The 132797-nt window shown below is 41.7% G+C and overlaps 3 protein-coding genes across 3 annotated transcripts; all 3 read right to left on the bottom strand.

The window, feature by feature from the left end:
- Positions 1–40857: 40857 nt before the first annotated feature.
- Positions 40858–85543, bottom strand: TENT4B (terminal nucleotidyltransferase 4B; the record flags this gene model as incomplete). Its single annotated transcript, XM_084270109.1, has 12 exons — positions 40858–43785; positions 45070–45234; positions 45785–45972; positions 47690–47793; positions 47895–48021; positions 49298–49511; positions 50691–50819; positions 53871–53978; positions 54964–55084; positions 57284–57330; positions 63365–63488; positions 85005–85543. 12 exons carry the CDS (start codon positions 85541–85543, stop codon positions 43606–43608), a joined length of 2046 nt encoding a protein of 681 aa, XP_084126235.1. The 3' UTR covers positions 40858–43605.
- Positions 85544–92229: 6686 nt separating this feature from the next.
- HEATR3 (HEAT repeat containing 3) lies at positions 92230–110714 on the bottom strand. Its single transcript, XM_084270138.1, has 15 exons — positions 110588–110714; positions 109103–109275; positions 108264–108351; positions 107241–107353; positions 105430–105539; positions 104661–104801; positions 103623–103906; positions 102957–103047; positions 100060–100217; positions 98962–99044; positions 98572–98708; positions 96013–96101; positions 95022–95165; positions 94743–94919; positions 92230–93826 (listed from the first exon to the last, which is right to left on the bottom strand). Exons 1-15 carry the CDS (start codon positions 110705–110707, stop codon positions 93707–93709), a joined length of 2028 nt encoding a protein of 675 aa, XP_084126264.1. The 5' UTR covers positions 110708–110714; the 3' UTR covers positions 92230–93706.
- Positions 110715–111254: 540 nt separating this feature from the next.
- On the bottom strand, positions 111255–116900 carry CNEP1R1 (CTD nuclear envelope phosphatase 1 regulatory subunit 1). Its single transcript, XM_084270139.1, has 6 exons — positions 116809–116900; positions 114493–114564; positions 113417–113490; positions 112976–113085; positions 112784–112838; positions 111255–112538 (listed from the first exon to the last, which is right to left on the bottom strand). Exons 1-6 carry the CDS (start codon positions 116831–116833, stop codon positions 112497–112499), a joined length of 378 nt encoding a protein of 125 aa, XP_084126265.1. The 5' UTR covers positions 116834–116900; the 3' UTR covers positions 111255–112496.
- Positions 116901–132797: the final 15897 nt, after the last annotated feature.

The following is a 132797-nucleotide window of genomic DNA, read 5'->3' as shown; positions in this document are numbered from 1 at the left end:
GTATATATATAATCTTTCACCACAATACACATTGTATTATTTTTCAAACATGCTTCTTAATGTTCAAAAAAACATTTTTTAATTCCTTTCACACTTTAAAAGGCATAGAAAATTGGAAAAGAATACAGCTGTCCAAGCCAAATTCTTTTTTTTTAAAGACACTTAACATCTAGTTCTATATATTTCATTCAACTCTAATTAATAGTGTTTCCAGGGCAATAGGTGTGCTCTGTTAACAATGAACATTAAGGGATGAACTGTATTGTAAACTACTAATGACCAATGTTTTTCAAATAGATTCACGAATATAGGTGACTCAGTGCCAAGAGACATAAACCAAAAAAACCCCAGGGGGATGGGATGGAGAGAAGCATGAAAAAGAGGGTTTGAGAAGAAGTCTCATTAAAACTTGATAACAGGACAACAGCTTCTTTGCCACTTGACTGCCGTCACCATGGTGTCCAAGGCCATTGCTCTGGGGAGAAAGAACCCACTAAAAGACTTGTAGAAAAGCCAAATGTCTCAAAAGGCAAAATGCTTAACCACACACATATTCAGACCGCATTCACACGACAACTAGAAATGGTGCTCAGGAAAAACTTTCAGAAACCATACCAAGTGATTTAGCCTTTGTAAATAAGACCAAACACTACCATCCTACCCAACAATTAATGGCCAAGCAGGTAAAAGCAATATATCAATACTAAGATTGGACACCACCACCCCCCATGCCCCACCCCCCAAAAAAAAGAATTAAAAATCAATAAACCTGGATTAATCACAAGAAGAGAAAAGACCATACTGCATCACTTTTATTCAGAGACAGCAAGAATAAATTCATATAGGTCTTAATAACGGAAATAAAATTTAAGACATCTTTCAATACATCTTTCCCATGCACGGGTAAACTCATAGCTCTGCTCGTTATTGCTGAGCTCTTCTTCATACCAAAAGCCCTTCCATTTTTCACCTGAAAAAATCCTTGCTGTACTCATACCATCTGCATGCACATAACAGTGCTCTCGCAAAGGTTTGTGGATGCATCTTAGAAATCACTGACACACAACAAAGGAGATGCCAAGAAGAAATTGAAACATTTCTAATCCATGTTCCAAGTCATACAGGTGACTGCAGAATTACTGTGCATGTGTAAGTCAGATTTTTCTGAAGAGGAAGCAATCAGAAGGTCTGCACAGGGGCAAATATTTTAATCTGAACTGGTTTTCAGTAACAAAGGCAACAGTAGGAAGGTTACGACTGTGACACACCAGAGAGGAAGACAACTCCTGAACAGCCTAAAGAATCCCTTTACCGTGAGGGGGAGGGTGCAGGAACACACTGCCTGATGTGATGCACAATACAGGAGATGACAGACTAAATGTGTAAATTCAGAATAAAACCAATTAAAAAGTTACTTTATATATACTTGAAGAAACATGATGCTGGGAGTAATTTTTATGATAATAGGTATTTTGTGAGGTAGCTTTATTTTTCCAGTTAGAAGAATGCAATTCATTTTCTTAAAATAGCTAATAATTTCTAAGCAGTAATATATTCACAATTATAAGAGACAAATAAACCAGTTTTAGGTGAATACAAACTGAAATCCAAGAAAAGTTACTTCACCACTTGCTTTCTGTAATTTCTTATTTTGACTATATCAATTAAAAAAAACAATACCAGGGACAATCTCTATTCTACAGAACTATACTAGGCCCCTGTGGTTCAGTTATTTTGTGTTCAAAGCATGAATAAGCAGCCAGAAGTCAGCTTGGAATTATCACTGAATATTATTCATGAGCTTTACAGGATACAAAGTTGAAGAGATGTGTTTCTTCAATGGTATAATTGAATTTAATATAAGAGATTGCTACCTTATCCATGTCTTTACTCTTCCACTGATCTTCACCGATATACATCACAAGTAATCATGAATAACTCCTGGTTCATATAATTTTCTTCTCAAAACTCTATTAGGCAAAAACACCTGAGAGACTTTACTGATTTACCAAGAATCACTGCATCAATGCTACTTTAAAAATAACAATTCAACCCTAAACTAGTTTCGATTTGCAGGCCACATCTCACTGCCACTAGCAGTCCCCTTTTCAGAAAGTCCCACAGAACAACTGGTGCTCACATCACCACAAGTTAAATATTTTTTTTAATTGCATATTACTTGCAACACACAAAATGAGCTATTTAAGAATCACGCAATTATGCTGAATAAACACATTTTCACCAGGGGCTTTGGACAGCCTGGTGTAGTGAAGATGTCCTGGCCCATGTCAGGGGGTTGGAACTAGATGATCTTTGAGGTCCCTTCCAACCCAAACAATTCTATGGTTCTATGATACATGTGACAAACCTGCCAACCATCATCTTACAACTGAAAACAGAAATATGCACAACGCATATATTATTTTAACAATTGAGTTTCAGCTCCAAAACCACCTACAAACAGCTTTTTACTCCCCCACACACCTTTTTAACATCACTGCCATTCTCTCTTTCCATTGACATACAAGATAATCTTTTGCTCATGAAACTTCAATAGGCTTAGCTGAAAATCACCACTTATTCTGCCCTTTCCCCTTCTCTTTTTTTCCAGAAACCTTCTAAAAATGTAGACAGACTTGAAAAAGAAAAAAAGATTGTGTCTCACAGACAGTATCACACACTAGTAAAATTAATTCTCCACGCTCCAGTTTATATATTTAAGGATCACATGAGCTCAGTGAACCATAGCATTCCTTTTGCTTTTTCTGGGCATTGTTTCTTGAAGATTTGATGTTCTGACACCACAAGAGAGGTGTAACCCTAACACAACAACAGGCCACAAAAAACAGCACTCCCAGAAGTACCAGTGGCAAACACATGGAGCAAATGGGGACTGGATTTGGGCTGCTGCCATAAAACCATGGAGCTCTGATCATCAGCATATCAAGAAGCAGCCTCACTTTTTATAAGCCTTCACTGTATTCTGAAAAATTAGAAAGGAGAAGGAACAATTTGTATAGATAAGAAACAACTGCAGCAGCATGGGTTGGAAACTGCACCCAAAACCTACAAGAAGGTCTACCAAATGAATAGTATTTAGTCAGATCTGTGTGACTTCCACAGCCATCTGCATGCCAATTACCATCAAAAGCATTTGGTCCGATAAAGAAATTTGCCCAGTGAATATGTAAGAACAAACACTGGACCTGTGATAAGCGTTAAAAAATTGGACAATAGGATTCCTTCCAGAACATGAATCATGAACAGCTACAGCCTTCCAAACAGAACTCTGTTTCAAGCCACTGGGAATAAGGTTATGTTCAGGCTGAGCAAGAGAAACTTAGCAAGGTAAGTACTGGGCAAGACCTGGTGCACACACACAGTCACCTTTTACTTGCAAGCAAAAAAGACATTTCTATCATTCACAAATCCTGGTAATTCTGACTGATCTAGGCTATCCACCCCACAGGGAGAAATTTTCAAGTATCACTAAACTCGCTGGTCTTGTACTGACAAAGCCATAGGATTTTGTTATAAAAAATATGAAAACAAACATTTCATTAGGCTACTAGGCTTGGACTGAAGCTCTTTTGTTCTCTTGGGCAGATTTAAACTGTCCAAAGTGCTCTGTGTCAGTACACTACAGTTTCTCAAGAATTGGCCTGGAGTCAACAGTTGCTGCATTGATGTGACTGTACTGCAGAGCCTATAGAGACCACGTGTTTTACAGAGAACTGACACACGGTGTCATGGGCTACACTAACAAGTCATACTACAAGCGTCAGAGAAGCCTCTTTCTTCTGCAGTTTGCAGAATAAAGATAAGTGGCTAGAAAAAAGAAAATCTCTTCACCAGGAAAACTGATCTGGGAACATGCATCACACAGACCAAACCTTCAGGGAGGAAAAGCAGAAAGTTCAGGGCAGACAAGGTAAATCAACTGATGGGGTGAGAACACAAGTCCTTGTGCCTCCAAAGCAGCATGGACTCACCTTCTCCCACCTCCAGCCCTGTCATAAACAACATGCGATGTATCACTAGGGAACAGCCTTCCCCCACACGTTTGCACTGACAGCATATTTTCATAGAATCACAGAACAGTTTGGGTTGGAAGGGACCTTAAAGCCCATCTAGTCCCACCCCCCTGCCATGGGCAGGGATACCCTTCACCAGACCAGGGTGCCCAAAGCCCCATCCAACCTGGCCTTGACTGGGAGGGGGTAGCCACAGCTTCTCTGGGCAGCCTGTGCCAGGGCTGCATCACCCTGGCAAGGAAGAATTTCTTCCTTTAATGCAAGTCTCCCCTCTTTTATTTTAAACCCATTGCCTCTTGCCCTGTCACTAAATTCCCTGATGAAGTGTCCCTCGCCATCATTTTTATGCCCCTTTAGATACTAGAAGGGCAACAGTGTTTCTGAAATTACATTAGCAATTTCCATGACAAGAATGATTGCTGACCATAATTACCCATTAGCAGATATTAAAAAGGCATCAGGAATCCATAAATAATCCAGTAAAACAACTGAAGATTAGTAGAGGAATTCTCAATCTCAGGCAAAAAATAATCTCCAGTCTAGTGGACGTAACTAATTCAGTCTAGGAAATGACTGTTAGCAACCCTAACGTAACCCACAGGAAATACCATTCACATTAAAGACAACACTTCTTCCTTTCAGACATTGCTTCCAAATGCTATCCTGCAGTCACCTTAGCTTTTTCTACTCATACAAAAATACTAAACGGAGAACAGATGTGTTTTTAATGATCTATCTGCTAGCAGTGGTAAATATTATTCATACAGGTAAGTTTCTTTACAAAGACAAACTTCTCTTACATTTTTAACATTTTCATGTGAAATTCTTCCTTCCTTAAATATGTTTAATTTCTGAAAAGCTTCTTCTACAATACAGAAAAATCTTACTTCCATTCACCTATTTCTTACAAAAAGCAAGCATACCCACTTAACACATTATCATTCAAAACTCTGTTTACATAAAAAAGCCAAATCAACACAACAAAGTACTCTGCCATTTGGGGAAAAAAAAAAAAAAATCAAGAGGCAGACAAAATCCCACCACGTGTCAGAATAATTAGGGTAAAATACAACACTACATCACCTAGACTCTGCCCTTGATCATTAAGAGTATTTCAGGAGTACGTTATCTAAGAAGACTGCTTCTTCTCATAAAATTTGTCTTTAAAAGAGGAGTAACAAGTTGTGTAATTTCAAAAGTTTTCCAGTCACTAGTACACACAGAAGACGTAAAGTGACAGAGGCTGTAGTTTCAGAAATATCTGAGCCCAACAGCCAGCTCAGGATAGCAGGAAGTCTCACCCATTCGGATTCCCGTCCTGCATCAGCTGCATTGCCTGCACTCACCAGGCTCTTTTTGGAGCTTATTCTCCAAATCCAGCAACAGAAAGCTGTTTTGGATAGGTCTCTGTCAGAGTTGTGGAGTGCAGCAGCTAGCAGAGGCATTGATGAGCTCCAGAGCTGACCCAGTGTTTGGAAAGGAAAGACAAACAAACCAAAAGCTTTCCAGGAAAGCAAGGGCAGCAGTGAGTTGTTAAATTGACTCATCAGTTCTCCAGGGTCCACAGCCTAAGCAGAAGAGTACCAAGATATCACTACTAGAACTGAGAGGTTTGTTGCTCCTTTTTAAATACCACTTTATTACAGAATGTGCTCTGAGGAAAGAGATGACATCCACGGAACAAAATCTCAATGCTACTGATTCAGGTAGGACAGAGAAGTGGTGACAGAAGATGTCTCAGGAAGTGAAGGTCTGTAATTACAGACTGGCTCACGAGCTTAGTTAGTAAAAAAGAAAGAAGAAACCACATAACGAGACTGGTGCAATTGAATTACAAATGCAGTTTATGTGCAAACACACAATGGTTCAACCAACAAATGTATTAAGCCTTATAATTAACTGCTGGGTCTGGCTCAGCAGGCAGTAGTGGGGATGGGGGTGGGGGTGTATTTTATAATACTGGTTTTCATAAGCAACAAACTCCAGGGTGTAAAAACATATATCACACCAGAAAAGAATTGAGTTGTGTTTTGCATCTTTCAAAGTCCAAGATGTGTGATTATTTCATGATTCCCAGACTCCCTGTCACATCTTACAGATAGATTTTTCTGACTGTAGCTGGTTTAAAATTGAACTTACCACTACAAAAGTCAATATTGCACTTACACTAAGTTTTCAGTGACCTACTTAAAATTCACATCTTTCAACACAGGAGCCTCAGAAGTCAGAATACCTTTTCATTGTGTGATTTCAATTTAATTATATTAATGAATTATATCAATATGAATGCCTTTACAGTTATTTATAGTAATCAACATACTATTATATGTAATAAATATTATATGAAGCCCACAATATTAAGCTACATAAAGTTCGGAGAAAAAATTTCCTGAAACACAGCCTATTTAATTTTAAAACTATAGAGAAAAAATAGACTTTTCAACTGAGATAGACATAGGGATGAAGAGTGTGTATAAGCCTTAATACTTTCTACCAGAACACTCCTGATTTTTACAGAAATTAAAATCCCTTAAGGAAAAAAAATATTACACTAGGCAATAGCCTATGTAGAAATTATCAATAAGAGAAAATCACTTTAAGAAGGATATGTTTAAACTGTCAAGAGTTTTTCAGACATTATCATTTAAAATGCAGAATTAATGGCAAATAAAAGTTCACAGACTGACAAACTTCTTAAACTCAATATTACTTGATTACACTGAGTATGAAATCTCTCATTTGTACAGCAATATATTAAATATGCCTCAACTCTTCTCTCTCTCAAGTGATCAAGTAGCACAGACTACTGATGTAGAGCCTCAGTACAAGGATGTAACTTCACCTCTCTAACTACTGGCTTGATATGCCAACAGATCTTCAAAAAGAAAAAAAGTTGAAAAAAAATGACTGTGAACAGGAGTGTATAGGGCATCACAGATTACTCTCACTTTTTCCCTGTCTCACTTAGTTATTTAGGGGGAGTGTTAACAGTTCAATACAGAAAAGCATCTTTCCCACCTCTAGGGTAAATAATGTATTTGCACAGAACAGGCACAATCACAATATGGGAAGGGATAAGGGCTGCACTAGGGCGGGAAGAAGATAAAACCTGTCCTGAGCCAGATAAGAAATTACTTGCTATTTAGGTTCAGTGCAACCAAAATGAGTAAAACACAGTGGAAGGCTCCAAGATAAACACATGCACACACACCCCCACTCCTATCTACAATACTTCCATGCTACTGAAGTGAGTAGAAACATGTGGGCAGCTGAAATTCAACTAATGCACTGATGTCAACAACTTTGGTTTCTTCCAATTTTTGTTTTCCCCCAGTATCTGTTTTTTCAGATGAGCTAACATTGGCATGTACACTAAAAATGTGTCATTGACTAGTAGGCAAGGGACCTTTAAGGCTGCTCAAATAATAAATCAGCACCACATTCCTATTGCACTCTGTTATCAGTGCAAAGTTCTATTACAGAACCAAACATTTCTTATTTGGTTCATCATAACTAAAATGCAAGAGTATACCATAATCTAAGACCAACATCACTTGCACCTGTTGCAAAAGGCCAAAATGGTTGTTTCTATCTGAATTTCTCCTTACTCAACAGTATCATCTGTATTGTTCTTCAGATTCATATTCCTCCTGAAGCAATCAGACCCACTGGCAATCTCACTTAGGAAATAAACCTCAGCCAAAGGCAAAGACAAACAGAAAGAAAATGATTGTTCTTCAACACCTGGAGCAGTCTGTTGCTGTGTGATATTACAGGACAAACATTTTTGGTTTTGGAGGTTGGTGTCCCTGCCTGTGGCAGGGGGGTTGGAGCTCTATGATCCTTGGGGTCCCTTCCAACCCAGACCATTCTATCATTCTATAAAATGCCCTTTAAGTTTAAGGCAGTAAAGCCTTCACATGGTTTATGAAACAAGGGAGAAGGAGGCAGATTAAAATCTATCCCCCCTTTACTTCATGATTAGTACTTCAAGAGTAAGTCCTATGAAGTACATGATTTGAAAATCTTATTTCTATAAACTATTTATTACAGGGAAATGTTAATGTTCCTCAAACCTCTCTGTATGTCAATCATGCAGCATTTGTTACAACACCACATCCGTCTTGACAGCCAAAAAAAACCCCTGACACTTGCAATAAGGAAGTTCCCTCCCTTGGAGGTTGAGTATCAAAACCACCACTAAGGATGTATACCTACACTTAATTGAAACACTTTTTCTATAGCCATACCCTACCTTAAGACACAACAGCAATCACACTCACACAATTCTTTTTAAAAAGTTAAATAACTTTTAAAAAGTTTTCAAAATATAACATTAGGTAGAATCATTCTGGAATAAAACATTGATAATGGGATGCAAACCTCTGAAATCTTGTTATTTTCAGTCCCACTTGGTAGCAACACACACTGCAAAACTGTTAGGAGCTGTGTACATATTTTTTCCTGATTCGGATGACATGCCACATGAGCCAAGCACTCATGAGTGCCTGGGTAAGTTCTATTGGGTCACACGCAGAAGCAAGGAGAGCTTTCCACAAACAACCAACCTGCCACATGGGATTATTTTTTTTCCCACTCTAGGTTCTGATTGTTTACTAAGATAATGGAAAGTCTGAACACAGTCCTAATTGCTATCATTCTTCTTGTTTCATCTTATCAATTTCAAAGCTTTGCGTGACAGCCAGCCCTACTGTTCCCAACTCCAATAGGCTACTGGAGACCTGCACCATGTAAAGGACTGACTCGTCAGTCATGGGTATCTCACCTGGCAACAGCCAAAACAAAGCAGGCACTTTCATATTAAACTCTCCTTAAGCAGCTTTATTTTTTGGATTTGTCAAAAACCTGAAATACTACAGTAAGTGACAGTAAAGCTTCAGGACATGACAAAAGTCATTCTTCTAAAACCCTGTGCAGTTACAGCCTCGGAGCAACACTAAGTCCACAGAGGAACTTTCTGAAATAGCAAAGTAAGCAGCCACGACCCTAGTGAAGGTTACCACTGATCAGTATCAAAGCAATCTCCAGGGCTGTGTGCAGCCATTGAGAAAGCACTTTTTGCCTGGACTGTAATGCTGAATTGTGCATAACACATTGCTCTGGGGTTTTATGGTCCTAAATCTTACTGAGCGTACCGATTAAAAAAGCCCTACCTGTGTGCTGGTTGCTTACCATTACAGGCCACGGGATTCACCAGCAAAAGGCATGATTTCTCCACACCACTATGGTCTGTTCAATCATTTTGAAGTTCCTGAAGTACAATGAGCGCAACCCACTCAGGTGTGATCCTTGACATAAAATCTCTTGATGTTTCAGACACACCAACCTGCAACAAGACAGAGAACCTTTACTCCAAGGGCCAGTGTAAGTATTAACGATGCTTCTATTTCTTCCCCTCGTAGTTCAAGGAAGAAAAAAACCTACCCAATCTCCATCTCCGCATTATGCACATTTTACCCAGACAATCAATAGAAAAAAAAGTACTTAACCATACTGCTACAAGCTGCAACAGGAAGGTAACTTGCCTGAAATATTTAATGATAAACAGAAACATCTGAGAAGACAGCTGAAGACTGATGAGAGGTATCATCTGTACACTAACTGATCCCAGTGGTTTCCAAGCAAGGCCTGTGTGATAGCAAACTATATTCTGCTAAAAACTGGAGAAGAATATTTTACTAACTTTTACAGCATTTTTGATAATGAAAACCCTAAAATCTTCAGTAAGGTTTATTGCACACAAGGTCAAATATCAGCAACTAAAAAAACAACACCACAAGAAGAAAAACCTTAATAAAATAATGTGCAACTCAAAACAGCATAAAATATTGTTTAGGACTTTGGATCACAGATTAGTGAATATGAAAATATGGGAGGAAAATGAGCTAAAAAAAAATGTTGCCCCCTTGGACCTTGCAGCTTCAGATAAAGGGTTTTATCTACTATGGGTGTGGGAAATGAAAAGATTGTGCCCACTAGATTTGCTTGTCTTGGAGCACAAGGGCAGAAAGGCACATTGTCATGAACAGAAAACTTTATCTCCAGGTAGAGAGATGAACAGGAGATATAGTCAGGTTCTCATCCTTGAACTTAGTGCACCAGCTATCTAGTAGGGGAATTCACATCATGCATAACAGCTCTTGGGTTTGTCTTCCTCTCTTCCTACTTTATTGTCTTCACATGCATTAGGGGAACAACTGTTTAGATGTGACAAGATGCCAAAGAAGTTCAATACCTCAGCAAAGTACCAGACACCAGTAGCAGAGCTGGTTGCTCCCTATTCATTGTTGGAATCCTGCACACGCTCGCCATGACGGGAACCAAGAAGGGGAGTAAATGGTTATACAGCAGTGCTGAAATGACCCACAGCAGGAGACTGAAATTAAGATGTCAGTGGGAAACCTAATACAAGTTAAATAGCTGTGCTGGGAGGGAACATACCAACACCTACTTTGTTGTTGACCCCAAAGCTCTGTCGCTAGAGACCCACTTTGGAAACTGAAAGGCAAGCTAAATTGTCAATCCAGTGCAAAATTGGAGTAGATGCAAGACACTTTACTACAGAAAAGAATTAAAATAAACCTATAGTAGTTTTCTGTTAAAATTTTGCTAGGACATAAAAATTACTTCAATTTTTATAGGTACTCCATTCTGTCACAGTGGATTAAATACCCAGTTCATACCTAAGCCCTGGGACAGTTGTGACCAAGTCCTACAACCTTTTGGTCAGGAGTTAGTTCCACGAGTCAACCCCAACAGTCATCAATATTTATAAAAATTAGGTGGAAACTGGAGATGATGCTTAAGAAAAAGTCTTCCAGCAGCCTTGGAGACATGAGAGGAAGAAAAAAACACCATGAACCCTGCAAAGTTCATCTGAAAAGGCAGATACCAATCTGCTGTGGCTGTATATGTGTAAAAGCTGATAAAATGAAGACAACTTTGTTTATCCTCTGTTACATGTTCAGCCTGGAATGCCCAAATAAGGTTATTCTTCACTTTCATCTTATTATACATCCCGTATTAAGAAATGAGTCCCATGTAATCAGTGGAGAGATGCCTCACGTGCCTTTGAAACAGACCAGTGCTGTCTGCAGAGCAATGCTGGACAGCAGCTTATTGGTACAGAGTTCAGAAAATGAAGACAGCTAAATAGTTAAGGTGTCCCAGAAATTTCATAATATCTTTTAGAGAAGCATACTAAAGCAATTTTTAAAAAAATCATCTCAGAAACAATACTCCTCAGAGATTAGAGAAGGGGTGCTAAAGAAATCTGCAACGTTTATGAAGGTGCCTAAGTGCAGCACTTCATACTTAAAATGCACCTAGTTAACTTTTAGAAAATTAATTTAAGGATTGCATCAAATTCACACAGTCTCACCCATTTAAAAAAAAATCTTTTATTTTTTTAAGATGTGCCTGAAAGCACAACTTTTACCAGAGACCCTGATATGCAAGATTCACTTTAGCTGTAGAAGGACCAAGCTGCTGCTCCCCTACAGGTATTCTCATGATCAGATCCTGAGGACAGGATATCTCCTATCAACCACAGACATTATAAACAAAGATAACAAGTGAGAGAAATATTTTATATCAAAATGTGGAGGGGAGAAAAACCAAAAAAAGATTCTCTCTGCATTTGTAAGAGAAGCTCCTCAGAGGCACAGAGACCAGCCTCCTGATAAGCAGCAAGTTTACGGAAGTAAAGTGATCCGCAGACTACGGTTCTTTGAGCCATTTTTGATCTGCAAGACAGACAAACCTCTCTGCACTCACGCTAGCCACAGGCACATATTTCCCTAGCAACAACTTGCAGTGCATTTTCATTCTGACTGCAGAACACGTAACCGGTTATATTATGAGCACTGCACTTGCTGCTGTTAACAGCAGTTGCTTTTCACACCTACAAAGTTGTTATTTGCATAGTATTGAGCTGGTGGATCAATGCTGCACCTGCAGCACATATCTACTTTGTGTGCTTGGGTTTTTTAAAGTATCTTATCTTTATCAGGCTAAAACAAAAGGTAAAAACCCCAAAAAACCTACAACACTAAAAATAAAGTCTCCCTTTTGCTCCTTAGAAACATCTTTCTGTTACTTTTTTTTTTTTTTCAAGATTTCTCCTTTGCTTTGGAGTTTGGAGTATTACAGCACAAAGAAGAAAAGCATGTGACAATAGTTCTTGGTTAATTTTAGAGGAACTTCATTAGCTTCTAGAAGTAAGAAATTCCTCGTGATGGAAACTTCAGAAGAGAAGGATGGATTATTTTTGTATTATCAAATCCCAGATTTATCACACTTCACCAAACCTAACACTCATTTAGAGTAAAAACTTCCAAAATTGTTTGATTCTTGTCAGGTTTTTTCAAGACATCTGTTCACTGATCATTTACCAACATATTAAACAAACTGTGGAAATCGAGATTTCACTGTGGTTATAGAAATTATACGGAAGTTAACAAACCACCTGTTTGGTTTGACTCCTTTTTCTTTTTCAAAAAAGCATCCCCTATTGACTTTTTTCTTCTGATCCATTTGAGATATACTTTGTATTCTGACCAGTAGCTTCAATTTTTAAACATCAGTAGAAATTATTAATGACAACAGCACTGCTATTTTCAAAAGCGTTCACACTACCCTTTACTCAAGGCTTTCTGACTGGTTCAGCAGACACCTCCTCAAACTGCCAGAAAGAAACATTGCAGTGCACTGAGGTTTTCTGGTCATCTGCACAGTTTATATATTAACTTAAAAGTGTAAAGTTGCCATGAGTCTCAAGGGTTTACCCTGATAGTAGTCATAACAGCAACTCCAGTACTGCTGGAGTCCTAATTTGAGTGCTCATCCTGAATACCCACAACTGTAGAAATACCTTAGTACAAATTAGTCACATTTAGACTGAGAAGTGAAATATTTTACAGGAAATCTCTTGTATCATGTTTGAATGACTTCACTAATAAATACTCTGAACTGAAATACTTACATTCATTTCAGGTACTTTTTGGGCTGAACAAAAGTATTTCAAAACAAGTGTGACTTGTATTATTAAAATAGCATGATATACTTCAACTGTATCTTTATGGGAGATCATTCAGACACAGTTTTATAACACTTCTAAAGTTATTTCCCCATCAGCTACATATAGTCCATATCTAAGAACTCTAAATATGTTTCAGGAATTTAAAAATTACATTTCATATTGTCTTTTTGTTTACAAGTAATTATTTATCAATCAAACTAAAACTACTACAAATACTAAGACGATGCTTGTTTCTAGTTCACTGCCGGGCTAACACAGAACTCTTCTAAAAATAATACCTTGTTATCCTAAATCACTGAATAAGGAAATATCAACTGAAATGAAGCTTACCTTAAAGTTTGCTTTATTCAGAAACATCCAAGACAGGTTAGTGTAAAAGCAACATAAACATTCAAGAATGGAAAGTACTTCCTCTCCTACACCACCTTCAAAATCACATTGATGACCACAGGAAGTGTCAAGAGCATATCAATTTCTCCCATAAAAGGGAAGCCAGAGCCCTGAAATCTGACTAGCTGATACTTTCCTCAAAGATAATTCAGGATTCAAAGACCACATTCTCCAGAGTTACACACATGGAAAGCGCACAACCAAACCCCACACTATGATGCGCCTCAGGAGCGGATCTGGGACGAGAACCCAGGCTGAATAGGTCACTGGCCAAATCTCATCCGATAGAGGATGAAGCTTCTGTGGAAGCACAAATTACTCATTTGTTAGTATCACAGCCATTTCCCACTTTCCAAAATTCTGATTACTTTTAACTTTTGCTGAAGTTGTTCAGCACAGTTCCAGAGCAGGCCTAAAATCAAAATATCACCAAAACCCCAAGAACATTACTCCAAAAACCACATCCTCTGGTTAAAGCATAATAAATTCCAGAAGTATTTTCCTCTCCTGTAATCCAGTCTTTCTATCCTGTGAAATTACAAATTTTAAAAATTTTTAGGAAGCCCTTATGCAAAGGGTGACCACTGGGGTTAAAGCAAAGAATGCAAAACCCATTTTCTAATCTTTGTCTCTCCCACAGATTTCCTGCTGGATGGTTCTGACTGTGTGATACCCCTTTTTGTCTCCCAAAGGAACTGTCCTAATACTATCATCCACCCACAAAAGGTGACAGGAAAATAAACAGTCGCATTTTAGGAATACAGTAGTCACAAGGTTATAAAACACAAATAATTTTGGACTATATCAACGCATTACAGAGAACATCTTTGTTGGCACTTAAATCTTTTGTTGGACTTCAATCTCATACTTCCAGAAACTGATATAATCCCTGGAGGAGAATATCTGTTCAGCTGTGGCAGGAAGCACAATGCTGAGTTTTAAATATCACGTACGATAATAATTATGTTATTGCATAATATAATTATATTTTTTAAATAAATATATAATTAAATAAGAATGCACGATGTTAAGGAAAGCAGAATGTCAGTCCTTCAACTCCCACTGACAGAGAGGGTGGTTACAAAAACAATACACCAAATCAGTGCTGTAAATTCAGTTATGGAAAGGGAGAATCTTTCATTTAATGCCAGTTTTTTCAGTCGCAAATGAAATCAGTGTCTCTGAGAAATGGCAAGAGAGAACAATGGATGAAATCATTAAGTTCCTTTCATTCCTTCCAGACATTTGTAACATGACCACTACTTTTTTACGTAGGGTTCAAGCTGACACATGTATCATTATCATCACTTCCTTATTTCTAAATTACAACTCACTGCTCAAGCAAACCAACCCTAATATAACGGGGGATGGGCCCACAAGTGAAGCAAAAGGTGTCACTACCAGCCATGTATTCAAATACAAATACCTACTACAGCAAATACATGTTTATTCACAAATCACCACCCTTCTTTCTCCACACACAGAGTTTAAATCAGGTAATGAACAGAAATCTAGAGAGGAATCTTTTGCTGCTCATTTTAAATAACTAAACCCACAGGTCTTCACTATGGCTCTGCAACAAGTAATATCTGATGAAGCTTCTCCATTCTTTCATTACGTGCATGTCACAGTTCCTAGGCCCACACACAGTCAGATCAGCTCAAAAAGAGTAATTTTTATCTAGTTTTTGTTTCTTTTTGCCTAAAAGCCAAGACCAGGTGAGTGATCATGGGCAGCTGCAACAAAGAGGCGAGGGGCAGGAGGGCAGGAAGGAGCTCCTTACCCTGAAAACACTGCTACAGCCATCATGGGAAGGAAACATGCTCTCACAAGCACCCAGAGATGGTGGACAGGCCACAGAGATGCTAGACAAGAGCCAGCAACAAAAAAGATCAACTTCTTACATGAAACCAGACCACTCAGTGCCTTCGCTAAAGTTGTCAGAGTGGTCTGTAATTCTCTGTTTTAACACCTGACAAAAGTCATTAGCAGTTTAGTTATAGCCAGTCCATAATCTTCAGGAAATATTCAAGAATTTAAAGAACAGGGACTGCTAAATATACGCAAGCAGGAAAGACTCACCCCAGGCAGACTGGCTCATCCCAGCTCTGAAAACTGGAGCTGTGAACCAGGAGATCCAAGACGCTTTCCCAGACTAGGGAGGAGAGTCATAATTGCATCATTTCTCTAGATGAGCAGTGTCAACGATTTTGGCTCTGAGTCAGTACTGAGCCAGTCAATGCCCTGCAGCCGTCCCTGGGGCACTGAGCTATTAGAAGTGATGACTTTCACAACAGGCTGCCGGGCAGGATCCAAGCCGACTTAACGCTTACTGAAAAAAACAGAACTGCTACTTTATTTTTCAGTAAGAGCAAGAACGTACTGCCAGTAGTTTGGGCAACTTCCAGCAGCCAAATTATTGTTAATGTCCAGAACACTTTCCACTTCTGTCTAGGGGCCTTCAAAATGAGTAAATAAAACCTCATGTGCTCTTATTTCTACCAACATTTTGCAGAAAGCAAGCGGCAGAAAAAACTCCTACTTGCTAGAATCGCCCTACAAACACTATTCACATCTTTTGACTGCCAAGTTTATACTTTCACCACTAAATCACACTTCAAGTTTGCTGTCTAAAAAACCCAGTAATTTCATGCAGGGGAAAATAAAGTCCTCTTTAAATTTACAACTGTTGCATGGAAAGACATACACCAAAAGTACCTGTATTCAAGTGCAGGAAAGTGGGAAGGGGGAGGAATAATCAAAAGAGTTTCAAGATAAAAGAACTATTTAAGCACTTAGCTCACTCCTTTTGTCCAAAAGGAGTGAAGTGCACAAACTGAAAAAAATCCAGTAATAACTTTGTGACCACTTTGAAGTTTATAATACATATTTTATATATCTCACACACCTTCCTTCAGCAAATCTCAGAACCAACTATTTTTTATTTGATTACCACTCTAGGAAAACATATAAGCTTCCAACAAGAAAGAAAACATTAGTATTTACGTGTGTAGCATTTCTGAACATACTGCCCAAATAGTTACAAATCCAAACCCCAACTTTATCCTAACACTTCCCTCAAATTAAAACCAACGGATATGTCTAAGTCATGTAACTGACTCACAAACTTTCACTATGAAAGACCACGATGCCTGCAAGAGAAAGTATCTCAAAGGCAAAAACTCAACAAATCGAGCAGAAACCACTCAGATACAATACGACAAATCCCATATTCATATCAATCACCAAGTCAGCCCGCTTCATCCAGGAGCTAACAGCTAAGTGTTTCAGGGTAAGGAAAAACACAAGCCATATGCAACCTTTCAATGACCTAACTCATGCAGAAACAGGCACATCTACATTTTTAGCTACTCTATGTATTACGCACAGACATAAAAATGCTGTAACATTTATTTAAATCATAAAACGCTAGTTTACACCCAGACTTTTAAGACATTATCACCATATTAAGCCTAGGCATGCAGACAAGTCAGAAATGAGGAAGGGAAAGGACAAAATGTAACTGAAAATGTCTGGTATGAATTTTCGTAAAAAATTCTAATCAACTTCTTAAAATGACTGTAAGCAATGACTGTTTGATGATATGTGTATTCAGGCACATATATTGTAGACTATACCAATAATTTCATCAACATCTTTGTTAAGTATACATGTAAGTACATACAAGCATAAAAACCAGATAAGAAAGTAAGCAGTCAAAATTAAAATTTAAAAACATTGTAGCTGCTCTACAGTGTCTTTACAAAAAGATACAACAGCTTGAATATGTTCAGTGGCAAGCAGAGAAAAAGACTTTCACACAAACTGTCAGCTTTAGATGGAGTTTTTATAAAGAAAGTGTGTGGAGGAGACAGCAAATTTGCAAGAAAGGTACTAACAGTTCAAGCGATGTTCCAAAAATCAAAAGCATTCCCACCAGGAAACAAGTTGTACACTGTCAGTAGCAGGTATCAGGGCACAAATTAAGAAAGTAGTAAGAAAGTTTTGTATTTAGACAATGAACACAGAAACTTACATTCACTCAACTCTCTACCCAAAACACTGATTTCTGAAATACCTATTCTTAGACAGTACGACACACAAAAGAAGTACAATAGAATCAGAGCTGCAAATCAAGCATCGCGAGTACAACAAAACTATGAGTAAGTACTACAAACACTACGTCTGCTTTATCAATGTCACAGCTGGAAATAAATCTCTCCTATGAGCATAAAGCAAGAATTCAAGTCACCCACAATAAACTAATATTGAGATCAACAGAAAATTATATTCGTGACAGCAAATATAATAATTAATACATCTATTCTTTAAAGTGTTGTTTGATGATAAATTTCTCCTGAAGCTTCCCTCCCTCGGCTGAGAGGAAGCCTGGAAGCTAGCACAAAAATGTGTTTAGAAACTGATTGTTAAAACAAAATGCAGTTTGTAAGAGTCATAACTGTGAGAAAAAATGCTGAATTAAGTACCCCTACAAGTGTGTGTACTGTTAACGCTCTTCCCTGCGGTGTATACTGTGAGGGCAGATTGCAGTATAGGGGTGGAGCCCTTCCCACTCCCAAGGAACTCTGACCCTGCCATGCACGGCCTCCCCAGAGCCAATGCAGACCAGACCAGAGGGCTGATCCTTCCCCCTTGCAGACAGGGAGCAGCCCTTTGCTTGATGACCAGTACTCCTACAAGCATTTCAGCGGCTGTCCCTGTTTGCCCTTCTTTTATGACCCTACAGAAACTATCAGCAGGAGGTCAGTCTAAGGAATAGAGAGGATTCAGTGAGCAATACATCAAGGAAATCAGCCTGCACAGTAAATCCAAGTCAAGAAATCCCAAATCAGAAAAAGTATCCTCATTATGGCAGAAGTCAAACAAAAGAAAAGCCAGGAAGCTCATCAATAAAAGCAGATGTGTGTGTCAGTACTCCTACCCTGAAAAGGCTGTACCTCTAGTTCTTGGTCTGAAATTAGTCACTTGCACAGAGAAGCTACACTAAAGTACAAAACTAAGGTAATGGCATCAATACAAAACCATATGGCATATTCCATGAGCATAACAAATAGTGTTAGCTATATATTTCTTCATTTACCATGCTTGAAATTAATACATTATTATAGAGAAATATATTTTAAAACGTGTATCACAGGCCCAAGGAAAATGCTTAAAACTTTGCTGACTTCCCTATTAAGACAGGAAGGAAGTTATAAGAATGATTTAGCCCACTGGCTCACAAGGTTAGAGCTTTATCAGAATGTTAATGAGCACAGGCATTTTTAGCAGACACTGTATCACAAAACCGTGTTTTAAATAAGACTTTTAGCACTTGGCCACAGAGAAAAAAACCTCAACTTAGACCAAAAATAGATCGAAACTCATAAGGTATGTGAGAGATGAGCCTTACAGTTTTGAAGTGCTTTTTTTTTTTCCTTGAACAACTCATAACCAAAACCTCTGTTTGGCAATATTGCAGGGAGGGTGGCTCACCCCAAGTTACTATCTTGCAAAAAAAAAAAAAGGTTGGTGGTTTGGTTTTGGGGTTTTTTTCAAACAGAGAAAGGGCAGGTGGGTAAGAATCACTGTTGCCTACCTTTGCACCCTGTTAGCTATGTACCAAAAAAGAAAAGAATTAAGAATAATGAATAGCTTATGGGAATGTAGGCAAGCATCGCAAGCAGGTTAGAACTACATAAAACTACACCTTGGGATCATTCTAACACAGGTATTATTTCCAATCAAAATTCATACCATACAGGTTCTGTTCTACAGACTGTCCAAATTACCACATTATCCAACTTTTTTTAAAAGGCTATCATGGCAAAGAAAACCAAACTAACTAGTTATACAAATAAATTATCACTAGATTGACTCAAACATGAGGATTAATAGCATGCAAAATCTTCCATAGTAACTGTCAATGTACAAACTCCTAGCCTCCTCTAAAGGAAAGTAGAATAACCTATCTCATATTTTACCTTGTGTAGGATAGCATTATACACAGGTATATTAAGGCATTTTAGCTTGTTTCCTGGCAACATTTTCTCTAGTCATCCTCTCAGGTTAGAATGCAGACCTGTTACCTGTCCAGTTATTGTCTAAAACCTAGCATGGCCATAATTACCAAGTTGCTCTCCTGATGTGAGAATACATGTTTATGTTAGAAGATACACAGGCAGCCTGACTGCATAGACTCCTGGAGTGGGTGAGGAAACAATGCTATCAAAGCGGCTCTGCCCTGTAATCGCCAATTCCTTATGACTATCACAGGAACATACATAGGTATTCTGAAGTTCAGCTGGTCATGACTAACACTCTTTAAACATAACATTTATTTTTTCAAGCAAGGGAACATAGTTAGGGTATAGCATTGCACAGAGGGAGGAGCAGCGCTCAGCCTTCACTGCTGAACAAGACATCATTAAAGACCATCCACAATTATCCGGGCCTTTCCCTAGCAGAACAGGTGGTTAGTGCCTATAAAAACCAGTTTTTCAGGTCTGAACTCAAATTGTGTGGTAACCACGCAACAGACCACCCAAGGGTTTGTGACTGACCAGAGAGTCACACAGCAGCAGAGGGAATGGCAAGAGAATTGAAATCTGCTCAGATCCTTCTCAGGAAGCAAAGAAAAGCCTACACTGAGGGCATCAAGTACAAGAATGGGGACATGGGAACCCTGGAGAGCATTGACAAAATCCCAAAGAACTCAACAAAGGAAGGAGATTCAGGGCACAGTGTGCAATATGCTGTCCAGCACAAAACATTTCCAACATTACCTGGAAAATTACTTCCAAAATTCCCCCCATAACTAGCCATGTCTCTTTGTGACTGTAGCAAATGGGACTCCAGAAAAGTTTCCTTCAAACAGATGCAGAGATTTTAAGGTCCAGCTCAGTTTTTCTGGAGGTCCAAGCTCAGTGCGTGAGCCCAGAGAGGCAGCACCCCAAACCCCATTGGTGCTTAAAGCACTCACATCCAGGGTAGATACAAATAGAGCTAGCTGGTGTCTTCCAGAGAAGGCACACATCAGAGTGCTACCACCACTAACTAGCACATGAGAAGGGAACTTACTAAAATTCGACTATGATATTGAAAAAAGGGACGGAGTTGTTCCCACCCAGAGTCTGCACACTTCCCCTGTCCACTGCTAGGCCCCCACTCAGAGCAGGATTCGGGTCACAGCAGCTAAAGAGTATTTCTGGACAATGTGATCTCCAGTTCATTTGCACTGCATGTAAAAGTGTGCTTTTAAAACATACCAGGTTTTGAAACATATGCTGCCTTCCCCCTTTTGGTACCTCCAGAGTCCCCACCTCAACGTTATCACTAACTTAGCCTGACTCTGGAGAGGGGCAAGTTTTCCCCAGGTCCACTGCAGTATTGTTATACAGCATAATTATGTCTTCTCTGCCTGCGACTTACAGTACCTCATTTCTGTGAGGGCAGTGGCACACTGAAATCCTTCCTCATCACCCACACCTCAATTTTTTCCACTCTTGAAAGCCCCTCTATTTCTAGTAAGAATGTTTTTATAGCACATAAGAACTGCAACCCTCTTCCCAACTGCTCCAGCTAAACACTTTGTTTTTCAGTGTGCTGAAAGCTACGCTGGATACTGCACCGGAGAAGTGCCATCTCACTCCCTGCCTTGGTTTAAACATTTTAACTGATTCCCACCTTACTGATTCCCAGAATTCCCATACTTTCTCCCACAAGCACTCCTCAGACTTAAGAGAAAGTCCTAAGTTTCGCTGGGTTGGGTTTTTTTTTTGTTTGTTTGTTTTGTATTTGATTTTCTGGCAAATGCTTCTTAAAACATGGGTTATCCTCCTAGAAATGTACAAGCCCAAAGGATGATGGCTGGGATACTGATGTACAGGATGTGTAAGAAGCCTTCCAGAACGGTAAAAAGAAACAAGCATAGTATCTTTTTTATTCTATAACTAAATTGTCATTTCTGGAGGCTAGTTTTCTTTATCTATACATATACATGCATCTTCATATTTACATTTCTTTATTGCCAGCAGAGACAACACCAATCCATCACCAATTAAGGATTTATGTTTCCATTCAAAATAAGTACAGCAGAATAAATTTCCAGATACAAAGCCTGCATAAACATAGGACAAAAACTAATTCAACATGTAAAACAAGGTTTTAATGCTACTGTGGTAAACCAGTTTAGCTACAGTTACATCCAAATTCCCTGTGCAAACATGCTTGATAAACAGTTATGGAACACACAGCCAATAAGAGAGAGGAACAATTCTCAGTTCTTGCATAAATTTGCCCAGAATTTTGAAAAACAAATTTTCCCCCTTTAGTCTTCAAATACAACATTAATTAATTACAACTTAATCTCCTTTATCTAGCAGCATTGTTAATTTATTGGTCTGCACCTGACCAGAAGCAATTAACACCCACAAGCAGTTTTGCTCACACTGAGAACCTGTGTCACTAAATTGTGTTCTACAACTCTGCAAGTGAGGTCTGAACATGCAAGTGATCAACACGCCGGCTCGACAGCGAAAATAAAACTGCCTGGGTGGAATTTTGCCTACTGTGTCACTGTAAGATCTGCATCAAATAACTTTTACAAAGTAACAATATTAATTTCTTTCCTATTTCTTTGAAAGCTAAGCATGGTGTTTATATTGTTATCAAATTAAATTCTCACTTTCTCAGAGCAACTCCTAACTTTGACAACCTCCCAAGAGCTGTGAACACTGAGTTATGTGATGTGCAATAAACACTGCACTTCAGCTGGATCGCAGTATATGCCAACACAACCACCACCATAGCACTGCAATGCATCTTCTGCCTCTTTTTTCCTCATTCTGCCTTCAGCATCCTGAGGAAAAAGGGAGTGGGAGGGAGCTCATAACTGTTATTGTATTACAATTAGGAGACTAAAAAGTAAAAACTACTAAATCCAAAACAGGATACCTCTCAGGAACTTTAAAAAAAATATAGGTGACTTGTAAGAAGTACTACAGTGAAATATTTTCACATTCATTTCCTGCTGTACAAGGAGAACAGAGGAGCAGAGCTCTTAGAAAGTACTGAAACTGGGCTATAACAATTCAATTGGCAATACCTCAAATCCAGACTGAGTCCAGGTCACTTTTCCAGCATGTCTGCAGAAGTATACCTTACCACTTGGATAACTAGGAGCACAGTTTTACAGTGCAGCCATCACTGAAGAGGAGGGAACCCTCCCCGCCTGTCTCTCCAGAAGTTCAACAATATGTTCTTGCCACTTCCTCTAGCCTAGCTGCTCTGTTCCTACAGAGGAAAGAAAAATAAAAAATCAGACTTAAAAAAATGCTTACTCTATTAAAAAAATAACTTTTTGTCCATTTAGTTCCATGAATCAGCTCAGCAGCAGGTCAGATGAGCACCAGTCCTGACTTCGGGGAGGGCTGGGAGCACAGGGGGAGGAAGCAAGCAGTGCTGCCCACTTTTAGTGACATCTACTCGTTGAGCCAGCTTAGCTACACCATAAAAAACACACCCTTCCTTGCATTTACTCCTGAATTTATATTCAAAGCTATATAAAAATATTTCTAGAATAAAATAATACTTTATGCAACCACCGTTAGTCATTTTTACATAACTAGCAAGCAATAGGGAATTTGAAGTTCCCAGGACATTCCCAAAAGTTACTGCCCTCCTGCACATACACACCCTTGCTGAGAAAAAAAAAAAGTTAAATTCACAACAGGGCAAAATCTAGCCCAAAAACTCTGAACAGCTCATGAAACTGAAGTGACCAGCTGATTGTGTCAATTTTAGAGGGGGAAAAAAAGATTTTAGGTGTTAAAAGTCCACTACCAGAAGACTGACACCAAATGAGAGACCTTTCAAGGCTCTTCTTACACCCAGCCCACCAGAGCTCCAGACATACAGTTATCTGTACAGCCAAACCAAAGGCACAGATTTACCCCCATCTGCCTGTTGCTGACCATTGCCCAGTGTGAAGACAGGGTCCACCTCAGGATCACAGCTTTAGCCTGTGAGATGCACCTGCTTGCTTTCCCCCCTTGTGAGCAGAACTGCAGATGCTCCTCTTATCCAACACAAAAGAGAGGGCTCACACACCCCACAACATATAGCCTCCCTCCTGATGGCTACCTGAAAAAAATCAGACCAACAACCTACAAATTATAAATCCAAAGTAGTATTTGTTGCCTGTATTTCATCATCTTCTAACAAACTGCAAAGGTTCTACACACACTAGTGTATGTGCTACACATAGAATAAGCAGGACAGTAAGAACTTGCACAATGATCAGAATTTTTAAAGTATTTTCACTTCAAAACCCAGTTCCTGATTAAAATGTACTAGTAATGACTACATACATTTCTCATGCCTTCTGTTATTTATCTTACTCTATGCCAATAAAAGCATATCTCACTATGCCACTGAGGCTGGCACCTCCAGCCATGGAGGAGCAGAAGGTCAGGCAGAAAGTGTCAGGAAGTGAGAAGATAGCCATACCCCAACTTCCTCTCAAATGAGGAAATTGAAACTGAAATACTGTTCTCTACTGGAATTTATTTTTTGATTTAGCCCCGCATAAGCTCAGTAGCAATAACAGAGACAGAGACATCAACACACAGAGAAGTCCAGTGCAAAGTCCACCCTCTCTCAACTTGACCTTATCTGTTTTTTCCCCATAGCTCAACTAAGTGTGAGCTTATTTCAGCAAGCAGGCCTCGCCTGAAATACTGTAACAGATGGACTCAGGTTGACATGAGCCAGGTGCTAAGAATATCTGGCATTTAAATGATCAGAGTTTTATAGCCCCTTTCCATTAATTTCAACTGACTTTGAATAAACCTCAGTGAGCTCAGCCTGCTTGAATCTACCTTTGATGGCTCCTTCCCAGCCACACTCAGACAGCCCTTCCATGTTCTTTGTCATTTTACTGGCATCCTTGTTTCCTCACCATTTTGGTTACTTGGATGGAAAACTGTATCTGAGTAAGAATTAGTCAGTACTAGGTGGTTTTAAAGAACTAGTTCTTTAAAAGAAACCCCTAGTAGGAAGGTATTATACTTTTTTATAGAGCAGAAAACTTAACATCATGGCTTGGACGTTAAGTAAATTATTACTAAAAGCCTGGTTGTATTGCAAATTAAGATCATCTTACTGAAATATTTTATTCTACTCACTGAAATGTTAGCTCCTGTTTATTACTAATAACAAACATTCATAAAGTGAAAAGTAACAAATTAAAAACAAAGTTATATAGTCATATGTAGACTATTTCTACATTTACCTATCTATAAAACACTTAGGATACATCTCCTTCCTTGGAATAAAACATGCACTCTGAAGACCTTAAAACTTAAAGTCCTTTTAAAACATTTTCATATCGATTCTAAAAGCCACAAGCACACACTGGTAATATAATCAGCCATTTACAAGGCAGTGTTATTTAAAAAGCATTTATTGTTATACTTGCTGAGGATCTCAGAGAAACACTCCTGTTGTGTGGGCTGACTGACAGCTCGCAGGTCAAACAGCACTTGTTTGGCATCACACAGAAGAGGGTACAAAGCTCTTTCTTTTGATACTGTTAAGCAAACTGCAATGCAAGACACGGGAGCACAAGTCTGAAAATGATCTTGTTCGGTTATACTTAGGAAAAAGCCCTGCAGCCTACCTAAGGAAACACTGCAGTCAGCACTGGGGCACTTCAGGGAGAAGTTACCAGAAACATCTGACTTATACCATTAGCTACAGCCTTGGTAATCTTTGTTATTCCTGGTTTTAACTAGAAAGCAATACTTACTCAGTTGTATGTCCAGAAACAGAAATTAAACACACCCTGTTTGTTCATTCTCTCTAATTACAGACCAGAAACTACTTTTAACGCTGAAAAGAGGATTGCAGAACAGCTGTTAGAGATGAACATCTTGGCCATTAGCTGTGAAGGAAGCTCTTAGGAAAAGTGGTATGTGCAGCCCCGCATCACGAGAGCCAGCTTTGACTTTGTTTCATCTGCAAAGCGCCAGCAGACCTGAAGCCAATGAATTGCAGAGGATGGGCTATAAAAAAAATCAGAACAGCAGCCTGGTTGCCACAGAAGAGGTTTATTTATTGTTGTAAAAACGCTGTGGAAAACAAGCTACACTAAACAAATAAATTTGAAGGATACCTTTTGAAACAAGCTCATGTCATAACTCCAAGCTACTGACATACAGCAATGGCTTGATTAGAAAAGGAACAGCAGCCCCACATTCTACTTGAATTTTGCTGTTTCAGTAACCTAGACAAAATTATTTCATGTTTTACACCTTAGTTTTCCTAACTCCGAAGAGATAACACTCAGCAGTAGCAACCGACACATGATGTGCAGGAAATATTACAGCATATTTATGCTATTGTTATTATTCAAAGAAAAATATTTCCAAAAGAAAGATCAAGTGTATTGCTGACTCCACTCCCTGCATATATGGACTAGCTGCTGCTTGGCACTGCAAGGCAGCCTGGCTCCTGCTCAAGGTGGCTCAGGAAGATGGGATAGCCTAAGAGGCAAAAGGCAAGTAACAGCAACAGTTGAAGTGATTTGCAAATCTCTGGAGATACCAATGATAATGATATTTATTATTATGAAATAAAAGTGTTATAAAACTTTTTTTTAGGACTGTATTTTTCCAGGTGAAGATGGACTTTTTTTTAAAGAAGAGTATAAGAAAATCCCAGATCAGTCTTACTATTTTCAAAATATAAAATGTTTTTCAGCACACATAAGACATAGATTGTCATGGTATACTTACGAATAGTCAAAGGAAGAAGTTGCACTTCCTTATTTTAATACAACACGAGCTTACCACGCAGTGGTTACAAACTGTTTCACGCTGTAACATCCTGTCAGCTTAGCAAAGAATAATCTTGAAACTTTACAGATGCTAGCTGAATAGAGTATCTCCCTATTTATGCAGTATTCAGTCTTTGAAAGAACAGGTTAGGTCCTGAAATGGTGCTTTACCATTTACATGCTGACTGGGCTCTAATTAGGGCGATCTTTGGCTTAGCCAGGTCCCAGTTTTCATCTTAAAAACCTTTTTGGTTTAAGTAAGGTCTGTAACTCCAGAGTATATCTAAATCTTTGGAACTGCTTGTGAACACAGATGCTTCTCACACAGGGCATCAAATCCAGCCCAGAAGAACAGCAGAAATGAATTAAGTAGTGCAGACAGCGGCCGGTGCACGCTCACTACTAGGGGAATACAGGTCCTCACACCCTGAGGACACCAATTCCATTGGTTATTTGCTCTGACATGCCTCATTTCTCAAGTTGATTTCTTGGGATAGTAAAAAAAAAAATCTCTGACTTACACAAAAAAACCTGAAACCTAGATAGAGAAAGTCACAAATGACACTTGCAATGCTATAGCCTCGCAGAAGCTTAGTGTGGTTAGTGTTGTATTTTATTAATCTCAGACCAAGTCCAGGCAGACTGGATCCTTTTCCAGAAATATAAAAATGTAACTTCAGCACAAACCATGAGACTGAGGGAGCAATCCCTGGGTGAAGTATTTTAGCTGATGTTTTACATACATTAAAATCAGAATGAGTCACTTCGATAAATTCTGTAACGTTAAATCCAAGTCAAAAACGTAGCCAAGAATAAATCTAAGAATTCGATTTAGAGGTTTTTTTATAATTCCATAGTGGATTTATTTATTTTTTTAAATCTCAGAGCAACTGGCAATTACACAAAGACCCACATTAACAGAAGACAATGATGGTCTGTCTCTGGGCTAACACCTAAACTAATTAGCTCTCTACCAGCACCTGCTCTTTCACTTAGCACAAACCATGAGAACATAAATATCCACATACATTAGGGAATTAAGTATCTTCCCTGCTTACTCTTAATGGTGTTGACATTAGCTTCATTAAGAAAAAAATTAAGAAGTTTAATGGCTGCTTTACAAGAACCCCCAATGACCCTAATTGCAGTTAGTAATGGCTTCTGGAAGCATAAATAACATGCTATAACAGCCATTAGAAATCAGTATTGGCTTACTGTTTTCAGAGTGGTATTCCACACACACCACAGAAATCTTCCATTCTGCATTTCTGGATAGGGGAGAACTGTCAGCGTGACAGTGACTTTAGCAAATAGTGGTTTTAATGTCAACCACTGCACCAAATATATATATATTTTTTTAATAGTTAGTTCAGTACATGTGCAAACATACCCTGAGTACACTGTATCACGGGTCGTAACACAGACCTGCAATACATTCTTCTTCCACTTACAGGGGAGCACAGAAAAACTTCCAGATCTCAGTACTTGAAAGTTCAGAATACAAAACCAACCAACCCACCCCCTCTAACAGAAACATAGAACTACACTGTCTATTTCTGAGCTAGACACAATCTTTATACCCTCCTAGGAAGTTCCTCTTTCTCTCATAGAATCCTACTTGCTTAAAAATAATTTTCCAAATGACAACGCCTTGTTATTCTTATTTATCCTCAAAATATGTCATATATATACAGAATTTCTTTGCAGCACTTTTCCTTTTTAGACATCAACTTAACAAGTTAAGATCTCATTTTTAAAAAGAAGAGTTCGTTTTTAAAGTTCCCAGTTTCTTTAAAAAAACCCAAACAAATGCAAACCAAAACCAAAACCCAAACCCCACATTAGGACTCTTACCACTGAGCAGTAAGGTCACCAATGTAGGTAGTTACATCCTGTTTCCTACTACACAGACACTTTCATATAGCAGTGTCCAGCACAGGCCACTTTATGTCCTGTCACCAATTACAACCACCTCAGAAGCTAGACCACCGTTTTTACATGCATTTGCATAGATTTCCCCCCTCCTTTTATGTTTTCACAGCACCAAGCATGCACAGTCTTGGGCCACAACCAAGTGTGTCAGGCGCACCGCAATACACACACAGCATAAGCATCCAAGAGGAGACAGGCAGGCTTCTGTGCTGTAACAAACTCAAACGTTACACTACTTTTTTTTAAGTTTTGCTTGTCCAAAAGCGCCTTTGCCAGGTGTCAGCACTCCTGCTGACCACATCCTCACTGGTCACAAACGTCTTGGGTTCAACAGGCTTTATCGTTTAGCCCCCGCTAAAGGACAGACTTCATCTGCCACCCACAGACACAAGGTCCTAGCAGTAACAATCAATTACTGCACCGCCTGCATTGAAGCATTTAATCCCTTTACTCACACAGAGCCATCGCTTGCTGCAGAAATACCTTCCCACATCCCACCGAAATGAGAAACTATTCACCTATGCCTAACCAAGAAGAAAGGACACCACCCGACCTCCCGCAACGCTTGCGAGCTTTCCCTAGACACTCAGGCACCGCTTTTAGCAGTTTACAACTTGATTATGCTAAAAAAGTACAAGTGAAAGAGTACCCCACGCCAGCGCCTGGGTTTCAGGTGCGTGCCGGGGCAGCAGCCGCCCCGAGGATAACTTCTGCATCCGGCCCGCAGCACCCGCAAGCGCTCAGGCCTCGCAGTTTACCAAACCTGACTTTTCTAGCCCCAATAAACTTGCAGAAAGGTTTACGGCCCGGAAAACCCGTCCGCTGTTCCCAAGCTCATTAAGTGGCGTAATAAGGGGTATTAAATAACCATTACAGGGGAAACCTAACGAGTCTTCGACGCTTTCAATTCCCTGCTCCACGGAGCGGGGCTGCGGCCACCCACAGCCCCGCTCCGCGGGAGCGGGCTGCGACCCCCAATCCCTCACCCTCCCGGGACACCTCCCGTCGCAGTCTCTCACCTGCGGCTGGCGGAAGAGGAGCAGGCAGCGGCGGGGCAGCGGCCGGGGCTGGGCGCTCCGCCTCCTCCTCCCCCGCCGCCGCCGCCTGAGGTGTCTCCGGGGCCCGCGGAGCCTCCCCGCGCGGCGAGGGCGGGACGCGGGCGGCGGCAGCGCCCCTCCTGCCCCCTGGCGGGTTGGCGAGGCCGTCGCCGGCCCCTCAGTGGGGGACTGTGGGGGACGCGAGACCCTCCCCGCGCGTAGAACGGCGGCTCCTCGTTAGGCACCGGGCGGGATCCCCTCAGCCCCGGTCACTGGCTGAGAACAGCCCGGTATGGGGTGGGGGGAACTCTCAACTGTGCTCCCCCTCAGGCCAGGGGTGGTCCGGGCAGGGGTCTCCTGTTCCTCCATTACTCACTCCTTGAGCCCGCTGTGTTTTGGATGAGCGTCCCCTGCCTGGCACCGACTCCTCGGCGTATCAAGCCCTGAACATCTGGCCACTAAATCACACCAAGCCTAGCTCCACCACACATAAATTCAATCCAAAGCTCATTACAGGTAATAGAAAGAAATGCTGATTTCCCTGGATTTCTGGATTAAGGTTATCTGGGCAGGGGTTAGTCACAGGTGACCACACACAGCCTGTGGCAGGCAGGCTTGTGGCCAGGTACCTGCAGCCACAACCCCACCTTAGCTGCACCATTACTGCAATTCTACGTGAGTAACAAAATACAGCCATTTTTATTTGTGTACTGCTGGCCAGCTGGTGTTTTCAATACTCTGAAGACCTGAGTTACGTGCTTGAGGTGACCACCTCGGAGGCAGCAGGCAGTTCAGCCACACGCCATGAGCAGGGTGGCCTCACATGACTCCCTAAGCTCGAGTATCCGGCAGGCAAACAGCAAATGTATTTTCTGAGACTGAGCCAATAGGATGCTTTTGGGCTTCTAGGGCTGGGAATAAAGATAAATCCAGTTTTGTCAATTTGGGACAAGTATACGAGGAATACAGGCAGAGCTGAAACAATTACATACCTGGGGCACAGGACTGGGCAGCGAGAAAGCTGGACTCTGCTCCTCTGTTCCCTCCTCTGTGACACTTTCATGCACAGTCTTGAGCAAGTTACTTAATCTTACCTAGTTCTCCCTGTTCCTGTTTTGGACATGGTGTATCTGAAAAGCACTAGGAAATTATCGAGGCATTCAGATGGAAGCAACGCATAGGATATTCACAATGTTTCTTAAACGAGAGGAGAAAAAGGATCTTCCAGTAAAATGATTCTTTAAAAGAATTCCTTGCCTTCACTGACAGTTGGATTAGATAACAAGATTTAAAAACTTCAGGAAATGGAAAATACATTGTGCTGCTGAGATCATAAATGGAGTCGTTTCAGAACAGATGGACTCCATTTACCACTTCATCAAAATTTTGTGGACCTTCTGAGTACACAGATTGCTTAACATCATTTCTGTATACCCACAAATATTTGCTATCCTAGAGCGAGATCTGAAATTCTGGTGTGATTCAATGCAATCAACATTGTAATTTTTTTATATTTTTTTTAACAGCAGGAGTTCCAAAACACCCCTAAGTAAGTATGTACATTGCTGTGCAGATTATTCTTAAGCTATAGGTAATTACCACAGCACATTTTTAGCAAAATGGATGTAAAGAAAAAAAAAAGTAACATAAGGAAATAAGTGTCCAGTTAATTATCTGCTGTATAGGCTTAACACAGACTTCCCTTTTCTTTTTCTGCTGCTCATTTTTAGAATGCAGATGCTATCACCCCTTACTGGAGAGCACCCGACATTGCTGGGAGCCCTGCTCAAAGTGACTACCCAAGAATACGGTTCTGTCCATAGCACCTAACCTGATGTTTGAATGTTTTATCTTCTTGCACCTACAGACTGGTCTAAAATAAATTTCCTATGTGCATATGATAACTGCAAATTCTTGATATTATGAAAATGTAGCCTTTAATTGAAGGTCCACCTGAAACAGTATTGTCCAAATCAGAATTAAGCAATTTCGAGGTTTTTATTTGCTTCTTTGAAAGTGTTTCTCATAGATAACCAAACATTAAACATGCAAAAATCATCTTTCCAAGGATGGAACTGCATAACTATAATCTATCATAACTAATTTCAGATTTTTAGTTAAAATAAAATGCAACAAGCTAATAAAATCTAGTATAGAAAGCTGAAAAAATAGTTTGAATTTTGTTATTCATAGCCAGTGCTTTTATACCAAATTTACTTGCAGTGTAATTTATAAACTTGAGTCTTACAGCATGGTTTGTACAACTCAGATATGTGCTTTAATGTAAATTGCCATACCACCCAGTGCTGTGAATCATTATGAAACAGGCAAAGATCACTATCTCTAAAAGAAGCAGAAACAGAAAAACATAGCAATCTTCAAGTTTCATTGTCTTGGTGGGGGGGCTGACATCTTCCACTGAGTAAGCCATTGTGGCTTGAACCTGCCTGTGTATCTGCATGCTTATACTATTCACAGCAGTAAAATGCACGACAGCATTTTGTCCCAGAAAATTACTTCTATATCATTTTATTTGTATTTCAACATTCAGATTTTAGTAGCATCTGAAAACACGTCAGTAGGACTCAGGGGATGGTTGCTGACCAAATAAACAGGTGACAGAAATGTAGTTATAACCTCAGAAAATATTATTTTAAATCCTTAGGAATAATTTGAAAGTTAAGATTATTTGGTGGGTTAAACATACTATAATGTTAAATAGCACCATATGATAAGTAGCAGACTGGAAATTAGCAGGTAGACTTTGAAATGTATTCACTGCTTTAAAATATTCCTTTGACATCCTGCAATACCACAGCAGATTGCATTTAGGAAAGCATGCTTTACCATGCTGTCCCTCTGCAGCTCTTCAAATACCCAGAAACAGTGACCAAGACAACCTTAATTTCTGCTTTTCTTCAATAGTTTCATGATTCTGATTCAGACAGCTGAGAGTGAACGTTGTCTTTAATGGATGCTACAGTAGGAAGTATTTATTAGAACTTTTTTTGTGCTGTTTTGGATGCAATTTAGCATCTATTTACCAGTGTGCACACACACACAATTGTTTAGTGGCCACTAAACAATTCAGAGAATGAGACAAGTAACTTGAGTAAATTATTTGCTGTTTTCTGTAATTTTATGAGTTCAAAGGTATCTAATAATAGAACAAGCCTAGAGTGCCGGGCAGTATGTGCTTAGGAAGAATGCAATAAAATATTTTGAGCTGCTGCATTGCAATCACTCTCATTTACAGGACAATATTAGACTCAATTGCTGAATACCATTAAGTTTATGCTATTAAATGCAGATGTATCTTAGTGCCTCAAACAGGCTAAAGAGAAGGTAGCGTTTCACCGCTGCCATACAGCTTGTGTTTCTAGGCCCTTGCATCAATTGAATGTACTTCTGGGAATCATTTGCTGCTTTTCCATAAATAAAGCCAGAAATGCCATACATGAAAAGCTATTCAGGCCTCTTGAGCTAATTGAAATTTCTTTTGAAGTTATTTCTTTTACAGCGATTAACTGATTGGAACCACAGTCATGTTTTGTAGTACTCTAGATTTCATGAAAGGTGGTGGGACTTAATTCTATAACAGTAACTTCTCCAAAGAAAACTTAAAGCCTAATGCAAACAAACCCACAGCACTGTGAAATGATAGAATAAATTTGGAAAAGTTCCAACAATCACAAAAAAAAAAAAAAGGTTATGTGACTGAGGAGGTAATATGCTGTTTTCTAGAGGAACAGAAGGATTTGGGAATTAACACCACCACCCCACCCCACCCCCTCCACCCCCGCTTCCAGCTCCAGGGCCTGGGCAAGGAGGTTTTGCTTGACTTCTTGGATTAAGAATCAGAAAAATATCTCCCTCCCCTCTCCTGCTGCCCTGGTTTCAGCTGGTACAGAGTTATCCTTTTTCCCCAGTAGCTGAGCTGGTACAGTACTGTGGTTTGGATGTAGGATGAGAATGATGTTGGTAACACACTGATGTTTCGGTTGTTACTAGGCAATGGCTGCACCACATCAAGGACTTCTTGGCCTCTCTTGCCACCAAGGGCTGGGGGTGCACAAGAAGCTGGGAGGGGGCATGGCCAGAACAGCTGATCCACACTGACCAGAGGGTTATTCCATACTATATGATGTCATACTCCGGATATAACAGGAGTGTGCCAGGGAGGGGGCAGCTGCTGCTTAGGGACTGGATGGACACCATTTAGCAGGTGGGGAGCAATTGCATCACCTGTTTTTCTTTCTCTCTTTTTTTTATTGTTTTCTTTTTAATTACAGATTATTGTTATTGTATTTTTTATATATTTCAATTATTAAACTGTTTTTATCTTAACCTACGAGCTTTCTCACTTTTACCTTTCCAATTCTCTCCCCATCCCAGTGGAGTGAGCAAGTGGCTGTGTGGTGCTTCGGTGTCAGCTGGGGTTAAATGATGACAAATTTCTTTCTCCAGAGCAAGAACATGAATTGTACCTTGAAAATACAGTGCCTGGCTAATTGCTTAAGTTTTTTGCCTGCATTTGCAGGTCTTATTTGGAATGCACTAAGGCCTATAGATCAGACTTGTTTTAAAATCTTTCTGTATATTCAAGTTTACCTGTATTTAAATGGAACAGTTTCTTCTAGAAACCGAATTACTCCCCACAACACTGAGTGACAGATGGTCTGGTCCATGACTTCCTACAAAACTGTTAGATGGTCTTATTGAGGGGTCACTCTTTTCATTAATTGGTAAGTTACACAAGGGAAGAAAATAAACCTCAGGAAGGCCGTTGCTCTGCTGGATACCATAGCCCCACAGGGGGAGTTTATAACAAAGTGGAAGATGTTATTGATTTAAAGGCCACAGAAAAGAACAGATAATTCTTTCTTCACAGTGAATGCTGAAATTATTTAGCTAACTGCTTTCAATTTGCACTTCCAGTATCTTTGCATTAGGAGCCAGGAGGGCATATTGAAAAGAAGAATACTTTGGAAAAATAAGGAGCAAAGGGACCATGTATGTTATTAGGGAAAAATGCTTTTACATAAATTGGAGTACAATTTTAGAACAGAAAGTTCCTAAAGTATACACCAGGAAACATGGATTTTCCACCACACAAAAAGGTTTAAAAAATGTGAGAACAAACTTTATCTGGTTAAATCAATATAGCCCTATTATATTGAAGCCATTAGAATAAAATTTAGTTATTTCACCTGAGTATCTAGCCTTTTATATTAACTTACTAAGCTTAAGGAAGTAGACGACTTCTTGAAAATCAGATCATTTAGATGGCAAGAGACAACACAGAGCAAGTATATAGCCTTCACTTTATTTTACCTTATGCTGAGAAATGGAGCCTGTTTTCCTTTAAGTAATTGAAATTTTCAGACAAACTGATATAACAACTACCCTAAAGCTGAGAGGGACTAGATTCTTACTATTCTGAAATCACTGAGTTATGCTGCAGCAGTGATGGATAGTGTCATTTGCTCACAAGACCAACCTTTCCTGGTACCACTAGATATCAGGATGCTGTTAAATGTGGAGCAAGAAGGTTTTAAGAGTCTGTCTCGCCTCAGTACATTGAGCAGTGAGCAAATAATTAATCTAGCTTGTGAAGGCAAACAAAGTCAAGTCCCTGGGACCCCATCCCTGGTGGGATCTGTGGTACTGGAAGTCCTTCCCCATTCACCAGGACCTGGAGCTGATTCATCTACCCCTCCCGGGAGAGCCACAACCTGTGCAGTTACTCTGCTGATTGACACAGTTTCTGGCTGTGTTTAACTGTTGCCTTCTACATAAACTCTGACTGAAGACCAGTCACCAAGTATTGATGGGTGGTCTAGAACTGAGCAAAGTGTCTCTGCAGTTCTTATCACTCAACTGATGTACATGCATTTGGTTTTGCCTAAAAAAAGTGAAGAGTCTTTGAAGCTCTGAAATCAAGAGATTGAAAAATCAGAGAAAAAACACGACAAATTTGGTCTCACTGAAATCAGTAAGAAACCTCCCCTTAAATTTTCAGACCAGGCTTTTAGTGGTAATTCTCAGAGTAAGGCAAATAAGTAACCTCAAATTAGCAACAGCAAAAGCTTCTCTCCTTTGCAATAAAAATCTAAGACTTTAAAATTGTGTTCATACTGCTTCTTTACTATTCCTGTACGACATGGTATTAACTGAAATCAGATAGGAAGTGATTCATTTCAGGATAAGGATTGTCTAGTGCTTTAACGTGCACATGATGGTGATTTGTACTGGTATTGTTATGATAAATTTTTCCATGCAGATAGACTACTGAACAGGGGAGAAACCTAGCTAGCTTCTAACACAATTCTGTAAAATATGGCTACTTGCCATATTGGCTGCAGTGATCCAGACAGCTCAGAAAATCTTAACTGATGTGAGCAGTCAGTTAGGACACAGGACAGCTGTGATTTCCCATAGGCCAGATGTGGCACAGAGGTAGGAGGAGCGTATAAAACTGGAGATGTTGATGAGGATACAAAACAAGAAATCCAAATAACTAACTTTCTAATACTGACATCAGAAGTCAACATCAGTTCTAATTTATGTCTTTTTAGTATTGCACCAGCTCATCACAATTGTTAATTGTAGTTTTCCCTTATAAGCTGCACTGGATCATTCAGGCTTTCCCAAGTGTACAAATACAGTAGAGTTCACAGCTGCAGTTTTTCATGGACAGATTTTTATGTCTGTTAATAACTAGAAGAAAAGCATGTAATACAGAAACTATTGAATTAGCATTATTTCATGACTTGTTATTTTTTTCTGTTAATATTACATCAAGAATACTCCTCCAAAATCACCCTGTAATGTAAAACATTACTTTATTTGATAGAAATAAAGTGCAACAATGACATTTGAAGATCATGGGGTTGTTTTTGTTTGTTTGATTTTTTATATCAGACTATCCATGCATGATAAAGTTACCAGAGCAGTGTTCTCCTTAACTGCAAAAACTAGATTCCTTCCCTTTTATGTTAATGCTTCAGCTTCCAGATTCCCAACTTCTGTATTTGCCTATACTCTCTGAGAAGCTTGTTCTCGTTTTGATAGACCATCATGTGACTCTGTTCTGAAGAATTTAGAAGTACTTAGCTATTAAATGCACATATAAGGCCCTTGGTGTAGGAAAGGAGGTCCAGGTCAGCGAGCAGGCCATGGTGGTCTCTGACCCATTTTGCTGGAGGAGGTTAAGCTGCCTGTCTGCACAGAGGTGCCAGGGCAACCCACCATACCCACTCCTGCTTGTAGTAGGAGGTACCACTCTTACCCCCTTGGCCTTTCACCCTGCTAATACTGTTTGAACTGGGTTTGTTAGGCAACAACATTCCATTTTCTCAGCTAGACCCTTAGAATAGTGGGAATCTGGGGAAATTTAGAATGCAGTAGCTCAGTCACACCAGATTAGGTCACTACTACCTGAAGGTGCTAGTTTCTGTGTACAAATAACATTATCAGAAACCTCCAAACTACCATTTGTAGCTGAAGCATATTACTGAGACACTGCTCAAAGGTGATTCACTAGATGGAACACACTCCAGCTCAGACGTACGTGAAGCTTTCAGCAATTAGATTGCTTTATTATGTTGTCTCGATGCATAAAAGTTGGTATCATAACATAGGTTTAGTAAGAGACTCTTTGGTGAATAAATATCTGATAGAAAAAGATTATTTCATGAATTATTCCTCCCTTCCACCATCAAAAATCTGAAAATGAAAAGGAAACAAGCTAGCACGGAAGGAGGACAATATATGAGATTTCTACCTGCTGTTGGGTTGGCCATTGATTTTTCTGACAGAGAATGGGCTTTTCATAGTTACTGATTACCAGGCAACCACAAATGAGTTTGATTCAAGATCCACTTTAGTCAAGAGGAAAAAAAAAAAAGTCCAACCCCGACTTAATCAGTTCCCTGCTTATTGTGAGAATGAACAGCAAGTCTTGTTTGGAAATAGGCCACAGAAGGAGGGTCATGCAAACAGCAACCATCAACGCATATTTCACTGAAACCACATAATGTTATTGTTGTAAGAACTGTATTTCTTCATACCCCTGGTACAACAATCTGTTGTATACAGACCAGCGAAGTGGATTTGCTTTGGTTTTTTGTGTTTTTTTTTTTTTTTTAAATGGGAGCCTTAAGTTCAGGAAAGTACTTGTTGTGTTACATTGCCAGGCAGCATAAACAAGCAATCTGAACCAGGTTTATTTTCAGATTTCACTGTCACCGAATCTGGTACAGTAAATTCGCTTTAGAGCTGAGAAAATGCAGCTGAGAGCACAGATTACTTTCTTTAATAGCTATTCAGAAGCATTTGATTGCTTAACGATCTTTTAGCTCAAGAGTCAAACATTGCTTCATACATAAGTGAAAGTAGTTTTATACACCTCTACAAGAGCTTTTTTTTCTTAAATTTTAAACACGCAAAACACTCACCAAATCTGCACCCAGGGTTCCTCAGCCTTCCTCCACCACCACACAAATGCATTCTTTACAAGCCAGCTCTTGAATACAGCCCAGTGGTTTCTTCCTCGGGTGATTTGTACTATGGGAAATTAGGACTTCATTATACAGAAGGATTTAAAGAAAAATATCAAGAAAACCTCAACACGCTAACATCTGAGCATTAGATTCTTGAATCATTTGCATCGAAACTAGCTTCAAATACGGATGTATGAGGGCTAGGGGGACATATTCCTACTTCAGCCTGCTCAGCTAATGAGGTTTGTGGGGTTTATTTTGTCTTTTAAAAACAGTTTTAGCAGCAGGAAACATTCTTTTTAAAGCACTATATCAGTCTCCATCCCCTTCCAGCTTCACTATGCCTGTTGGACAGCATTTGATAAATGCCACATACACCTCCAAATCCCTGGGTCACAAAGAAACAAAGGGCAGGCTCGGTGTTAAAATAAGGATTAGGAGACTCGATTCAGAAAGTTTTAAATACCAAGAGATTACAATACCAAGGATTAAAAAGACACGTTCTGAAGGACTCCTAGCAGGAGAGAGCAAACCCAAGTCACCATCACTTGAACTGCCAATAAACACCTTTGCAGCTATTTAAACCTGCTGCAGAATTTACCTTCAAGGCAACTTGCTGGTGAGCAGACACTGCTCAGGTCATTCGGTACCTGAATAGCTGTAGTGTCCAAGCAAACTGACTCACCACAACGTTCGCAGCACCTCGTCCTTCGTGCATCTTGGAAGGCAGAAGGATGGCATTCTTTGTGGCAGACCTCCAAGATTTCTTGTTCATCTTCCCTCACCTACTTGTGTACATAAGCAATTTTCAATATCCCATCAGTTTTTATTGATTCACAGCACACTAAAGATCCGCATTCCTTTTTCTCCAAGCTTCATAAATACCAAGCTGACTGCTGGTTGCACTGCCATAGGAAGGAGCAAATGGGAGCAGGCCATTTTGAAGCTAGCTGCTGCCAACAGAGAGGCACACTGAACTGTACCCAGTAAAGGGGTCGGCCTCGGGTCAACGTGTCTAACAAAGGTTCCAAACTTCTCGTAAAAGTTTTTGGAGTCCACAAATCAATAAAATGGTCATGGTGAGGAAGTCACTAATCTATGAAGTTAAAATAAAACCTGTTCAAAATCAACTGATCTTGAGAGTCATCTAAAATGTAGATTAATTTGATAGAGTCCTACCATGCTAAAGTGCACAGGTAACACGAACTTTCTGGCTCTTATTTCTATTTCCTTTTCAAGTAGATACTTGACACAAACTTTGGGCTTGTAAAGACCCAGTAAGGACACCTGGGTTTTAATTCTTCTATTGCTCAGGATATTGTTCATTATGTAACTTGCAAAGGATCCTTGGTGTTGGGTCATTTCTCTGGGATCATCTCAACTATCCTGACAACCAGCCTCTGGAGATTAGTTAACTAGGCTCCGAGCAAATGACTACAAGTGTGAGCCCTGTAACTGGCATAGAAAAATCTACAACTGTGAGATACTTAAGCATCACAAGAACTGCAAGGCTGGTTTCAACTTCTTCATGAAGACACGAATATGTATCTGGCAGAACTGCTAGTAAATGGGTCACAGAAACGCAGTCAAGACACATATTTAGGTCACTGCAACTGGAAAACATTTTAGAAGGAAAGCTTCTGGAGATACAAATTAGCTAGAAAATAACACTCTCAAAATTCTGCACTTTCAAGACATGAAGAACTTGGTTCTTAGAAAATTAGCTTCCATTGGTAAGCAAAAGAATCAAGTTCTAGGAATCAGCAGAATAAATAATCATACTTTTTGCACTTCAACAGTAGCTGGAATAATTAAATGCATTTTTTGTTACAGTCCCTAACAGTAAACATACTTCCTTCTTAAGTAATTATGCACTTTGTAATCTCCTACAGCTTTTACACTTCAAGAAATAAAGCTGGATTCACACATTCAGTTTTAACACCTAGCATGAAATTTAATAGCCATCGAGATGTCAAATGGCAGGCTGCTTTTATTTACAATACATTTTCAATATGAAACTATTTTCTAATTGCTTGCTCATGTCATGTTTAGGATGCACACGTGATGACTGTAGATATGGAAAAGATCCTTTTTGAAAGTACATTAAATAAAGTTGCCACCAGCCATTGGACTACTGATTATTTTCTAAAGATTAAATTCTATGCAAACAAGTTTATTACAATCATTTAACCCCCTGCAAGTTTTGAGGAAGCTGCACAGTGCATGGAGGTCAGTAAACAGTATCACATTACGTCTCACAAACACGAAGATTTACTTACATTTCAGCTCCTTTTCTGCCACAAAATAGGAAACTGACAATTAAAAAAAATGTATTAATAATGAATACAAAGCTTATAACTATAAACACCATTTCAACTATTCTTTAAACAATGCACAAAACCCCTTAACAAATCAATTTCATGTCAAACAGGAAGATACATAAACACTGCAGCTCATTAATGTCGTTTCAGGTGGTGTTTGGTTAGACCACCAGCAGAAAGGCCCCAAGAACTTCCAGTACGCCTCCCTCTGGCTTTATGCAAGGGAGATACCCACAGTTAAGAACACCAGTTGTGCTCCAGGAGCCGTGCTACAGAGGCCTTCTAGCTGAGGGTAACTCAGATCAAGGTTTGGGTATTTCTACAACGCCCTCCTGTCCATGGCAGCTTTGAAGAGCCGCTGTCCTGCAGTGGGAACCCAACACCTAGGCCCAAGGCAGGAAGGCAGAGCAAGGGAACTCAGGCAAGGGTCCCTTAAGTATAGCACAGAGGAAGTTAAACAAAAACAATACTCCAAACGCCCTTTACACATGTATATTCACTCTTCCACTTATTCTCAGGCATACAGCCCCTACTGCAGCTCTCCTGGAGGGAACATGGCACAGCAGGCCCAACTTGAGCAAAATAAGCTTCCAAATTCCAGGGCCCAGCGCTCAGCTGCAGAAGCACCCAGATACTACAAAAACGTTACAAGGCACTTGAGGAGACTGCTCTTCCCACAGTACTGCAAAGGGAAAAACAGGGTAAGTGTCAAGAATGGTGATAAACTGCAGGAGTTAGATTAAACATTTATTTTTCATATATTCACAAAATCTTCACAAAAGTATTGAAACTCAAAAAGGAATTAGACTTGAGTCAAATACAGAGATGAAATGTACAAGACAAATGAGCAGGCAAACTAAAAGGTCTTGAAAGTATTTTACTTCAGATTGAAAAACGAACAGTTCAACTGTTCTGTTTAAATAAAGATTTGCAAGATATACAGTATTTTATGAATACAATGCTGGTCATTTGAGGCAAAGTAAAATACCTCAATTTTTCCTTCATGCTTTTTTTTTTTTCTTTCTTTTTTTTTTTCTTTTTTTTTTCTTTTAGAAAGATACTGTTTACCAAAAAGAAACTTGAGCAGTCCAGGAAAAGCTATTTTCCATTAAATTTATGAAAACCATAAATTGAGGCAAACCTAAGATTCCCAATGGAATCAAGATTATCTTCCCGCTACCACCACCTTAAATTATCACATGCTTATTGGAACACTAATATCTGCACCCTAAGAGTACATTTGCTTTCAACGATGAGGGTGTTTCTTTTACACTTCAGTGTGGTAAATGCGATACAGATCTTTGCAGGTATTAAGATTTGGAACAGTTTTGCTAATAGCAGCTAACAATACTGGATTAATATAATTTATAAATAATTGTTCCCTAAGCGGTGAACATAAGTCTACACATTCACAATAATCTAAAACAAAATAAATACTATTATGCATAATGTGATACAACTTTTACTAGTTTCTATGAACAAAACCTCAACATCTTGCTGATAAAATTATCAAATTAAAATATGAATCTAAAATTTTAAAAAAACATTGTCAAATTAACATCACTTAAGCTTAGTGTTTTGAGTAAGTGTTGTAACTTTCCATACTTTTTGGAATATATGTAGTTTCCTTTTTGAAGTAAAACACTTTGACACATTGAAAACGTTTATTAATTTAAGTGATGACATCAGTTCTGGTCTTATTTTAGCATTACGTTACTTTAAAAATCATTGCACTCGTTAGTGCCCATTAAAGGTCAGGTTGGTCTGTAGTATTCTGTAAATGTACATTAAAAAAAAAGTTCCTAGAAGCTAATAGTACTTTTTATAAAAGCATCATTTCCAGAACAGCTGCATTAAATACAGCCACATATGCCGAGTGTGGACTTTCCTCTTCAAAGAAATATGTGAAAGTAAATGCCGCTTAACTTTCTACCACTGAAGTGTCCCAACTCCTGTTCCAAGCTATGCCTGTGAGTGTAATTACACATTCAACTTGCATCCACAGCATCACAGTTACTGCAACCTAGGCTTGTAATGCAACTGAACCAGACACATGCGGAGTTTAAATTAAATGGTAACTAGGTCAACGAAGAAACACCGTGAGATATGAAAGGTTTGGGTCTTTAAGGCAATACAAAATATATTTCATTATTTGAAGTTGGTTTGTGGTTGTTTTTTTTAAAATAATCAAGTGTAAATATAAAAATGCCTAAGAGGGGAGTGAGAAAAAAATACTTTAATTGTAAAATTTACTTAAAGCTTCAACAGTTATCATCTCCTACAGGAGTTAGCAAAAATATAAAAGACAAAAAAACCCAGACCTGGAAGGGGGAGGGAAGGCACAAACAAAGAGGCACGGGATTAAAGCAGCCCAGGAATGCAAACGTCTGAGTTTCCTTGTTTTTTTAAAACCGGAAAAAGAAAAAAAGAAAACAAATCACCACCAACAACCAAACAAAAAACCCGAAGTGGCTTTACATTTCTTTAAAAAAAGAAAGGGTTGGGAAGAGGCCACTAAGGGGAGGAAGAGAAGGATGCAGCTATAAAACCCCATTGCCTGAAATGATGGCACTCTAGAAAACAAGGTGAAGGTTACTTCTCCGAGATGACAAGCTCAGCGTCTACACAAAGTACACGTACACTTTATACAAATGAAGGACTTCATTTGCCACCATAAACCTTTCTTTCAGAGGAACAGCTTTTGCAGATCAAATGTTCTATTAAGTCTTTTAAATGCCAAGAAAAGAAATTCTGAGCAATATAACTAGTAATGTTTCTTTATATGGATGTTAAGATGACAAGTCAGATTATTTTCCAAACTAATCCTGAGAAAAATTCATGTTTACAATTTAAACAGTAATGTTATGTAAAAAGTATTAACAAATCCACTATTACAAATGTCAGTTTTCCTATATGGTCATCTATATATACACAATAAAATGGTAAGTATATGCAAAAATAATAAAAAAAATCATGCACAAATTACTTTCACCTTTAAAGGCTGGGTTTCCCTCAAAATACAATTTTTTGCTTTTTTCCTATTTTTTTTTTTTGTGTTTTGTTACCACCCCCTAGACACACTGAGTACTACCTCTACAGGTCAGCATGAGCTGATGGGAAATACATTTATTTTACATTCAAGCTTTATATCCTAAATGACCCTGTTGTAGCATATGACTTATCAAATGAGCAGCCTTTTTCCTCTTTTTAAAAATTTTTTTCTTTTTTCCTTTTTATTTTCTTTTTTCTTTATTTTCTTTTTTTTTCCTTTTTTTTTTCCTTTTTTGTTTGTTTTTTGGTTTTTTGTTTGTTTTTTTGCAGTGATCAATCTTCATGATCCGTTCCGTGGCGAGCTGGGAAAAAAAAAATGCAGTTGCTAATCAATGTCTGAACAGTCTGAAGCTCCGGAAGAGATCCAAGGAGTCACTATCAAACTATCCTGTCGCATGAGATCATTGCACACAGAAGAACAGTCATAAAATAGGCAATTATCTACAAAGGTCGGACAGGGCTGCATCCCTCTTGTGTTTCCTCTTTTTGCCGTGGAAAAACTGATGGTGGGATTTGCTGCCTTGGTGTTGTTTGTTTGTGACTGAGGTACCGTGGCTTGAGTTTGTTGGACCTTGGAAGCCTTTGTTAGAAGAGCGAAATAACCGTGCAGATCCATGCTGGAAAAGAAAGAGAACACAGCAAATCAGTGCTAAAAAAGAAAAGAAACGTGAGCTACAGAACCCTATTTCTGGGCAAGGAGGATGGTAACTCTGATATCAAAGCGTCACACTTGATATGGCAAAAGAAGCTAGGCCACTGCTTGGACAGCAGCACAGCACCATGGGTCTTTCACTGCAGTGGTTGCAACCACGACTCAAACCACACCAGTCAAGAGAGAAGAGCAGACCACTGTGAATTTTGAAAAGGACACAACTGTCCTATTGCTCCCACTTCACAACCATCAGAAGAGTGTTTCACAGAAACACGATGGCCATACCCCAGAGCGACAGATGAAGACTGCTCAAATCTCATCTTCTGTGCAAATGACAGACAGTATTCTTTTAAAACCAGGACTAATTTTATACCACATCTTTTTACAGACATAGAGTATCTCAGATCATGCGTATTCCTGTTCCAGCACCAGAATTAGCGCTGCATAATAGCACAAACACACACTCGTAGTGTATCCAAGGCCTAGCTTGTCAACTGCCTCGTCACTAGCTAGAGATATATTGCCAGCAAGTAGGAGGCAGCAAGTTTTCAGAATTACTTTTCAGGAATAGTTTTCCTAAATTTGGAGAAGTTATAAAAATTTAAACTGCATATATTTGAAGTCTACTGCATATAGAGGCATATAATGCTTCCAGAGTACTGAGTTGTCACAGAACTATTCTTCAACACGAGGAATCCCCTAAATGTGTGAAGCACTGGCAGGGCTCCTCATAAAGGTACTGGGCTTGAGGGGAAAACGGGAGGGGAAGTCACATGTGAGCAAGGTCTCTTATCTCCCTTAATGAAAGGCACTTCAACAAGTATCAACAGCTAACAGATCTGCCAGTCATGTTTCCAACATATGTTCTTGCTAACTCTTTTGTGCTGAAGGGTAGGCAGGGCTCATCAGGCCTCAGGTTCCACAGCAAGGACTGGACTGACGGGCTGTTTTGCAAAAAGGGAAATGGGTGCAACACAACTCTGCACTGCTGGCAAATCTACATTTCCCAAAATAAAGTCAATCCAGTTTCATCTGGTTTAAGGCTGGGAGAGCCACTGTTGTGAACTCGACTCTGTAAGCTAAACAGAACCAAATGATTTAAAGTACAATCAGCACTCAAAGTTTTTTAGGGGGGGGGGGAAGAGAAAAAAAGCAGCGTTTCCTTTCCAGAACAAGCTGCCCTGCCCTGGAGGACCTGTGTAATATTCAAATAATCTATACAGTTGTTGTTTCCAAACATTCCACAAACCTGAGATTTGTTCGTGTTGCTGGATGTATTGGCTGTTTGGCTATTTTGTGTTTTCCCACTTGACTGGGAAGATTCCAGTGACACTTCTTGTGACCCCACTCTGTTTGTGGTAGACTGACGACAACTCAATTGTTTAGAGGTTTTGCAAGGTGTTCCATCAGAATCCTTCAGGAAAATTTAAAGTATTAGTGAGTTTTTTCTTATGAATGAGTTTTTCTAAAACGTGAGATTTCCCTTCAAAATAAAGCTAGAGTGGACAAAACTTAAAACGTGTTTCTTCTGTTAGGTATGAAAACTCTTTCAATCCAGAATTCTTACCAGTAAACAGACAGATTAAAAGATGTATTTATACACAGTGGTGATTTTGGGATTTGTTTCTTAAATAGATTTCCTGAACAGGGTTTTTTCCCAATATGCTTGCTTTTTTTAAAGCATATGGCTTAGAACTACCAGTCTTTTTTTGGAAATACAGTTTTCCCAAAGAAAAGGGCACGTAACTGTATCTACTGTATTCACTTTCTACATGTGTTGTGTTCAAACACACTGTAACTTACATGTGTAGAAATTGCATAAGAGAGAACATCTTATGCAAGTTAGGATTCTGGATGAAATAATTAATTAGGATTCCGAGCTTTCCCAATGTATTCTGTGGCAATACAAACCAGGAAAAACACCCAAACTGACAAAGTATCATCAGAAACCCCTCAGTACTTACTACATCACTAGAGCTGGACAGTGTAGACGATGATGATGATAAAGGACCTGATGAAGAATTTGAAGAATGTTTACTAAGTGTTTCTGAAGCTTTATTTCTAGGTTTTCCCAGAGCTTCGTTCTCTTCTGCAAGATTGTTGTTGCATTTGTCTAGCTGCTGACTATCTACTATCAAGGTTACTCCATTACCTATTAAAAACAACACAGAAGCACACGTTAACTGCTAAAATACATTCCCTTTTTAATACACTCATGCATTAAATATGTGCTACATCCAGCAGGACATGTACAGGCATCTGCGCACGTACGCGCTTCGGGACCTGTGGGCGCCTGTGTGCGTGTGTGCACAGCAGGCAGCAGGCCAGCACCTCGCAGAGGGCGTGGGGGTTCCTGACAAGGCCCATTAATGTACACTAGGAAAACCACAGCTCAGCATGAGGCTCAGAGAGGCAAGGTGTGGAAGAAGGTAGTACCAGTGCTCAGATGTGCTGCTTACTAACACAACACACACCAGTAGCATGCAAATACCTAGGTCTAAATTCTGTTCCTGAATGTCCAATACCCAGCAACTAAGATTTTTCTCCTGCTGGAGCTGCTAGGCTCCTAAGAGCTGCAAGTCAGTCTGGCTGCTTTGTGTGACACCCTACACTGAAAACATGAGACACAGAACTCTTGTATCTCACTAACTGCTACCTTAATAAAAAAAAAAAATTAAGAGAAGAATCAGAACTTATCTCTAAACTATATCTACAAGACGACCACTGTAACTGTCACCTCCATCTTGCTGTGACAGAGGTGTTTTTATTTTTTAATTAGTGTTTTATCTCATGTAAAACACCTAGGAGTTACCTGTAGATTTATATAATATATATTTGCTGCCCCTCTCTTGCTGCATTCACAGGGAGTTTAATACATTCACCACAATAGGTGGCTATACATTAATCTGGAGCTTGCAGGACTGAGCTGTGGTTCTCGGCCATTGCCGGGGTACGTATGGCAGCTCCAAAATGGTCCACAGACCAACAAACTGCCCATGACCAAGAAGCACATTCAGTTCACGAGGACAGAGGGGGAACTCACCCACAAAAGCTTTAAAGCAAACAAACAGAATCCCAACCTAGCCTAAAGCCCTAGAAGTTTTGTCATCTTCTCTGATTAATCCCTAACAAGAGGAGACTTCAGAGAGCTCACACTCTAAAATTGCAGAATACTGAAATTCATTTCAATTGGAAAACTTCCAGGCAGCGGGCACACCTGCACCGAGAGGGTGGCAGCTGGCTGGTGAAGTCAGACGATGGACAATGAATATAAAGATGAAGGACACCTTCAGCCAAGTTCTCTGACTGGGTTTTGTGCGTTTCCCTTTGTTAGTAACAAGAATTATGATTGGTATTTTAGCATGTTTCTGTTTAAAATACTTATTCCACATAGAAAGTTAATCCTGGTTGAAATATTGTGTCCATACACGTACAATGCAGTAAACTTTAAAATGAAAAATAAAAGAACAAAGGGTAAGGATTTAGATTTAAACTAGCACTCCCAGTAACTCTTCTTAAAACTTCATCCCCATTTAAAGGGCAGAAGGGGTGACAGTAACAACATGTGTGATTTATACTGTAAGTTTTTCAGAAGCCTCCTTCTGCAAGCCAGCAGCACCCTTCACAGGCCTTTATGCTGACCAAATCTATTACAGTAGGATAAAGCTGTGGCCTGGTCTTTTACTCTTGTGCAAGTCTAAATTGTATAGACGAGAACATGAGAAAAAACCCATCACAACTGAGCAAGAGAGGAAATCCCTCTTCAGATGCACACACTGCCTAATGCGTGGCAAAAGCAGCAACAACATCTACTGGATCAAAACACGCAGGAAGATTCTCACTACCAGCCATGCTTAGCCAAAACTTACCATTACACGAGGACTCCGTCCTGCTTTGCATCCCCCACTGCTTTGATATCCAGTCTCTGTACGTGGCCACTTCTTGCGTTACTCTGATTATTCTACCCAATATACTGGAAACCAGAAAGAAAACCAAAATAGTCATGACAATTAATTTTTAGACAGACCAAAGTATGAGATATTAACGTCCGGGATTTAGACTCACAAACTTTACCTTTCCGTTTCGTTGTTAGGGTAATATTTAGCTATTGGGGAAACTGCATGGCTCAAAACAACATAGGCATAATCAAAAGCCTGTTTCACTTGCATGGCACCGTATGAACTCCTCCCGACATCGTTGCCTGAAAATAAGAACAGAATTAAAGAAAGAAGACTGAAACCGCGGTTACCTCATCTCAGACAGGAGATGGTAATACAACACACTGCAGCTACCTCCTAGGGAATAGGATTAGTGAAGCATAAAGATCTGAAAGAGCTGAAGAGACATGTGGATATCCACAGGCACTGAAGCCCAAAATGGCAGTTCTCTGGGGAAAAGGGCAATACAAAAGGAAAAAAATATAGCATCATTCCTGTACTGGAGCAGCACCATCCCAGCCGGGATTGTTCTAGATGAGAAATATGCTCTCTCACAGACTGTTCTTCTCACTGCCTCAGAAGCTGGCCATTCCAGGCAACAATCACCCTCACTGTAAAGGTAACAGCACAGAACAAAACCACTAGGACTGCACGTTGCTGCACAGAAGCAAACAGGACAGAGTGCCCAAGAGCCCTCGCATGCTGTAAAGCGGAGCTGTGACAGAGGCAAGCACAAGCTTGAAAGGGACCAGGCGTACACACAGGCCCTCGCTGCGGTGGCGCTACTGCTGCAGTCCGCGCGCCTTCCCACATCCTCCCCCACCAGCAGCACCGGCATGCTCCTGGGCGACACAGCCACTTTTGCTAGGAACACGTCTTACAGAACATCACTGTGTTCTGAGTGAAGTGCTTCTGTCTGGGTTTTGGTGGTCGTTCTATGCTATTCTTCAATTTAACTCCTCCTGGTTTCAGCTGAGATAGAGTTCATTTTCTTCCCAGTACAGGGCATGGTGCTGTGCTTTGCATTTTGGATGAGAATACCATTGATTTTGGCTGTTACTGGGCAATGCTTACCCCAAGTCAAGGACTTTTCAGCTTCTCAGGCTGCCCCGCCAGCAAGGAGGCTGGGGGTGCGCAGGGAGCTGTGAGGAGGCACAGCCAGGACAGCTGACCCAAACCGGCCAAAGGAATGTTCCATACCATATGACATCGTGCTCAGCAGACAGCTCCTGAGCCACAGTCCCAGCTCAGTTTATCTGGACACTTCTGGGCTGCGGGTGGTGAGGATTGTGCTGTGCATCACTTGCTTTGTCTATTCATCTACTGCTACTACTCTTCCTTTTCTGCCACATTAACCTCCCTTTATCTCAACCCATGATTTTAAATTCTTTTTTTTTTCCTTCTCAGTTCTCCCTGGGGGAAAGGCCACGGGGTTGTTTTAGCTGCCTGCTGAGCTAAACCACAACAGTCCTCCGGATTCAGCACGCCCCTAACTTCTTCTTAGTCACTATGTTAAACAGCCTTGGTTTATGGGGATACCTGGCTGTAATGGATCTTCAATGTACAGCATTGATGGTCTGTAGCCATCCAGCATGCTTTTTTGCACTTCGTCCTTGGCAACATAAGAGCCACCATCCTTTATTCGGATTCCAGTCTTCAGATAATTGAAGTGACGTCCATATAATTCAAAAAACTCTATTAAAAGAACACCATAGTTGGCATTGGGCATACAGGCATCTTCCCTGGGATGTAGCTATTAAGGAAAGAAAAAAAATATTCTTAATAACTCGTTTCAAGTCCCTTTTTAGTGCCGTTTTCACAGCAAACGTGTAAATACAATAAGTAATAATAAAACATCATACATAAAGCAAACATGCCTATAGTATTTTTTCCTTGATAAAGCAGTTTTGCATCTTTAAAACACAATGCTATCAAACCTTTTCTAAAGTAATTAACCTCTTAAAAATAGATCTGACAAGTATTAATATTTGTGTGTTTGAACCTTGGTACAGTAAGTGACCTTCCAGCCCTAATGGCGGGCTTCTTGTAAAAAAGCCAAGGTACCTGCAACTTACAGACCTGGGTTTGCAACACAATACAATGGCCCTGGCTCAGTGATCCCCTGGGCTGTTAAGAATGCAGCCCGAGAGGCGGCTTCTATTTGGCAGGAGCAAATGGCAAGGCTATCAGTCAAAGCAACAGGGATTGACTGGGGTTGGGAGAGACTTCGGTTTCTTTCAAGACACTATGCCTGCTGCCTTCATTTCTTTCATGCTCAGCAGGAAACTGCAATGGCACTTGGCAAACACCAGCTCCAGTGCAAGGCTCTGGTTCTAAAAGTAGCTACGAGCTGGGAAAGTAGAGACATACACATAGACACAGAGTAACATTCAGTGCAAGGAGAAGGCTGACAGAGCTAGGACTTGACTACTTCCTATTTCTATAATATTTTTCTCCCCTCAGGCACAACAATACAGATTTAGCTCATGCATTTTATTCTCCTGGATTTAAAAGAACACTGTAGGACACCTTTACCTGATACCAGCTTAAAAAACCAAGACAAACAAGCAAAATTCTGTTGCATTCCTTAAAGCAGGTACAGGTGCAACACCTGGAAAACCAGTGTTGTAAAGGACAGCTGCCTCTAACACCAACCTGTGCAGCTCCTTCCAAATAGGTTACACACCAGCCAAACAATTATGCCAGGACTGACACACATGCCTGGCACTGACACAACAGAGGATGTTCCAAGCACCTCTAACACCAAAAGGACCAATATGGGAGAGAGAGCAGAAGACAAGTGGGATGAGTCTATTTTTAAATGAAAAGGGGGTACAAACCCACAAACCAGGGAGCTTAAATGATTATATTTAAGGACAGATTCAATCCCTTCATAATGCAATGTGGCATCCACAGATTTCATTACACGTACCTGAAGGAAACTGACAGCCATTAAAAAAAGACTATAAGAACCGATCCCGCCTGTAAATACTTCATTAAGGTCCCTCTGCAACAGGAACTGTTTCAATACTAAAACTAGATACGGTAACACAGGGTATTTCTGAAAGAGAAAAACAAAGCTGTTAGGATACTGTGATGCCAATATACAAATGAAAGCATACTGAGGCTAGCTGTTATATTAAGTTTCAAAGCTAAGTATAATTCTAAGTTACTACTTTTAGTAACAGGGAAAAAGCCAAGTGCTCTGCCTGAGATCCAGACAGTTATTTTACCTCTTCAACTCCAGCAGCAAATATTAATAGAAAAAATTATTACCTCACAAAAGCAGAATGATTTTGTTTGAATATATAAATACACTTGCTTTTCTCATGTAAGCAAAAAGGAAAGTGAAAGAAGAACTTTGGAGATACCCACATCCGTAACAAAACCCAACCAAGGGGTATCCCAAAGGGGACTGAGACTTCTGTCCTGCAGGCACTTCAGGTGGTCAGTTCAAAACAGTTCTTCGCAATGACTACACCCAGAGCACACTTTTCCAATACTTACCTCTGGGCAACTGGTCCTTCAATAGGTTTGTCCGTACAGACTCCCTTAGAGGCGTGTGTCTGCCACACGTGCGGAGAACACAGACCTTTTGGAGAGCAGTGGAGGCTGGGGCTACACCTGCACTCACTGGGGAGGGGGCAAGAGAGGCTCGGTAGTATTGTTTCTTCTACCAACACAGAGCTACAGAGTTCCTTAGTGTCTCAGATGTGGATCATGGCAACTGCAAGTGCAAAGGATTAAAAGGAAGGAAGAATTTCTCCAAGAACTCCTCTGCCCGAGTCTTACGGTGAGTGTCAGGAGCCCTGTTTAACCCCAGGTCGTTATTAGGAACTTAAAGTCACAAGCTGAAGTGCTGACTACCAGCACACACCAAAACTCAAAGGCAGGATTTTTCTCAGGAAACTGCAAACCTGTCATTAAGGCTTCATCCACCTCAGACTTCCTAAACAAACCCGCTGAAGAGAAACAGGCCTTTGCGAGGGTAGCACTGTACACGATACCTCAGTTACGTGTCCGAAGTTACTGAAGAACAAATGAAGATCCAAGAGAGTGCCCTGTAAGTGCTTTACTGAGGTCCTCGAGGACACCAGTGGTGTTACCTGGCATGTACACATCACATTTTCTCCAAATTAAACAAATGACCCTGCTCAGCAGCACCACCATTATCTGCTGCGTGTCAGGGCCGAGGGCCACCTCCAAGCGCCACGCCAGGCCCGTGCTCAAGGCCAGCTCTGGTGCAGCAGCTGCACGGCCTTGGCTGGGGCCGGTGGGAAAGCACCATGTGGGATGCTTTGTTGGGAGCCCCCTCGCTTCGCTTAAAGCTGTTTTTCATCTCAGTCACACCCCTTGGTGTGTGCCTGGGCCGTGCTGATGCTGCCCCCAACTGTAACCACTGGCTCAGCTCCCACAGCCTCAGCTCCTCACCAGGGACTTGGCCACTGGCCAGGCTGTGAGCCAAGCCGTGCTGCTGCCACCAGAGCTGCTCTGCTCCTTGGGCCGCAGTACGTCAGGGCTGACCCCTGCCCCGAGCCTGCCTGGCTGCCACACACAGCTCCCGCTCTCGACGTGCCCTGAGCCAAGGCCAGAGCAGCCTCTGCGCAGGGATACAAACAGCCTGGGCAGTGGGAACACGCTAACACTTCCTTCTTTTAAGCACACAGAAATGCCTTCAGGCTCTCCAGAGAAGACTACCTCCTCTCTTTACATTAAGTGCACAGGCAATTTTGGGCAAGCATGCAGGGCTTTACGGGCTTACCTACAGATAAATTTGCACACAGAGCACAACAGAAATACAGCCCCAGTGTTGCGTCAGAAAACTAAATACGGGCTGTCCATCCACCACAAGGCACAGTGACAGTGCACAGGACATAAAAAACAAAGTTAGCGACCCAATTCCAGGCAGGACCTTATGACAGAGGATCTGGGCATCTTCTTTCCCCAGAAAGCTGCCCCACTAGCACCAAACTACTGGCCGTGGTTTAGCCAACACAACTGAGTTCTGTTCATCAGAGGCCAAGGGAGGAAAGGTGTCTGGACCCACTTATTCTACCCCTGGACTCCAAAGGCACATGCAAGAGGCCTCACCAGCATGAGATTTAAGTAGCAGGTTTCCACAGCCACCCAGGTGAGACCATGTAGACAAGCATTCACAGCATCCTACTGAACCCAAACTAAGTGTGGAGATTTTGTTCTCCTATGCCCTTCTACAGGTTAAAGAAACAGACAGTGTTGAAGCTAACTGAGCTACTTTGGTACTTGTCATTAAACATACGTAAAGAACTGAGGATGTAGAAGGCCATACATTCAACCCATCAGCAACTGAAAATCGTCCCAACTCAATAACATTATTACAGCAGAGACCTGTGTGATTTCTAACCCTTATGATTGAAAGTACATGCTTTATTCCCATTTAGGGAGCTTTCTGAAGGAGTTTTACTTCCAGCTACTGAAAGATTTTAATTTGTCTGTCTGTTTTGTTAAAAAAACAAAGCTGTTAAGTACCTAGGTGTTACTGTTGTCCTAAGTGAGACTGAACTGCACTTCATCTCCCTACACAGAACATGAAAATCCAACAAAAATTCTCTACTTCATGAGACATGTATTATGAGTGTCCAATGCACTGAACAGGGGAAGGGAAGGGAAGGGAAGGAAGAAAGTGTAATGATACTTCCAAACTTTAAATACAAAAGCTCATTAATCCTAACAAAACGATCCTGCATCTTAAACTAAAATAACTGTGATGTATCCAAAATCTATTGTGAATCCCTGTACAATAATTTACTAAAATTTAACTTAATCTACTTAACAGCTGTAACAACATTCAATGTCGAACAAGATCATTCCTATTTTGTGCAGTAATCTGTGGTTATTACCAGTCTTAAGCTCAAGGAACTGCAGTTGGAGGAGCAGAACACTGAAGACTGCTTTTTTTGCATGTTTTACTATCTTCAAGCCTTTTAGTGCAACGGAACTAAAACCTAAGAATGTCACACTGAATGTCAGGCAGAAAAAAAAACCAGAGAAAAAGACTATGTATCTCAAAGCAGAAAATCAAAAGAAGTCATCAAATACTCAGCTCTGTAGTTCTATTATAGTGTTGCCTAACCTTGATAAAATCTTTGATGAGCTGGGCTGCTTTAACCCCGTTCTGTACATTAAAGCTTATGTCTACTTTTACTTCGGTGAAGGAATCTGTCAGTTTAATAATAGGTACCTGCAAAAGAAAGACACAGTAAGTCAGTACACATTTGCTTTCATTCACACTTACACACACCAGTAAAACCCAAACACTTTATGAATTGGTAGAGAGGAGGTAGACGGAGAAGACAGGACTCCTGTCCAGTTAGGAGCCCACTCTCCTTGCCTGTCTGGTCACAGGAACTTAGCTTTTCTAATTCATAAATGCTTTTTTCCATTTACGGTTCTGTTTAACAGAACTTAACGCTTCATCTTTAAAGTGATTCACTAGTCTCAGTCAGTTCCCAGTGCAGAAGCATAGTTCTACCGGGAAAACCAAACACCAGAGGGAGACAAATGCTTAGGAAATAGAGATAAACGGTGATAGATACTCTTAGGGAAAGACACTCGTGTCATTGTGGGTCATGGATTCCTCATCAAAATTATCTTCAAACAAGCAGCACAAGATACTGACAGCACTTGGACATACTTCCACCTGAGTGGCTTCCAAAGGAGGGCTCTCTACTAATAACAGCCATCAGTTAGACACCTGTGTAAACTCCAACACTTCCAAACTCTCACAATTAGCAAAAGCTAGGAAGTTATAATGGAAGTAATCCTATCCTGCACAAGACATACCATTTCATACCTACACAAGGCTGTACTCACCACTTCTCTGTGGAAAGGCATTGTGCCTGCTTACTTGCACTAAGAAAAAAATGAATCATTTGCTTATGTGCAAACTCAGTCCAGAACTGCCCAAGCCTGGTCACATTCACTCACAAGAAGGACTAGTACAACCTTGCTTAAGAGCAAGTGTAGGCCATGCAGTGAAATGCTTCTGTCAGAGTACTATTCATTATTTTTGTCAGCAATAAAACCCACACTAAATAAAAAGCTTCAATTTCAAATTTATATATGAAAGGGTTTCTGCTAATGAAAATTCAGCCCTTTAGCCAAGATCTTCCTTTGTTGCAAAATTTAGCTTAGAGCAAGGAAACACCCTCTTCCCCCAAACTTACAGTTGCTTTATCTAAAACCTTCACCGAGTTTTCATCTGCTACATTGTGCTTTCTAAGAGCTTCTTCCAAGGTCCAAAGAGGTAACGTCTCCCATTTTCCAAACACAACTAAGTCAATATCACTGAAATGGAAAGAAAATACACATTTATTCAAATCAGAAGACCAATACACTTAAAAGAGAAACAACTGACATCCACATGTAACTTCAATAAAGCTGACAACGCAGCTTAGACAAATAATGTATTTTTCATTTTCTGTGCAAAGGGGTGGGTGGGGATGAACCCTGACACCTGGGGAATACAGCACACTGCCAGTCACCAGAGGAGGGGACAGACAGATGTACTGTTAGTTGGGCTGCAAAGCCAGAGACTGGTCTCAAGGCACATTGCCAGCAGAGAGGAAAATGTGGCAAGTTTGACATTAGGAAGCAACAAGCTGTTAAATGAGATCAAGCCATCTAATTAACTTCACTCATTAACTTAGCTCCCTGAAGAGGTGTACCCATCCCGCTACACTTCCCCTCTATGTTCATCCATATCCATCTGACTACATAGGGAGCTTGCGCCCTAAGCCAACACCTGAACTCAAATTCAAAAGGTGACCAGTGTCCAAAATCAACACAGAGAAGGCTACTGTGAGATCCTGAGCCTTTTCCCTCTTCGCTCCTCAGTTTCTCCTTTGATTTCCCCTGCTTGCTTGGGAGAGGTGAGGATATAACCCCAGTTACACTGGCAGTCCACACAATTAACATGGAACACCGCATAACCACAAAATTTAGGAACACTTTTCCCCCATAGATTCCACAGGTCTGCTGACTAACACACACCACCAGTTTCACAATCTCAAAGCAACTCCCCGAGCATCAGATGAAGTCTCTCTGCCGACAAGCAGTGTCGGCAGCAGGCAAGTTCAGCAGCAGTTCAGCTGCATACCATTCAGCTGACAAGGACAGCCAGCACTCAGCCAGTTTCAGAAAACTATGTCCAAACCTGCTTGGAGAGCAGGAAATGCTGCTGGACACTTCTCTTCTAAACTAAGTGAGTGGTAAACCCACTGCTGATGCTGACAGTTAACAACAGGAGACATGTTTCACACCAAGGGAGAAAAAAGCAGCTCTGCTTTTGCCTGCAAAGTCACAGAGATCCAGAAGAACAAAACCACTGTGTGGCCAAACCTTCAGTACCAGCTGAAGTAAAAGGATATCAGGCAAGTCCTAACAGAGAGTATCACACTTTAAAACACACTGTAAGTCTTTCTGAACCCCAGACCCTGAAATCTGTATTAACTACACAGTTGCTGATGGGTGGCCAAAACCTAGGGAAGCTGCGATGGAAGGCAACAGTGAATTAACTCCTGACACAAACACTGGCTACTCTAAGAGCTTCCAACTACTGCCACAGGATGGTTTGTGTGGGTTTAGGTCCTGGTTTTACAGTTAAAGCAATGATTCTCCCCAACAACTCAGCTGAAACAAATACAGAAGGAAAGGCAATACATGGAAACAGACAGACATCAGCAAGGTGGTTTTGTTACAAGTTTCAAAACAATCAAGCAAATATAGTAAAGACACTCAAGTATCTGTCAGATACATCCCTTTTCAAAACGGGATGGAATGACGACTGAGGGGTCCATCGCTTGCAGTCAGTACTAGCAACTAACACCTCACGTTCCCAAAGTACGAACTCAACTCAAGTGTTAACCTCAGGCTTACGCTATTTAAATGTGTTTATTCCCCGCAGCCATCCAAGCTCTTCATTCTATTTCTATTTCACTGTCAAAATTCCTTGCAACTTCTACACAGAAGATGCCAGTGTCACTGAGTAATGATTTGTCTTCATGAAACCGAGTAACACAGTTGAATAAGGTAGAGATTGACTATTGTACAGATGTCACAAGAGAGAAGCACAGTTCTGCATGCCATCTTCTCTCTTCAGCGCTAACATCAGCACTAACAAGGTGACATTAAGAGTTTCAATTGGACTGTCTGTGGAGACAAAATTTAGCTTTTCTTTTAAGGCCAACTTCTTACTTCATTTTGGTCATGTAATGAAGCCAGATCACAAAACAAGCCTTTTTTTGACAAGGTAATTCAGATCTCTTACTGATCCATGCGAAATCTATACAGACACATGTCTTATAGCTGATAGTCTCAATCACTACATTTCTGTATGCTTTGCAGAGCACTAGCAGCTTCACACTTAACATAACAAGCATACACACAAGTAACATAGATATTGGGAAATCAGACAGGTCACTACAGGGGTACAGGTTCCACAGGCTAGCTTTTCTCTGGTACACAATGTATATTGACGTTACTAACCTTGTAGGTAAATATAAACCAGTTTTAAAACTTCCAAATATCTGCACCTGAAAAACAAGAACAGGATATGTGAAAACAAATTTTCAGGCTTCAGGAGACAAACAAGTTCTATCAAGTCACTTGCAAAGGCTGGTTATTGCTACCCTCCATCGGTAGGTTTTGGTATTGCCAACAGAAACACTTTGTGAAAGCATTTACATTTTCAGTGTGCTATAAATGGCTAATCCTCGTTGTTCTTACCCACAAAACATTAACAACTTTGACTTTTCTATTACAAAACCTTCTTTGTAATGTAAAAATTTTCAGTGTGACCAAATCTAGCAAAACCCACAAGCCAGAACACTTTAAATCACTTATGAATGACAGAACATAAAGCGCCCCAGTATCAGTTCAATTTATTTTCTGCTTTCCTATCTCAAAGCATACCTTTGAGCTTGTACACACGGTTTCCAAGTTTAATATATTTCCATTGCTTCGCATTAAATCACAATCCTTTTCTCCCTCCCTGAATTACACACTAAATAGCACAACTCTTCTGCTTAAACAACAAAAAAACTTTCAGAAAGTTTCACATCCCATAGATTTCTTTTATTGTGCTGGGCTTTTACTAGTGCTGGAGTTCTCAGTGATCAGGTTTCCATGGTAAGCTGTCCCAAACCACGTTCTCCTTAACTTAGCCAAGCCTCGCGGAGAGGTCGGACTCCTGCGCTCTCCGAGGGGGATTGGTGAGACTTCAAAGTAAAGATATCTACACTTTTGGACTCATGTCCAACCAGACAGCCTTCCGATGTGTTTCCTGGAGCCACCTTACAGACTTGGATCTTCTGCTTTGATGAGCCTCACACACTCGCTTGATTGCCACCTGTTTGCGTGTCAAGTGACCCGCTTTTTACTAGTGTCCCCTACAGGCTGAGAAAAAGGGGGAGAAGGAAAAGACCATGTTTTACAACCACGTGCCTCGATACTTTAGCAAACTAGGCAGCAGTATGAGTGTTTCCTCTTGATTATTTTGTATCACTTCACTCTTTTTACCCTCTCACCCCCACCAAAAAGCACACACTGGCAGCAAATTTAATGCTGAACGATCCAAGCTTCTTGAAGTAGAAAAGACTGCAAGAGATGCCACAGAACTAGCATTAATACTGTACTTGATATTGACAAAAGAAAAAAGGCATCACAAAGCTAAGAATGTAATTATTATTATTATTATTATTTTTAAATACCGGATAGTAGTAAAGCATCCTCTGTGGAACTGGGTTCAGTCAAACGTGGATTTATTTGGCCACCAAAAACATCTGAGAAGTGCTTTTGCACAATAAAACATCCATTGATGGGCTCAGGAAAAAAATAAATGTGCTTTCACATTATCAAAATAGTGTGTTCAGCTGAAGAGCAAAGAGTGCCTTTATTGAATAAACAACCCTGAAAGTATTCATAAACTTACTGATAGAACATATATGACCTTTACCGAAAGGAATGAGACAGCATCTGCTATTGTACAATAATTTGAAGCACGAAAAACACTGAATTATTACAAAAGAAACCCACACCCACACTTCAATCACTCTCATCAAATATGGAAAGATGGAGGAGGAAGAGCAGGGAAATCAGAACTGAAATTTTAAAGGATTTTTATGTATTATCACATAGGGATTTCAAACATTGGAGCTTCATAGCCACATACATCTTTAAAGCATCCCAAATACAGGACAATATAATGACTTGAGAGATACAGGCATTAGTTTTTGTGGTGTGCCAACACTGGCAGTTATGGTTTTGGTCTACGTGGACAGAAATATGTGTTTGCACTCGTAAGCTAACCTGAGACTTCACAGGACTGCAGTGGAGTCCTCCTACTCCTGTCTGTTACATTACAATTTCTCCTGCATTTCTGCAGCTTGTTCATATTAAGTTCCCAGGTTCCTGAAGGAGCTGTAACACCAGTATGCATCCAAGTATGTCCTCACTATGCACAGCACAACCTGCAAGTCCACAAAAGCTGGGGAATTCCTTACTACAAAAGTCCCTCCATCAAAACAAATGAAGCCAAAAAAAAAAAATCTATCCACAGCCAATCTGTTTCTTTTCTTCTACGTCATTAGGTAGAATTTTCTGAAGTCTGTCAAACTAAATAGAGTTCATCTTTCTATTTCCATTCCAACCATAGCACTTCCATAACTGAACTGTGTGAAGTACCAACATTACCTCTCTTCAGACCTGCAAGGCCACATAATAGTCCGAGATGAAGCTGAGACACTATCACAAACACATCCTCAGTTCCGCTGCCCCAGTACTTATTTGCTCAACAGACAAACTTTCATATTCCACCAGTCAAAAAACTTTGTCTTCAAATGGTTTCCTTCAATGTTTTGGGTTGTTCACTTTCAGTGTAATTAAAGCCTTTCTTATGGTCAGAGCCTTGCTCATGCCAAGAACAGTTCTCACTTACTAGGAATGTTTCCTTCTAAGCACATTCCCTTGAGTAAGAGAGCAAATGACACAATTGCTAACTTCTATAAATAAAGTAACAGTTTAGGTTACCTAGTTTTACCCCCCCTCCATCTGCTTTTTCAGCTTTTTCCTAAGTGGAACAGGAAAAAAACCCAACCTATATGCAGCACAGACACATTCCACATGCTCTCTACACATTCAGATTCCTGAAGCCTGATCTTCCTTTTCTCGGTATCTGATTTTTATAGAGTAGGTCTTACCTACACGTTCAGTGAGAAACTACAAACTAAATGTGTATGTTTAACTTCACAAGTGCATTTTAGCTGGATTCACTGCTTCTATGACTCAAGATGAACAGCTTAAACATTAACTGCGTGCTTTACACTACAGCTAAAACTGAGGACATTGGACCAGATAACATTCCACCTTCTCTGAGCATGTACTCCAAACTTAAATCTTACAAGTAGCTAAACCAACACAGATTTCCAAAAGGTTAGTGATTAACTCAAACAACAAAAAAAATTACACTGAAATACTCTCCAAGCCGAACACAGTTGAGTTCAGCAGTTCAGTTCCCAAGCAGACCTGTAAAGCAAGTATTAGAAAAAGGACATTACAGTGATTTCCAGGTTATAACTGGGTGTGCTGCACCCAGTTCCCTTCCAGCCTCCAGAAAACGAAAGGGCATGCAACAGGAGAATTCTTCCCCGACGTAACAGCAGACAAAACGCAGAGTGAGGCTTTAAAGAGCAGTTACTGAGAGCATGCTCTTGCTCTCTAACATTTTCAAGAAAAGATGGCCAAACCCATTTTAACCAGCACTAATTGAAAAGTGAACTTCAGTTTTCAACTGCACAGTGTGTGCTGCTTCTCAGTCACATTACCACTAAGCCCAGCCATCAGCTGTCGCTGTGCAGCATGGCTTGGAATTTACTTCCCCTTCTTTAACAGATTCTGGCTACAGAAAGCAGTTACAGTAGCTTTAAGAAAGCCTATTTTCTCAAGACCCCAAAGTCAAATATATATATATATGTATATGTATATATATACACATATATACACACACACATATATAAGCATCTAAAATAGAAAAAAATATTTCACAGAATTTTCACAGAATTGTAGGGTTGGAAGGGACCTCCAGAGATGATCAAGTCCAACCCCCCTGCCAGAGCAGGTTCCCTAGGACAGGTTGCACAGGTAGGCATCCAGACAGGTCTTGAATATCTCCAGAGAAGGAGACTCCACAACCCCCCTGGGTAGCCTGTCCCAGGGCTCCCTCACCTGCACTGTGTAAAAGCTCTTCTGCATGTTGGTGTGGAACTTCTTATGCTCTAACTTGTGGCCACTGCCCCTTGTCCTGTCCCCACAGACCACTGAAAAGAGGTTGGCCATTTCCCTCTGTGTCCCACACTTCAGATATTTATAAACATTGATCAGATCCCCTCTCAGTCTTCTTTTCTCAAGGTTGAACAGCCCCAGTTCATTCAGCCTTTCCTCACATATAGTTTTCATATCAACTATTTCATATATCAAATCTGTATCAAATATTACATATATACATACATGTATATAACACTATTTTTAATATAAAAGACATAGCTTTTACAGATCAAGTCTGTCCTACAAACAGAGTACCTCTGGAAGCACTGAGTTCTTTACCCCATCCAAGGCATTAGCGGTAACACAGACAGACCCCCGGCAATAAGCCCACTCATCCCATTACACTAGTGAAGCCTGCAGCATGCAAACTCCTCCAGAACACAGCTGCATCTTCTCCAGGCTGAAGCAATCAGTTATAGTGGTGAAATCCTCTACTACAAGCCTTCGGCAGGGTGTACAGCAGTTAAGAACTGTTTCATACCTGCACTGTTTGCTATACCATTGCCCAGGAGGCTGGCAGCCCACTGCTGCTGCTCTCAATGAGGGCTTACAACACGCTTTCACTGGGTTAGAGGAGAGCTGTACAACACCCACGAGAGATGCCGAGTCTCTTACACAGCTCCCTTGGAAAGGTTATTGGTTTTCCTCAAAGCGAAAATTACCGTCCATGTGTAGTACTGACTCTATCAACTCCTCCTAACTGTGCAAAGGCAGCTCTCACCGAGGGGAGCAGCTCTTTCCATTCTATACAGCACCAGTACAGTGTCCATAACAGCATGGACCACCTCAAAAAACTGAATATATTTTGCACACAAAACCACACAGGACATACATATAGCTCATCCAGAACCCATATTCTGTCATATTCTGCCAGTTTCTAACAACACATCCCAAAAAACAGGTTAGGAAGATCTGAAATGACAAGTGGGTTTAAGTCACTCATGTCAGAACACTATCTTTTATTGTGGCAGGATCAAAGAGCATTACTTATAGCAGAGATTCTGCTGTCTGAATTTCATTTGCTATTCTGGAGGATAGCAAACCTTATCTTCAGCTACTTCTATCTGCAGTTAGATGGCTACAAATCTGCACTCTGGAAGTGAACACCAGGTTAGTAGAGGGATACAATTAAACTAGATTCAGTTACACTAAAAATCCAACTGTATCCCCATAAAACCATATTGAGTTGTAGAAGCAACTTCTCTAGCTTTAAGATCACTGAGTCCAACCATAGCCTAACCCTGCCTAGTCCACCTCTAGACCAGGTTACCAAGCACAATACCCACACACCTTTTAAACCCCTCCAGAGATGGTCCCTGGGAGCCTGTTCCAATACTTCATTCCCCTTTCAGCAAAGAAATTCTTCCTGATGTCTAACCTAGATCTCTCTGGGTGCAATTTGAAACCATTTTCTCTAGTCCTATCGCTTGTTACCTGAGAGAAGAGACGGATGGACCCCCATCTCTCTACACCCTCCTTGCAGGTAGTTGTAGAGAGCGATGTGGTCTCCCCTCAGCCTCCTTTTCTTAAGACTAAAAAGCCCCAGCTCTCTCAGCCATTCCTCACAGGACTTGTGATCTAAACCCTTCAGCAGCTTCGTTGCCCTTCTCTGGACATGCTCTAGCATCTCAACATCCTTCCTGTAGCAAGGGGCACAAAACTGGACACAGTACTCGAGGTGTGGCCTCATCAGAGCTGAGTATAATGGAACAGTCATTTCCCTACTCCTGATGGTCACAGTATTCCTGATACAGGCCAGGATGCTGTTGGCCTTGTTGGCCACCTGAGCACACTGCCGGCTCATGTTCAGCCAGCCGTCCACTCACACTCCCAGGTCCTTCTCCTCCAGGGAGCTCTCCAGCCGCTCTGCCCCAAGCTTCATTAAAAAACCTTTTTTCAACCTCTATTTTAAAAAAAGCATAGCTCTGCATGACAGAAACTTGTATTTTTCAAGCACACATGCAGGTCTGATACATTCCCATTTATCTTGTTAAATAAATACTAATGAGACTAAATATTGCCAATTCTCATGCTCTTGCTTTGACTACAGTAGGTCTAGCTTGTCTTTGTTCCTAAGCAAGACAGAAAAGGCTGACCTGCACCATTCTAGAAATATCAGAAATGCTTTTGGGGTTTTTTTTTAATATGGAAAAATAAACAGTATTTTCATCATTCAGTACTTCACAAAGCAAACAGGCACAGAATGTTGCTTTTACACATTAACAAATAGAACAGTGTCCTACTCACATCTGCATTAGGCCAGAGCTCTTTTATAACGTTTTCTATCCTGTTCACTACTTCCATCCGCATTCTTTCTTCTTCAGGTCTGGGAGACATATACTTATAAAAGTCAATGATTTCTTCATGAAGACTAAAAAAAGAGAACAAAAGAGAACAGAAAGTCAGGAGAACAAATACCAACCGCTCCCACCAAGCATGCTTTTTAAACTCCCAACTACCTAAGCAGTTATGGGGTAGTTTAAGAGTAGCGTGTAATTTAGACATCCAGATTCACAACACATAGTAACGTTTTGTTTCACATTAGTTTCCTTTGCCACAGCTCAATATTGAGCCACATCTGTAAGAGTGTGGAAGCAAATTCCATCCAAGCACCTTCAATTCACAGGGAAAGTCACGCTCTGTGTTTAATGCCAGCACAGGCACGGTTCAGGCTTTGACTACAAACACAGCCCGAAGCTCCAAGGACGCGCTTTGCCAAATAAACCGAAAGAGGAGGTTTCCAGCCCAGGATTGCCCAGTCAGTCCCCGGCAGCTTCAGGCACCAGGCTGTATCAGCACCATGCTGGTAACACGTTGATAGGAATGGTGCCAGCACCCGAGCTTGGAAAACGGCTTCTTTTACTGCTTAGAAAAGAGACATAAACTACATGTGCAATCTCTCCCCAGAACAAGACAATAAGTAGTACACACGCAGCAGTGGCGGCTCAGAAGAACAAGGGATTGACAGGCAGTTAACCCATATATTTGACAGCTCACCGCATTACATGTGCTTCTCACAGGCACTAAGTTATGTTTAGATTGCCTAGGATTAGAGCTGAAATAAAAATGTCTTCATACGGTGCAGCAAATTTCTATGCTGCTGTAGTACCATAAACACATCACATCCTGACTAACAATGTATTTAAAAAACAACAGACACAACCCTTTAATTCCAGCAAAATTCAGAGGAACTCTGGCACAGAGTAGCTAGATTAATCTCATTTGCTTCCTGCAATGACCATTACAGTAATAGCTAGTTATTTTTTTTTTTAATGTCTTGTTTCTAGAGACCAAGTACAACTGCCTCTCCCCTTAAAGCTCTAAGGGACCATCAGAAGAGGGCAATTTATTAGATGAGATGTGGAATCTAACAATTCCCCACTGCACGCACACTTAAATAAATCAAATGTTAATAACTGGAAGTTGTACGCAGGCATCAAAAAAGCAGATTACAGTATCTGAAGTTGTACTTAACAGAGTCAGGGCAGGGACAGAACTCAAACTGCCTGCCTTGGCATCTTCAACACTGCAGCATTATCAGCAACACAACCTGCTTCCTCAGAGACTGAGGAATAAAATATTTAAGTTACTTTTCAGTGAGCATTTATGGGAATTTCCCACAGACGTGGTATGGGGAAGTCATAAAAACCTAGCAATGTGTGGTGGCCATCACCACAGGCTCTCTATAGCTAATGCAAGGAGAAAAACTGCTCTGATGTTACTCCAAAGGGAGATAAGAGACAGACAGACCAACCTCTGAAGAGGCTACTCCTCCTCTGATGCCTATGGAGGGAGCCCTAAAAACCCCTGAACTAAAATAAAACAAATCTCCCCAAAAGAGCTCCTTCAAAATGCAAGGTGCCATCTCCTTCCTCCCTCCCGCTACTGACACGATGGCACCAAGCCCTGTTCACATACACCTCGGGTACCACAAGGATGCTCCGAACGACGCAGCTCTGATACTCACAGCAATGAACACTGTTGTCAGCATTTATTTTGATGTTGCTAGGAAATTTCTTACCTCCTCCTACAGTTGCTTTCTTACTTTTCCTTGGCAGTTTACAACCTGTGCACATTCCAAACCACCAAGCTATCCCTACACAGGCACCAACTTCTCCACCTCTGGCTTTTCAGCCGTCTCCTGTTCTTCTATTCGTCCCTGCTATTCATCGTGCTGGCACCTAAACCCTCTTCAGCTACCCTTCTGTTGCAGAAACTGAATTCAGATGAGAAGTATGCAATAAAGAACAAGTTGATCACTCCGACAAGCAAGTCCACTCTCTGCCCCCATTACCAATCATACACACTGAACTGCTAATTTGGTCTCCATATGCTTGGCCATTAAGGCAGCATTCAAAAACAGCAACAAGGAAAACAGGACAAAAAAACCCCAAACCCCAACAAAAACTAATCAGACTCTAGAAAACACCAATAATTTTTCCACTGTAATTTGGTGAACCAGCTTAAAGGAAGACCTGGGGACTCAGCCCAAGGGTTCCTATCATGGCTGGCAAAACCTTTACTTTCTTTGCGGTGACAGTGGGGAGAATTATCAGGCAACACAGCCCCGTTTCTGCCTCTGCTCCTCCGGAATGGCTGGAACAGACTGGGTACAGCTGCACCGTACAAGACCTGCCCCAGAGCAATGGATGTTTTTAGGACCCTAAGATGGGGTGCACGCACACACGGTGTGCCATGAGGAGCGGCACCGTGTTGTCTGAGGGCACTTAATGGCACAGGACCTGCTGGGTTAATGCCGAGGGACTGTCCCTGGGGAGAAATTCACCAATGGCACAGCACAAATCCATACTGCCCATCATTAGTGGACCCAGCTGCTCCTGGGCTTCCACTTTATGGGAGTTAATTGTTCCCTTGCCCCATAAGGGAACTTTCAAAGAACAAGGCAATCAGAAATGAGGTCCCCAAAGTGCACCAAGGGCCAAGCCACAAAGACACTGCAGTTCTCAGGGCTCTTCTCTTTATGAACTCCACTGACACTCTTAAACGAGATAATTGTTATCAATTGGGGCATTCTTTAGAAGCACATAAAATAATGACATCCTGTCAGAACCAGATGTATTTCTTTTTCTCAACCTAAATAACACGTCTGCATCTCTTTCAGTGGGATCCTTCTTGTCATGTAAAGCTTTATGGCAAAACAAAAAAGTAACTGGCATGCAAGCACACAGAAACTTACACTGCACAGGCACTGCACGCTGCCCAACCATCCAGATGCTGGAAAAGCAAAAGGGCTTCTGGAGACCACTAGAGAAAGTCCCCAGCAGCATTCCAGTTGGTAATACTACAGATGTCTGTGTGCATTTCATCTGGTCCCACCCACCACGCTGCTCAGGCCACTCGTGCTGCAGAGCCCCGCATGGCCCAAGACTACACCTGGAATTGTATTTCCCTGCCTGATAACAGCTCCTGCCAAGCAAGAAGAGAATGACTGATTAAAGCCAAGACAAACAGAAGTAGCCCCACGCAGATTTCAGAGCAGTACAACATGATTTAGAGGTGTGACTCCAATTAATGTGGAGTTAACTCAAGCTGTATTGAAAATTAAAACCCAAGGTTATTCACTGTCTTAATCAACATCTATTATAGCCGCTGCTTTTCAAAACAATTTGTTTGGATTAATGGAGTCTGTTTACAAGAGTCTCTAGTGGAATTTTATATCTTTAGCCGAAATGAAGATCAAAGAGACCGAGAAATTATTTTTGGCATCATCACAGTATTTTATTATTTAATGCTATTACATTCATCAGTTATTTTAGATAAAAGTCCTTAAAAGGAGACTTGTTTTTAGAAGAGAATTACACTGTAATAAACCTGATTTCATTATGGATAGATGTTTCATTTGGCTTTATAGTCGTACTGAAGCACCAACACTCAAATCCTACTTGGGACATGCGGGGAGAGGTCTCTGCAATGCCCAAGAGCTTCACTTTACTGTGTTTATTACAGCAAATAGCTCTACAGGTCTTTGGCCTGTACTGAAGGAAGTCATAATGTGGGGAAAAGAAAAATAAAATAGTCTCTTCCACCTTCTCTGAATATGTTTTAAAACAGTACTAGCTGCATCATGTCCCATTTCCAAGCTTGGTTAGCTGATTCCATCAGAACTTCACCTACAGAACAGAATTACAGAGCAGAGCAGCCACTACATTTAGAGGATTATGGTGTCAGTTATGTTTATCTGACAGATAGCAACGTGTCATTAAAAAAGAAATTACAGCCACAAAAGTTGTAATTGTGAGCAGGACTTCCCAGTGTAACATCACTGGGCTGCACTATGAGGAATGCAAATCTCAAGCCCTTTAGGTGAAAAGCCACAGCTTTTCCAGAGACACAAGCACTGTGTAACACAGTGCCTTACACCTCTCTGAGCACACCTTACCTTATTTTTAGCACAACTTGTGAGCTCCACACGTGCAACTCATGATTCCCACACTAGTTTACATATATTCAAGATGATGTTATTCTGGAGTATGAAGCTTACCTCACCCCTGCAATCAATTAAAAAATAATCACGAACAAACAAAGTGTTATTTCTGTTCTACACACACAGCACAGGCAGATGCACAGACAAGCACACAGACCTGACCGTACATGTCGGTTACCTGGCACATAAAGCAGCACAACTCGCTGCTGCTCTGAAGTCCAGCACTGGCAGCAGAGTGATACTGGGAGGCACATCGCTTTGTGAAACTGCAAGTTTTACTCCTCTGCACTAGAATCCTGATGCAAACGAAAGGACCAGCCCACTGCACTCAGGGATTTCGGCAGCCTGGAGGAGCCAGCCCAACAAGCAGTGCCCAGTGTTTGCCAGCCACACCAGCGGCTGCCCCGAGCGGGGCCAGACCCTGGACCTTCCCAGCCCACCCTGAGCAGCTGAGCAGCCAGAGCCAGGCACAGGTAACTGTGCCCGGTGTTGCTTCATCACAGGACAGCAGTTAAGTGCTGCCTTAGCGTGCCAGTGTGCAGTGTTACGCTGCCCAGAGTAGTAAGTTTTATTGGAAAAGTTTCTTGCTTTTGTCATCTGGAATTGTGCTAGACTTCCACTCTCCTCTGGCTCTTCTTCACTCTTCATTTCACAGGAGAAATTATGCAGGCACGCATGGTCTAATTCTTCTCACCAGGGTGTTACCCAGAGCTTCTGCTCCAACTGCTACAAAGTGACTGGGATAAAAATTCTACTCATCTGTCCCAAAGAGCTTCCTCTGCCTTGGGCACATATATCCCTTTGCACAGGAAATGTTATTTGCAACATCATTGAAGAGAATTTAAAACTATGGATACTAACCTATGCAAAAAACAGTATAGTGCTTGTGCACTAAAATTCATTCTTTGGCAGGAATTTCTGAGGAAGCTCCATTTCCAGAATTATGAAAACCTAAATTATTATACTCTGCAGACAACAGGCAGAGGTAAGCAATAAACATACAGATGAGACTTGCCTTCCTGAACTCTATGCTTTAAAATGAATCTCTTCTGATTTAAGTTTATTGATTTTATATCCACACTTGGATGGGATATTTGGTATGCACCCTTGTAGCACCAAATAAACCTTTTGTATCTGAATTTCCTTTGGATGAGGAATTTCTAATTCCTATAGGACAGTGTTTGGCTGCCCCTAACATTTTTAAGTTTCCTCAGGGCTGGGAAACTTTGTAGAATTTCAGGTTTAAAGTTGTCTTTTGGGGAGGAATGCAAAGGAGTAACCTGAGGTATTTTAGCTTCTTGAAAGCATCAGCACTTAACAGTCCTAACTCCATCCATCCATCCATCCATCCATCCATCCATCCATCCATCCATCCATCCATCCATCCATCCATCCATCCATCCATCCCCTCCTGACAGGAAAGCTGGCACTGCACAGGAGGGGAGAGAACTTCAGTTTGAAGCTTCCCAAGGTGTTTTATGAAGAAAAAGATAGCCTTCTGCAACAAAACAAAACAAAACAAACAAACAAACAAAAAAAAACCCCCCCACACAAAAAAAGGCAGGAAATTCTGATCCTTCAGAAATTTCATGAACTAAACAAAGCTTTTTCCTCTCCCATCTCCAACCTGCTAGGACCTGAAGAGGTTTTGAACTGAACTGTAAGTAAGGCAAGACACAGAGAGCCCAATCCTCCCTTTCCTCCTCACAGTTTTATTTATCTTACAAATGTATTGTTTAAAGCAGCACTGACACTCACCGAGATTCCTGGGAAATCCAACAGCTTCCTAAATTAAAGTTCAATTTTAACACCAAGAGAATACTTTCTAGATTACTATTATGACCTATGTGTGTTGAATAATGATCTGGAACACCAGCAGACATTGCAAAGTCCACGAATTCTTTTTCCCACCTACAAACTTGAGCAAAACCAAACATTAGAGTAGCACATGGAACCACAGACAGGAAACATCTGCTGAGGTTCTCTCCCTGCCACCCCAGCCTCTGTAGCAGACAAATTCTTTTAATATTTGCTAGGTTTTAAGCTACTGAAAAGAACTACCTACACCCACAGGTAATTTCATCAGCAGTTCAGTTTCACGGTGACGATACGTCAGTCCTCACAAGAAATTAAAACTGTGTGTAATAAAGCAATGAATTTTCAAAAGCCTCAGAGACTCTGACATCACTTTTTACATCCCCAGTTAGTGAACCATATCAGTACATCACAGGTCACAGGGTAACCATGTTTTGAGCCATACATGCCCTACAGGAACTTTACAATGGAACATTCCAAGGGTGTCTGTCCTGGTAACCTAACACAACCGGGAAAGCTTAGGGAGCTGGGGGTTTGACCACACACGTTTTTCTTCAGTTCACCTGTTTGAAATACAGCTCAGAAATAACAGGTATTCCACTGCCACATGACACTAATCACCACCAAAAAAATCAGGATATCTACTGTATAAAGCAGTCTCCTGAGATGCAGCTGGAGCAAAGAGCTAGGCAAATGAGGTTTATTTCTGGCCCCTTCCATTACAGGTGCTTGTTACATCTCCAGCAACAAGGTCTGTTTATAACAGGATTACATGAGCCTCCCTAATCCACCTAAACTGAAATTAGCCAAGTTAAATCCCACCACCTTTGTCGGTTGAGCTAAAGCAGCCACCTTGTCCAAAGCACAGCAGGGAGCCCGAAGGGGAGCCCTTGAGGACAGCAGCCAAGGCCGCTTCCACCCGAACAGCAAGAGGCAAAAGGTGGAAGAAGCCCTTTCAAGTGACATCCCTACATCCAGAAGACCACCTCTGGCAACCAAGTGGTATTTGAGTAATGTTCAATGTTTACTCAAGAACAGCTTGACCTTTCTGACTAGCATTTGCCATCAGCTGCGTAATTCAAAGAACTGCTCTCAGGACCAAGGGAGGGCAAAATATTCACAAACATGTAAATGATTCGGGAGCCCAGATTCTGCTTTCAGAACTAATGTCTTTTGGGAGTAATCTAATCACTCTGATACAGAGTTTGAAAACATTTTTCTGAATGAAGTTAATTTGTTCACATCAACGTTTACAGTGGGCTGATTACATGTGTTTCTTCAAATGCTGCAGAGCAGAAAAAAAAAAGATGCCACAAAAATGTGTATTGCAAAGCCTAGAATTTCCACCCCGTGTCAATATTTATAAATATACAGTATACCACCCCCTTTCTTCCTCCCAATCAACACACGTTCACCCAAGCCCCTCAAATTAACACAGCTTCTTATTTATCTTCTGCATTTAACAGTAACTTACTGGTTTCAGTGTATCCTGAAATCCATCACCCTAGCACTGCCTAAAGGAAACTGCCAAAGGGTAGCAGAGACACCTTAAAACACAGCAGAAAGCAACAATGTAGGCAGCTCCTTTTCAGTTACTTCAACTGTTATGTCTATCTTTTCAGGTTTTTTTAATTTCACAGATCCTTTGCTTCACTCAGGATGACTGCTATCTAGTTATTTCTCATTAGAACTCCCAAGCACATGCTTTACTCAAGAAGTAAAGCAAGAGGCTCTTTTCCTGACAATGTAGTATTGAGCATTTTTTGTCTGTTTATAAACTGCAATGGGTGCTGTGTCTTCTAAAATACACTGAGAAGCACTGGAATGTTTCCTACAGAAAAGTGTCGTTTAAGAGGAAAGAAGTCCTACTGAACTTTAATTATAAATCAGAAGCTTAACTCAGTCCTACCAACAAGCAATCTGAAGTAAACTCTGCAACTGACCCACTGGCTTTTAAGCCCTTGCCATATGCATACACAGTCTTGTGCTCTATTTTACAGCATTTCCAGCAAGAACATCAAATGCCAACTCACAGGAGCACTTTGAGAAGTACCCTTACTTTCCATCACTTCCCTCCCAGCCCCTCAATCATACTGTACACAAAAACAATCTATCTGAACCACTACATGTGTGGGGATCGCTTTCTATTTCTTCCCTGGAAATTATCTATGTCTCACCTCTCCTTCCCACTTCTGCAAGCAAGTGCTCTGAGAGTGTGCTGCTTCTCTTCTCCCAGGCACTGGGTTGCCAAAGGCAGGCATGCATTTTGCTAACAGGAATGGGGGGGAAAAGTATCAAGAGAATCTGCTACCTCAACTGAGCTGAAAGAACAAGTACTAACAAAAGAACAAGATGAAGCAGGAGGGAAAGGTTTTATGCAGGACAAAGTGGGAAAAGCAGAGATGGGAAATAGTTGTCTTATTTCATAATGAAAAATACCTGTAACTCCAGTAATACCTAATTACCTTGGAACACACCAGTGTAATTCCAGTATCTCCTATAAAATACTACTCTTTAACTCACTTGTAGAAAAGCGTTATTCTGTTGGAACAGTCACATAACCAGAGCAGCTACACAGTTTGCAGCCTCATCATTTAACATACAAATACATATTCTCAAAAGCCTTTAAGTTTAAAGTGCAGCTGTTAGCATGCACTTCATAGATTCTGTAATTACAATCTGTGGTAATTTTCCTAACAGCTAAAACCGCAGAGAAGTTAAAGATATCTATTTCCTATAATGGGGAATTAGTAATTCCTCAGCCTGCCAATTCCTCTTGCTTAAAACCTCTCACTCAAAAAGACCAAACAACAGTTTCCAAGTTTTTTCAAACAAGAGCTTAACAAGAAGTAAAAGTAACTATCAGTAGTAGCTCAGTTTAGATTAGCTGAACTTTCCCAATAACACAGTAAGGTCAGGGTTTGGGTTGGAAAAGCTGCAGCCAGCAAATCCCCGGCCAGCAGCTAAACCAGCCCCAGGGCCATCCGCTGTTTCTCAGAAGGGGGGAACAATCAAAAAGAAGAGGTAAAACTTCTGGTCTGAGATGAAGACAGGTTTATGACTAATAACAGAACATACATACCAAGTGATGCACAGCACAAGTGCTCACCACCTGCAGCCCAGCAGTGCCTAGATAGTTCCCAAGCCATGATCCCAGCTCAGTTTGTCTGCTGAGCATGATGTCATATGGCCCCTTTGGCCAGTTTGGGTCAGCTGTCCCGCCTGTGTCCCCTCCCAGCTCCCTGTGCACCCCCAGTCTCCTTGCTGGCCAGGCAGAATGAGAAGCTGAGAAGTCTGACTTGGAGTAAGCATTGCCCAGTAACAACAAAACCATGTGCCATCAGCATTATTCTCATCTTAAATCCAAACCACAGCACTGAACCGGGTGCTAGGAAGAATATGACCCCCACCAACACAGACCACTTTGCAAACACCATGGTGCTGTTACAGTAAGGCCAGAATGAGGGACGCAGCAGGCCAGCTGATACACCTTTCTGTCAGTCCTCATAAGGCCAGGCTATCAGGATGGTTCTTTACACACCACTGGTGTATTGCTACTATTCCGTTAGTGTAGTAAATATTATCACATAAACAAACACTCTGTGCCCTGCCAGTAAGCAACACCACATGCTATCTGGGCAGAGGTAAGACTAACACACTGCCTGCAGGCTGGTGAGCACTTCTGAGGGATAACATGCTTGGAAAAAGGTATCTCCATCTGAAGACTCTCACTGGAGTTAAAGACTCACATCACACACTGTCACCGTGCAAATGGCTGTGAGTGCAGTGCATCTCCCAACACAAGCCAGGCAAGCCTCATGCTAGGCTCAAAGCAGGGTTTCTCCCACAGAAGAGAGCAGAGAAAAGTCCTTTACTTTCACACACGCAGTCATTCTGCCTGGCAAATATACTTCTTGCTTACAACTTGATAAATTATTTGACCTGAAAGATTAATAAAGTGAAAGGAGGGAAAGCAATATAATGATTAACTCCTGTCTCCTTCCACCAGAGTTGATTTAACTTTCAGATGTCCACCCTAGTGAAGCCTGCACCAGTCCCAAAGAGGATGACTGACCCTACCACAACCCCAGGCTTACACTGGTCACCTCAAAGCTGAGTCCAAGTTCCTACCCAGACAGTACTGCACACGGACTCGTCCCTGCAAATCAGTGCTGCACAGCTCAGAGCGCCCTGTGCCAACCCCAGAAAGCCACCCCGCGTCTGTCCGTCTGTCCATCCGTCTGGCCAGCCGGCTGCCAAGTAGCCAGAACCAAGAACAGAATAAAACTCTAAATACCTCCGCTTCAGCAGTGCAATAGATCAAATTTAAAATAATTTAATAAGAAATGTTAAGTCCAATAACTAGCCACAGTTGTGCTTTGTTAACACCTTTGCAGTTCCAGCATAAGAACATTTTCAAATTAAATCTGAAGTGCCAACAATGCCACCTGGGAAGTCAATGTGCAGATTCCCAAAGCTTTGCAACATCTTCTACCATGCACAGTTTTGGGTGGCTTTTTTTTTTTTCTTTCTTTGAGGAGGTGATTTTGCATAGCATTTTGGAATATTCAAGGAATATAAATCTGAGCTGTGAGTCACTTTGATTGCATCTCCTATACTAGAAGTATTCAAAAATCCTTATGAAAAGATTCAAAGTTAGCATTTATTACTAAAACCATAAATCTTTAGGTTTGTTTGTTAAACTTAAACTCTTCAAGCAAAACGGACAGTGACCCCAACTTATCTGTTCAGAACCAGCTTATCACCTGTTTATTACTTCTTACTGCACTTTGGTGACACTCTGCTACAATATTAGTACAAGTTTTGATGTGTTGCTGTCACATCCAGGCAAACCTCAAATCCCAGAGGCTCTCCTCTCACTTCCAAATGCTCAGAAGTCACTGGAGTGGATGTGTTTTGCAGGAGGAGGAACAACCATATATACAAGGTACAAGGAACATTTCAGGTAACTGTTGAGGATTTGTTATCTTTACAGTGAGGGTGTGCACAGTGAACTATGCCCAGATTAAGCAATGCAGTAGGGGACTTACGATGCAGTAATGTGCTCCCTTACAGGTATATATTGGAACCTATTTGTTCATATTCGGGTTTGTTCTCTTGTGCTCAGATACCCCCACCTGCAAAGCAGATTGCATGGGTTCTAGAAAAACCATGAGCAGTAGCACTCAACCCACAAAGTGTTTAGGAGAGTCACAAGCCTCCTTTTGCCCTGCTTATCACTCAAGGCCAGAAAGCTACCAACAATAACCATCAAAAAAGGACAATGCATAAGCAGATCACAGAAGAATTGTTTCCTGAGATCACCTCTATTAGCCCAGTGATGAAGAGATACACTCAAGAGCTTTGATGTCAGGGGCTGGAAGAAATGCTTCCTCCTGGCATGTAGCTGACTGGTCCTGTCCTTCAAAGTATTTGGAGAAGCTGGTCTCTGACTAACCTTGTGGATCAAATCATGGGTTTTAGCATCTTCTTTCCACTGAATCTTCAGCTAGGATACCTCCCAGAAAACTACCAATATAAGCCCAGAAAATACCTCAGTGAAATACTTTCCAGAAGTCCAAAATCTTAAAATTCAGAGACACCAAAGATGACTGAAAGATGACTCCTATATAGAAGATTTCATGCAACCACCTCGATTGCTGTTTTCTGCTCGGACATAAGAACAAATAACTCAGCACACAGTGAAAAACGGGACTTGTAATGGTTTGAGAGTTACATCCTTACAACTGACCCAATATCACACAAGCAAATGCTGGAACTCACCCTAGAACAGGGACACCCCAGCATGGCACACCTCCTCATGCCATCCAGGTTTGTGCATGAACACGCCTGTGTGCAGTCCTCTGACAAGAGGAGCAAACAGCGAGTGAGAGGCTGTGCAGAGCTCTCAGGAACCCAAGAGTCCTCCAACTCACCTACCAACTCCACTCTCTCAAAGTAATTTCAGTAATAATTTGAAGATTAAGCAAATGTATCTAATGTACCAAAAAAGTGAGTAGAAGATGCAGCAGTGGAGACCAGCTCTCAGAAAAAGAGGGGTCACTGTGAGCTCTACTAGCTGCTGAATCAATAGCAACGAGGAGCATGTTCCAGCGTGCCCGAAGCAGGTACGCTTCAGAGGAGCGAAGGCTGAGAGAACCACTCCAGCAGCCAGTGTTCAGTGACTTAATGCCTACAGACAAATACCACATTACACAAGAAAGGAGAGAGGAAGTTTGCTATCCGAGTTATTCTCTTCAGTTGCTCCAAGGTGCTGCTATGCTGGGAGCTGCCGCTGCTTCTCACTGCCACTGCAACATCACCTGTCACTGCCTGAATACGCCCTGTCCCGTCAGGCCAAGCTGCAGCACAAGCAGCTTTGGAAGAGGACAGGTTAATTCAAACCCAGAGAGATGTTAGCTAACAAACAGTTGGAGCTGATGTATAATATAACTACAAGACAGCAACACAAGCAGGACAGTACCTGTCCCACAAGAGGAAATCTAACAGCTCAATGAGACAGACCTTTCTTCCACCTGATGTTGCAAGCAGAGGTACACGTAAAGCAGCCGCTTACCTCAGATAACAAACTAGCTCTTCAAGGCAAATACCAACATGAAAATCCTCTCTTGTGAGGACCTGCCAAGTATGACTACGACAAAGAAAAATCCCCTTGGATGAATGGGAGTAAGGCAGTGAGTCCAAAACACAACCAGAAGCCTAAGGAAGAAGAAGATCCTCAAGCACATGAGTTAAATAAAATAATCAGGACCACAGCATTTCAGCCCAGCTCAATACCGACCCAAGACTGTGTGATTTGCCATGATGACCATTATTCAGATCAAGATAGTTCCTTCACTAGCCTGTGGTTAACTCAGTACTTTAACTGATGGTTGTGGAAAGCTTGCTGACCAGGAGTACCTCTGCATATGTAAGAGATAAAAGCATTGTGCAAGGTGCAAGTGCTGTGTAAAACTTGACACAATTTTCAAAAGTTATACACATACATATTTTAGATTAAAGCCAAAATCTCACTGAGGGAGAAGGGGAAGCAATGGGAATGCATATATAAAGGAATATGCTTTTTGTAACAATCCCCTGGAAATGAAACAAACAGAAGAACCCAAAACCAGAACAAAAACCCCCTTTCCTTGTTGTAACGTGTGAAAAGATCAGCTGTTCCTAAAGTAACAGAGGAAGTGAACAGCTTTAAAATTAAGACAGTGAGACAAAAACAGAAGAAAAGGAAGTTATGTTATCACACTTCCTTGGTCTAGATCAATCACAACATCAAGAGGTCAGGCAAGGTCAACAAGCTTTGATTAAGGACTTGCTATCTTGACTGCACACTCACACAAGATCAACACCTTATTCAACAGCTATCACAAGATACTCCTGCATGGTATATTGTAGCGGTATTCTTACTGTAATTACAGTATGTCATTACACCAAGGGCTTATCTGTACCCGGTGCTTGTCACAGGTTAATGGTTAATGCAAGTTCTTTCAGATTTTATTTGGTATACAAAGTAATTGCACAGAAGCATGCAAGGCTTCAAATGGGTGTACTTAAAACTACCTGTAAGTAAATCTGCACTGAGTGAAGATAAACCAGGATTTCTCCTCACCTACATGCTTTCATTTCCCTGATTTGCAGGTTTCCAGAGGACTTCAATGCTTGCCTTTGACCGCTGTCGTATCCCATACTGGCATTACCACAATACTATTCTGTCCACGCCGCCTAAGGCCACTTTCAATACAGCGTTGGCTATCTCCCCCCTAATAAATCACACCAACAAGATGGAAGAGTGGAGACACAGAGACTCTTACTTTGATCCTAAGCCTCTGCTACCATTGTTCTCCAGTAAAAATTCTGTAAAATGCAATGCAAAAAGATAAATTGGGAGATGCATGCAGTGCAGTATGGTGATGGAGCATTCCACACCATAAAGCCACCTCCAGCAACTGTATAAGAGACTCTTTAGCTGCACATCCCTTTTGAATAATTCAGATCTAGTTCTCATGCCATGGAGGACATTACAAGACTGTTAGGGAGGCTGATCTGGAATGAGGGCTGCCAAATAATCTTAATTGTCACCACGGGAGGAAAAAAATTAACAGATGTTGCTGATGTACCAACATAAGACATCCTCAGACCCAGCCATGCAGCCAGTTCACCCTCACACGCACCTGATGTGCTGGAACTGCCCTGGGGCAGCTGCCTCCTACCTTCGACCTACCCTCAGAACTTTGTGTGTCTGTAGACAGCCACGGTACACAGTCAGCTCAAGGGCTGTGCTGCTCTGTCTCACACAAGTCTGGTGACACAGCCGTAAGGGTCAGAAAGACAACTACTGGGGACAGCTTGAATCGAGGGGCCTATGCCAAACGCAGCAATACCAACCCGTTCACTGCATGATTATGATACAACATGTGGCCATCACTGCAAAGAGTCCAACAGGCACCACTAGGAGAGGGTTTTGTTCAAATTTGCTAACAGGAGTCCTGCCACCCCGATCCATGTGTCTCTCTTGCTTTGACATCATAAGTTCATAGTATTCCTGGAAAAAATTCCTGCTGCGTTATCTATTGTAGGTTAAAGTTACAAAACGATTAAAGTTCAAATTGCTTCTTCTGTAAAACTATTTGGAGCCTAGGAAATATACCTGAAGCCTACACCCAGCTCAGTAGCTTTCCTCTCCTTGTTTATAGGAGTACTTTGTCTAGGCCCAATTTCTAGTCAAAGGGACAGAAAACACTATTCAAATATGACCGACATCTTGAGCACTCTTTGCCAGTTCATCCAAAAAGATAATTCAAAAAGGAAAATGCTCCTAAGTCAAGAAATCCCATCACGTTCAAACTGTGAATTAGCATGCAGATTGCTCACCAAGAACAGCAATAGTATTAATTTGCTTATCATATGCATTATGCAAGATTTTCCCTGAGTATGCTGCTGCATCACTACCAGCACACGCACCTCTCAGGAAAATACCTAACCTGGTTCTGGGCTGCACTCTGCTACTGCTGTCAGTTCTGACACACAAAATAAACATAAAACTTAGAGGTAAAAGTCACCTCTACCTTTGGCATATGCATTATTTTGAAGTGCATACCCCATATGCAGTGAAGTATTCTGAACGACCAAATTACGAGGTCAATAGAAAGAAGTGTGAAGTATTCTATCGTTCCCTACTTCAATAGCAAGGTTACAGACACACCTTCTCAAAACCTCTCCTCAAAGTTTTGCAAATTCACAAAGTAAAAAACCCTGACCTCATAGTCCAGCCTTAAAAAGATGCATATAAGCTGCCCAGGAGCAAGATACAGCAATAAGATGGTTTCAGCAACAGCATGCTTTCCTGAGACACATCCCTATCTACTTGCTAGGGCCAACAATGCAATCTCAGTCAGGCTTCCTAAGACTTATCTGACACTAATGGTTTGCCAATGCAAAAATGAGAGCTACAAACCAAACACAGTTTAATACTAACAAAGGTTTGGGGCAAGATCCTCTTATTTCAACTGCATACTGCTGCAGAAAGCATGTAGTAGCTCTTGAGAATCAGCGATCACAAAAGAGGGAATGACATACTCTTCCTCTCACTTAATACAGACATCCCTACCTACCAAAAAAGTCCGCCAAACTTCTGCTGCTTATATAGCCACTCCAAGGTAAACAGGTGCCCATGTCCCAAACAGGAGAAGACAAAACAGTTCCCAAGACGCATTCACATGCTGTTTCCTTGCCTGCATACAAACCAGGAGGCCTCTCAAGTCCTCCTTAAATCAGCTAAACAAAACATGCCGAAATGTTGGCACCATTCCGAAATCCTGCAAGCGCAAGCAATACTGTTACATAATATTTACAGTATGTTTCCTAAAGGTCTCCTCCAAGTGCCTTTAGTCCAACATGCCCCCTCTTCTTTCCCCCAAACTTGTTTTCCTCTGCCAGCCCCTCCAGAAGAAAGGCAGTGGGGAAATAGGCGATTCCACTCCCCCAAGGCCCAGAGACCACCTTGTAGGGCCAGCCCAAGCTTTCACAAGCACTTGAGTCACATCTTTGCACTTCTCCCTTACGGCTTATGCATGCAGCCAGAGCAAGGAGAGAACACCGTCCTAAGAGGCTTTCTTTGGGAGCAAGCACATTTGTGTCTACACGTTTTGCCTGAATAATGCATTTTTATGCATGATGTGCAACTTAACATACACATCTTCACCAATCCAAAATGCACACAGCCCCTCTACCAGAAGATACATTTAAAAGTCGTGCGCACAGCTCCTCGTTTCGTCAGAAGTCTGTGCACACAAGTGCCCGCTTTACTTAGGTGAAGCATTTGCCTGTGTTGAGTAATGCAACAACAAATCAAGCACCAACCACGCATTTGATTTCAGCACTTAGGAGTACATGATGAAAACCAACACAATTGATTAGCATTTTATCAGATTTCCTGAAGTTAGGCGTCCGGTCTGGCTAGACAGTTTGCTGTCGGTACGCATACTCGATGAACTTAAAGGTCTCCTCCAGCCTAAATGATTCTGTACTTGCTCTGCTCCCTCTACACCCAGCTCTTTCTGTTCAGGCTCTAACCCACGTGGAGATAATGCTACTGCGGGCAATGCGATGCACAGGCCTGAGCAAGGAAGGGCTGAAGAGGCGCAGGGTAAGTTATCTGAAGCAGACAGCTGCATTGCTGTAGCCCCACGTCCGCTGGTCAGCTCAAAGCCTGTGGAGAATGAGCTTGCACCTGCCTTGACATACTTAGCATCTTTCAAAAGAGAGATTAGAAGACCTGAGAGGCTGACAAATTTCACATGAAAAAAACATCATAATAGAACTTATGTAGCAAAGATGTATGGCTTCAGGCTATTTTCCACCCTAAAGTAGTTACAATTTTATTTCATGGTACCCTCTGTAATCTTGGGCAACACACTGGGAACCCTTATGTCAAATACACCAAAGCCTGCTCAATTCCGTACCAAGCACCTTGGCAGGCTGCAGGTGTGTGCCCATCCATGTGCATGCCCATGCTCGGGGGGGGACAGGATTCCCTCCCCTTCATCCTCAAGTTTCCATCAGTACTTTAAAACACCGTGCATTCAATATTCCAAAACATAGAGCTTTCTATGTAACTCGGGTTCCTCCTCAGGAGTGCGTATTAGCATGTTCCTTCCTTAAACTCACACATTAATTGGGTTCTTGCCGCCGGCAGCAGATTTCTGTGAGAACTAACCAGCTCTCCGTGGAGCCTCAGAATCCCTGCTTCCTACCTGGGAACTATGTAACAACTGGACTCTTTCCTTTGGCACAAGAATCACAGAAACCTAGAAGACAAGAAAAACTTACAGGCAAGCCTTTATTTTGGGGAGTTGTTAGGCTTTGAGGCTTTCGGCTTCAACAGTTCTTGGGTCACCTATTAGCTAGACTCAACCTAAACTCAGTGAGAGCCGTAAAACACCTATTTCAGTATCCCACATACATTTTTCTTCCTTTTTAATCGTGACAGTTCTAACATTATTCAGTTTCCCACAGCACGTACCCCAAACAGAGATTCCTCCCCCAAATCCCAATCCACACACCCTTCTACAACCTTCTGCTTTGCTACAGAGTACCCTGACAAGGCAAATCTGACCAAACTCTCACAGGTATGTTACGTGTTAAGTCAACAGTAACAACATGCGCACACTGTGAAACTTCTCATACATTTTCTGAGTTACCTGCTCCTCACAGCACTACTGTCTGTTGACAAAGCCCTCAGAGGACAGGGAATACGTAAGCTGACTCCAACTGGTGCAAAGCAACTTGCGGGGAAAACCAGACCTTGACTTACAGTGCCATTTCAGAAGGCACAAAGTTAAGAGTACAGTACCAGAACAGAGTACCTGTGCTGCAAACATCGGCGTTATTAATAGAACTGCAAACCTGAAAACTTAGGATAAAGGAAAATATTAAAGGCAGGCCAGAGTATGATGTATACAGCAGCACCAGTAACTCTGCGGGAGTCGAAACTGGCCACGTGTTGAACTGTCGGTATTTCAGCGTTGGTGACTGTTCGCAAATACTGGGCACGCTGTGTGAGAAATCTGTCTGGAAATCAAAACCAATACCGCTGGGGGTTATTTTTTAATTGCTCTGTTATCTCTTTAAGTGTATAAATAGCGTTAACTCAGAGAGTACACTTCTCAGCAAGAATTTAAAAATCTGAAAAAACTCAAAGATTTGACTAACAGCTGCTTTGCTTTTAGCCAGAACCTCTCCTGTTGCACCATGTTTTACTCACCTGAATTACAGACAGCCGGTACCCACTGTTACGTGTTTACATAAACTGCCCAACTAACCAAAAAATTACCAGTCCGCTTTCCCAGACAGCTGATCGATCGAGTTGCGCAGTCAGGGCTGGTTTTGCACAGCTGTACACACAAGCAACACCCTTGCACTGGAGAAACGAACGCCACACGGCAGCTTCCAACCGTGTCCGCCAGCGAGTCAGGCCTAAGCTTTCCGAAAGTGGGGCTACTGCACAGCACTCAAGAGACTCAGCAATTCAGGGGGTGAACTGCCCGAATTACAGGGTGGGACACAGGGAAAAGTGCCAAAAGCCTTTAGGATTTCTTCGCAGTTTGAAGAAGAAGGTACCTGCCAACACACAAGTAATGCTGGAATAAAACCATAGGTACCTTTCTTCCACATTAACTGTCAGAACTAGTCAACGCAAATTTGGGAATTCATGTTGGAAATAATTAATCTGGAACATTTACTTCAGCAACAGCCTCACTCTCTAGGTTACAGACCCCTCTGTCATTATTGCCCGGTGCCTCAAGAGCCGAGACAGATGTCTTACCACAGAGCTACTGAAAAGAAACTCGTACAGGTGAGGGACAGCAGCAGCTCCGTGCACACCACGGGCAGCTCCACAGGAGGCTTCAGGCAGCCTTGCCAGCAGTCATCGGTCACACTGCAATCTTCACAAGACCTAAGCATCTTCTCTGCTTTCTTAAGAGGCTTCAGCTCCCTTTACAAATTGTTTCACAATTTTTCATTCTAAATTTGCTAGCCAGCTGCCTCTAAACCTTTGAAATTAAGTTTTTACAAGCAAACCACTCACTTCCATAATTTAGGACGCCCAACGCCAGGGTATATCTTAAGAGACACTGTACCTTACCCTGCCTTGAACAATGGCAATCGCTGAAACAGAACCTCAGCACTATGTAAATATATGCCACAAAGCAGACAGTCAAGACAAATGTAGACCAATGTATTTGAGTACTTTATGACACTGTTAAAAAAAAAAAAGGCTAACAAAGCAATTCCATGAGTCTGAAACTGATTAAACAAAACTCTACTCCAGCAACAGACATCACCTTGAGTACTTCTGTACAGTTGCTGAGCTGCTTCGTTACTAGTATTATTAACGTCTCACTGAAGCTCACCATTTCTCCCCTCTCTTCCATATCTTCAGTACAGGGAGAAGGTTTACGGATTTGCAAGAGAGAGAAGGCCACTTCTAAAAATGTTCCTCAACCTTCAAGTAAATAAGTGACAAGCTAGAAGATAAACAGAGTCCAAAAACTAACTTAGAAAAAATTTGGTACTTAACTGTGTTCTGCATACATTACTTTTAAGTCTCGTGAAGAAAGTTATGGAAGGTTCCAACACGTAGTGACTACAGAACTTAAAATAGCACACTTCTGCAGTGTCACTTTATTAATTATTATAACCCCAGCAGTAAAGGTAACATAGGGGCGGGCAAGACAGCAGGGAGCCCCAGGCACCAAGAGTTTGTCTTCCAAAGCTACCAGAAAATTTGTATCAAAATTTTTTACAAACATTACAGAGCTGCAACTTTGTAAGGCAGAGAGGTTCACACTTCCAGTGGGAGGCAGCTGAAGGACCCTTGGGTACAAGTTCAGTACACCAAAACTGACGCACCCAAATCATTACTGATTTCTAAAACGAGCTCTTCCTGGCCTTCGACTGTCACCATACACCGCCACCATCTGAACCCTGGAGCAAAGCCAGACTTGTTGGCAAAGGAGCAGGACTGGAAAGGTTTGGAAAGGGTATTACATCTTCACACACCACCCCAGAAATCCAGACTTACTAAGTCAGATGTACGTCAGCACGCTCTTGCCACGGGGAGGAGGGGTATGCTACAGGTCAAGGCAAAGGTTGTATTTTGAAAAGTATGAACTTTGGAAAAAGAAAAAAAAAAAAAAAACAAAGCCACAGAAGTTAGCAAACAGCTTTTACCCAGGGCACCACCCGTATCAAAAGCTATCCCCATGCTTAAAAAAAAAAAAGGAGGAGGGAAGGCTCAAACCAGTTTTCAGGTAAACAGGGCAGAGGGTACATATTTGCCTGCCCTCGATCTCTGTGGGCTCTGGCAACACCGACTGACAAGACCTAAGCTAACACAAAACACTGAGATCATCACACATGTTCCAGAGCCAGAGCTCCCTGAAAACCATTAATAATCCCAAACTGGAATCCATAGCGCTCTACGCACGCAGGGAACTTTATTTCTGGCTGCGGGGCCAGCGTGCGCACGCACCGTCTCCGTCGGGTCTTCAAAACGCGCTCCCCGTGCAACCACCCAGCCCTGTGCGCTCCCTTTTAACAGCGGCGCCGTATTAACGTCTTTAAGTCACGGTGCCCACGCCGCGTTTGTCCCACACGTGGCACGAAGCCCTCTCTCTCGGTGCGCCTGACAGCAGCTGCGGAGAGCAGGCGTGCGGGACCTGCCCAGCTGACAGCGCGGGACCGCTCTCCTCCCGCCGCCCAGCCCAGCCCAGCCGCCCCGAGCCACGGCCTCGTCCGGCCCCGCAGCATGTGCGCGAGCGGCAACGCTCTCAGACACGTCCACAGCGACAAACCCCGCAACACCCGCACCGCGAGCGGCAGGGTGACCGCGCAACGCCGGCGCTGGGCAGCAGCGCACGTTACCGGGCGGGGAGCGCGCAACACGCCCCACGTGCGCACGCGGTGACAGCGGAGGAGCCTGCGAGGAGCCCGGTCCCCTGCGGATAGGCGTGCCCGCACCATTAGCATGCACACGGGCACCCGCTGCCCCCGCCGCCAAACGCTGTCGCTCCCCGGTCCCGGCCCGACGCCGCTGGCCTCCGAGGGCAGGACGCTCAGAGCCGCTACCGCAGGCCGCCCGGCCATCCCCCGGCTGCCCGCGCCGGACGCTGACAGCCGGGGCAACGGCCCGGCGCCACCCCCCGTTCGCCGTCTTTCTCCCCGCGCATCCCTCCGACAAGCGGTACCTCCCGGCCCCGGCCCCCCCACCCCCGCTCCGCGCCACTCGCCAGGGCCTGGGCCGGGCCGCGCCCCGCCGCTGCGCCTCAGGTGCCGCGGCCCAGCGTCCCCCACCGTCGCCGCCGCACCTCGGCGGCCGCCCCGTGCGCGGCACCGCACCGCGCCGCCCCGCTACTGCCACTCGGCCCCAGCGTGCGGCCGCCGCTCCCCGCGCTGGCCCCGGGGCGGGGAGGGCCGAGGCCCCCGCCTCCTCCGGAGGCCGGGCCGGGGCCAGGCCCGGCGCTGGCTGCTGCCCGGCGCCCCCCTCGCTCACTCGCCCGCCTGCCCGCCCTCCCTCCCTCCCTCCGGCCCGGCGCCGCGGCCGCTCACCCCACGACTCCCTGGCTATAGTTCCTCTTCTTCCAGGGGGTGCCGGTGTAGAGCGGCTCGGCCAGGCCGGCCTGGGCCCGGGCGGCCGGCTCGTCCCCCAGGGCGGGGGCCCGGCCCTGCCCGGGGGGCCCCAGCAGGAGGCTGTAGTTGAGCCCAAAGGTGCTGGCCTTGTTGTCGCGCTTCCTCTTGTTGCTGGCGGCCGCGGCGGCGGCGGCGGGCGGCCCCCCCCGTGCGGGCCGGGCCCAGGCAGCGGCCCCCGGGGGCGGCGAGGCCTGGTGGTGGCTGCGGTTGTGCTGGTTGTTGGCGCTCTCGAGCGGCAGGAAGTCGGGCTGGGGGTCGGCGCGGGGGGCGCGGTACATGCCGGGCGGGGAGGCCGGGCCGGCCCCGGCGGGGGCGCTCTGCTGCTGCTGCTCCTGCTGCTGCTGCTGCTGCTGGAAGTAGAGGTTGCGGACCCCCTGCGTGGTCTCCCAGATCTGCATCCACAGGCGGTTCGAGGGGCCGAGCTGCTCTGGCTGGAACCAGGCGATCCGGGGATCCATCAAACGGGGACCCACCCCGGCTGCCTCCGCTCCCCGCGCCGCGCCGGCCGCCGACGCCGAGACCCTGTCACCGGGTCCCAGCGCTAATGGCGGCTCCTATGGAAGGGCAGCTCCGCGCCTGCCTGCTCGCTGCCGTCGCTCCACAGCCCCCGCCCCTCCTGGCGAACGCGGCGAGGCGGGGCGGGGCCCGGCTGGGCCGCCGGCACACGGGCCGCGCGCAGTAAAGGGGGGCGGCGGCCGGGCGGGCGGTGGCCCCGAGCTCCCCCCACGCGTCACCGGCCGCCCCGGCCTTCCCTCGCGCTTCGGCCGCTGGGGAGCGGGGCCCCGGGCCGGGCGGCTCTCGGGCCGGAACGGCGGCCCGTCTCACAGCGGAACCGCCTCAGTACCGGGACGGGTGGGTCCTCGGCGGGGCCCCGCGCTTCAGAGCTGCGGAACAGCGGCAGGCAGGAGCCGCGCTCGGAGAACGAGCCCCTCGCCTCGGCCCCCCCCTGCCCCGCCGGCGGCAGGTGCAGCCGGGCGCCGCAGGCGGAGGGCCCGGACGGCGGCAGCACCACGGGGCGGGGAGCCGCCCAAGCTGCCCCAGGGTCCGGCGCTGCGCTGGGGTGCGGGGGTGCCGCTGCCGCCGGCCCCCACGGCTGGTGCCGGTCTACATGGAACGAGGCCGGTGTGTGTACCGGTACCAGCGGTGTGCGGCTTCGGCTGCCGGCACGGTGCCCTGCTACCCCAGCCCCCTAAAACTGTTTCGGGTATGGTCAGAGATAGTGCTGGGTCTTCCCTTCTTTGGGCTCCAAAGAGCAAAAGCTAGCCTATGTGCCCCGTGCACTCATACAGGCAACGCTTTTGCAGGTGGAAGACACACATGACATGCACAGCCCAGCAACAGCAGCATGGAGCAGTACAAGTCCCAGGTGGATTCAGTTTTATTTTTACTGTTTTCATACTACAGCCTTAAAACATCTTTATTAACAGCTACAAAGTTTCCAGCACACCGGGTGGAGGGCCTGGTGCCGCAGTAGTCTCAGCATTGCATGGGAGAGGATTGCTCTTTAGGAAGACAAAGGTTCAGTTATTCTGAGAATTACACCAGAAAAAGGTAACCAGACAACAACTACCCAAATGCTCCTCATACATCAAAGATGCAAACACAAAGGTTTGGACTTAAAGAGCTGCATTTATATTCCAAGCAGTCCAGGAGACGGACAGTGTGCAAAGAAGTCATCTTAGTGCCACTTCCTGATGCCAACCAAAGTTCCGTCTTGGCCCCACCGTCCCAGAACAGGACGTTTTGTCCCCAGCCCTGCTCAGCTGTCACATGTCTCTCATCTGCACTGTCTCAAAGAAACCCAGCGACAGGACAGAGCCGGAGGGTGAAACTTGGTTTTTGAAGTGACAGTCTTAACTGCTTTGAGGATCACAATCTGTACCTGTAACTACAATCAACAACCAACTGGAACCTGGTGAAATGTAAGCACAGCTTGGAACTGGAGAAAAACGTCCCTGAAAAACCCTACTTTCCAAAACCCACATTCTTCAGTTATTCTGAGAATTATAAACATACCAGGAAAAGGTAAACAGAAAATGACTACCCTGGTGTTCCTCTTACGTCAAAGATGCAAATAAAAAGATTTCAATTAACAATTTTTTCAAACACAACACAGAAAAGCGGGCATAAGTCTAATAAAGGATTTCATCTTATCCTTAAGAAGATAACACTAACAGAAAAAATGCCTGAGTTTATTGGAGTTTTTTTAAAGAAAGCCAATTCTGAAAAAAACCATCCCCCAAACCAATCTGTTCTATACTCACAGCACATAAATGTAAAGAGTGTTTTCTTGTAAGATTGAGGTAATTTATTGGATTCCTCCATAGCAATCCTAGTGCCAAGCAAACAAAGCCAGGACACAACATGGGTGGTGTAGTGCCACAAAGGCGTTAGATAGGGACTACAGCTATGGGGTATTATAAAAAGAGCGACCCATCCCCCAAGCCAACCAAAAAACCCACTCGAATATCGTCAAAGTGATTTTTTTGACCATGACTTTGAAGCTTACCTCTCTTACTTGCTAAAAAGAGAACTTCCTAGAAAAGGTTATTTGGAAGCATTATGCATTTTCTGGCTGAATCAGCCATTCTTCAGTTAAAATTCTGGGAGCGCTTTTCACTCTCCATCGAGGGGCGAGGAGCAGGGAAAAGGTCGATGCAATTTTCCTTAAAAGGCCAAAAAAACCTTTCACGACAGAGGAAAAAGAACAAATCCTCACTGGGGTTTGTGTCAAAAAAGGAACACAAAACCAGGAGAAGGTATACTGAATTCCTGCTACACCTTTAAAAGTGGTCCAGGGATTCACATGAGCGCCTCCCAACCCCAGGGCTGCCTCGGGACCCTCCCTTGTGTTGTAATGGCCACAATCGTTCTCACAGCGTACAGATGATTACAATGGCTTATTAGCTCAGCTCACCAGCAGTTTGATTTAAGCCCTTAATATAACTGTAATGCAAGGAGTTCCTGTCGCCCAGATTTGAAAGCAAAAAAGCACCTTACCGTATCCTTTGCGTGCAAGCCTCAAACTATGTTTTTATGTGGTCACTATCTGACAAGGTGCCTCTCACAGGAAAAAGGAACTTACAAAACTAATACAGAAACAAAATAAAAAGTGGAATGAATTGATTTAAATGAGTGCTGGTTTTCCCAGAAGGCACAAAAGTTAACAGTTTGAATTTATTTGGCAATTAGACAGACAGCCTCCGCCACTCAAGTAAAAGCTGCTTCAAACAGAAAGGCTCACCACACTTCAGCCCTTGCAGAAGACCTTCAGGTTCCTTAATCTGCTGCGAATGTCAGAGTTTCAGGTTTTGCCAATTACCTTAATATTCCATGTCTTAACAGTATGTCCAATGCAAACTACATTTAGATTGTTTGCTCAATTCATCTGGGCCAGAAAGGCACATTATTTTCAATTACCACTTCCATTGCCTGAATTTGAATTTGCAACAGTAAATGTAAGGCTAGACGTTTCTATCCAGTCCTCTGGGAATGCTTTTACTGGAAATCACTTACTAAGGAAACAGAACATGAGTTTATGTGCATTTTTGCTTGGTTGCTTTATGTTAATAGAAATGAAATGCGTATCTTGTGGAATAATACTTACAGTACAAGTAGATTCTAATTTAATTTGTTCTCTGACACAGTTCTCATTTTGTAATTTTACTATACTCTGATTTTTTTTTTATTTGCCCACAAAATATAAATATAAACCCCAGATAAGCAGTACTGGTTAAAGTTATTCTTGTTTCTAAGATGGCAATCTTTTGGGAGAAAACAAACCCATACTGTGCAAAAAAATACCTTCACCACATACCACAAACCCCAAACAGTTAAACTACTGATGGTAATGTGGTACACAGCCATCTTCTGAACGGCAAGGCATGATGTATAATGCACAACAAATGCCTGTTTAAATCTTGCCACTTCTTTCTTTTCATAGAGAGCAAAAATAAAAGCACATAGTAATGATAACTCCTTATCTACACAGTTGGGGATTCAACATTTTGCAGGCTGCAGAGAGGCCAAAGCAGCAGCCACCACCAGTCCTACAGCATCTGAACAGGGAGGGGAGTACACAGCCCTCTTTACTTAACACCACTGACAAACTCAGCGCCTATTTTGGTATAAAATCTCAACTCTGAGCCAGATTCTGTTGTGCTAGGTGTCAGACAGGGAGACAAATAAAGCAGCAATCCATACTTTCAAAGGATTGCAGTTTTTAATTCAAGCACAGATGATGCCTTGGGGACCGGGATAAGCAAACAAATTCAGTTCAGATACCTGTTTTGATACAGGTCTTATCTGTGTGACTTCATCAACTGATGAAGATCACTTACATCTATTTAACATCTATTTACTGATGCTGCACAGTCTAGATCAGTCCACTTTTCACCACCCTCAAAGTATCTTCAAGATCTGTCTTTGGCATTGTAGGCCATTAAAGATCCTGTCTTTGTCTCAAGCCTACCCAAAACCTATTTAAATAAACCAGTGCCAGAAGAGGCCCCAAAACATTTAATTTGCACCACACCATCACCTCTGCTGCTGCCTTAATCTTCCTTAACTGTGTATCCTGGCTTTGGCTGGAATAGGGTTAAGTTTCTTCCTAAACTGCTGGTCTAATGGTTTGGATTTAGGACGAGAATGATGTTGATAACACAGTGATAGTTTAGTTGTTGCTAAACAGTCAGCGACTTTGCAGCTTCTCACAGTGGCCTGCCAATGTACTGAGAGGCTGGGAGGGGACACAGCCAGGACAGCCAACCCAGACTGGCCAAGGCATATTCCATACCGTATGATATCATGCTTAGTATATAACAGGGGGTGGTGGGGAGGTGGGGTGTCTCAGGAACCAGCTGAGCATTGCCTTTGGGTGGTGAGCAACTGTGCTGTGCATTACTTGTTTCGTATATTCTTTTTATTAGTAGCAATACTCTTCCTTTTCTGTCCTTGTACACTGTCTTTAGCTCAGCCCACAAGTTTTACCCTTTCTCTTCCCAATTGTCTCTTGCATTGTTTAGCTGTGGGCTGGATTAAACTACCACACAGTGTCAAAACAACCTTTATAGCCCCAATCTTAACAGGTCAGCTCTTCTGTATTTATAAATCTCATCTGGTTTTAGGCTCCAATCTGACAAGTCTTTAAATCACTGGTAACTTGCTTTGTCTTCCATCAACAAATGTCTTCAGAAGTCTTCCAGGCTTTTCCTATTATCTTTTATTATGTCCCATACAAGCAGAACATGCTCTCTAGATTCATGTACAGAATTAACACCTCTCAGTCACGAGCCCTCATCAGGCACCAAGAGCAAGTTACACTACATTGGTAGCTAGGCAGGTGATAGAGTAAGGTTTCCTCATTCAGAAAAATAGAAGTGTGGACACGAATATCTAACAATATATGTTATTAGATAACATAATATAATATCACAGAGATGCCAAATGAATATGAGGTGTCCTGGTAAGGACAATAGACTTTGGCAAAGATCGTACAACACAGGGTACTAGGAAACCATGTATAAGGTGTCAATTTTAGTGATGAGGTTAACAAAACAACAAACGCCTCCCAAGAGCTACAGCTTACCTCTCTATCAACCCAAACACATCTGATGAGCTGGAGACAGAGGGACCAGCTTGTCACCATTTCATGCCCTCAGCCAAGCAGGCCTACTGAAGCACCCTGGTCTCCTCAGATCAAAGGTGAAGGGATTCTTTCAGTTTCTGTATGTTAGGGTTTTAGCAAAGACTCACAAGAAACCAAAATGGCATGTCCTCATCTCTCTTTCAGCTATCACCTGGAAATGGCATGTGTACCAGAAGACAGAAGCAAATACTTTAAGCACTAAAAAACCCATACACTCTGCGCATGCTATGGCTCATGCCATGCACATGTTCTTTTCAAGACACTCAAATGATTTCTGCATAGCCAAGAGAAATTAGTATATTTTTTTAATCCATATACTCCTACTGCTGGCATAGTTTAAAACAACAGTCTGTCTATTCACTTCAAGGGAAAAAAACAGGGTCTTACAGACCAAGAAAACCATTTTTTCTAGTGCAGGCCCCATCTTCTACATATTCATCTGCAACTTCTGGATTCATATTTGAAGATTAAAGTTTCTCCTCATTAGTAACCTAAGAAAACACCATCCCAAACAAAAATAACATACTTGGTTGTTCTAGCAGTCCCCTGGAACCAGATTCTGACTGCTACATTTGATGTAAAATGCAAAGTCCTATACTTGGGACAGAGTAATCCCACTGACTGGATGACCAAAGAGCAGCTTTAGAGAGAAGGACCCCAAGGTCCTGGTTGATAATAAGCTGAAGAGAAGTCAGCAGTGCACCCTCACAGTGTTGACAGCTAACAAATCCCAGGGTGCAGTGGAAGGAGCATGGCCAGCAGGTCAAGAAAACAAATTATTTCCTTCTATTCAGTACTCATGAGATCACAGCTGGAGTACTGTGTCTAGTTTTGGGCACCCCAGTACAAGACAGAGTAAGGGCAAGTCAAGCAAAAGGCCACCATGACACTTAGAGGGCTAGAGCAAAACGTACAAGGATAGGGTGAGGGAGTTGGGTTTATTCAGCCTGGAGAAGAGGGAATATAATTGTTGCTTTCAAATACCAAATGTGGACTACAAGGGGAGATGAAGCCAGACTCCTCAGTAGTGTGCAGTCAAAAGACAAGGGGCACATTGCAGCAAGGGGACTTCCCTACTACTAGGTACACAGGGAAAATAAAAAAACCCATGTTCACAGCAAGGGCAGTCAAGCATTGGAAAAGGCTGTCCAGAGGTGTGGGATTTCCCTCCTTATCAATGCTCAAGGTCTAGTGCAACCTATCTGACTCCAAAGTCCTGCTCTGAGCAGGGTACTGGACTAAGGGACTTCCAGAGATCCTTTACAAACTAGATCACCCTGCATTTCACTGTAGCACCCAGAAAACGAGCACAGAAGTTTGTGTGACAGTTCTTTTAAGTGCTCCAAACAAATTAATAACTTTTATCAGGTTAATATTATACTGCCCTCGCTGCACAGCAAACATGACTAACACTGGGATTAAAATCTACAGACTGTGCAGTTTTATGCCATAATCCACCTAGCTGCTCTTCCTCAGCTGTTACATGCCAGTCCTCTTTGTTGCCTGCCCCTGCCAAATCCCAGGATAACCTTTCAACTGCTCCATGCTCCTCAGGACTTCTCCAGGCCAGGCTCAATGGCCCTTGAGCTCTCCTCATCCCACATTCACTCATTTGATTAGCAGGCATCACACTGCATCACACATTTCATCCAACTCCTGTAAAGTAACAGCAGTAATGACTTCCAGGCAGTATAGTTGCTTAAACTAATTTTTCACTTTTTCTTGCATTTGACGAAATACCGTATGTCAGGATTTCATAAAGTCAGGTATTTGTGAGCTATGGGGTCAGTTCCTGGGCCTGCTTTCCAATCCAAGAGATGGAAACCTAACAAACCAGGCAGATTTGGTCTTTGGGGCTCCATGCCTAAACATCATAGGCAAGTTTTTGCCAAAAACTAGATGCCTGTGCTAAGGCAGAATGTTAAGGAGGGGGCAACTCCCAGTCCCATTTCAAAAAATCAGCATAACAAAATGCTTCTGCATTTGGTTGTGGGGTTTTGTCCTTAAAAAATGGGCATGAGAGGATCTCATTCACAGAAGCAAAACGAACACTTTTGATATATGGAATTTCACAGACAATCTTCACGAATCAGTGACTTTTAAAAATAGTTTCTATATTTTACAGCTTAAAAACGTCTATCAGAAATATCTGAAAAAGATATCTTAAGCAATTACAAAGTTACTTTAGATAATAACTCCATATAAAAATCCCACCCATTTCTATTATGTTAACTGCTTCTTCGAATTCAAATTCATCCTGATGGAGAATTACAAGAAAGTAAATCAGAAGACTTGATTTTCACAAATACCAATCAAAATAAAGTAAAAACAGGGAGCTGCATGCGAGTGTAGGATCCTGTTATACTGATAGCCACAGCAAACAGCCATCACACTGAAAAGTATCAGAGTATTTACAATCAATCTGAAGCCGTCTTCGCTTTGATAAACCTCATGAAGTAACAGATCCAAGTGCTGACAGTAATCTACACACCTGTCACACTTCCCTTGGGAAGCTTGCCATAAGTGCCTGTGCAATTGTAGAAATAGGTTAAGAGCAAATATGAACATTTTGCCACTGCTCAGTTCTCTGAAACGTATCTCAGGCTTTTAACATCTTTTTCTTGATCTAGCATATAACCAAGAACATTCTCTAAATCACTTTTTCCTGCAGTTACAATTTTCCACCAGGATCCATGAGGATTTCTAATCAATGACAGACCCCAGGACTAGGAAAGCCCGTTTTTGCCACTGCTAACACTTCATCTCAAATTCTGCTCTGTTTTGGTGGGGTTTTTTTACGCTGATGTGACTTTCATATTGCATCAACCCAGAAGTAGAAATACTGAATGCAAAAAAAAATGCAGTATTAACATGAAAGCAAAACTGCCCTGATTGATAAATTTTAGACATTCAAAACTGTTATATTTTTGGAAAACATTATTCAGTAAGGGAAACCTTAAAGTTCCTCGATGTTTCAAGTTGGGGTTTTCCCTAGCGTCTCCTGATATGCAATGAATCTTCTCAAATTCATCTTCACATTGTCAAGAACACACAGTTGATCTGTACTATATTGTCCTCTGCCTTCTTTTCGCATCTGTAAGACCAAAAAACACATACTTTACCAATGGAGAAGTTTCTCCTATTAGATCACCTACAGTTTATAGCTATTCTATATATGTCTTCTATGAAAACAGGCTACCCATGGGAACTTCAGCATGTCAATGTGTGCACATGCGTAGCTAGCAATTATATCTGCAAGTCAATTTACTATAATTGATCTCTGCCTGAAACTAGAGTACTGCTGGCATGCTATTTCACTCAAATCTGAAACACACTTATTCTCTGTAGCTTTTTTTTATGTGAAAGATCTTGCACATCTAACTAACCAAACAACTGTAGCACTGACAGGTATGTATTTTATGTGTACAGTGCTTAGCTATGAAAAGTCACTCCTCAGGCTTCATCTGACTACAAGAACATCATATTGAAGGTCATTCTCTATATAAGACAAGGATGTACCTAAAACTGTAGGTTAGAATCTTGGCCTTGTGATTCTTGAAAATACATAATGCACGACCTATTTTAATTAACCAACAACAGAAGAAAAATGTCCACCTGCACCTAAAGCAAGTTAAAACCAGAAGATATCAATGTAACTTCAGAAGGGACTCTTCTCCCACCAATGTAGCTGCTTGCCTTCAGAGACACCTGCAGGATTTTTTTACATGGGTTTCAGAACAATCTGGCCATCAATAATGCTGATGGTGTAATGCAGATGTTCCAGTGAGGATGCTGCGCTGTTACCATGGCGGTTCCACAAACTGCAAGGTAAATGCATTTGCTTTTCTCTAAAGTGGAATATCAGCAATTCAATTATTTATTTTCTTTTTTCCTCAGTCATCTTATAAAGCCATACAGTCCTGCTTAGTTATCTCTTCTAGCAGCCCAAATCTCAAAGTTTTACCCACAGTGCGAGTTGGGTCCCTGAGCTGGCTGCATGTGATGCCTACCCTCGTTTTGAACACTGGCTGAAATTCTTTCAGGGCTGGAAGCAACTTGATCTGTACCGCTGCCTTCTCTGCTTCTTCACCATCTGCAAATACATCAAAAAGTGCATCCAAGGCTTCCCCTGCCACCACCAGAGAAGATTCCTTCATAGCAACCTCAAGAAGAAATTTTCCAATCATCTGAAAGAAGACAGAAAAAAGTAGTTTTCCAGCAATGCTTAATAAAACTGCAATAAATATAAGAACTGGTTTAGGCTTGCAAAGCCAAGTTTGCTTTTTCACCTTTAGTGTTTCAGCTGTATCTTGTCCTTTTGCCAGAACGCTGCCCGAAATTCCAAGGATGCTCACAACGTTCACTCTAACACTGGCATTGCTGCTGCGAATACCAGCTTCACATAAAGCCAACAGCTGCTCAGGACTCATACACTGTTTAGCAAGGAATAAAAAAACCAAACATAACAACCCAACAGAAAAGAAGCAACACAGACATGTTTACATTTTCATGGAAATTTTCAAATATGACATTTAGGTAATTTGCTTTTACAAAACACAGGCAAATTTATAGCAGAAAGTCTCCTGTATTCTGAAAACTACAGGAATTCTAAAAATTTAATTAGCAAGAAAATATTTAATCGCTCCCTTTCAACTTCTGAAGGTGTTTCTTCCTGGACCAGAGCTGTCATAATGTTAAAAGAAAAATGTTCTAAGCCCAAAGTCATTACCAGAGATACCTAGCTCAGTAGGTATTTCCAACAGCTACATAAAAATTATAGCACAGAAGCTCATTACTCAGTTAAAAGCCAGAAAGGACCAGCTTGACCATCTAGTATCAGATGTTGTATAGCAAATTATTGTTTCATTCATATATTTAGCTCACCAATTCATGTCCAACTAAGATTCTAAAAGGACAACCAGCTTCAACTAGATGACATCAGGAAATAAAGAATCCACATTTCCAAGTGCTAAGTTACTAAATACTTGCCATTACAACCCTCTCCTAAAGATAGTACCTGTGGCTTATTGCTATTTTTGTTTTGAAATACCTTTCATCTGTTTATATGTTGAGGAGGAGATGTATAAAAACGTATTCTTCTAAGGTCCATGACAAATAGAATGAGTGAATATTATTAAATCTGTTCTTTAAATGGTGCTCACACTGGCTGAAATTTAGCACTTCATTTGAATGGGTTTGTTCAAAAAAAAATAACAACTTTTCAGCACTGTCTCACATGAATGTGAACCTGCCAGAGCATTCAAGTTTGAAAGCTTTTACCTGGGAGATGTTCTTTGATGCCATTGTTTGTAGGAGAGCCCTCAAAGCACTGGTTATGGCTTCCAGGAATTCTGTGTCTGTAGGGAGTTCTGTCAAAGAATTGAACCCAGAGCCAAGAGTTAAACAATAAGATGAAGGATACAAGCAGCAAAGAAATACAAATTCCTTAATCCCTTAATCGTTCCTCCAGGTACTACCACAAACAGGAAGAGCTACATTTTCAGAGACTGGTCTTTGTAGCTTGTAACCATAGTGATTGGTTTGAATTCAGTATTAATTGCATCTGGAGGTTAGACCACAGTCAGTCCTCATTTTCAAGCACATCCCTGGTTAAGTCACTTGTGTGACCTAACGCGTGGTACAAACCACCACTGTCAGAACAAGAGCTTGAAGAAAACTGGTATCGCATCAAGGCCATAATACAGGAACTGAGAAAACCACAGAAGCTGACTGCATACTTTAATTCCTTTCTTCTGCCTTCTAAGCAGGATTTTTAGACACCCAGAACTCTGGACTCTTTCCAGTTTGTATAAAGAGCATGCCTTCTGGTGGTTTAATAACCTTTCAGAAACGCACGATTCAAACGCTGCATTATTCTTGTTTAACCACAAATTCATCAATACCAGACATCATCTTCAATACATGTTCTGCATTTTTGAAGCTTTTTATTTTACTCTAATGTGTTCTTATTTTCTGGACCACTCCAGATGACTGAAACTCGATTATTTCATGCACTTTGTCCTCCTTTCCCATGTAAACAACTAGATCTTTATGCCTTTTTTTCACCCTGTAAACCACAGACTGCTTCTAACCACATGTTGGTATGTTATCAACATTATTGGGCAGTTTCCATTACACACCATTTAACTATTAAAAACCCCACTACTTTAACAAAAATGGACATGGGCCATTAATTTATTAGCAGCCTCTGCCTTCAGCTAGCCACTTCTCCAGTTTCATCCAAGAACTTTCTGACTATTGTGAAGCGTAACATGTAGACCCTGAAATCTTGCAGGTTCTGCTCTTCAAGCATGAGACAAGTATTTTGTGTCAACGTCCTTGCATTAATCTTCATACTTGTTTTCATTTCCTGAATTTCAGTTTTTCAAGCACTACACTCTCAGTAATAATGTTCCCATAGACTGATCACATGCTTTTAATGAAACTGAGGGAAAAAAGTGTGTTTTGTAGGCAGATGCATTTTCAATCATTAATGCAGTGTCATACTATACACTGCAGCAAATAAAAGCTACATACACCACACTTGTGGCTACAAATGAAGATGCTTGAAGGAAGGGAAAAAAACCCAAGATTCTCAAACTTCTGAGACAAGAACTGACAAAGTCACACATATGCTAGACTTCAACAGATCTGTCTTAGCAAAAAATGTTTTCTGACAATTTGGAGAACTGGCAGGCTTTTCCAGCCTCTAAGAATATCCCTTTGTTTTGAAAACCCATCATCACTGACCTTAAACCAAAAACAGGTTATCAGAATAGTCTGAATGAAGCAGCCCATCAGGGAATCAGATCATCAGTTTGCAACCACTTCCCTCCCCTCTTTCTCTTTTTTTTTAATCCTCAGTTCAGCTTCTCTATCATATTAACCAAGAGACCAGAGCAGCATAACTGGTCCAACACTATTATTGGAATGATGCTGATCTGATGTTTAAGATCTCAGGAGGCAGCCGAAAGCGCTAACTGCTGCGTATCCACACTGGACCATGCAATGAGACTTTTACTAGCAGATCTATGGGGAAACCATCACAGTTCCTCTATGAATTAACATGCCCTGGACAAAATACAGTGGATATGTATTATAGTGTTTGCCAGGATATGTCTGATATTCTGTAATAGTAATTTTAGAAAAACGAGATGTATTGCCTTCCTTGTTGAAACCAACCAACCAGTGTAACAGGAAGTTAAGCAGCTTTAATATTTAGTCATAAAAACTTCGCACATTTTCTTAATATATTTTCAATAAAGCTATGCAATCATATGCATAAAGCGTGTCCTGGAGACAAGGCAGCTGGCTATTTTTCCCACTGTAATAAGCCTGTACATTCTGGAGATTTTTGCAACAACCACCTTTGCCATAATTCTGTAAGATTCCTAGAAAAACAACCACGTGAAAGACTGCACTAGATAGCCTTTTTTTCCACATGTTTATTTAGGCTAATTTGCACATTTAAAGCAAAAACATCCCATCTTCTCCATGGTTTGTCTGACTGATGAAAAACTACTATTATCACAAATTTGACTCAGCAACCTGTTGTGGTCTCACAGGAAGGCAGGATTCACCCAGCAACTTAGGGACTTTGTGTATGGAAGCACAGACATGTGCTTGTTCTTGCGTTAGCAGCACGCTTGCTCAAGATGCAGTTTAGATAAACACATCTTACTGTGATACACTGTTTTGTCAGCACATTTACAGCTTTCAGTACCCTTATTTTGTAAGGCCAAAGGGCTAAAATTTGCAATAATATAGCATTAAACCTGAACAATGTACACGGCACCCTGTCTATATGAAACAGATCAGCAAACCCCCTTTCTATCTTACCCGTTTTAGCAAAGACCAGCTCCGAGAGGTGCTGTGCAAGGGACTGAAGTGCTGAAGGTCCTCCAAGACAATCCACATCTGACACTAACAAAATGCTATGAAGACAGGTCAAAGCTCTACACTGCACTGCATTCAGTCTGAAACAAAAATAAATGCACTTAGATCTCTCTGAAAGCCAATGTCAAAAGACAAAGAAGGATCTTGCATTAAATAATGTTATGACCCAGTATGCAGCTTGCACAAGCGATTTTTATCTCTTTATTCAAAAATCACATACCAGATCTGCTATTGTCCAGATCTTAAAAGCAACTCAAAGACGGACAATCCTTCTAAGAGTTCTAAAACAGCCAAATACATGTGAAATATAGTAAGAGACAATGAAATTCCTACTTTTTAATTAATGGTTTCCAAGACGGATTTTGCATACAGATGTCTAGAGCAACACTGTTCGGAAAAGCAGTTTTTTCAAGAATCTGGGGAGGGGAAAAAGAAAAGTTTAGCAATAAAGATTTTTTAATTATTATTCTTTTTTTGCCCTGGGGGACACTGAAATTTTAGCTTATTGTCAAACAGATGCATCAGACTAGGTATTTCAAGGCTTTCCAGGTAGCAAGTGTCTCATGTTCTACAAATGCCAGAATCTTCCTTGGTCACTCAAATGGTGCAACTATGGACTGGGCTTGGCACAGTATATTTTAAGCATCCAACTGTACTGAACAAAAGGTAATGATCTAAATGAAAAAGAGCAGCAGAGACTTAGAAAATCTTACAGATTCCACTACAGAACTTGCAGCTAGCTGCAAGTCTAGAAGATCATGCCATGAAACCTGGACTGTAAAGACCGTTAAATGAAAAGCCTTGTATATCTTGCACCTTCATGTCTTACGTCAGAATTCTACCACGCTGCTGAACCAGCATAATGACCAATTCAAACTCCATCTTTACAACCCCAAATAAGAACGAGCAAAACAACTCCAGAATAAGAGCATCCAAATTCTTGTCAGCATCAAATACTGTGCTTCAGACACCATGTGTAAAATGGGGAATGAAGAATTTGTACTTTTCCTGGGCTGACTGTTGCCATTCACATGCATTATTCCATCTCACTTAGCCAATACAGAAATATGGCAGCCGTGCTTCTACTCGACTTCACCTTTCTTTTTGCAGGCACTTTTTCATGTCTAAATCAAGCAATAACAAACTCTGGCTTTTGTAAAAGCCAAATTGAAAAAGAAAAAAAACCCAAACCACCTGATTTCTGAAACACACAAACCTTCTATTCCCACTTAGGTGAAGAAATTGTTTAGCTCAAGACAGCTCACGTGATGATGCTCCACCTCTAGGCCAAAAAAAGCAAAGCTAAACCTATTTAAAAAAAAAAGAATTCCTTTTCTCCAGATGGATTGGGATCATTTGTTTGCCTAACCTGGGATACAAATCAGGCACAATGGAAAGACTGTACCATGTGTTGGAAATAAAGGACAATACCTTCTTTGGAATGAGGTTGTTCAGAAATGCCGAATTAACCTCATCAGAGAGGCACAAGGGTGACATTAGCAGCCCACTCCCCTCATTGTATGAGTTTTCCATAAACAAATCGCTTTCATCACTGCTGGAGAGTTCTTCCCATTCATCATCAGAGAGATCTGAGAACAGAAGACAGACTTGTAAATGTAACAGCACTCATGCAATATCCCCTTTCTCAATTACAGTTGCCTCTAGCTCTTGGTTTATGGTCTAAGCTTTCAGGCTCTAGTGAAGCCAGTAAGTCTCAGTTCTAAATACTGTACTATTATTTGTTACATTCTTTTATTTAAAAAAATTATACATTTTATATTCACTCAGGCAACAAGTATTCTTATGAGAAGTTCCTTACACACTGACACTTCATTTTCTGATATTAACTATGCTTGACAAAGATATCAAAAAAGGTATGAAAGAAATATTTCATAAAGCATTTACCAAGACTTTAATTTGGATTGTACTTTTTACTTTGTGAGGTAGATTCAAGCACGCAAATAGGCCAGTTTAACTTAACTTGCTTACTAACTGCAGTTTGAAGCAACTGCTTTCTCCGGCAATTCTGAAGCCAGAGACACACGTCTACTTTGAAGGCAGACTTGGCCTGGCAAAGACAAGCCAAATCCATCATTTATACTTAAACTGACATACCTACTTCCACTGGGTTTATACCAGTTTATCTAAAAGTTGTTTTAAACCTGGTTACATTTTAACTGGTGTGACACTGGTGTTTACCAAGTCCTAAGTCTACAGGTTGGACTGATTCTCCTCACCTCTCCCTGCACACATAGGCAGGGTATTGAACTATTGTGACAAAAAGGTATCATATTCAGCCCCAAATATAACTTTGCCCGACAACAGATATTCACATGAGATCCAGGTGCTGTAGTATCTACAGTAAGAGCCATGCACTTTCTCTGTGGCAAAAAGTATATTCATTCATTTAAGATACAGCAACAACGGTCTAAATTAAGGCATTTCACCTGCACCACGCGGCAGCCGAAGGATTTATTTGAAGGTGATGACTGTTTATCTGGCACAAACATAACTCATCACACTGTAACAACTTGATCTGGTATCTTCTTTTGCTCATGGCAATATTCAATTAATTCTACAGCCATTATATGCTAACATTAAGAGCTTTTCCATGAGAAAACAGCTGTCTTCTGCTTTAGGAACAAGCATGAAAACAAATCGGGCATCCCCCTTTCAGTAAGCCTCTTGCCTCTTCTAAAATATTATAAAGCAAAGAAAACAAGAGTCCCCATTGAAAATTAAATAATAACTAAATGAGCTGACCAAGCAATTCAGCAACAACAAAGACAACAGTCAGGAGATGTTCAGTGAGTAACAGGCCAGAGCAGGATCCACACTCTGGAACATTAACCTCTATCAGGTTTCCTGTAACATTCTGGAAACAGAGAAGTATTTCCAAAGGCAATCCCATCTTAACTAGCACTGATAACCTAGAAACTCCAGATTGGACAGGGATGCTGGAGTCTCCTGGTTCCTTCCCATGTCCCTGCTAAGGGGAGAGCACTCTGCTCCTTCTCTTGCCAGCCTGGTCATTTCCCTCAGTTCTGTATCAAGCCAAGTGTTTCTACGAACTCGGCATAATGGCTAAAGCTATTTTAGTCCTCAAATAACATGAAAATTAAATGAACAGCTGCCTCTGGATTCCTCTTAATTTCTACAGCCTATGTTTCTGTCTGCCCATGAATGGGTAAAGTACTGTAGTGAAATACAGCACAATCAACCCTACATTACACTGAGTGAATGGGAGAATGTGCAGCTTACCCACAAGAGATTTTCCAATTAAAGGGGAGAGCTTATGAATTACAGCTCATTAGATGAGAAACGCAGCTTTGAAAAGAGCTTCATATACTAGGTACAGAATTTCCTTGCACTCTAAGAGAAATAAAAAAAGTCACCATTGGGAATACCTGGGTATTGCTGCAGATTTTATTAGAACCTGAAAGATTTACTTTAAAAGTTCTCCTGCACAATTAATTTTACATCGGGCTCACAAACTGTACTAGTAATTTGAATTTGCAGGTTGTCGTGGTTTCGCCCTGGCTGGAGGCCAGACAACCACCAAAGTCAGAGGGTTTGGGGGGTTGGGAGGTTTGTTTCTCATAAACAGAATTTGAGAATAATTTGTTTTCCTGAAGAAATGGAGAAAAGCTATCAAAACTGAATGTCAGAGTTCACAGAAGATACAGAGTATCCATTTCCTACTCCCCTCACAGTAACAGCCTTTTCTTCTCCTCAAAAAAGCTCATAAAGGCAGAACTCTGAACAGCCTGAATTTGCACTGCTGCCAGATTTGCATTCAAAAGCTGTCTCTCGCCCTTCTTTTGCAACACTTGTAACACCAAACTCAAAACTGTAAGATTAAATTGCTTTAGAAAAAATCACAGAATCGTAGGGGTTGGAAGGGACCTCGAGAGATCATTGGCTCCAAGCCCCCAAAATTGATGCCCCCATCCTGCAATAGGACTCACACCCACACCATAGCAGATGAATGCTCAGAACGTGCTCTAACCAAACAAAGAATCTGCTGTAATACTTTTGAGGAAATAATCTCTTCAGCACAAGTGCTTTTTTTTTGTTCTTAAATGTTGGCACATGTGGTATCATGCAAAAAATATGTAAGGGACAGAAGTTATTTAACTGAGAAAAAACCCACCTAATTTAGTCATAGAAATTACAACCAAACCTGCCCCCCAGATGAAGGTAGCAGGGACAAGCAGTCTACGTGCACTCCTTAAAAGTTTAAGATCACCAAACAGCAAACTAAACATGACCTATTCAAGAAACAACATGCACCACCACACTTGCAATGAAAGAGATTTCCTACAAACCATCACTGCAGCACATATTAACAATGATTTCCAGAGCAGTCTGCTGAGCCGTCAGTAAAGCTGTCACTTCCTTCAGTTCCCACTTATCAGACTAAAAAAGAAAAATATAAACCAAATTTAATTTTGTAAAACATTTCAGTGCAATTTAAGGTACCCAGACTGCCAGTTAAAAATAAAATCCTGCAATTTTCTCTTCCCAATCCTCCCCATTTAAAAAATGGGCAAACAAACTCTATCATCGTTCTGATGGCTGCTTCAGAACGAATTTTACCTTTAAGAAACAGCCCCTGCACTACAGTTGTAGCAGACAAGATTACCTAATGGCTAAATGGTTACAACCACTGAAAGCCTCACTTGCCCTACATGGAGATCAGAAGTCCCTGCAGAAGCTACAGGAAAAGGCATGAGGTAAGCCTGTGCCTTCCACCACAGGAAAAAAAAATGGAAAGGCACTTTCCTGATGTGCCATGCAACTTACATTTGGACAAGTTGAGCTGGAACTCTCCATGATCAGCTTTGAAGCTTTAGCTAAAATCATCAAGCCATTTGGGAGTTTGGGTGAGTAACACTGGTAGGCAGCCACTGGCTAACGTTCGGTCAAGACCAGTCAGATGCTCAGCCAAACACACTAAGCCCTCTCAGAGCAAGCCAGCCAGCCACACTTACTGGAAATAGGTCTGAAACGTCATTTTCTCTTCTGACTTTTCCTTTTGGTATTTCTTCCATATCATCATCTTCAATCAAAACATTATTGTCCATAACATCACTCATGTTTTCCTCAGTTCCTGCCTCCGCAGCAAGTTTTAACCTGTTTCTTTCCGCTTCATTCATACGAATAATTGTTTCGCCAGCATCTATTGCTAATGACTCTGAGAAAATCTTCAGGATTGCATTAACCATGCTTCCCAGGCTGCCTGGGGGAATGGTATCCTTGATATTCCAGATAGTGCCTAAACACGAGACAGTCGAAACACAAGACTGTTAAAATACTCAATTCCCAGCTCTGCTATAGCTATATATTTTGTAAGGACACAGCCTGCACTAGTTAAAATACTCAGTGCTTATATTTCAGTATGAATGTTCAAGCCTTTTCTCTACAGACTTGCAGCTTTTTCTGCTTAGTATTTCACATACTCATCTGTAATAACTACATTACGCCCACACCTTGAGCAAATTTCCACACATAAGGACACCCAGCTCATGCAGAGCCATCTTGGCAACATTTTTTACCCGTGATAACAAATCCATATGAGATAACCATTTGCTGTGGATTCTCAACATTAAACTGATTTATTACACTCCAGTATCAAAAATCATCACTGTTGAACGTTTATGGTGGAAAATGCAAGGTAGATAACCTGAGGCAAAAACCTATGCCTATTAAGTTCAAAACAATTCCTGTACTACTAATTATTGACTGATTTCACTGCTGAAAACCAAACGAGCAGTTAAAATGGGTTGTCTTACTGAGCAGGTACTGAACTCAGAAACAAGCATCTAAGACAGTTTTAAAACTAGTTGCAAATATTTTGTTACTCCAAAACACAATCCCAAGAGGCAGAAATAACCTCATGAACCATCTATATAGGCTTTGATGACCGGATGTCCAGACTATCAGAGAAGGCTAAACCTTCTGTCCTTCCCAGCCTCATTTATATGCCATGCTCTCCATCACAAAGCAACGAACACCCTCGAGCACTGTACCTGCTATCAGTGTTCTCAGTAGGATATGCTTCATTGTGCTCTCTGGACACAACATCACACTTTCCAATATTTGCTGTGCAGAAGCATTGAACGAAGAAAGAAGATCTGGATTATCTTCAGTCACTGCCTGCAAGCAGTTTGCTGCAGCAAAGAACAACAAAGATAATTAACAAACCCTACAGTAGCTTTCACTCTCCTAATGAGAAAGTGTTATCTTCCTGAAAGCCAGAGTAATGAAACAGGCATGGGAAAAAAAAAAAAAAACCCAACCAAAAACCATGCAGCAGCATGTTGCCAGGGTAAGACAGCGTCCTTCCAAAACTATGGTTTAGGTAAAAGGCAAACCTGTATAGGAAACAGGTGAGGACAGCACCACACAAGACACGGGACTAGCAGTAATAATTTCAGCTACTCAAAATCCAGTGTCTCCACTGTACACTGACTAGGGAAAACACCAACCACCACTGCGAGTACATATACCTGTCAGATCGTGACAAAACCCTAACGACAATGCTACTAGGAAAAAGACGTTAAAAGTGACAGTTGTTTGGGGTAGTTTTAGATGAATTATGTCCTTTGCTCTACAAATTAGACCCTTTATTACCAAAGCCAGAAAATAAATGAAAAGCACAGCCTCCATCTAGAGCTTTCTCTCCACAAATTTTTTCCTCCCATGTGACACCAGTGCTACATTCATATAGTAAAGAGAAAGGGAAAGAAAAAAAAAAAAAAGATCTTTAAGTCCTTATCTTCTCTTCTTACCACTTACCTACTGAAATAGCCAGATCCACATTCGTGGAAAATTTCTTCATATAATGTAACACAGACTCCAGACATCCTTCTTTATTGAATATGGATACTGCAGTATTGTTGCATTCACTAATGCATAAGGAAAGATTAATGAAATACTTTTTCCAGGGAAAACAAAAATCCTGTAACAACATTTTAAGTAACTCATTGTTACTTACATTCTAAAAACATACCTAGGAATTGCAGGTTAGTCAAAGAGCTGTCCTTCATTACTGAGGTTGCAATCAGCTTTACAGCAGTTGCAATAACCTGGATGCCTTTGAGGAAAGCTTGCTGCTGCCAGCCGCTTCCTCACACACGCTATTTGGGAGCCCAAGTACAGCCTCATGTGGTCAGTGCCAGCCAGGGCACGAAAGGCAGCTTATAGGACTACAAGCCAGCTCAGGGCTTTCTGCAGCCATGAAGACCTCATCCACAAACCTACTGACCACAGGGCCAGCTTCTGCCTCTCACACAAACACTTGCTTACTCCAGAAAATGACTGCTCTTACCATTCAGAAATACACGCTATAATCAATGCTAGATGCTGTCATTATCCTACAGTGGGATTTGTGTTTCTCAAAGTTTTCACAGCTATTCCATTTTTTAAACTAATATATTGATACAAACCAAATTCAAACTAAAAAAGCATGGGAACTAACAAGCTACAAGGGTCTTCAGAAACTGACTTTGAAAACATTACGTCTCAGCATCAATGCCAGCCCCAATTTTATCAGTACCAAACCTAGCAACTAAGTCAGCAGTTCACTGTCACTGCCACAGAGTTCAAAATACAGAATTGATTGATGGCACACCTAATGATTATAGATCCTGTTCCAAAGCTCTTACCTCTACAAAACAATTTAAAAAATTAACACAAAACATCGCTGAGTCAGAGTTACAAAGGGTATACTGCGTAAAGCAGTTTCTGTACTGTTCCAGATTTGAATCCCTAAAAAAAAACAAGCCAATTTACAAACAAGGCCTCAGGCCACCAGCCATTCCATACAGACACTGAAACACTGTACAGGACAAAGCAAAATTCTGTATGACCTAAGTGTGCCGTGGCACGGAGCTCAGGGAGCTGTTACAAAGCCAAGAGAAACAAATTCAAAGAGAGCAATCAGAACAGGTTTGTATCACTTTGATTGTTTCTAGCCATTTCTCTTCCTCCACCTGGTGTTTCCAATGTAGGCTGCTAACTGAACAGGTCATATTCTTACGTAATTAACCAGATTTTATCAGTGCCTCAGTCGCTAAGCCATAGTTTGCCCAAATGTTTAATATTAACTTTTGGGATGACCTGCAGAGGGACGAAGTAGTAAAAAAACTCCTCATTATTCCCACAGCACTGGTATCCACTGATCAGTATTTTATTTTCCCCGTCTCCTGCCTGTATCATGATAAGGATCTACCTGCACTGCATTCAAGACCCCACAACCCAAACTGTGCAGGAGACTATGACAGAACATACTCAGAAAACAGTATCTGTCAGGATGATCAATAGAAAGAAATTTTTGTCTCTCTCCTAAAGCTAATGACCACCTTTGTGCACTTTTAGAACCCTTTAAGTAGAAAAGTAATTTATGGTAGAATTGTACTTCAGATCAGATGAGGTTTTGCCATTTATTATGCAAGACACACGTAGGAGCAATGCAATCAGAAATCAGAATCAGCAATGGACTACATCTTCCTGTGTAAGGGCAGCCACTTCTTTTCTGCTTCAATTCTTATCTCTCAGGAACAATTTAATTTAGGTCTTCCAAAGGCCAGTGTTTCCAGCACACTTACCATACATTCCACAGCAAGTTAATAGCCTCGTTGGCTATGTCTTCGATATAATTTTTGTTCGTCTCCCTGCATTTCTTTGGAGAGAGCTGGCTAGCATCTAGTCCAGTGCTACACTACAAGGAAACAAGAGAACCAGGGTTTGGAAACAAAAAAGCCAAGAGAAAAGCAAAAAAACTTAAAACATTAGCACCAAAGTGAATGGGAATCTCTCTCATGAGGTGTTTATTACCAGAAAGCCTGACTAGTTTCCTATTTTCTATGGGCCACAGTGGAATTGAATCATTGATAAGGATGTAGAAAGACTGTTGCAGTACTTGCTTTGTATTTTTTTAATAAAGAAATACTTAACAATTTTAGAACCTAAATTGTTGTTTCTTGCTAATACAGTCTGTATGGAATTTTCACCAGTTCTGTCTAATCACAAAGATAATTCAGCTAATATCTTGCTGTGCTTTACAGTAACACTATTACCCATATTTTAAGATGGGGAAGAAACATACAGAAAACGATGGTACTGCTCAAGGCTGCTCATACAAAGACAGCAGGTGACAGAACTCAATGCAATTTCCAAACTGCACTGCAACACCTGGACCAAACAAAGAATAGTATTCAGTACAGATTGCTCTACAACAGCAGGAACTACCCAACTGTAAATCCAAGCTTTCATTTAGACAAAATTGCTTACAAGAAAAAACAAACCCTCACTAGAATAACATTGTAACATAAACACTAGATCAGGATCTTGGCTGACAGAATAGATTTGTCTTAAATGGTATTCCAGACCCAAAATCTCCAGGCCATTTATGCAAAACCTCACCACAGGCCCAAGCAGATCAGGAGGCAGAAGCAATTGGTCTGCAATCTCCAGAATAATTTTTGTACTACTGAGTCTACCGAAACATTCTTTCACAAGATCTTTCAAATACTTTATCTTCATAATAGGTACAAAAATTGACCTATTTTTGAAAGTTGAATAATTCAATGGCTAGATCGGTTTTAATATCAGAATAAAAATACACAGACCTCTTTCAGAAGCGCGACAAGAGGTGTCATGATGTCTTTTGTTACCATGTCATCACAGACTTCAAAACCCCCACAAGCACTCAGATTTCTGGGAAAAATAATAAATACACTGGATCAGATACAGTATTTTCCAGAAACACTTTAAAGAACTATGTATTCAGTATTCTTCTCTAAGGAATATGGTACTTTTTGTTTCAAAATCAATCTAATTCATCAGTAATTTTAGTCTTCCACCTTCCTAACACAAAAGAGTGACTTTGTGTTAGGGAAAAAAATACTTTCACTTGTCTAGCACAACTAGAACACTTATCTGTACTAAAACATGACTTCTGTCAGGTACTACTCAGTGTAAGATACAACATGAATGTTAACAAGTTTCTACAAATGAAGCCACAGCACTGACCACAGAATAGCAACTCAAAATGCTGCTGTTCCATACTTAGGAGTTTTTCAAAAAGCCAGGTAAGCACATTCTCTAACCAACCCTCCACTCCTACACTGCTATGAAGACACCAAAAGCTGTATCAGCAGAGCTCATTCACTGTATCTCTTCTTGGGGTTTTTTGCCCCTAACATAAGGATGGAAAGGAGCACATTCCACCAGGAATAGATAAAGCAGTAGTACCAAACTTAAACCCTGCTCCTCACTAAAGTCTCCTGGCAGCCTACTGGAATAAGAAATGCCCCTCTCTCAGGGACTCAGGCAAACTTACTCAAGACAGAGTTGAAGCAAGAGATGTCGGTATTCAAGTTCACAGTTTTTAACAGCATAAAGCTACTCTCCTCTTTGCCATGCCAGAAGCACTTCATTCTAACTCTGCTTATTACCAACTGCTTACCGGAGAGCTCCTGCAGCGGTCTCCCGAACCGCTAAACTGTGATCCATCAACAGCGGCCCTAAGCACCGGACCACATCCCTCTGCAGAAAGGCTGGGATTACATGCTTCTGCTGCAACAGCTTGGAAATACTGGCACAGGCGTACTCTCTCACTTCAGCGCTTGGGTGCTGCAGCTGGGGAGGCAGAAACAGGGCACGTTTTGGGGAGGGAAAAAGTTAACTGGAAGTTTGCTTGAGTGAAAAGACTGATCTGACTTTTTACAGGTAGCTCCTGAATGGAACCAAAATCCATGGAAGTGTAAGTCTTTGCCTGGGTTATGCATGTTAACTATGGAACTAGGTAAATACTATTCTGGGCACTCAATAAGACAGATGTAGTTTGGACGCAGATTTGACACTAATCTGCACTGGTGGAACCTCATTCAATTACTATGCTTTAAAAAAAATAGACAAAAGGGGGGAAAATATACCATCAAGGAAATACAACAGACATAACATATGCTACCATAAAGACAAGCCGAAGAATCCAAAACTACAAAAAAAATTATAGCTCTTAGTCTGAAAGTATCTGCTTAAAGCCAAAAATACAGGTTCATGTGAGATGTAAGAATTGCAAACCACAGCAGTAACAAAAAAGCAGTAGTGCCTATCCCGGAAGGTCATGGAGTTTGCTGAAAACCTAACAGAAAAGTTGAAGGTGCTGAAGAGCAGAACAGAGCAGAGTGGTACATCCAATTCCACCTTACTGAAACTGATGGAGACTTTGCACTTCATCCTCATCTATGCATGTATTTTTTAACTCTATCTCTTTAAGACTAAGTAAGTTCATCTAGAAGAATAATCAAGCTGTTATTTGTTCAATGAGTTCAGTGAGGCGAGGTGAACAAAGGGGATTTATTTACATAAAGGAAAAGAGATTTTTACTTCTGATTCTGAAGTCACAAGCACAGGAAGAGGCTTTAGACTAGTTTTTACTTGTGTTTCTTAAACCAAAACCAAGTGGGAACACGGCCAAGTGCTCCTTCAGCATTTTCTATCGGTTACTTTTCCCATGGATCTCAGACTCCTGGCCCTGGCTACCTGGAGAAAAACTCTCCAGTTGGGCAGCCCGAAACCGAGTGCTGCAAGAACCGCTTCAAAGCGCCTCTCAGACAAGGGGGCACAGCGCAGCCTCCCGCCCAGCCCCTCTGAACCGGCCAGGAAAGAACAAGGCCGGTTTGCCGCCCCTCCCTGCCGGGCCGCCCGCGGGCGCAGCCGTGACGCCGGAGAAGCGACGCGGCGGCAGGGACGGGCGGCGGCGCACGCCACGCAGCGCTCCGCCGCTCCTTCCCGCGCCCGGTCCCTCACCCGACACGGCCGGCGAGGGCTCAGCCCTCGCTTCACCCCCACCGCAACAGCGGGCACAGCTCTCGCCGGCCCCGGCCGGGAGTAGCGCCGGGCCCGCCCTCGCCCCGACGGCGGCCGCCCCCCCGCTTCCCGCCCGCACCTTCTCCAGCAGCTCCGCGGCTGGCTCTTCCTCGGGGTCGCCCTCCCCTTCGCGGCGCTGCTCGGAGCCGGTGGGGGAGAAGGGAGCCGTGCGGAACCGCCGCGCCCGGCTCTTCCCCATGGCTCCGCGGCCGCCGCGCCGCCCGGCGCCGGCGCATCCACGTGTGCGGCCCCGCGCAGGCGCAGCGCGGGCCCGCCGCGCCGGGCCCGCCCCCGCCGCTCGCCAGCCCTCCCTGCGGAAGGAGTGCTCGCAGCCAGGTCACGGCTGTCGCCAGCACCGGGCCGGTGCGACGCCTTCCCTAGTGCCCGGCCAGCACTGCCAGCGGGCTCAGAGAAACGGGCGCCACGTTCCCCAGCAGCCCGGTAACCCAAGCATAAGCACCCGGGTTGGAGGCACAAGACCCACTCTGGCTGCTGCCCCGGGTCTAAAACTCAAAGCAAGTGTTGAATGAGAGGATTTCCTCTAACAGCACTTACAGAGGCAGGATTGACCTGCAGGATGGAAAACTGGAAGGACTTTCTCTCTGGTGTCAGTATCTTAGACTCTACGAACCACATCAAACATAGGAAATGTTGGTCTGGTCTGACAGTTACAGACTTCAGCTATAAACTCCTTAAGCTCTTCTGTGTTGGAGATCTGTATTTGTACAGTACAAAAGAAGATAGCATCTGTTTATACAAAGAGTTTATTTTATACACATTTACCTACAAAATATACAGCAGTTAAAAACAATGGAGGGATGGGGAATTACTGGAAAAATTAACAGGAGACAATTCTTAATGTCTCAACTGATAGTTATATCAACAGGCTGCTTTAAAAGCCAGTCTACCTTGTAGTAAGAGTTACGGAAGTTGCAACAGCTTTGCAGTTTTAGTCAATTAAAAGAGTTTGAAACAATTAAAAAGGCACCTTGAACAACTTAAACTCCTAAAATTCTTTACAATTTTAGCCATTCTAAAGTTAGACTTTATGCTTATAACATCCACATCTTGTTTTCAACACTCAGAATAACCGATTGTGTTATTTCATTGTGGCACTCTAGATTTTCTTCACTAATTTGAAGTTAGACATTTGCAATACTAGTTTCATATTCAGACTATCACAGCATGAAAATCCACTCAGAATGTTTGTGTGGATTTAAGATACAGTACAACCTTACAATCGGGAAGATACAAGCATATTTAAGACAATTTTTAAAATGCTAGAATCTTAAAATAGCAGTGTCGTGAAGCAGATCAAACAAGGAGCTACGTATGGCCACCACGGAAGTGGCCGGTGCACTATATCTACAACTTGACAGATGTGATCCTTGATATATTTGCAAAGTTCTTAAACAGTAAAACCAGTTTTCTCCAGCACAGACAGACAAGTCTTTCTGCAAGCCTTTTAACCACTTCCAAAAAGAGTGACCAGGAGACAAGGACAGCTGTAATGAGTAAGTGTGCTAATAAAACATCATGGGAATGGTAAATGTTCCTCTCAATACTGTTCATGAGAACGAAAAGATCCATACAGCAGATATTACTTCTTTTCCCAAACATTGGCATTGATCTGCTATTTACAATAGCTTACAAAGACACGTAACACAAATGAGGTTTGATTTTCAAGTTCAACTTCATAGCCGATTGACATACTTCACCTGTATGTTCTGTTCTAGCCGAAGTAAAAAAGTGACGCTAATACTGAAAAAGAGGTAATCAGAAGTAGCAAAAGCACTGATAACATGATAACAAAGAATTTGGATAAATAGTCAAGAAAGTAATATTGCACACTTTTACTGTCAACTGTGTAAGACTTTCACTCCCAGGCAGTGACAACCAGTCCTGTTTGTTTTTTTGCTGTCATACTACCTTAAAAAAGGTCATTTTTGGTTTCCATGGCAGTGGAAAAAACTGAAGGAAGACAGCCCTTATTGAACGTGAGGCCTTGGTTTCAAAATTAATTTTCCAGTCTGAAAGATAGAAAGAAAATAAAGTTTAGACCCTAAAAGTTGAGCCAACAACTGTTCTTCAAGTTCAGCTTTACAGGCCAAGTTTAAAATGACACACAGACTATTGTTCTACATCCCAGTTTTCAGACACACAGGACTTGTAATGGTGTGTACAAGTGCTATTCAGGAAAAAAAAAACCCAGCACATTTTTTGAATAATTTGCTTTAAAAAAAAAAGGTTTAGGAAATGAACCACTGACACTTACATCATCACAGGACATATTATATTCTGCCAAAACAGTTCGACATCGGGCTGCTATACTGCATGGATTGTGTCAAGGAATCAGCTAACACTTGTACAGAGTGTAAAAACAGACAGGAAAAAGCAGTATTAGCACAGGCTTCACTAACAGCAGTAAGGGCAACAACTTTTAACCTTACAAACAATGAAAGGATACATTGATGGTGCCACCACTCTTTTATGTATTCCAGCAAAGAACAAGCCTATTAGGGTAATACAGCTAATTGTGAAAAATGGGTGATTCCAAAGTGATGTGAAAAATGACACCTAGGAAAGAGAACAGATTAGCCCCATTAATCATGCATACATTTCTACATCATAATCAAATTGCTGTGACTTAATTAAAACAAACAAAAAAAAAAAAACCCTTTTAGCCATTTCTAAGTTCTTGCAAACAATTATTTAGATAAGCATTTTTGGCACAGCCTTTCGGTAGGCATTGTCCACAGAAATTCCAGACAGCTTGAGAACGTAACTAAAAACGCCCCAGCTTCACAGAAGAACCACATCTGGACTTTCAGTTTTCACAATATTATATCATTTGACTGCAACATCAACCTATGGAAAAAGCAACTTGCAGGACTAGCATGATCTTTACCTTTTGTGTCTCCGGGTCTATTAACCAGTTCCAAGCACCAGTTGCTGTGCAGACTGATACCACTATTAGAATCACTGATAAAAAGAAGAATAAGAGTCATAAACAGTATACCCACTCCTATTAAAAAACATTTTTTCAGTAGCAGCTCTTAAGCATTTATTTCTTCTCCCACTTTTGAGTGAGGAAGCACTTCTACTTGGAAGGTAGAAATTAAAATAAGTAAAGAACTGCTCTTATGTGAAACCATAAAGATTCTGTGCAAGTTTCCAGGACAGGACATAGAGCTCCTCTATATGAATAACTTTATTTCCTGGTTAACAGGAGGAATACTTAACGTTAGATATCCCATTATCATTGAAGTAAAAGTCCCTCTTTTGTAAGAATTACAAAACTAAGAAAACAAGCAGTTAAGAAAAACAGTTAGCTAGTGAACACAACATACATACTTCATTTAAATATGCTTAGAAGCTTACAATACTTCTTTTAAGGTCTGTATTCTTTGACTATGGAAATTGCAGCAGAATCTCACACCAACAAAGCAGTCTGTTTCCACCATTGACTACTGATCCCAAAGTTGGCACTGTATTTTTTGCCTTCCCCCTTCCTTCAAACCTTCAGCACCAAGATGAGGATATTTTCTGTCTCTGTGGCACACTGCTGTGGCTTTTTCACTATTCACTTTATAAGGACAATCTCACCCAGTTGTATTTAGTTTAAATAACTATAGTGACTGTTCGGAAAGTTTGAGCCTTTAAGATAAATTTTAAAACCCCAAATCAAAACAATAAAAGCTCCAAAGCAAACCAGAAACAAATTCAACAACTTACTGTCCCAACTATTTCCAGAATAATTCAGCCTTCAGCCAATTCAATCTTGACCTCATTTTTCTAACTATGTCTAAAGTATTATTTCCTTGCCTTTTATCATCCTGATGATTTGAATATGTGCCACAGAAACTTGAAAGAGAGCTTAAACACAGACTTTTTGCTTGGGCAAACATAAATCAAAGTTACATACTGGTACAGCTAAAAAGCTTAAAAGAGAATCCTATGTATCCCTTGGAACATCAAACTTACTTCTCCAACGTCCTGTAGCTGGTTGCAAACATGCAATATATTCAGTAAGTCTTCTTTCAAAAGCTTTGAGATCTGGGAAGGGTGCATATCAAACACAGTTAGATCTTCATCTATTTAGTCAGATTTTAATGTAAAAGACAAAAAGAGTTCACTTTTCCCTGTGCACACCCATTTCTTAGGCAGAGAAAAGCAATGCAGAGATCATTCAGATGTAATAGAGGTACAAAGTAGTTCCACTGAACTTTAGCTAAAAAGTACAATGATGGAGTTAGACTAAATGCTAGAAACTTATGGAAAACAACAGTGATATAGTTGATGTAGTTGAGGAATCAGAGTATTTTAGGCCTCTTTAAAAATACCCAGAGTTAGATCTAGAGTAGCTTAAATAACCCCTCCACCCAGGAAAAAAAAAAAAAGGTATCACATTTTGGAGTATTAACTACATCAGGAAACCATTAAGTTCTATTACCCACAAAATAGTAATTAACTTTTTTTTAAGCTGGCCATTTGCCAGCTGCTCAAGAGATTATTTGTAGCAGTAGGGCTTTGATGACTTTATTTAGCTAAAATTTCAGTGCCATGATATATATATATATAAACACAGACACCTATGTAAAACCCCACAGCCAACACTAGCCAAACAATACTATTTTACACTTTTTTTCTTTAAATAGATCTTTACTCTTATTGTCATTCCCCCATAGTCTTCCCATTGAAATTGCTGTTAAAAGCCAAACAGCATTCCAGTTCATACTCCTATTTTGTTTGGTATTTTTTTACAGAAAATCCTAAGCCACCTAACATCTGTCTACAAGGAGCTGTTCCACCCAAAGTCTACATTAGATGGAAGCCTCTGTTCAACTAGTTCAGTAGTTGACAACATTCCACTGAAACTTGAATTCTACCGAAGTTTTTATTAGAAACTTACATCTATTGGCAAATTACTTATAACAAAGCAATTAGAAAAAAAAAGATTAGAAAAGATATACCTATTATGATCATTATTAATGCATTTTCTAAACCATAAATTTACTCCTAAGTGGTTTGCAGGTGAAATCAGGGAGGAAGATTACAGCATCTTGACTGCAGCCACAGAACAGCTATAACTAGTCTTAATTACTGCCAACAGCCCGGTAGTTATGGCCTGTCCTCCACCTCCCTTCTGGGGAAGCTAAGCCACTGCCAGCAATTAAAGCTAATTAACTGTTCCCTGACTAGCATAAGCCCCTACAACTAGTCACTGACTCGAGAGGGGAATATGAGGCATCATATGAAAACCTGCTATTTGAGAAATAGCACCCTGTAGGCATAAAATCAAGCCATTGCTAACGAACTTCTCAAAAAAAACAGCCATACAATGTAGACAGCATTAAAATAAAGAACAGAGAAAAAACCTCTCAGAAAACAGGAACTTAACTTTTCACTAATTCTTGGATATCGAAGAACCTTCTCTACAACCTTGGTACCTAGCAGCTGTAACTAGCAAGGCACACGTCTTAAACCCCTACAGCTTGTACTGACATAGCAACAAAGCTGTGACGAGGCTGGCCTATGATTTTTTGTTGATGTGCCTACCTCCAGTATCTGCTACAAAGCACCTGCTGAGACACAAGTGCACTTTAAAGATCTCTGCCAAGCTTATTTTTTAGCCACTAAGAACTCTTTCCAGGCTTTTGACGCCCTGGGAATTGTGACTTGAAAGAGTCTACACCCCACAACACCAACGCCCTCTGACAAGAGAGAAGCTATTTAGGGTCCCGCTCCTCAAATGCGGGAGAAGCCTTGGCGCCGGGTAAAGCCCACTGTGCTAGACGGGGCTCGCAGCTGTAGGAAACGCATTTCACGTAAGAACCCGGGAGCGCAGGAGCTACAAGCTAAAGTCGGGAAGCCTTGCCGAGACGGGGCACCGAGAGGGAAAGCCCACTAGGCAGCTACCCCCTCCCCGGGGGAAGAAGCTGGCTGGCGGGCCGCACACGGACCCCTCGGCGCAGGCCTCCCCCGCGGGCTCCGCTCTCTGCCTCCACAGGGCGGCCGGAGAGCAGCGGCAGCCCGCCCCGAGCCTCAGGACGCGAAGGTGGCCCCAGAAACCCCACCCCAGCTCGCCTGTCCGGGCCGAGGAGGAGCGCCGGCCCCGGGAGCGCAACGGAGAGGGAACCGAGGCCTCCTGGGACCGCTTCGCCCCGCTCAGGGCAGCGCCGCGGCGGGGCCCGTTCCGGAGGGACGAGGCAGCGCGCTCGAGCAGCCCGGGTACGGGGCCGGAAGCTCCCGGCGCGCCGAAAGGGCGGCTCCGGGCTCGCTCCGGGCCGCCGCACTCACCCTCAGCCTGGTCCAGGGAGTTCATGGCGGGCGGGCAGAGGCAGCGAGCGCCGGCCGTGCCCCCCGCAGCCACCGGCCGCCCGCCGCCAAGCCCGCCCCGCACACAGCGCCCAGCCCCAGCCCCAGCCCCACCCCCACAACAAGGCTGCACCCCACTGGCCAACCTCCCACTCTCCACACGTCCCTCAGCAAGCGCAGCCCGCATTGGCTACAGGGAGGAAGGGGAGTGGCTTGGGGGCGTGGCCCCAGGCATTTGAGGGCGGTGGCGGTGGAGCGAGCAGCTTGCGGGTAGTGCTGCTGCCGCCGGTAGCTCTGGTGGTTGTGGGCAGGTGGCGGACTGGGGTTATGGTGGTTGGCGGGAAGTTCTGCGGGTGTTGGCGAGTTTTAGGTCCCTTGGGGTGCGCAGTTCATGCAGCGAGGGATGCCCCAGCTCTCCTGGGGCGTGCCCCGGCTGTGGGGCCGCGCTCTCCGGCGGAAGGTGAGGTGTGCGCTGCCTCTGCACGCCCTCCACTTCCCCGCCTTTGCTTCAGAGCGGCCTTTTCCTAAGGCGCTGGCCGGCCCTGGCTCGGCGGCGGCGCCTCCGCCGCTGGCGGGAGCGCTGTGCACCGGGGCAGGGCCAGCGTGTGCCGCGGGGCCGCTCGTCCCGGCCGCGCCGCGGTGGTAGCGGCGCTCAAGGGCACGGTAGTGCCCGAGATAGCGGGTGTCCAAAAGCGGAGCTTGGCGCTTAGGCCGTCTCTTCAGGCTGTGCGCGCCCCAGCGGGTGTAGGAGCCAGCGCTCCCCATCGTGGCCCCCGGCCCCGCTGCCGTGACCCGCCGCCCCGGCCAGGGCGCGGAGCGAACCAGCTGTTACCCTTCCTAAGCCTCGGGTGCCTGACTCAGAGTAGCTCGATGGGAGAGGCCACCCGGGCTCCAGGCCACGCAGTGCTGGCTGCTCCCAGCTGGCAGATGCCCGGGCACCTTGAGTCTCAAGGTACCTTGAGTCTCCTTTACAGGCAGTGGCTGGAGCTGCGGGGCTCGGGCAGGCTGTGGGGCCGCCTCTCTGGTGGGGCACGGCCGGGCTGTCACTTGTGGCAAAGGCTCTCGTAAAGGGAACTTGACAAGTTCTGAAAAATGCTTGTGGCTGCTTTACTGTCACTGGTTTGAAGTGCCCTCTCTCTTTCAGGAAGCCTCAAGTTGCTTTTGCTTTGGCAATGGGCCGCTGAAAGTAATATTTTCTTCAGAGTCTTTGGGAGTCCAGCTTATTGTAGTTTGCCGAGCTACTTTGCACTGGTTTTGCTGGTGCAAAACGCACCACAAACACTCCCACTGGTGATGGTTGGAGCTGTCAGCCAGGTGGAAAGGTTGAGCACCTCAGTGGTGGTTTTCCTGGCTGTTGATAAAGACTGCAGCAGGTGTGTTAGCACCAGAATAGTCCTCTGTTTCAAAAGACTGGGGTCTGGGAAGTCATTGTGTGTTCCTTCCTTACTACAATTCTATTCTTGCAGTTGCTAGAACCTTGAAGACTCCAAGAATCAGACCTCTACTCTGGAAATGGAGTGCTGTGTACAGCCCTTGGGGACTTTTAGTATCCTGCGAGTATCAGAAAGTTATTTCCTCAAGGCTCTTTATACTTCTGTAAGTTTGTTGATATGCAGCTCTCCTGCTGATCTTTTATTTTGTTTGAGCTGTTAGATTTACTTCTGAACAGATATCTTAAAGATAGGTTTTATTTAAGCTTTCATGATTTGTGACACTTAAACAGAACCTACATCAGGAAAATTCCAAGAGCAGTAACTCTTGAGATGCTTAAACTAGTTGTGATTCCTTTATTTTTTGTGAAGTAAAACTTCTTGGGCACTTCAAATGCATTCATTTCCCTGATTTTTTTTTTTTTCTGAGTAGTTCTTACTCTCTTCTGAGCAATTCTGTTGTCTGGAGACAAGCTAAAGTAAATGAGACAGGGCAACATAACTGTCATCATGTTGCATTTATGGCTTGAATTAACTGTTTCTTAGGGTTACTGCATCTGTTGTTAATCCCTGTTATCTTTTTCTGCCAACACCTGTGAAGCCTTAAATTTAACAGCTTAAGCAAAAAGGCGTAGTGTATATTTGGGTTGCTTTGTAATGCAGAGGTTAGTGGGAGAGATGTGCTGTGTCAGCCTAGGATGGCATCTCAAGGATCTCTTTGAGGAGCAAGGGATGCATCTTTGAGTTCAGCATCTTCAGCATCTATTTGTGGTTCTTACAACTGTACTTTAAGCACAATGTGAGAGCATCTGTTAGCAGCATCTGCTGTCAGACATAATTAGGGTGGGTCACTTGTTTCTTAGTTTGATTGCATTTCCAGCCTTCTCCTGCTTGTTTTCCTCGAAGTGATTCCTCCTTGAGGCTATGTGTTACTTCAGAGATACTGTGTTAATGTTGAAGGCTGTTAAAAATTCAACCTTTTTGAATTTGCTAATCCTGAATCTTTATAAATCTCCTTATTATAGTAACTACCTTCCAAGTTTAAAGAGTATTAACTTACGTTTAGTTACATGTGGGTAGTGTTTACACGCTTTATATTCTTCAAGTGGATTTTGGAAGCTTACTGTCCTTTTTTCTTTCATTCGGTCTCATTTTCCCTGGGAAGTGGTGTTTAGCCACAGAACTACTGAGGGCTTTTGCAAGAGATATGTGCTTAGGACTTCTTGGTTTAGACAACAAAAATTCTGATAAGAAATTTTTTCTCCCATTACCTTTTTTGTAGCAGACCTACAGAAAACATTTTAAAGTTTATCCTGGAAGACAAGTTTTACTAAAGAGCGGCATCTTCAGTAGAAGAGAAAAAGTCTGTTGGGCATCAGTGTAAAGCCCACAGGTCCATCTCTACACAGTTATGCATAGTGCAGCAATACACAATCTCTGTGTGTGTTGATGTAATAGAAGATTCATTTTCACTTCTTAAAATTGTAATTTGATGCGTGCTCTGTGCAGTTAATATGACTTGAGATACTAAAAATGGCTTTACTTTTTTGCCTGTATTCCTCTGCTCTTCTGCAACTGAAGTGAGGTTTTTAAGTTGAGACTGAAGCTGAACTTGTTTCTTTCCTTTTGGTTGTGGCAGTGTCATCCTTGCTGTGCGTGGACAGACTGTGAGTGGTAGCAAGGCCACTGTCACTATGTGCCTGGCTGCTCCCTGTGGCTGTGTCCCCTTCTCCCTCCCTGGCTGGCAGCATCCACTGCTGAGCAGTGTAGCCCACAGGCATTACACCAGCTGCCAGTGGTGCAGAGCAGGACAGGTTGTGGTGCAGTTACAGCTGTACTCATCTGGCTGATAATTTCCTGAAAGCTGGCATCTGATCGCTTGCTTGAACTCTCCTGCTCAGTCTGCTGTGCACTGACCACCAGGAGTAGGACGTTTGGCCTTTTGAATGATGGCCCATAGACCATGTTGCCTTGCCCAGATACGCTGTGCTTATTGTTTCCAGCCATGCTTTGGGGCATTTTTTGTTCACTCTGGGATCCCACTGACAGCAGCTGCTTTGAGGGTTGTTTGCGTTCAGTGCTCAGTTTGTCCTGGACCCTCAGTGGTTGATACTACTTCTGCAAAACGGTGATTCCTTCCAAGCATAAATGTTCCTTATTAAAAGCTAATAACCACAAGCATGCAAGTCTGGTTATGGCTTGCATCCCATATCTGCTTCCAAAACCAGCATGTTCTGAAATAACATGACAATCCCTCTGTTAAGTGAGCTTCCTTTGCTCTTTTCTGTATAGTATTGCTGTTATACCAAAGAAGTGGGAGATTATTTCTCTTGAGGCTTCTGGCTAATAATCTTTTGAGGAAAAACACAATGTTTCAAGATAAAATACAGAAGCAAAATGGATTTTTTGTCTTTATTTGTGCTCAGATAGATTATCAGTACCTTTAAAAAACAAAACCAAACATCCCTAGGGTTATCATATGTTTGCATTAACATATGGATTAGATAGTCTTCTACACCATCCTCTCTATCTCTTGTTTTAGAAAATAGGATCTTTGGGAAGTCCAGTAATTAGTACAAATGGAGTACAACATATCCCAGCACTGTTTTGGAGATTCCTTATAACCACTGCGCTAGGAATATAAAAAGAGACAGGAGGGAAGACAAAACTGACTTTTTCCCTAACAAAGCTGTACTTATGAAAGACATCTCTTGGCTGACTGAAGTGAGCAAGTGTATACAAGTTTGTCTTGCAGCAAGTTCATCTGTAACTTTTCAGTAAGGTTTATCTTCAATACTGTAATTGAAAAACATGCCTAATATAGAATCTGTAAGTGATGTGCAAGTGCCACATCTTATTATGGGAAACAAATAAAATATTAATGTAAGATACTTTAGCTTCTGCTTAGAAAAGGCACTTCCAATCCTACTGTAACCTGTTCAGTACTTTACTCAGAGGAAAATGGATGAAGCAAAAGCTTTAGAAGGATCTTGTATAAGCAGAGATTTTGGCGTAAAATGTCCCACTGTGGCTACGGACTTTTGCAATGACAGTTGTGATGTCAGTGCACTGTAGGCTTTCTTTCAATGATGGCAGGAGGAACTGACTGAGCTGCTGTATACTGTATCATAAGGCATACAGTAGATTAGGCAAGCTAAACAAGGAAATAGACTTTTTAATGTGTACTTAGTTTGTTAATGAGTAGTGAAGGAGGAAATAGTATGTTGCTTTGATATAATATTAAATGTGCTTATTTTATCATTGTTGAACACTTTGGATTATTCTAGCTTTTAAAAGACTCTTCTGATTGCATATGCCTAACCTTATTCTTGCTTCTTTTGGAGCAAATCCTTACAAATTGTCACAAGTCATTCTTCCCAAGATGATTATTCAAAGGATTTTGAAGACCTAAATAGGTAAGAAACTTTCACTAGCTTTTAAGTGTGTCTGAAACCAATACTACCTGTTAGAAGTCATTTGCAGAGGGTTTAAATATGTCCTTGAAGAAACGTTCTCAAAACATTTAGTGTCTAATTGAGCTCAAGCCATGGTTAAGTAAACTTCATGTTGCTTGTTCATACTGTTCAGAAAATGTTGCAGTGGGATTAGGTGATGTGGTCACTTAAGAACCTTTGTTACAGTGACTCTTGTAGGAAGATAAACGAGGGCCTTGTAATGAATTGCTGAGGAGTTACTTAAAATGAGATGCACAGCTTGACAGGAGTATCACTCTACTGAACACAAAACGAACTTGCATTTGGCTTAATTTTAACAGGTTGGCATTTTGTTTGCAACTTGATGCCTCACCTGTGATGTAAAATCAAGAGAAAATACTTCTGTTACTCAAAATTTAACTTTAAATGTAAGAACCATATGAAATAACATACGTCTGTATTTTACCATTACAAGTAATTACAAGAAATAACCATCAATTCATCTTGGCTGTCTAAAAACTGGAAATCTAAACTAGCTCCTTTGAGTTTCTTATTGCTGCTTTGATAGTCTAACTTTTATTTCTGTCTTGTATGAAACTTAAGCCAGTAACAAATTTGGTATAAACCACCTTGCTATGTATTTCATTTGAAACTTACAGAGAATATAGGCCATATATTCTGCTTTCACATGTCTTCTAATAACAGAATCAACAAAAGTATTTTAAGCTGAGACATCTGCCTTTAATTGGATTCTGGTGCTGTAAATGCAATATTAGTTGCCTTCCTTCTCACTGACCTCCCTGTTTGACTTTTCCCAATCAGAGATCCAGAAGGGGATTGCACCAGAGACTTTCTGTTCCAGTTCATGAAGTGTTATGGAAGTACAGTGGTATATAATCTCTTCAAATGTCATTATCATTGCTTAATGTTCTATTGAAATGTTTAGTCAACAGTAGAAAGACATGAAGTCAGATAAGAAAAACTACAGCTCTGCTGCAGCTGGGCTGGTTAATAGGTCTGAAATGCAAAGGTCATGTGGTATAGTCAGAGCAGATTGCAAACTGACTTTCAGTTGACTATTTCCCATTATACTAGGATGATAGAATCAAATGCTAAATATCAGTAATGTCAGTAATGTATTTCACTTCAAATCTTCCACTAAAATGTGACCAAATAGGAATTGCTAATGAAAATTCCTTTTATATAAATGACAGCTCCCTAGTATGCTATGACCATTTCACATTTTTCTCCATACACCTGAAGAGATGCCAGTTACTTCCCAATACTGTGGAGAGGGTAGCTGAGCCTTGAATGAGCTGTTTGTGGGGTTTGACACCTCACAACACTGGACTTGATACCTGTGGCTTTTGGCACATAAGATGATGGCACGAAAGTACAGCCAAGGGATACAATGACACAGACTTTTCCTTGTGTCTAACAAACTTTTCTGTTTTTATTTCAGTGCAGTATGCTGGGGTCATAGGCAGTCAGTGTCAAGAACCCCATCTTGTGATGGAAATAGTACACCTTATGTAAGTCAGATCTCACATGCATTCCAAGGAGTTAGGAAGCTATGGCTTTGTATTCTTGAACAGGCACTTTCTTGCACTGTAATTGTGCTTCATTGTTCTATCAAAAGAAAGTTAAGATTGTTTAAAGGATCTACTTAAAGTAGGCCCCATACAGAATCATGGTTTAAATTTCTCTTAACCCATTAACATTTTAAATACTCATTCATTGCACTTCTTGGTAACAAACTTTGACCTAGTTAAAATGAGAAAGCTTGGAAATAATTCACTGAATTTATAATAATTCATAATATATGGAACAATTTAAATTCTGCCCTGGATTGCTACTGCTTAAATGGCATAAAATGCATGCAACAAACTGTCAAATACATAATGGGAAGTTATAAAAATTACTTCATTAAACTTTAACTTCCTTGTATTGATTGTATGTAAATGAATCAATAAAATTCTTATTAACTTTTATTGGTATTTGTTTCAGAACTTTTATTGTTAATTTACAAGTTTTGCATATTTTCTTACATGAAGAACATAAAAAGGCACTTTCCCTCCAGGAGGAAGTGCCAACTGTACTATTCTCCAGTTAAGTAAAAACTGTTCTGAAATAAAGAAAACCCCCTGCATTAATCCTATTTCAGGTATAGGTGTGTTTGAAAATCTTTGTATTGAATTGTGAATCTGTGTCTCAAGTTTAGCTTTAGATCATGAATGACCAATATTGCTTTAACAGTGGGAAGGAGAAATTACAACTTTTCATTTGTATCTCAAATGAGATTTGTGTACGGGTGCTAAGTCAAAACTAACCTCTGCAGCTACAGGTGGGCTATGTCAACACTGAACTGATCTGAAAGCTTTAAAAGTCTGTTGTATCACCCAGACCCAATAACTATATATTTCAGCTTTTTTTTTTTTTGCAAATGTGTGAAATAGATAAAGACACAAGCTTGATAAAGTTAGCTCTCTTCTCTCTAGTGCATCATAACATGCCTGTGGAGAACGCACTGGCTGTCATACCTAAAGCTTTTGGGAATATATTTGCTGAGCATGAGCAGCAGGAGCATACCAGTGTTTCACACAAGGAAGCTGATCTGCTGGATGAGTGCTGAGCCCGGGAGCTGTGCAAGGTGTGCAGTGTGTCTCCCTGTTAAGTGTAGGGAAATGTTTGGATTGGGTGGAGTTCAACTCAGTGAGGCACTGTGCAAAGAGCACAAAAGTTATCATTAAAGGTATTTTCCCACTGAAAGAAAATGTTCAGAATATTTTAAATCTGACATAAATAAGCTTGATTTATTCCACATAAATCTGTAAATAAATGGTAGGCACTAAGGATCAAGAGTTCATGTGTGAATTTCCAGTGTGTGTTAATAGGCATGTGCATCCTGAAGCAGGGTGCATGTCTTCCTCTCAGAACTGGACAAATTATAAGGACACATGTGCAGATCCCCTAAAGCAATTGCTGTCTTGCAGCTGCAAAGTGAGTATTTGATCATCAGCTAATGCTGAGTATTTAAGTTTTAATAACACTGTACACAGAAGTGTTTAAGTTCATGATATCCATCAGTCCATTAAGCAGAATGCAAGTCTTAGTTTAAGAGAATTTGGCTATGTCATAGTGTATAAATTTATTTTAATTAAAGTTTAAAATCTAGCAGAGCATCTCTAAATCCAAAGGTCTGCCACCTATGTGAACTAGACTTAAAATATCTGTGCTGTTTTGATCTTGAGTTACTCTACAGAAATTGTTTGGATCCTCTTTGGTCCTTACAGTGAGATTCTTGAAGACTTCTACTTGTGCTGTTAATTCCTATGAAGAATTGCTTACCACTCTGTTCATTTAGACTAATCCTTGTTGAACAAACTGATCCTTCAACTGAAGTTGAAGACTCCATGTGCCACAAGGATGCAAGGCCATTTACAAGTGTTGCCACATACCTCAAGTAAAACTCCACCTACTTTGCTGCCATGCAGGTTTGCTCTCAAGCCAGTCACCTCTCCCAGGGTTAAACCTTTGTTTGGGTGATAGCCTGCCAGGGCTGCTCTTCCAATACTGTTTTCAGTTTTGTATTCAAAGCAATTAATTTGGGTTTCATGACTGACTTGATCACTTGCCACAGCACATTTACTCATAAAAGTAGAACAAAATATAGTAATACTACATGAGCTACAATCAAGTAGGTGGGTGGGATGTGGGAAAATCTGAACTTGCAAATATTTGGCAGTGATCAAATAATAGTTGAAAGACTGGAACTCAGCCGTGCTATTTTCAGAGCAAACTTTATGTGAAAGAATAGGAAAGTAGGGGAGTATACTATTCTTTATCTAAAAATGAATTCGTTCTACCATTATAAAGGCATAAGAATATAAAGCTCATCTTTCATGTCCTTAGTCTGAAATCAGATCCAACTACTGTCCTTGCATCTGTTTGAAGTTGGTATGGGTTGAGGTGAACACCTGGCTATTTTAGAAAGGCTTTTTTTGCTCCCCTGTTGTGAACTTTTCCCATTCTATAAAGCTTTCCTTTTTAGTTACCAAGTTGGTTGCAATTCTTTTGAGTTACTGGAGCTCATTGAAAACCAAAAGGGCAGCAGAAACGGTGAGGGCGGTTCAGGTTTTGAGCATGAATATTCCTGGATGCACAGGATAGGAGTATGGTACTTTGTTGTAAATTAACTACTGCTTTAATGATTGAAATAAATAGGGAAGTCTGCAAAAATAGTGACATTTGCTTAAATGGATTATTTTCTTTATTTCATAGCAGTGTAAAAAGAAACCACACGGTTGCTCTTGACTGCTATGGGTGTTAGCGCTGGGTCCTATTCCTTGGACCCAATACCAGGCACAAGCTGTATCAAAACAGGTGACCTACATTATGGCCATGGATTAAATCCTTGCTTAGAACCAGCCTCACATACCATCTGATATGTTTGTCATGACAAAATCACTAAGAAATTCAGTCTGGCTTTAACTTTCCACACCAATTGTGCTTAATTTGTCAGCTTGTGTTGTAACTTATGTGTGCAGGCTAACACTACTATTAGGGGGAGTTTTACTTTGTAGTGTGCTCATGCTAAGATTAGTAACTCTGCAGGTCAGTGAGCTGCGTTGTTAAATACGTATGGGAAGGTTATACTTGTGTGTCTTTTAAAGTAGGGCACTATGAAGGATAAAAGCTAAGGCGTTTGTAGCTGTTGATGTGGTGTCAGTGCTTTGCCTGCAGTGCTCACTTCTGCCTGTTTTCAGACAGGTAACTGGTATTTTTAGGCTCTCATGGTTAAGTGTGTCCTGTGCAAACAAAAGGAAATTTTATTGTTTGCTTTAACAGTTGACCAGAAAATACAAAACCCACTTCCAAACAGGACTGTCAAATGCAAAGAGTAATCTTCCACCTCTTTTAGCACTTGCTAAAGGATTTGGACTTTTGGGACATTCTCAGCAGCTCGCAAAATGGGCACTGCTTGGAGGGACTCTGGCCTCTTGCCAATGCCAGGTGAGAGTGGCAAAGCTCAGTGCTGTCCTCTTTTATAACTCAACATCACTTCTAGCTATCGCAGTGCTGACAGCCATTTATCTATTCTAGCTGGGGATATTTATCTCATTTAAATCATGAAAACAATGGCCATCTTTCTTCAAGCCAGTCTCAGCCTGAAGGATACAGCTTCAATAGTAAAATAATTTATACTGCTTTCTAAAGCATACACGTTGAGTGGGTCCCTTTGGCTTTTCCATAGTAACTGGGGTACTTATCACACAGATGCCTGTGAGCTTGTTACCGTTGTCATCCAGGCAAACTGAAATATTCACAGTGGAAATATAATGTATTTTATACTTAGAGTATTTAGAATTTTTAAAGTAGAAAAAATATTCAGTATTCCTGTAGGTGTAAAATAAAAATACTGCATACTTCCTGACTTAAATATTTTTACTGGGAAAGAGAAAGAAGGCCTGACTTCTAAGGCAACTGGGAAAAAAGAAAAGCTAAACAAAATAACTAATCTTACTACATCACCATTTGAGTTTAAAGTTCTCATTTTAAACTTTTCCAGGGTAGAAAAAAAGAATTCTGGATCCCTGTAGTCCACTGATAGTAGGTTTGAAAATGTAAATCAGTCAGTTTAAGTGCTTAGTTATTAAGCAGTCATATGCCTTGCTTGTGGGGTTGCAGACCTTGAGAGGGTAATACCTTCTGGTCTGTGGCAAGGCTAGCTGGCTTTTCTGTAGGGCTTTGGCTTTATTTTTGTAGATGGCTGGGAAGAAGGGAAATGAGGTACTGAAAACAATTTTCTCCACTAGTTTAAAAGAGGATTAGACCCATAGTAACTGATATCTCTTGCAGGTAAATGGTTTCTGGTAATCTAGCTACAGTGCCTGTCAGAGGTACCTGTGAGCTTCCTGGTGTTGGCCAATAACTTGGCTGTTGTGTTAGAACAGAGGTTTTGGTGTAGCCATGATAAAAAGGGGAGGGAAGGGGCTTAGAGTTAGCTTGAGCTTGTACTGAGTAGAAAGCCAGTGCTTTGGAGCAGACAAGTGACACTTCATGTTAATTTGATTTACAAGGTGAGCTGGTTGTTGCTTTGAGTCTATTTTTCAGCCTTTTTAGGGAGTGAAGTTTTTCCTTCTTGGTAGGAGTTACAGTAATAACCAAGCACAATGGCTAGATGTGTGAGTAATTGGCCATCACTGTATTTTATAGACATATACAGTGATGTGTTATAGACATATACTGATGTGTTTCTCTAGTTGTGAAATGGAAGTGGATATTTTTACTGCTTATTAGACCTGCAGAGCTACAGAGTTATCTGAGAGTGCGCAGTAGCTGAGCTGACAACTCGAACAGTGTTACCAGAATTATAAAAGGTTTTTTGAGGAATCGTGCTTTTTCAAAGCTCTTCCTCCTGTGATGAGCTGATGCTTTGAAGGCTGTAAAGAGGGGAACTTTTCTGTGTTCCTTGTAGATAAAACCAGAAGTAAGTAATTTGTAATAAAGATGATTTAGGTTGGATGTGAGGAAGAAATATGTGGCCAATTCCTATTGAAACATGGTGCCTGGGCAGGGGCAAGAACTGGTGAGACACGCAGCCATAGGTAGTAAAACGGGTGTATGTGAATCTGTGTCAGCTGGTAGGATGGGACATACCTTTTCATTTTAAGTGTTCTGCTGCACAGTATCAGCTGCAGGAGTGTGTTAGCTTTGCAGTGGGCCCTTACCTGAAACCCCATCCAGGCATGCAGCATACTTAAAAGGAATAGGATATCAGTCTGCTTTGCATTGAAGTGAGAGCTTAGATGTTAAATTACCTATTTGAGGACATAGAACAATCAAAAGTTTATAGCAAATCATTAGGTGTAACACTAGAGTAAAACAAAAAATTGAGATGGCAATTGGCCTTTCACTGATGGAAGAGGGGAAGAGATTTTCAGATATGCATAGATGTGGAGAAGGTGAGCAAATACCAAGACTACAACTGTTTAACAGTGTTTCTTTGATTTCATCAGTTTTTCATGTTAAATCAGTACAGCACCAATGGGGAACTTAGCTAAGAAGACTCTGCTGACATCATTGGCAATAGTGAAGGTCCTGTAACCACACGTGCATCGCACCTTCTGTCACGCTTCAGCCTGTGAGAACTGAAAAATTTAAGAAGGCCTTTCTATTTAAAAAAAATGTTCATGAATGTCACTGTTGTATCTTAAATTTTAAATCAAAACTGGTAAACAATAAAGTTACCTGTTCTACGCTGTTGTCACCAATTTCACTTAGAACTTCATCTGACTTGAAGTTAAAATGAGTCGGTCTGGTCAGACCTGGGTTTCATCAGTTTGTCTTCTAGAGATGGTGAAAGGACTAATGTTAGCTTCAACCAGAATTGTTGGTGTTATATGCCTATCTGACAATTTACAACTTTGAAACAGTTTTATTTTGATGTTTTGAATATTAAATTTGCTTGGGATTAGGATTTTTCTATTCAACTGTTCACGCTTCAGTTATAACTTCAAATTTTAACAGGAGAAAAATAACTGTAGTTAGAAAAGCAATCAAGTACATAAATGTGAAGAGCTGTAACCTGTAGTAACATACAAGCAAATCAATTATCATATTTTTAAAAAAAATTAAATATTAAGATTCCACTGAAATATTAAGTCTACTTGGATTTAATACATGCAAAGTAAATGGCAATGGCTCCACAAATTGCTTAATACAAAGGTTAAATTATTGCTTATAGATTGAATGTGAAGAAATAATGCCAGAAACTGATATTGAAACTTTGTATGGACTTTTTTCACCTTCTGAATGATGTGGCTACTTAGAAAACGCTAAACACATGTTATGTTACTGAAAGTAACTTCTGTAATGCATTAAATACATCATAGATATTACTTGCAACTATAACAGGCACAGTACTTTGCCAAGAAGGAGTCACATGTTTAAGTGATTATGATGTCTTTAAAATGGGAAGTAGTTTTACATAATTCTGATATGGGTGTGTGTGAGCTGCTTTTCATAATTGTAGGGGGAAATGTCTGCTGATACTGAATAGTGAAGAAATACTGTGACTAGTGTGTGGGCTTATCAGTATATCAGTAATTAACCTTATTGTTCTTTCTTCCCGCAAGACAGGCTGCCTCATGCTTTCACTGTAGATTGTGTAGTAGAGCACTTCACTGTCTAGAAGGTTACACAGTGACTTGGGTGCTATGTTTTTCTGCTTCTTGATTTTCTCTATTGTAATGCATGCTGTCAGATGAGTTTTCATTATTGAATTTGTTCATTTGGTGAATTAAATCAATTCATAAATTTAATTTTGCCAAGAAACAATACCAACTATACATGTTAATTGAGCAAAATTTCCCTGCAGTGCAAACCATGGAAAATAGTTATGTACTTGCGAATTAAGTGATGTATTCCTGCAAGGCCTGCCACCTTCTTTTTATCTTGCAGCTTTCTTCATTCCTGTTGTTATTTTATGGTATTCCCTCTAATATCTGTTTTTAGAAATATAAGTATAATCTATGGTAACAGATTGTCTAATGGTAGTGCCCTCTTTGGCGAGCTGACCAGTCCTAGAGTGATTTAAGCCCACCTAACTCTTACCTATGCATTTACTTGGCTGTTGGTACTATGCTGTCTGAGGGCTGCATGCATGTATAAATTACCCTGCTCATGTCCATGTGAGAAGAGATTGCATAGGCTTTCCCAGGGGAACCTGGAAGCTTGTTTCAGAGCCTGGAATTGAACTAATTCTCTTGAGCCCCACAGTAGGTCCTTAATCACAAAATCATTCCCCACTTCCCCCAAAAGGATTAAATGTAATAACTTGTATCATTTAAGGGTTTTTCTTCTTTTAACACTTGAAGCTGTGGTTTTGAGGTGAACTTCACTAAAGTTACTTGTCTTGGTGTAAAATCTCTTGTCTTGAAGGCAGGGATGGGGCAATTGCTCTGGCACAGATGCTGGGGTTTATCAGGTCTTGCAGTGGGCTCCAGCTGTGGGTGCAGAGCTGAGACCTCATGTACATAAACCCTCATCCATCTGCCTGGGGAAGGTGCTAAAACTGCATATCCCAAGCAAATAAAGGGTGAAAGGGTACCTGCACTGTGAAGAACAGAAGTGAAGCATGCAAAATGAAGGGAAAAGGTGTTACATTGCTGTTTTAGGAGTTAGCTTGAGCCTCTGGCTTCACATTTAAGGGAGCTAACCAAAGCAAAATCAGTTTGCATCTGTATTTGGATAATACAAGTGGGGCAGTTCAGTGCATGTTTACTTTTTGAGAATTAGATGTGAGTTAGACCCTTACTATGTGAAATTAGAGAAAAATAAAACCCCAAAGATCTAAATATAGTCTGCCTGTGCACAAAGGAAACCATGTTTGAATTTTCACTCATTTAAATGCAGCAAAAAACACCCCAACCATCCCCAACTGAAAACAAAAGCCCAAATCCAAGCCTTGTAGGATGCTGTCAACTGAATGAAGTGTGAGCTTTAAATTTATTTTTCTGAACAAACTTCTGAGAGGCTTCAAGTAGTTTAGGCACTTCTTTCATTGACCTGTTGTTTACAGACTCTCAGAAGTTGCCTTAAACTTTATTACAGCTAAATAAATATGTTTGATTCTCCTTCAGTGAGATCTTTGAGGGAGGTATGCTCAATTTTAATTTGGTTAAAAAGGCCTTAGTAAGGGTTCACAGTACTGGGGAGCATGTAAGACAGAGTGATGATCTGTAGCACCATGCCAGTGAGTAAAAAAACCAAAAATGCAAACTGAACCTTGACCAGGTAAACACTGAAGCGTTACTGCGTTTTGAAACAGCTGACACTGCTTCCCTGAAGAAGCAGCAGCCCAGCTGTTGAGGTGTGGTGAGGAGCAGCCATTTGCTCTGTTACCCACCTGAAGTGAGGCCAGAGCCGGCCCCTGCACAGGTGGGAAGGGGGGGTGTCTCCTCAGGCCTGAAGTCCCAGGGCTCCAGCACAGCTAGGCCGCTGGTTGTGACGTGGAGGAGAAAGTGAATTCCTGCTTGGCTGCTTCACTGCTCTGTTTCTGCCACCTCTGAGTTTCAGGAGGTGTCTGTGTTCCTTGGAGCTGTCAGCTGTGTGTGGAGCACAGGGCTGTGTAAAACAGCCGCTTATGGAGGCAGCAGGGGTGGAGGGGACTGAAGTGTTACTGGTCATCTGTCTCCTGGTCTGCAAATCCTCGCTTTACACCTGAGGATGGGAATAAGGATGAAGTGTGACTGGTGTCCGAGGCCCACAGGAGGTGCGGTGTGGACACCAAGTCACTCTCAATGCATCCTTTGATCAACCTGCTGTTTGTTTTCCAGGCTGCTTAGTTGTGCGGTAGCCACTCAAGGCCTACACTGTGTTTTACAAAGAAGAAAATGTATCAGATGAGATTTTAACCAGAATCCTGCTCCAGTGATCAAGTAGAAAAGGGGAAGATAACTTTCATCTGTAGTTAAGGCTGACATATGGCCCAGAGTGCTTGAATTATTGAATGCTTTTCATATTGCCAGTACTACCATTGATTTAGATGTCCTCAGGGCTCATGTGGTGATATATTTTAAAGGCACTGTATTTTTCATCTTGCACTCTTACATCTTTAGCTGGATTTACTTTTCTGACAGAAGGCTTGGATTTAAAGTATTTTTCAGACAAACACCAGTGCTATTCTGACCTGGTTTTGAACTTACATGTTGTATCTGGAGTAAATGAAAACGTTATTGTTGAGCTGTAGTTATTCTGCAGAAGTCTGGCAAAGTTTGAGTCGCCAAGGCAAGAGAAAGTGACTTCCTCGTCTTAAATGTGTTTTGGGGCATATATCTTCTTTTTGCCATGTACCAACATTACAGCTGCATTTCAGTCTGATCATTCCCCCAACACCACGCACCCAAGGCAACAGAAATGGGAAGAGGAGTGCTGGCCAAGGGAGTGGAGGTTGCCCAGCTGATGGTTGTGCTGGGCCTCACAGGTCTGAGCTGCTGAGAGGGGAGGAGAGGTCTCACTGCCAGCCCTTCAGCAGGAGCCTGGGAATGCATCACGAATTGTGGAGGACAAAGAGGCACCTGAAGCCACTTCCCTGCCTGGGCAG

This window comes from Gallinula chloropus (assembly GCF_964237585.1).
Source record: "Gallinula chloropus genome assembly, chromosome: 13".
NCBI classification, from domain to species: domain Eukaryota; kingdom Metazoa; phylum Chordata; class Aves; order Gruiformes; family Rallidae; genus Gallinula; species Gallinula chloropus.
Note: the sequence above shows the minus strand (reverse complement) of the source record. Positions and strands in the feature narration are given on the sequence as shown.

What these genes read in the sequence shown, in the direction of transcription:
- HEATR3 (XM_084270138.1), bottom strand. Translation starts at nt 110,707, where the DNA reads ATGGGGAAGAGCCGGGCGCGGCGGTTCCGCACGGCTCCCTTCTCCCCC. An exon ending in GGATCTGGCTATTTCAGTAG is followed by an intron (nt 104,802 to 105,429) that starts GTAAGTGGTAAG and finishes TCTTTGCTGCAG; the next exon opens with CAAACTGCTTGCAGGCAGTG. An exon ending in AGCCAGTGTTCAAAACGAGG is followed by an intron (nt 93,827 to 94,742) that starts GTAGGCATCACA and finishes TTGGTCTTACAG; the next exon opens with ATGCGAAAAGAAGGCAGAGG.
- CNEP1R1 (XM_084270139.1), bottom strand. Translation starts at nt 116,833, where the DNA reads ATGAACTCCCTGGACCAGGCTGAGG. An exon ending in CTCCCTGGACCAGGCTGAGG is followed by an intron (nt 114,565 to 116,808) that starts GTGAGTGCGGCG and finishes CACCCTTCCCAG; the next exon opens with ATCTCAAAGCTTTTGAAAGA. An exon ending in AGCTACAGGACGTTGGAGAA is followed by an intron (nt 113,491 to 114,492) that starts GTAAGTTTGATG and finishes TCTTTTTATCAG; the next exon opens with TGATTCTAATAGTGGTATCA.